General features: G+C 51.9%; 9 protein-coding genes, 3 long non-coding RNA genes and 1 other non-coding gene across 33 annotated transcripts; 4 read left to right on the top strand and 9 right to left on the bottom strand.

Moving 5' to 3' along the window:
* Positions 1-13389: 13389 nt before the first annotated feature.
* On the bottom strand, positions 13390-20782 carry LOC122383174. Its single transcript, XR_006256794.1, has 3 exons — positions 20754-20782; positions 18919-18990; positions 13390-13728 (listed from the first exon to the last, which is right to left on the bottom strand). It is a non-coding gene; the product is annotated as an uncharacterized LOC122383174 (long non-coding RNA).
* An 8509-nt stretch (positions 20783-29291) lies between these two features.
* LOC122383146 (WD repeat-containing protein 86-like) lies at positions 29292-42246 on the bottom strand. Of its 4 annotated transcripts, none has more exons than XM_043369327.1 (10): positions 42077-42245; positions 41542-41804; positions 41142-41263; positions 40788-40927; positions 32105-32341; positions 31839-31967; positions 31282-31456; positions 30781-30952; positions 30148-30275; positions 29292-29840 (listed from the first exon to the last, which is right to left on the bottom strand). In XM_043369327.1, exons 2-9 carry the CDS (start codon positions 41763-41765, stop codon positions 30179-30181), a joined length of 1296 nt encoding a protein of 431 aa, XP_043225262.1. In that variant the 5' UTR covers positions 41766-41804; positions 42077-42245; the 3' UTR covers positions 29292-29840; positions 30148-30178. The 4 variants fall into 4 exon arrangements, with proteins under 4 accessions (XP_043225262.1, XP_043225254.1, XP_043225244.1 ...); XM_043369336.1 differs by having other exon boundaries at positions 29767-29840; positions 30134-30275; XM_043369319.1 differs by lacking the exon at positions 30148-30275 and having other exon boundaries at positions 42073-42246.
* Positions 42247-43506: 1260 nt separating this feature from the next.
* LOC122383079 (WD repeat-containing protein 86-like) lies at positions 43507-51215 on the bottom strand. 4 transcript variants are annotated; one of them, XM_043369188.1, is made up of 10 exons: positions 51119-51202; positions 49750-49797; positions 48844-49045; positions 47153-47274; positions 46591-46730; positions 46044-46223; positions 45492-45617; positions 45130-45304; positions 44446-44620; positions 43507-44215 (listed from the first exon to the last, which is right to left on the bottom strand). In XM_043369188.1, the coding sequence occupies exons 1-10, from the start codon at positions 51189-51191 to the stop codon at positions 44068-44070; spliced, it is 1389 nt and encodes a 462-aa protein (XP_043225123.1). In that variant the 5' UTR covers positions 51192-51202; the 3' UTR covers positions 43507-44067. The 4 variants fall into 4 exon arrangements, with proteins under 4 accessions (XP_043225123.1, XP_043225133.1, XP_043225137.1 ...); XM_043369198.1 differs by having other exon boundaries at positions 48844-48997; XM_043369202.1 differs by having other exon boundaries at positions 48844-48976.
* Positions 49824-51685, top strand: LOC122383141. Its single transcript, XR_006256787.1, has 3 exons — positions 49824-50325; positions 51083-51252; positions 51557-51685. It is a non-coding gene; the product is annotated as an uncharacterized LOC122383141 (long non-coding RNA).
* Positions 51686-52672: 987 nt separating this feature from the next.
* On the bottom strand, positions 52673-58168 carry LOC122383097 (GMP reductase 1-like). Of its 7 annotated transcripts, none has more exons than XM_043369228.1 (7): positions 57936-58168; positions 57383-57476; positions 56421-56540; positions 55787-56044; positions 54807-54995; positions 54131-54333; positions 52673-53713 (listed from the first exon to the last, which is right to left on the bottom strand). In XM_043369228.1, exons 2-7 carry the CDS (start codon positions 57467-57469, stop codon positions 53515-53517), a joined length of 1056 nt encoding a protein of 351 aa, XP_043225163.1. In that variant the 5' UTR covers positions 57470-57476; positions 57936-58168; the 3' UTR covers positions 52673-53514. The 7 variants fall into 7 exon arrangements, with proteins under 7 accessions (XP_043225163.1, XP_043225154.1, XP_043225174.1 ...); XM_043369219.1 differs by having other exon boundaries at positions 58004-58168; XM_043369239.1 differs by having other exon boundaries at positions 58013-58168.
* Positions 58169-59668: 1500 nt separating this feature from the next.
* LOC122383130 (hemiasterlin resistant protein 1-like) lies at positions 59669-62612 on the top strand. 2 transcript variants are annotated; one of them, XM_043369288.1, is made up of 4 exons: positions 59669-59898; positions 61086-61195; positions 61559-61950; positions 62329-62612. In XM_043369288.1, the coding sequence occupies exons 2-4, from the start codon at positions 61089-61091 to the stop codon at positions 62334-62336; spliced, it is 507 nt and encodes a 168-aa protein (XP_043225223.1). In that variant the 5' UTR covers positions 59669-59898; positions 61086-61088; the 3' UTR covers positions 62337-62612. The 2 variants fall into 2 exon arrangements, with proteins under 2 accessions (XP_043225223.1, XP_043225217.1); XM_043369282.1 differs by lacking the exon at positions 59669-59898 and adding an exon at positions 60853-60902.
* Positions 62613-63667: 1055 nt separating this feature from the next.
* On the bottom strand, positions 63668-105012 carry LOC122383064 (clustered mitochondria protein homolog). Of its 3 annotated transcripts, XR_006256769.1 has the most exons (22): positions 104838-105012; positions 99549-99723; positions 86380-86633; positions 85194-85391; positions 84826-84979; positions 82570-82703; positions 81770-81906; positions 81175-81404; positions 80604-80935; positions 79856-80068; positions 79223-79509; positions 78642-78913; positions 77934-78346; positions 77476-77596; positions 69865-70054; positions 69433-69692; positions 68419-68561; positions 68142-68267; positions 65467-65682; positions 64874-65082; positions 64146-64538; positions 63668-63849 (listed from the first exon to the last, which is right to left on the bottom strand). XR_006256769.1 is itself a non-coding variant. In XM_043369168.1 (21 exons), the coding sequence occupies exons 2-21, from the start codon at positions 99661-99663 to the stop codon at positions 64358-64360; spliced, it is 4185 nt and encodes a 1394-aa protein (XP_043225103.1). In that variant the 5' UTR covers positions 99664-99723; positions 104838-105012; the 3' UTR covers positions 63668-64357. The 3 variants fall into 3 exon arrangements, 2 of the variants coding, with proteins under 2 accessions (XP_043225103.1, XP_043225112.1); XM_043369168.1 differs by having other exon boundaries at positions 63668-64538; XM_043369177.1 differs by lacking the exons at positions 99549-99723; positions 104838-105012 and adding an exon at positions 91867-92074 and having other exon boundaries at positions 63668-64538.
* Positions 68743-68813, bottom strand: Trnag-gcc. Its single transcript has one exon. It is a non-coding gene; the product is annotated as a tRNA-Gly (tRNA).
* A 694-nt stretch (positions 105013-105706) lies between the features above and the next one.
* LOC122383029 (phosphoserine phosphatase-like) lies at positions 105707-113859 on the bottom strand. 6 transcript variants are annotated; one of them, XM_043369089.1, is made up of 7 exons: positions 113771-113859; positions 110504-110657; positions 108353-108487; positions 107938-108072; positions 107413-107558; positions 106546-106707; positions 105707-106376 (listed from the first exon to the last, which is right to left on the bottom strand). In XM_043369089.1, exons 1-7 carry the CDS (start codon positions 113775-113777, stop codon positions 106276-106278), a joined length of 840 nt encoding a protein of 279 aa, XP_043225024.1. In that variant the 5' UTR covers positions 113778-113859; the 3' UTR covers positions 105707-106275. The 6 variants fall into 6 exon arrangements, 5 of the variants coding, with proteins under 5 accessions (XP_043225024.1, XP_043225033.1, XP_043225044.1 ...); XM_043369098.1 differs by lacking the exon at positions 113771-113859 and adding an exon at positions 113526-113610; XM_043369109.1 differs by lacking the exon at positions 113771-113859 and adding an exon at positions 113548-113563.
* A 789-nt stretch (positions 113860-114648) lies between these two features.
* On the top strand, positions 114649-115350 carry LOC122383590 (antileukoproteinase-like). The gene has a single exon (XM_043370179.1). It carries the CDS (start codon positions 114649-114651, stop codon positions 115348-115350), a length of 702 nt encoding a protein of 233 aa, XP_043226114.1.
* An 8947-nt stretch (positions 115351-124297) lies between these two features.
* Positions 124298-126538, bottom strand: LOC122383049 (shematrin-like protein 1). The gene is made up of 2 exons (XM_043369147.1): positions 126031-126538; positions 124298-125028 (listed from the first exon to the last, which is right to left on the bottom strand). The coding sequence occupies exons 1-2, from the start codon at positions 126040-126042 to the stop codon at positions 124789-124791; spliced, it is 252 nt and encodes an 83-aa protein (XP_043225082.1). The 5' UTR covers positions 126043-126538; the 3' UTR covers positions 124298-124788.
* Positions 126539-131365: 4827 nt separating this feature from the next.
* On the top strand, positions 131366-132490 carry LOC122383057. Its single transcript, XR_006256768.1, has 2 exons — positions 131366-131457; positions 131812-132490. It is a non-coding gene; the product is annotated as an uncharacterized LOC122383057 (long non-coding RNA).
* A 3808-nt stretch (positions 132491-136298) lies between these two features.
* LOC122383022 (keratin-associated protein 21-1-like) lies at positions 136299-137379 on the bottom strand. Its single transcript, XM_043369079.1, has 2 exons — positions 137290-137379; positions 136299-136937 (listed from the first exon to the last, which is right to left on the bottom strand). The coding sequence occupies exons 1-2, from the start codon at positions 137299-137301 to the stop codon at positions 136713-136715; spliced, it is 237 nt and encodes a 78-aa protein (XP_043225014.1). The 5' UTR covers positions 137302-137379; the 3' UTR covers positions 136299-136712.
* Between the last annotated feature and the right edge of the window lie 1392 nt (positions 137380-138771).

Here is a 138771-nt window from a genome sequence, read left to right as displayed (position 1 = left end):
GCATCGTCACCAAGCCCTTCATGGCCATGTCCATTATGTTTCTGTCCATTTCATTACGTCGTGTTGCAATTGTTTGCGCGCTTGCAGCATGGTCGAAGTATGTATATGCATTTGGACTACTTTTCCTTTACATAGCGAGCGCGTTCAATCTCTCATCAACGAAAAGACGCTTCACTGGTATAATAACGTGTTTCCTCGTAACTTCGTGCACACACAGAGATGCGAGTCAAGCATAACTCGCCATATAAGAACAGTAACGTTATATAAAAGAACAGTACGCTTACGGAGACACCGAAGCAACACCAAGACGGCCAGTTGTGGATTTTAAAGTGCTGGAATATACGACAAGCCCATGGAATGTACGACAAACCTGAGGCGAGGACGAACTGTCAAAGGATACAAAGAGTTGTCAGAGTCTCATTTATGTAATTTACATTCCGCAGCCTCTCGTCAGCCGTCTCTGCGGCCGGGTCCCCGCTGCCCCATAACCTGCTGCAGGGCGCGCACCATCTCAGTACATAAGTTCAAATGTTGTTCACCCTGTTCCACCGACCGTTCCAGGCTTTCCGCCATGCTGGCCTCACTCTCGGCCATGGTCTTGAGCACCTGGCCGTCGCGGGCGACGCTGGCCTCCAGCAGAGCCACCAGCTTTTCTCTAGGCTCTGTGTGGCCCCTCTGTAGACGGCGGCGGACCGCGTGTGGCGGGCTTCCTTCGCTCTGCCATGTTCCCGTCCTTTTAGATACATTTTTTACATTTTCAATTGGCTGAATACTGGTGGCAATCGCTCACTGTGTAGGGGGGGGGGGGCTCGGGCCGGTCCTGTTGGCCTTTCGCAGCCTCCCCTCTGGTTGTTTTACTACTACTCTACATGATATCCGTGTTAGCCCCGCAGGGGGCTGACCGTGGTCAGAGCTGCTGCTTAGCCGGGGTCATCTGGCTCCGGCTGTGCGGCGGCTGTGACTTCGGCCAGTAAGGGGAGTAGCGCCCCCTCGGCCCCAGCTTGACTCGCGTTTGACCTGGTTTTGCCTTGCTTACTGGATGGATTGTTTGCAGGATTGGCCCCGCAGGGGGTTGGCAGTGGCCTGGGTCGCTGTTGGACTGGGCTCCTTGGGCCCTCGCCCCGCGGCGTCCCTGGCCTCGGCCAGCAAGGGGAGTAGCGCCCCCTCGGCCCCAGCTTGACCCATGCTTGCCTACGACTTGCTTTGATCGCTGGATGGACAGATGGTACGGCCCGACTTTTCTTGGTTTCCGTGGTTTTGTTTCTCTTGAGCGGTCTTTGTTTGCTTTTGCTTTGCTTCTCACCGGATGTCCGCGTTTCGTTCGATCACAGCTTTCTGATTCCTTTTCTCCCCTTTTTCGTTGTTTTTGCACCCGCAGGAACACAGCCGAGTTGGGCTAGTGTAAGGGGAGTGGCGTCCCCTCGGGTACCAGCCGGTTTTACTAGGCTAGGCGAGCCGACCCGTACCCCAGGACAACGGGATCCTGGAGGTTGAGCCCCCCACCGTGCGGAGCCAGTCGCGGTGGCTGGGCAACACGCCTCTTTGGCCCTGAGTTCTGTAAGGGCGGGACACTCAGTGGGGCGCCGCACTTGAGGAGCCATTCCCAGTCGTGACGCAGCCGGGGGTGGTGTCGGAGAGGTGTCGCCGGCGGGGTTCGGGCACTTGTGCTCGTCCTCCGTCGGTGGGGCTGATCTGTCGCTGCCCCTGGCGGTGACTCGGCGAGGCGTCAAGGGAGGAGGCGGTATCCGACCGTGGGGGGTGGTGAGCCTCTCTCTCCCCCTCGGAAGGTGCCGCCAAGTCCCGTACAGTCAGCTCGGCCGTCCCAGGCCTTGTAGCGGCGCCGTTGCGGAGCGTCGGCGGCCGAGCTGGCGGAGACCAACTCTTTCACATGGATAACTTGACCGATCCCCCTTCCCCCCAGTCCAATCCCTCGGCCTCGGCCGATCCTCGCCCGTTGGCCTCGGCCGACAGGCGAACGGTGCTCGACAAAGGTCCACGATCTCCTAAGATCCTTATCTTCCGGAGCGCAGACAGGGAGCTGAGCTCTCTGTCGCCCTTCCAGCGGAAGGATGGCTGTGACCGGTTTGGTTCGATCGTTCGTTGTGACCGGATGCGTGATGGCGCGCTGGAGGTCGAGTTCAGGAAAAGCGAGGAGGCGGCGAAAGCGTTGGACGCTACTCGCTTCGTGTTCTCCGAGGGACGGGCATCCGGCCGGAAGCTCGTCTCCGTCCCGCTTACAGTGGAACCTCACCGATCTAAGAACTCCTCACGAGGGGTCATTAACTGTTTCGATCTGAGGGGAGTGAGCGACGAGGACATTGCGGACGGGCTCGCTGATTTCGGCGTGACAGCGGCTCGCCGCATCATGACGAAGAGAGGCACGGTCTCGACCAACAACATAATTCTGACGTTTGACTCCACTGACTTGCCGAGTGAGATTCGCGTGGGCTACGTGAAGGTTCGCGTGCGGCCTTTCGTCCCAGCGCCCATGCGCTGCTTCCGCTGCCAACGTTTCGGCCACACAAAGGACAACTGCCGAGGAAGACCCACGTGCTCCAAGTGTGCTTCGCAGGACCACACTGACGAAACCTGTGACTCGGAGACCCCCCGATGCGTCAACTGCGGAGAGGGGCAGACGCCGCACTCCGCGTATGATAGGTCTTGCCCTGCATACGTCAAGGAGAAAGAGATCATGACCATCAAGGCTACCAGAAATTTGTCTTTCAAAGAGGCCCGGGAGGTGTACAACCAGAGTCACCCGAAGACCTCGTATGCCCAGAAGGTGAGAGTCACAAACTCTACCGATGCCTCCCAGATGAGTGTGGCACAGCTCGTGCAGCTTCTCAAACGATTCGGCCTCACCGTCGTAGCCACTGGTGACTCAGCGGACACCACGGCGCCTCATGCGCCGCCGAGCAACACAGAGCAGCCTGCTCAAGAGTCAGTGTGGGGTCCACCCAGTCCCGCTCCAGCCGCGAACGGTGATGGAGACGGCTGGGCCGTCGTCCAGCGCCGACAGGGTGGTCGGCGCCCCCCGGCGCAGGGTAAGGCGCCACCCACCCCGCCCCGCCCCCGACCGCCCACGGCGGTGCAGGAGGCGCTGCGGCGGGGGGAGGAGGAGAGGAGGGCACGAGAGGCGAGGAGGGCTCGCCTCGTCCAGAAGGCCCTCGAGGCTAAAGAAGCCTCGTCTGCCGACTCCGCCTCCGGGAGTGCCAAAGCGGCTGGTGCCGCTGACACCCCGGAGACACCCGAGGCGGGGACTCGGCCCATCATGGGTCCCCCGCCGCCTCCTCCACCTCCGCAGCGGCGGCCACCACCGCCGCCGCCAGAGACGCCTGTGTCGAGGACACAGGCCGCCGCCTCGACATCCCCGTCGGGGCGGCAACAGACCTCCGCGGCTCCAGGGCGCCTCGCCAAGCGGCAGACGCCCCCGAGCTGGTCACCCTCGGAGGGTGACGCCCCCCGGGCGAAAAAGCCCCAGCAGGGCTCGAGCCACGCCCGATCTGCCTCTGCTGAAGGGAGGCTACACCGAGAGGGCTCGGGGCATCCCCGTATCCGTTACGGGGGGAGCGCCTCCTCGGAGTTAGAGGACCTAGTCTAGTCTTTCAGTCTAGTCATTTCCTCTTTTATCCTTTTATCTTTTTCGCGCTATTGCGCTTTTTTACCAGGTGCATTTCTCTCGGTGCTTTTTACCTTTTTTGTGGTCAGTCAGGTATCTGTGTGCGCCCTTGCCTCATGTTATACGCGCCCTTTTTGCGCCTTTTTAACCACGCCTTTTATTCTACAGTGGAACTGTAGAGGCCTCCGGGCCAACTACCAGGACCTACAGTCTCTTATCCGTTGGCGCACACCCCTTGTTTTAGGTCTCCAGGAGACCAAGCTAGCGCCAAACGTTACCTTTGCCATCAAGGGCTACTCTGTTTTTAGAAGAGACCTGGACACCCCTACCATTGCCCATGGAGGTGTGCTTCTGGCGGTTCACCACAGCGTACCTGCTCGCCAGGTGCCGCTGCAGACTCCCCTGCAGGCGGTGGCCGCCAGAGTTGATTTCAACCACCGGGAACTGACAGTGTGCTCTTTATACCTACCACCAGGTATAGCGCTCCCGGTGGTTGAGTTGCATCGACTTGTCGATGAGCTTCCACCTCCGGTCCTGGTAGTCGGCGATTTTAATGCCCATAGCCTGGCGTGGGGATGCGACACGACTGGCACTCGTGGTCGACTTTTAGAATCTTTTATCCGCGATGAGGCGCTGTGTATTTTAAATACAGGACAGCGCACCCATTTTACAACACCCTCCGGTCAAACATCGGCTCTGGACCTGAGCTTAGTCAGCCCGCGGCTAGCTCAGCTTTTTACCTGGTCCGTCCATGACGACCCACTCGGGAGCGACCACTTCCCAGTGTGGCTGGAGCACCAGGAGTCCCCAGTGTCAGGCAACCGTCCACCTAGGTGGAATGTTCGGAAGGCCGACTGGGGCGAATTCCAGGCCGCCGTAGAGGCCACGGTTTTATCCAGAGCCGACGCCTCTGTGATGTCTACAGATGATTTTACATGTTTACTCATTGACTCCGCAAACGGGTGCATACCCAAGACGTCGAGTCAGCCTCGTCGTCCTCCGGTCCCGTGGTGGACCAAGGAATGCGGAGATGCGATTCGTGCCAGGAAGCGCGCTTTTAGAAAGTTTGACCGGAGTAGTACTACTGAGAACCTCATCGCTTTTAAGAAAGCGCGGGCTTTTGCCCGTCGCGTTTTAAAAGAGGCAAAGGCTGTTTCATGGCGCACGTACGTGAGTTCCTTAAACCGTTTTACTCCTACGACCCAGATATGGGCACGCATGAAGCGCATTGAAGGCCGGTTCAGCTCTGTTCCGCTTCCGGTTTTAAGAGTGAACAACACGGACATATCCCACCCTTTAGACGTCGCAGAGACGATAGGCCGTGCACTCTATCAGCGCTGCCGAGGAGAGCCGTCCTCACGACCTGCACCAGCCGCCGTGGACTTCAGCACAGCTGAAAATTTGATGTACAATGAGCCTTTCTCTATGGCTGAGCTCACGTCTGCCATCAGCTCGTTGCGCAGCGTCTCAGAAGGTCCGGATGCTGTCCACAACGACATGCTCCGTCATCTCCCCGCAGTTGCCCTCGAGGCGCTGCTAGCAACCTTCAATTCGCTTTGGGAGACTGGCACTTTCCCTGAGACCTGGCGGGAAGCCACTATCATTCCTATCTTGAAGGCTGGCAAGTCGGGACATGACCCTCTCCACTATCGGCCCATCTCTCTCACATCATCGCTTTCAAAGCTGATGGAGAAGATGGTCAATGTGCGTCTTAGCTGGTTTTTGGAACATCACGGTGTTTTTACAAACGCCCAGTGCGGTTTTAGAAAGCACCGCAGCCCTGTTGACCACATTTTAGCCCTCGACACCGAGATACGCACCTGTTTTACTGCAAAGAAGCACCTTGGAGCACTGTTCTTTGATATTGAGGCGGCCTATGATACAGTGTTACGACACAGAATACTTTCCAAAGTACACAAGTACGGCATACGCGGCCGGATGGGCCTCTTTATTAAGAACTTTTTATCGGGTCGTCGGTTCAAAGTCCGAGTTGGCAGTAGTCTTTCGAGCAGTTTTACTCAAGAGAACGGAGTTCCCCAGGGCGGGGTGCTTAGTGTGGCTCTCTTTGCAGTGGCGATTAATGACATCGCTGATGATCTGCCGGTCTCGATCGGTAGATCGCTCTTCGTGGATGATTTTGCCATTTGGTTTGCCGCTTCAAGCGCTCGGCATATGGCCAGACAGCTGCAGCTTGCAGTGACGCGGTTGGAGAGATGGAGTCGTGACAACGGTCTTCGTTTTTCAACAACGAAGACCGTCGCTATGCACTTTTGCCGCCGCCGCTGCGGCGACCTTCCCTTGGGAATCCAGCTCTATGGACAGGTGATTCCTACTCGTCCGGTGGCGAAGTTTCTTGGGATCTTTTTTGACAGTCGTTTAACGTATAAAGAACATTTTAGAACGCTTCGGGAACGATGTTTTAAATCCCTGAACGTTTTAAAATGTGTCGCCCGCACATCTTATGGTGCGGACCGCAGGACCCTTCTTCTTCTATATCGATCTATTGTACGATCGAAGCTAGATTACGCTTCTTTTGTCTACGATTCAGCGAGTGAATCTAGCAAGAAGGTCCTGGATACAGTCCATCATGCAGCACTCCGAGTAGCCACCGGAGCATTCCGCACCTCGCCCAGGAGCAGCATTCTTGCTGAGGCGCATGAACCGCCACTTTCACTCCGCCGTCAGATGTTGGGTATGCGGTACGCGCTGAAACTGCGCCAATTTCCTATGCACCCGACGTACCCATACGTTTTTTCACGGCATGCCACCCGATGTAACGGAAGGTTACGACCCTCGTTCGGAGTGCGCATGAAAGAACTGTTTTCAATAGCTGACATAGCATTGCGTAACGTTCGTCGTACCTGGGCTGCGCCCCCTCCACCGTGGAAAAGTGTCAGTCCACAGGTGGATCTTTCGCTTTCTGCAGTTCCAAAGGGCAAGTTGCTGCCTGCAGAGGCACGAGTCCGAGCCTTGGAACACCTTGCCTCTTACGATGGTTTTATTCCTGTATTCACAGACGGCTCTAAAACACCTGAGGGAGCGGGCTGTTCTTTCGTCGCTGGCGACGATACCCGTTCATTTTCGTTGCCATCTTTCGTTTCGGTGTTTTCATCGGAACTTGTTGCCATCGAGAAGGCTTTGTGTTTTATTGAGGTATCGGACGGACCTTTTTACTTGATTTTATCGGACTCCCTAAGCAGCCTGTTGGCCCTACGGAGTTTTAATCCAGCCGACCCGATCGTTCAAGACATTTTAGCTCGGCTTCAGTCAGTAGAACAATCGGGTAAATCTGTTCAGTTCTGCTGGATTCCCAGTCACGTTGGCGTTCATGGCAATGAGCTGGCAGACGCGGCTGCAAGGCGTGCTGCTGCAGCACCCTGCACTCGTCGGTTGCCACTGCCGGCGCGTGATTTTTACCCTGCTGTACGATCTTTTATTCTAACGGAGTGGCAGGCAGAGTGGCGCCTGCGTGGAGGCAGGAAGCTCCGAGAGGTGAAGCCGACTCTGGAGCATTGGAGGTCTTGCTCGCAAGACAACAAGTCAAACGAAGTGATTTTATGCAGGCTCCGTATCGGTCATACGTATGCGACGCATGGCCACCTTCTCCGCGGAGATGAGCAGCCCGTTTGCGGCGGGTGCGCCGTGCCTCTCACCGTCGCCCACGTGCTTTTATCTTGTCGACGCTTGGAACCGGACCGGACTCGCTACCTGGGCCGCATCGCTCCGGATATCACCGTCCGCCACTTGCTGGGTGACGAGTCACCCTGGGTTTTATCTGGCAACATCTTTTCCTTTATCCGTTCAATCAAATTCCAAGTAATCTACTCGATCTGATACCAAACCAACTAGTCCATACGTCTACTCTAATCTAGTCCTTACGCCTAGTCAGCTGTCTTTTACGATACGCTTGGAGTATTTTACCCTTCTTTGCTCTTTTTAACCAGCTTTTAGGCTTTTTTAAGCCTTTTATTACGTCGGTTTTCTTGTGACACAATTGCTTTACTTGTATATAGTTATGGGCGCAAAATGACCTTGTAGTCGGCGCGCCCTTAAGCCCCAATAAACAAACAATGACTCCACTGACTTGCCGAGTGAGATTCGCGTGGGCTACGTGAAGGTTCACGTGCGGCCTTTCGTCCCAGCGCCCATGCGCTGCTTCCGCTGCCAACGTTTCGGCCACACAAAGGACAACTGCCGAGGAAGACCCACGTGCTCCAAGTGTGCTTCGCAGGACCACACTGACGAAACCTGTGACTCGGAGACCCCCCGATGCGTCAACTGCGGAGAGGGGCAGACGCCGCACTCCGCGTATGATAGGTCTTGCCCTGCATACGTCAAGGAGAAAGAGATCATGACCATCAAGGCTACCAGAAATTTGTCTTTCAAAGAGGCCCGGGAGGTGTACAACCAGAGTCACCCGAAGACCTCGTATGCCCAGAAGGTGAGAGTCACAAACTCTACCGATGCCTCCCAGATGAGTGTGGCACAGCTCGTGCAGCTTCTCAAACGATTCGGCCTCACTGTCGTAGCCACTGGTGACTCAGCGGACACCACGGCGCCTCATGCGCCGCCGAGCAACACAGAGCAGGCTGCTCAAGAGTCAGTGTGGGGTCCACCCAGTCCCGCTCCAGCCGCGAACGGTGATGGAGACGGCTGGGCCGTCGTCCAGCGCCGACAGGGTGGTCGGCGCCCCCCGGCGCAGGGTAAGGCGCCACCCACCCCGCCCCGCCCCCGACCGCCCACGGCGGTGCAGGAGGCGCTGCGGCGGGGGGAGGAGGAGAGGAGGGCACGAGAGGCGAGGAGGGCTCGCCTCGTCCAGAAGGCCCTCGAGGCTAAGGAAGCCTCGTCTGCCGACTCCGCCTCCGGGAGTGCCAAAGCGGCTGTTGCCGCTGACACCCCGGAGACACCCGAGGCGGGGACTCGGCCCATCATGGGTCCCCCGCCGCCTCCTCCACCTCCGCAGCGGCGGCCACCACCGCCGCTGCCAGAGACGCCTGTGTCGAGGACACAGGCCGCCGCCTCGACATCCCCGTCGGGGCGGCAACAGACCTCCGCGGCTCCAGGGCGCCTCGCCAAGCGGCAGACGCCCCCGAGCTGGTCACCCTCGGAGGGTGACGCCCCCCGGGCGAAAAAGCCCCAGCAGGGCTCGAGCCACGCCCGATCTGCCTCTGCTGAAGGGAGGCTACACCGAGAGGGCTCGGGGCATCCCCGTATCCGTTACGGGGGGAGCGCCTCCTCGGAGTTAGAGGACCTAGTCTAGTCTTTCAGTCTAGTCATTTCCTCTTTTATCCTTTTATCTTTTTCGCGCTATTGCGCTTTTTTACCAGGTGCATTTCTCTCGGTGTTTTTTACCTTTTTTTGTGGTCAGTCAGGTATCTGTGTGCGCCTTTGCCTCATGTTATACGCGCCCTTTTTGCGCCTTTTTAACCACGCCTTTTATTCTACAGTGGAACTGTAGAGGCCTCCGGGCCAACTACCAGGACCTACAGTCTCTTATCCGTTGGCGCACACCCCTTGTTTTAGGTCTCCAGGAGACCAAGCTAGCGCCAAACGTTACCTTTGCCATCAAGGGCTACTCTGTTTTTAGAAGAGACCTGGACACCCCTACCATTGCCCATGGAGGTGTGCTTCTGGCGGTTCACCACAGCGTACCTGCTCGCCAGGTGCCACTGCAGACTCCCCTGCAGGCGGTGGCCGCCAGAGTTGATTTCAACCACCGGGAACTGACAGTGTGCTCTTTATACCTACCACCAGGTATAGCGCTCCCGGTGGTTGAGCTGCATCGACTTGTCGATGAGCTTCCACCTCCGGTCCTGGTAGTCGGCGATTTTAATGCCCATAGCCTGGCGTGGGGATGCGACACGACTGGCACTCGTGGTCGACTTTTAGAATCTTTTATCCGCGATGAGGCGCTGTGTATTTTAAATACAGGACAGCGCACCCATTTTACAACACCCTCCGGTCAAACATCGGCTCTGGACCTGAGCTTAGTCAGTCCGCGGCTAGCTCAGCTTTTTACCTGGTCCGTCCATGACGACCCACTCGGGAGCGACCACTTCCCAGTGTGGCTGGAGCACCAGGAGTCCCCAGTGTCAGGCAACCGTCCACCTAGGTGGAATGTTCGGAAGGCCGACTGGGGCGAATTCCAGGCCGCCGTAGAGGCCACAGTTTTATCCAGAGCCGGCGCCTCTGTGATGTCTACAGATGATTTTACATGTTTACTCATTGACTCCGCAAACGGGTGCATACCCAAGACGTCGAGTCAGCCTCGTCGTCCTCCGGTCCCGTGGTGGACCAAGGAATGCGGAGATGCGATTCGTGCCAGGAAGCGCGCTTTTAGAAAGTTTGACCGGAGTAGTACTACTGAGAACCTCATCGCTTTTAAGAAAGCGCGGGCTTTTGCCCGTCGCGTTTTAAAAGAGGCAAAGGCTGTTTCATGGCGCACGTACGTGAGTTCCTTAAACCGTTTTACTCCTACGACCCAGATATGGGCACGCATGAAGCGCATTGAAGGCCGGTTCAGCTCTGTTCCGCTTCCGGTTTTAAGAGTGAACAACACGGACATATCCCACCCTTTAGACGTCGCAGAGACGATAGGCCGTGCACTCTATCAGCGCTGCCGAGGAGAGCCGTCCTCACGACCTGCACCAGCCGCCGTGGACTTCAGCACAGCTGAAAATTTGATGTACAATGAGCCTTTCTCTATGGCTGAGCTCACGTCTGCCATCAGCTCGTTGCGCAGCGTCTCAGAAGGTCCGGATGCTGTCCACAACGACATGCTCCGTCATCTCCCGGCGGTTGCCCTCGAGGCGCTGCTAGCAACCTTCAATTCGCTTTGGGAGACTGGCACTTTCCCTGAGACCTGGCGGGAAGCCACTATCATTCCTATCTTGAAGGCTGGCAAGTCGGGACATGACCCTCTCCACTATCGGCCCATCTCTCTCACATCATCGCTTTCAAAGCTGATGGAGAAGATGGTCAATGTGCGTCTTAGCTGGTTTTTGGAACATCACGGTGTTTTTACAAACGCCCAGTGCGGTTTTAGAAAGCACCGCAGCCCTGTTGACCACATTTTGGCCCTCGACACCGAGATACGCACCTGTTTTACTGAAAAGAAGCACCTTGGAGCACTGTTCTTTGATATTGAGGCGGCCTATGATACAGTGTTACGACACAGAATACTTTCCAAAGTACACAAGTACGGCATACGCGGCCGGATGGGCCTCTTTATTAAGAACTTTTTATCGGGTCGTCGGTTCAAAGTCCGAGTTGGCAGTAGTCTTTCGAGCAGTTTTACTCAAGAGAACGGAGTTCCCCAGGGCGGGGTGCTTAGTGTGGCTCTCTTTGCAGTGGCGATTAATGACATCGCTGATGATCTGCCGGTCTCGATCGGTAGATCGCTCTTCGTGGATGATTTTGCCATTTGGTTTGCCGCTTCAAGCGCTCGGCATATGGCCAGACAGCTGCAGCTTGCAGTGACGCGGTTGGAGAGATGGAGTCGTGACAACGGTCTTCGTTTTTCAACAACGAAGACCGTCGCTATGCACTTTTGCCGCCGCCGCTGCGGCAACCTTCCCTTGGGAATCCAGCTCTATGGACAGGTGATTCCTACTCATCCGGTGGCGAAGTTTCTTGGGATCTTTTTTGACAGTCGTTTAACGTATAAAGAACATTTTAGAACGCTTCGGGAACGATGTTTTAAATCCCTGAACGTTTTAAAATGTGTCGCCCGCACATCTTATGGTGCGGACCGCAGGACCCTTCTTCTTCTATATCGATCTATTGTACGATCGAAGCTAGATTACGCTTCTTTTGTCTACGATTCAGCGAGTGAATCTAGCAAGAGGGTCCTGGATACAGTCCATCATGCAGCACTCCGAGTAGCCACCGGAGCATTCCGCACCTCGCCCAGGAGCAGCATTCTTGCTGAGGCGCATGAACCGCCACTTTCACTCCGCCGTCAGATGTTGGGTATGCGGTACGCGCTGAAACTGCGCCAATTTCCTATGCACCCGACGTACCCATACGTTTTTTCACGTCATGCCACCCGATGTAACGGAAGGTTACGACCCTCGTTCGGAGTGCGCATGAAGGAACTGTTTTCAATAGCTGACATAGCATTGCGTAACGTTCGTCGTACCTGGGCTGCGCCCCCTCCACCGTGGAAAAGTGTCAGTCCACAGGTGGATCTTTCGCTTTCTGCAGTTCCAAAGGGCAAGTTGCTGCCTGCAGAGGCACGAGTCCGAGCCTTGGAACACCTTGCCTCTTACGATGGTTTTATTCCTGTATTCACAGACGGCTCTAAAACACCTGAGGGAGCGGGCTGTTCTTTCGTCGCTGGCAACGATACCCGTTCATTTTCGTTGCCATCTTTCGCCTCGGTGTTTTCATCGGAACTTGTTGCCATCGAGAAGGCTTTGTGTTTTATTGAGGTATCGGACGGACCTTTTTACTTGATTTTATCGGACTCCCTAAGCAGCCTGTTGGCCCTAGGGAGTTTTAATCCAGCCGACCCGATCGTTCAAGACATTTTAGCTCGGCTTCAGTCAGTAGAACAATCGGGTAAATCTGTTCAGTTCTGCTGGATTCCCAGTCACGTTGGCGTTCATGGCAATGAGCTGGCAGATGCGGCTGCAAGGCGTGCTGCTGCAGCACCCTGCACTCGTCGGTTGCCATTGCCGGCGCGTGATTTTTACCCTGCTGTACGATCTTTTATTCTAACGGAGTGGCAGGCAGAGTGGCGCCTGCGTGGAGGCAGGAAGCTCCGAGAGGTGAAGCCGACTCTGGAGCATTGGAGGTCTTGCTCGCAAGACAACAGGTCAAACGAAGTGATTTTATGCAGGCTCCGCATCGGTCATACGTATGCGACGCATGGCCACCTTCTCCGCGGAGATGAGCAGCCCGTTTGCGGCGGGTGCGCCGTGCCTCTCACCGTCGCCCACGTGCTTTTATCTTGTCGACGCTTGGAACCGGACCGGACTCGCTACCTGGGCCGCATCGCTCCGGATATCACCGTCCGCCACTTGCTGGGTGACGAGTCACCCTGGGTTTTATCTGGCAACATCTTTTCCTTTATCCGTTCAATCAAATTCCAAGTAATCTACTCGATCTGATACCAAACCAACTAGTCCATACGTCTATTCTAATCTAGTCCCTACGCCTAGTCAGCTGTCTTTTACGATACGCTTGGAGTATTTTACCATTCTTTGCTCTTTTTAACCAGCTTTTAGGCTTTTTTAAGCCTTTTTTACGCCGGTTTTCTTGTGACACACTTGCTTTACTTGTATATAGTTATGGGCGCAAAATGACCTTGTAGTCGGCGCGCCCTTAAGCCCCAATAAACAAACAAGATATCCGTGTTAGGCTGAGACGTCTCCCAGCCTGTGCCCGACTGCCACTCGGGCCACGTACATCCCAATGTCTAATACTACTATTTTACGTTAAGTTACAATGCATCGTGGTACCAGTGAGAATCACTCCGCCATTTTGAGGCACACCGCGGTTGGTAGCGCGCCCTTATGGGTTTAGGAGTGAAGCTCCTGGCCATTGATGACTTTACTAATGTACCGATAAAGTTAGACTCCGCTCAATCCCCGTTCTCCTCCGACTCATCCCGTTACCAAAAGCATCTGGTCAATTCAATGCCCCATTTATTGTTCGTAATTTCGTAATGTGATTATAACGGACTGCGCGAATTTATACGTTTTCATTTCAAAAGCCTAATTTCCTACTGCGAACGTTATCTACCCTAACAATACCCTAACGCCACGCATGCTAGCCTAACCCTCCACCCGCTTGCTCCTACCTATCTATGGGATGTGCCTTGAGCCCGCACAGCATCCCTGCGTAGTCGGAACCTACCTTCGAGCCAGCTTACCAGCAGCGTGGTTGAGGTCGGGTGCAGCGTTGCAGCCTGGTCGGCGTACAGGCACTGACCCCGTTCTCACTCCCCGCTGCGGTTATATACTCGCCCGAAGGCGGATAAGTCCTGTCACCCAGTCTGAGGCTAAAATGGATCGGGCGACAGTGACTTACGGTTCTGACTACGCTGACCTCGACGTGTTCCTAAATGTCAAAAGGCGGGCGAAAATGAACATACCGCGATACACCTTAATAAACATACCGCGACACACCTTACATAAATTCCCCCCTCTTTGGGCCTGGGGTTAAATCCCCTTACTTTGGGGCGGCTCAGAAGCCGTCGCGGTGCCGTCGCGCAGTAGTCGACCGTCAGCCACCAGCCCGTCCGATCGCACAGTAGTCAACCAGCAGCCCCCAGTCAATCCGATCGCACAGTAGTCGATCAGCAGCCACCAGTCAGCTTGATCGCACAGTCGTCGAGCAGCAGCCACCAGCCAGAGCAGCGGTTTGGAGGGTCCGCTGTACCTCTTCAGCGGTGTCCAGCCGGCGTACGGTGCATAGCTGCAACCGGCCGGGCTGGTCCGCTCATCAGCCCTCATGGCGACACACTTCACATCCTCTCTGCATTCGCGACGGCTTCATCCGCGACGGCTTCTACTTCATTCTCTTCTCTGCTACCGCGACGACGACATCCTCTCTCTTTTCTGCTTTCCGACGGTGACATTGACCGATCCGAGAGCGACGCGGCTCCCAGTCTTGAAGGGCGATCTGACCACACCCGGCGGCTCTCGTCGGCGATCGCCAGCCGTGCCTGCCGCCGTGGTCCTTCATCTGATCGCCGCCGTGCTTGATCGCCGCTGTGCTTGCTACCTCTTGGCACCGCGGATGACTCGAGGGTTGGGACGGAGGTAGTCTCTGCCAGTGCGGCACAACGCACCGGAGATGTTCGGCACGCCATTAGCGCCCCGGGCCCGTTCGCCCCTTTGCTCGTCCTCTGTCAGTTGCTGTCCGGGTCACCGCTGGCCTGCCAGCATACTGTTACATACACTCATACAACCGCACGTACATTGTCTCAGTCGTAAGCGCCACGTTCGGCGTGATGACGACGGCAATTTCCCTACATCCATACAAACCTACATGGCGACATACATAATACATACATACATACATGCATACACACATACATAGTCACATACATCCCCGTTACAATTTTACATATTGGCATTCATGCAGATGCAAGTTCGATCTACATGCAGTCAAATTTCATACCTATAGTCTTCCAGTTACCAGAGACATTTCTACATGGTGTCGTAAAGCATGTTTGTTGCCACTACATCTATTGGGCGTAGTGTTTGTCCACTGGTCGTGAACTAGGCAGGGTTTTACATCCATGTGTCAAGCTAGTGTATTTATTTTGCGAAATCTGATTTCGCTATTTGGAGGTCACAAAAGGATGCATGAAGGTGAATCCCAAATCGATACCAGCCGGGATGAAGCAAAAGGGTAGCCTCTGGGTAGTTAACTTCGGCAGTTCGCCGGGGTCGTTCTTGTTATCCATCACGGCTGGCACGACCGGTCTGATCTCTCAAATAGCCATCCCAATTTGTACTGCTTTGGCCGGATCGAAACGAGCATTTGGAACACTGGGCTTTGTCTCACCGAAGATAGCAGCACGCTGCCATTACATGTGTCAAATCGGGTATTCATGGTTTTAGCAACAGGCCCAATGCTCCAACACCATTATATGTGTGGCGGCAGCTTGCAAAATGTAATAGCAGCTTGGTTGCATTGTAACATTTCCCTGTGATGGAAATTGAGGCCAAAGCTATTGCTTACCTTCGACGTTGATTGTTTCAACTTTCATTTCATTAAATTAAGTTGGTTGGGATCCTCCCCATAACTAAATACTTGCCTTAGGATGTACTGTATACTCACCCTTTAGAGGGAATATTTCCCAATATGATTTGGTGAAGTAAATTTACATTATAGAAAGAATGATGGGTTGTTTCAGCATACCGCGATACACCTTAATAAACATACCGCGACACACCTTACAACTGACATCAAAGCTCTTTCGGATCGAAAAGTCATTGGTCATAACTGAACACGCCGGTCACACGCTTACTCCATGTGTACGTCTGGGTTGAACTCGGGAACACACGTGATACAGACGACTGCTCGAACCGCAGGGCAAACAGTGATCTTAGTTATCTGTTCAGCTGTGCTGTGTTTTTGCTCGAAAGGACAAACGTATTCAGTCATTGCGGTGCCCGAGATGTATTTGGGCAACCAAGCAACCGGATGTATGCAACGCTTAGGCATTGTCTGCGGGTGGCAGCTGCGGCTCGAGTCGTGCGTTGCGACGTTTCATCATCTTTGCTTCGTCATTGCATTTCTTCCCTTTAGTAATGTCCCACCCAAGACATGCTCACCGCGTGTTGAAGTGAGGAGCAATGTGTTGTCATGCATCCCGACCATCTGACCACTTCTCTTGCTTGGGCTGCGCCGCTCCACTCAGGTTTCATGTTCCTCCACACTGACTGACTTGCATCGTCACCAAGCCCGTCATGGCCATGCCCATTATGTGTCTGTCCATTTCATTACATCGTGTTGCAATTGTTTGGAGCTTGCAGCATGGTCGAAGTATGTATATGTATTTGGACTACTTTTCCTTTACATATCGAGCGCGTTCAATCTCTCATCGACGAAAAGACGCTTCACTGGTATAATAACGTGTTTCCTCGTAACTTCGTGCACACACACACATGCGAGTCAAGCATAACTCGCCATATAAGAACAGTACACCTACGGAGACACCGAAGCAACACCAAGACGGCCAGTTGTGGATTTTAAAGTGCTGGAATATACGACAAGCCCATGGAATGTACGACAAACCTGAGGCGAGGACGAACTGTCAAAGGATACAAAGAGTTGTCAGAGTCTCATTTATGTAATTTACATTCCGCAGCCTCTCCTCAGCCGCCTCTGCGGCCGGGTCCCCGCTGCCCCATAATCTGCTGCAGGGCGCGCACCATCTCGGTACATAAGTTCAAATGTTGTTCGCCCTGCTCCACCGACCGTTCCAGGCTTTCCGCCATGCTGGCCTCACTCTCGGCCATGGTCTTGAGCACCTGGCCGTCGCGGGCGACGCTGGCCCCCAGCAGTCACCACCAGCTTTTCTGTAGGCTCTGTGTGGACCCTCTATTGACGGCGGCGGACCGCGTGTGGCGGGCTTCCTTCGCTCTGCCATGCTCCCGTCCTTTTAGATACATTTTTACATTTTCAATTGGCTGAAGACTGGTGGCAGTCGCTCACTGACATCAAAGCTCGTTCCGATCGAAAAGTCATTGGTCATAACTGAACACGCCGGTCACACGCTTACTCCATGTGTACGTCTGGGTTGAACTCGGGAACACACGTGATACAGACGACTGCTCGAACCGCAGGGCAAACAGTGATCTTAGTAATCTGTTCAGCTGTGCTGTGTTTTTGCTTGAAAGGACAAACGTATTCAGTCATTGCGGTGCCCTGGATGTATTTGGTCAACCAAGCAACCGGATGTATGCAACGCTTAGGCATTGTCTGCGGGTGGCAGCTGTGGCTCGAGTCGTGCGTTGCGACGTTTCATCATCTTTGCTTCGTCATTGCATTTCTCCCCTTTATACTGTTCCACCAAATACATGCTCACCGCGTGTTGAAGTGAGGAGCAATGTGTTCATGCATCCCGACCATCTGACCACTTCTCTTGCTTGGGCTGCGCCGCTCCACTCAGGTTTCATGTTCCTCCACGCTGACTGGCCTGCATCGTCACCAAGCCCGTCATGGCCATGTCCATTATGTTTCTGTCCATTTTATTGCGTCGTGTTGCAATTGTTTGCCAGCTTGCAGCATGGTCGAAGTATGTATATGCATTTGGACTACTTTTCCTTTACATATCGAACGCGTTTAATCTCTCATCGACGAAAAGACGCTTCACTGGTATAATAACGTGTTTCCTCGTAACTTCGTGCACACACACACATGCGAGTCAAGCATAACTCGCCATATAAGAACAGTAATGTTATATAAAAGAACAGTACGCTTACGGAGACACCGAAGCAACACCACGACGGCCAGTTGTGGATTTACAAGTGCTGGAATATACGACAAGCCCATGGAATATACGACAAACCCGAAGCGAGGACGAACTGTCAAAGGATACAAAGAGTTGTCAGAGTCTCATTTATGTATATTTACATTCCGCAGCCTCTCCTTAGCCGTCTCTGCGGCCGGGTCCCCGCTGCCCCATAAACTGCTGCAGGGCGCGCACCATCTCGGTACATAAGTTCAAATGTTGTTCGCCCTGCTCCACCGACCGTTCCAGGCTTTCCGCCATGCTGGCCTCACTCTCGGCCATGGTCTTGAGCACCTGGCCATCGCGGGCGACGCTGGCCTCCAGCAGAGCCACCAGCTTTTCTCTAGGCTCTGTGTGACCCCTCTGTTGACGGCGGCGGACCGCGTGTGGCGGGCTTCCTTCGCTCTGCCATGCTCCCGTCCTTTTAGATACATTTTTACATTTTCAATTGGCTGAATACTGTTGGCAATCGCTCACTGTGTAGGGGGGGGGGGGGGGGGGCTCGGGCCGGTCCTGTTGGCCTTTCGCAGCCTCCCCTCTGGTTGTTTTACTACTACTCTACATGATGTCCGTGTTAGGCTGAGACGTCTCCCAGCCTGTGCCCGACTGCCACTCGGGCCACGTACATCCCAATGTCTAATACTACTATTTTACGTTAAGTTACAATGCATCGTGGTACCAGTGAGAATCACTCCGCCATTTTGAGGCACACCGCGGTTGGTAGCGCGCCCTTATGGGTTTAGGAGTGAAGCTCCTGGCCATTGATGACTTTACTAATGTACCGATAAAGTTAGACTCCGCTCAATCCCCGTTCTCCTCCGACTCATCCCGTTACCAAAAGCATCTGGTCAATTCAATGCCCCATTTATTGTTCGTAATTTCGTAATGTGATTATAACGGACTGCGCGAATTTATACGTTTTCATTTCAAAAGCCTAATTTCCTACCGCGAACGTTATCTACCCTAACAATACCCTAACGCCACGCATGCTAACCTAACCCTCCACCCGCTTGCTCCTACCTATCTATGGGATGTGCCTTGAGCTCGCACAGCATCCCTGCGTAGTCGGAACCTACCTTCGAGCCAGCTTACCAGCAGCGTGGTTGAGGTCGGGTGCAGCGTTGCAGCTTGGTCGGCGTACAGGCACTGACCCCGTTCTCACTCCCCGCTGCGGTTATATACTCGCCCGAAGGCGGATAAGTCCTGTCACCCGGTCTGAGGCTAAAATGGATCGGGCGACAGTGACTTACGGTTCTGACTACGCTGACCTCGACGTGTTCCTAAATGTCAAAAGGCGGGCGAAAATGAACATACCGCGATACACGAATTCCTAGCGTTACATCTTATATAAACTAAATGTCAAAAGGCGGGCGAAAATGAACATACCGCGATACACCTTAATAAACATACCGCGACACACCTTGCATAAATTCCCCCCTCTTTGGGCCTGGGGTTAAATCCCCTTACTTTGGGGCGGCTCGGAAGCCGTCGCGGTGCCGTCGCGCAGTAGTCGACCGTCAGCCACCAGCCCGTCCGATCGCACAGTAGTCAACCAGCAGCCCCCAGTCAATCCGATCGCACAGTAGTCGATCAGCAGCCACCAGTCAGTTTGATCGCACAGTCGTCGAGCAGCAGCCACCAGCCAGAGCAGCGGTTTGGAGGGTCCGCTGCACCTCTTCAGCGGTGTCCAGCCGGCGTACGGTGCATAGCTGCAACCGGCCGGGCTGGTCCGCTCATCAGCCCTCATGGCGACACACTTCACATCCTCTCTGCATTCGCGACGGCTTCATCCGCGACGGCTTCTACTTCATTCTCTTCTCTGCCACCGCGACGACGACATCCTCTCTCTTTTCTGCTTTCCGACGGCGACATTGACCGAGCCGAGAGCGACGCGGCTCCCAGTCGTGCAGGGCGATCTGACCACACCCGGCGGCTCTCGTCGGCGATCGCCAGCCGTGCCTGCCGCCGTGGTCGTTCATCTGATCGCCGCCGTGCTTGATCGCCGCTGTGCTTGCTACCTCCCGGCACCGCGGATGACTTGAGGGTTGGGACGGAGGTAGTCCCTGCCAGTGCGGCACAACGCACCGGAGATGTTCGGCACGCCATTAGCGCCCCGGGCCCGTTCGCCCCTTTGCTCGTCCTCTGTCAGTTGCTGTCCGGGTCACCGCTGGCCTGCCAGCATACTGTTACATACACTCATACAACCGCACGTACATTGTCTCAGTCGTAAGCGCCACGTTCGGCGGGATGACGACGGCAATTTCCCTACATCCATACAAACCTACATGGCGACAGACATACATGCATAATTGCATACACACATACATAGTCACATACATCCCCGTTACAATTTTACATATTGGCATTCATGCAGATGCAAGTTCGATCTACATGCAGTCAAATTTCATACCTATAGTCTTCCAGTTACCAGAGACATTTCTACATGGTGTCGAAAGCATGTTTGTTGCCACTACATCTATTGGGCGTAGTGTTTGTCCACTGGTCGTGAACTAGGCCTGGTTTTACATCCATGTGTCAAGCTAGTGTATTTATTTTGCGAAATCTGATTTCGCTATTTGGAGGTCACAAAAGGATGCATGAAGGTGAATCCCAAATCGATACCAGCCGGGATGAAGCAAAAGGGTAGCCTCTGGGTAGTTAATTTCGGCAGTTCGCCGGGGTCGTTCTTGTTATCCATCACGGCTGGCACGACCGGTCTGATCTCCCAAATAGCCATCCCATTTTGTACTGCTTTGGCCGGATCGAAACGAGCATTTGGAACACTGGGCTTTGTCTCACCGAAGATAGCAGCACGCTGCCATTACATGCATCAAATTGGGTATTCATGGTTTTAGCAACAGGCCCAATGCTCCAACACCATTATATGTGTGGCGGCAGCTTGCAAAATGTAATAGCAGCGTGGTTGCATTGTAACATTTCCCTGTGATGGAAATTGAGGCCAAAGCCATCGCTTACCTTCGACGTTGATTGTTTCATTTCATTAAATTAAGTTGGTTGGGATCCTCCCCATAACTAACTACTTGCCTTAGGATGTACTGTATACTCACCCTTTAGAGGGAATATTTCCCAATATGATTTGGTGAAGTAAATTTACATTATAGAAAGAATGATGGGTTGTTTCAGCATACCGCGATACACCTTAATAAACATACCGCGACACACCTTACAACTGACATCAAAGCTCGTTCGGATCGAAAAGTCATTGGTCATAACTGAACACGCCGGTCACACGCTTACTCCATGTGTACGTATGGGTTGAACTCGGGAACACACGTGATGCAGACGACTGCTCGAACCGTAGGGCAAACAGTGATCTTAGTTATCTGTTCAGCTGTGCTGTGTTTTTGCTTGAAAGGACAAACGTATTCAGTCATTGCGGTGCCCGAGATGTATTTGGGCAACCAAGCAACCGGATGTATGCAACGCTTAGGCATTGTCTGCGGGTGGCAGCTGCGGCTCGAGTCGTGCGTTGCGACGTTTCATCATCTTTGCTTCGTCATTGCATTTCTTCCCTTTAGTAATGTCCCACCCAATACATGCTCACCGCGTGTTGAAGTGAGGAGCAATGTGTTGTCATGCATCCAGACCATCTGACCACTTCTCTTGCTTGGGCTGCGCCACTCCACTCAGGTTTCATGTTCCTCCACACTGACTGACTTGCATCGTCACCAAGCCCGTCATGGCCATGCCCATTATGTTTCTGTCCATTTCATTACGTCGTGTTGCGATTGTTTGCGAGCTTGCAGCATGGTCGAAGTATGTATATGTACATATGTATTTGGACTACTTTTCCTTTACATATCGAGCGCGTTCAATCTCTCATCGACGAAAAGACGCTTCACTGGTATAATAACGTGTTTCCTCGTAACTTCGTGCACACACACACATGCGAGTCAAGCATAACTCGCCATATAAGAACAGTACACTTACGGAGACACCGAAGCAACACCACGACGGCCAGTTGTGGATTTACAAGTGCTGGAATATACGACAAGCCCATGGAATATACGACAAACCCGAAGCGAGGACGAACTGTCAAAGGATACAAAGAGTTGTCAGAGTCTCATTTATGTATATTTACATTCCGCAGCCTCTCCTTAGCCGTCTCTGCGGCCGGGTCCCCGCTGCCCCATAAACTGCTGCAGGGCGCGCACCATCTCGGTACATAAGTTCAAATGTTGTTCGCCCTGTTCCACCGACCGTTCCAGGCTTTCCGCCATGCTGGCCTCACTCTCGGCCATGGTCTTGAGCACCTGGCCATCGCGGGCGACGCTGGCCTCCAGCAGAGTCACCAGCTTTTCTCTAGGCTCTCTGTGGCCCCCTCTGTAGACGGCAGCTGACCTGCCGTCTCAGCGGGTGAAGTTGCTGAGCTGCACAGCTGCCACCCACGTTGACATCAGCTTCGGTGACACTGCTAGCGCGGCTGCTGCTTGCGCCGCGGCCGACACTGCCGCCGCACGGCTGCCGTAGCCGCTCCTACCTCTGCAGCTGCTGTCACTGCTGCCCGAGCATCCACGCCGCCTCGACGGAATACTGTACGGCGACATCCGGCTGGATGGCCACTGGCCTTCCAACCGGCTCAGCTCAGCCACTGAGGCAGTGGCAGTATATAGAACGGCGGCTTGCCATCAGCTCATCCAGAAGCTCCAGGCGCTGGATAAGTTCCTCCTAATGGAGGAACCGCCGCTGCACAAGAGCCAGACATCTTCCGCCTCCGCTCCTGGTACAGGCTCTTCATATTTTTCAGCTTGACTTTCACCGTGGGAACAGCTCGTTATTAGGGGGGGGGGAGGCCCCGGGACTGGCGTTGGGGAGGAGGTGGCAACTCGGACGACCTCTGCGAGAGCCCGCCAGTCGGCCATCGATGGGTGCACGCCATCCGACCCCAGGAAATCGGCGGAAACACGAATGACAGCACCACGACCGGGGAGCGGCGGAACAACCGACGGAGGATCCTGTTGACGGACCAGCGTGGGCGCCGGAACCGCCGCGCCGATACGGTGGCCTTGTGGAGCACGGCGCGAGGGGGAATTGGGAGCACCCAAATCTATGCGACCCCGGCGGCGAGAAGGCCGAGCGTTAGTTCCTCCAGCTGTGTGATCCAGCGGTGAACGTTAAAGTCGGGCCGGGCGAGGTCGTTGCCGCCCGCTATAATGAAGGCCTTCCGCGCGTGATGTTGCACTGCCCGGCGAATGGCCTCCCTCCGGAAAGCGTCGACTGGGCGCCGCCGCGCCGGCCGCGTCAGTGCACAGTCGACGGTGTACACTGTCGAGGACGGTCAATGCTCTCATATCGTGGGCTCTCATTTTATTTTCCCAACCCAATCAAACCATTCCATGTCACACGACCAAATGACTCGCTCTCCTCCACCGGCCATGTTCGCCTGAGGATAATGAGGAGGCCCCTGACCTCCTCCCTCTCCCTGACGCCGAAGTGGGCCGATTTGTCGATCTGGATTCTGAGGTCCTCCAGCCATAGCCACCGCTGAATCGGAGAGCGGCCGAACTCGCTGTCATCCTCCCGCTTCACAGTCGCCGGCGGCGCCGCCGCCCCCACAGCCGCGGCAGTGAGCAGGCCCGACTGCTGCAGGCCGGCCACGACGGCGCCCACGTCGACAGCTGCTCCGCCCCCCCCCCCATCATCGTTAGCCGTGCGCGCCGACGCAGCCCTCGAGCGAGCGGTAGGTGGCTGTGCCATAGCCGAGGTCCCGCCGGTAGTCCCCGTGGAGTTCGGCACTCGGCAGTCGACACTCGAGAGACGAGCTGCTTGTTGGCCCGAGGCGCGAGGACTGCCGGTCTCTGGCTAACGCGGCTCGACCTGCGGCGCAGATCTTGGATTTTCTCGTTTATAAACTTGTTGAGATGGCCCAGAACCACCTGTTGGTAGTCGGCAATCCTGCCGCACTTTGTCATATATGAAATCTCGTCACAGCGGCTATCCCCGCAGTGACAAGTTGAAGATCCGACTGAATTTGTCCTTTTGGAGTCGGGGGCGCTCTGGGGCTGGGCCGGGTCAGGTGGTGTTGCGGAGGGAACACCTCGCCACTCACCGCCCGGTTTCAGCATTGATCTCCCGCCGTCTCATGAAGTTGTGGAGCGCACAGATAGTTAGTCTTCACAATTACGACTGCCTTGTCAGGCGCTACTCCCACCGTGCCGCGGAAGATCCGCCAGCGCTGGGCCATGATGCCGAATGCGTTCTCCACGCAACGGCGGGCCCGGCTGAGGCGGTAGTTAAAAATCCGTCGAGCGTCGGCTGCCTCGCCTGCTAGGGACGCTCTCGGATACGGCAGCATCAGGCGGCGCTGCAGGGGGACACCTCGTCGTCCACCAGGTAGTGGGGCAGGCTGACGTCCGTGTTGGACAGAGGGCGCGGGCCAGGCAGCACATCGCCCGACTCCATCTGCCGTCGCAGCAGGCCGGCGAGGTCGGAGTTGGCGAAAATGCTGCCGCCACTTTCGCTTACTAGCCTACCGGCGTTAATGTTGGCGAGCCTGTGAACCGTTTCGCTATTACAATTCTTCCACAATCATACGGCGGAACACTTATGCCATGGTGACAAAATAACCAATAGAAACCGACTTAGGATGATAGATAAAACACAGCGAGCGACCGGCGATTGAAAACTTGCAACGTGTAAAACGGCCATCATTCGCACATTTCCAGCAGAATTTGTGCGCCATGCCATTTCTAAGCCCATGGTCTTGCTTCACTGCAGGCCCGACTATTTGCTTTTCGTCCGTGCTCGTCACGTCTTTTCTCGTTGCTTTGTGATAAGTGTTTTTTTGTTTATGCTCCTTGCCTTACTCGTTGAACTGCGGCTCGTTTTTCTTCAATTTCTTCATTGCTGACACTGACCCTTATATTTTCACGTGTTCGCGAGCATCTGTTGCCGATTTATCGCCACATTTTTTAGAAAAAAAATGCCTTCCGAGATCGGGTATTCCCACTCATCTTTACCCAACCAATGCATATTGTGCAGCACACAGGCTACGGCAGTCACGTTGATAGCCTTTAGGACAGACTTGGTCTCCAGGTACGTCAGCCTTCTGAACCGCGATTTCAGTACACTGAAGGCGTCCTCGACAACCACTTGAGCTTTAGCGAGTGTGAACCTCCTCTTGGCAGCGTTTCTGGACGTTTCCTGTAACAGTGACTAATTTTTACCTAACAAAATGCCATGATTAGGTGTCTTGCCCTCGAGTTTACATCTCTGATGTGTATAGTGAAATATGGGTATGGATAGAAAAGTAATTGATACAACGCTTAGGTTTTTAGGCCATGAAGAATTACTTACAGGTGGACATATGTGTACATGCACTACGTGTACGAGTATATGCATCCAGTTTTAATCTCCTTAGTCACCGAGGAGCTGGCGGCGTTAATTGCCAACCTTACCAGGTGGCGTGGCATTGGATCCCACACAGCAGGGATGGTGAAGTCTTCAGCATCTCAGTGTGCAGAGCTCTTGCAAGTTTCGGGGCTCGCTCAGATGATGGTATTGCCGATCGCCGCCGAAAGCCGATATCTGTGTTGGCCGATTTACACTTACTCTCCCCAAGCTTTCCTTAAGCTTAGCAGCAAGCCCATCTCCATCGTGGGATGCGACCACAGGGCTACGATCACAAAGTTTTGCAGCATTGCATCCGATGGGGCATCTGGTAGAGCGAAGTTGATTGCTGTGATGTCCACCGTTCTGTTATGCAGGGTCACTTTGTCCGCCATCACAGCCACACATGGTTCATTTTCGACAGTGGTGGCCAGCTTATCCAAAATCACAGGATGCAAGGTTCTCGCTTTGCAGGTCATCCCGGTGCTGTGGTTTCTGCCACCTACGTCGACCCCACATTCCGTGGGTGTCGCGACGAGCTGCGCTCAGATGACAGGTGCGACGCTGACTCCATGATGGTTGCGCGTAGCAGCCGTTCTGCAATGGCACTGGCAATGGCAATGGCAATGGCTGCAACGTGTGAGATGAGCCGCTCCTGCTGAACATTCTCCCTGGCTACCTAGCGTGCTTGAATACGTTATGTGTCAATTGTTGAAAACGCTGATGATGCTGTTTTTAGATTTTTGAATAAGTAAGTCTTCTTCTTTCTCACAGGGAAGTTGACACCGCAGCTGAAGTCATTTAAACAGAGCGATAGCTGGCAAAGGAACAATGTAGGGGAGAGTGGGGTAAGATGCCCAGGGTGGGAAAGACGCCCCACCCCTCTAGCGGCGAAACAAAGAATCGAACCTGGAAATTAATGTTCTTAGCGTAAAGCGGAAGCCTGAATTGTTAACTGCACAAAAATTTTCGAAGCTCAGTTGGGCAGCGACTGGCTGGTGATTGCATGTTTTTTATTTGCTGCTTTCAAAAAATATTTTGGTGTCAAAACATTGTAAATATCAAAGAAGGTAGACAATTTTTGCGTCCCTTGCTATAGTCGTGATACATTAACATGCGTGTACTGTGTCCCAAACAGTTTGTTTCAGGGTGTTGTTTTATGGCTAACAAATGCTGCTGATATAATGTTACTTCGGTACCTTGGGGTAAGATGCCTCCTGTCCTGATGGGGAAAGACGCCCCCCTAAATCCGTAGGCTGTCCTTCAAGCAGCCCGTCAAATCATTTATTATATACTTGTGATGAGAGACAAAAGCCGATCTGGGACTATTGAGAGTCCAGTACGGTCGGGTGCTCCCCATCCCGGTCTCTCGGCCCACACAGCGACTTTTTGGGCGGCATCTGACTCTGAGAGCCCTCACGACGGCCTCTTTGGGCCCCATTATTGGCTGCAGGGCCCCTCACGACATCCTTTGAGGGCTCCCACGCTGGCTCCATGGGCCGCGCTGGCATCTAAGGTCCCCACGATGGGCTCGAGGGCCCTCAAGCATCATAAGGGCCTCAAAGTGGTCTCCGAACGCCACCACGGAGGCTTGTTTGGCCGCGCGGGACTATGATGGCCCTAACGATGACCTCTGAGGCCCCTTACGACTACTTTTGAGGGCCCTTACGATGACGTTTGGTGTCTACTGCAGGCTCGAAGGGACTACTGATTCGTTCAGGCGATTCACGTGCCCATTTATGTCACTTATAGTGCAGGGGGCATCTTCCCCAACGCCTGGGGGCGTCTTTCCCACCCTGTGGGGTAAGATGCCCCCTTTTACTTCTTCAGGAAAATGCTTCATAGCAAAAAAGTTATCATATTTCAGGCACGAAACTGTGATATTTTTGGAGAAAAATGATGTCGGCTTCCGTTGAAACTCCAAGTTTTTGCTTTCCGATCGTCATTTTCGAATAATCTGTGACATAGCAAAACCCTGGGCATCTTTCCCCACTCTCCCCTACCAATAACGATGCAGCACAAACCCGCTTGTCCATCTGCCAGCTGGGCCGCTTTTCAGTGTGCCATGACTTCAAGATCGAGGAACCTCACCAGCTCCAGCCCAACTTTCCGGCGCACTGCAGTCTGGCACACCTCAAGGTCAGACAGAGGGCTGGAGAAAGTGGAGCTCCAGCGGTCATTCACTAGGACTACTTTAGTGACTCTGTTCTCCTTGATAGCGTCTAGAGAGGTCTTTAAGCACTACAGCCGCTTGTCTCACCTCTGAGCCTTTGTCGGGGCTTATTTTGCTCGTATCTATGGTGACGTAGCTTCTTTCTTAGTCTCTTCACAGGACTGTTCACATGGCAGTTTTCTGGCATCACATGGTAAGAGTGTTCAGACTCAACTATAAATACCTGGGATAAAGCCAGAACCATCTGACACTGAACCCGAACACATTTTGGGCTGGAGATTTTGGCCCATCAGTATTCACAACAGTTGCTGCTAATTCCACTGGGACTTTGCACTTCTTGGTGCTCTCTGGCACATGTGCGCCGCACAGCCTGGCTTATCCGAACCAGAGACTGTTGCCCGGTTTACGCCTGTGGGTAGTGGTGGCTGATCAGCTGAATGAGCCGGTTGAAGGGCTCATCACCGTCCATGCTGCGCCACCAGAGCAGTCAGCTGTGCAAGGTGGCCAGGGAGGAGGTCCCGGCTAGTTATAGTAGGCTCTAAACGCGTAGTCTGCGAACCCCAAAGCCCTAAAAAGCAAACAAGACAAACAAACGGACATATACGTTATGCATTTCAAATAAGCATGTAGTTTCCTATTTTCGTCCAACTGGCCATTGGTTGCAGCCCTTCCCTGCCACCAACTCCAGGTCTTGCAGTCCTGACTGTCTCGCCGGTTCCGCCTTTTGTTTTTGTGTTTTCTAGTCGTCTATTCTCCAGTTGTTGATGCTCCTGTAGGACGCGCCTGCGACAGGCGCAGCTGGACGAGCGTCGCTTCCTGTCGGGCCTCGCTGGAGACTGACGTCGCACTCCTCTTGTACGATCTCTCGCTCATTGCCTCGCTGTTCAGTCACGCAGTCGCTATCGCTCACTACAACTTTTGGATCGTCGCTTTCACACTGTATCCCTCGTTCCAGTTCATCGGACAATAGTGGATTGATATCACAGGTTATCACAATTGACAAGTTGCTTATCTCTCACAGTGTACCATGTCGTCACGTTTCGGGCACGTTTCGGTTTTCTCCGATACTCGCGGTTGCTGTCTTAACATGTATCCGTTCGCAGAAGAAACGAATTACTTTGAACACTTTTTCATGGTGACATGGAATGACAGTAGATGACAACTGGAAGGAGGTAGACACCAAATGGGCGTTTGTCGTACGCTGGTTCAACCAACTCGCTAAACTGTGTTGTGAATGTGCTGACGTCAAATATGTATGCCCACAGACGCCATAAACTTCCCCAGTGTGACAGTCTCCTGTTTTCCATGCTGGAGAGGGCTTCGGTAACCTGAACACCAGGCTGTTCGGTTGGCCGTACCGATTGCGCCTCTGCCGACGGTCGCAGCCGCGGCGCTTCGAAGCAGGACAAGAGCGACCACGCCGGCCCGGTGCCACTCGCGCCGCGTGGAGTGACGTCACACCAGCTCCTTCTGCACCCCGATACGAACCGAAGCAGGGACGTGCCCTCACCGTGTATGTGCTTTGTGCCCGTGGGGGACTCAGGCGGACAGTCGATGTTCGGAGGAGTGTGGGGACCTGGTGCAAGGGAGGTGCGTGGGGCCTGCACTGTGCACAGGTGTGCTGGAGGTCTGTCGGCCTAATGGTGGCCAACCAGCCGTGCCAGCCTACTGACTGGTCGATGGGTTTGTGTGGGAGTGCTGTAAGTTGTGCCTGTGTTGAACATGTGGACGGTGTGTTTTGTCAGAAATGTTTAGATGTGACTCTCGGAGTGGTCTTATCTCGTTTGTAATTTCATTCTCGCGGCCTTCGCTCTGAGGAGTGCTCGTTCTGTGATACAGCGGTGTCGACCAAGGCCGTATATAGGGGTGTCGACTGACAGTGCCAGGTAGTGTGTTAAAATGTTCTTGCTTCTGTTATTTTGACCATTCGTATGATGTTGCGAACATGCATGTGTTTTTAAAGATGTTTCTTTTCAAAATATATATCTTACTAGTATGCCGCACTGTTTGCGTTTGGTCGGTTCTTCTAAGGTTCGGTTGGTCTGCGTTCTTCTAAGGACAAACGGCGAGATATGATCATTGGCTTGGGAATGGGATGGGCTAGAAGGCGAAGGACTACATGGTTGTAAGTCTCCAGCAGAAAAGCACGCAGCATTTGACATCAGTATACCGTTTATATACCATTCGGTGTATTGAACAGTCAGTTTGAGCACAACCGTTCCAAATACGTATGGGTTTTATTTGGTAGACCAAACATTACGTTTCAAAATATATGGAGCTCTGTAGAGATCGAACGCGAATATCATTCAGCTCGCTGAGGACAGCGCCGTGCAGCTGTAGGCTTCGGGAACGACGGGAGATTAGCAGAACGACGGGAGGTGAGGAAATGGCGGGAGGTGGGCGGAAAGGCGGGAGACGAGAAGAACAGCCGATGAGTTGACGAGAAGTGGGTGGAACCGGGACACAATTAGGGCTGGGAGAAACTCGACATTTACAGCAGAGTGAGGGGCAACCGACAAAACACACAGTTCCTCTGTAATCTACTTCGTCAGGATCGCAGTTTCCTCTGCCCTTCCTCTGTAGGGCGGTGACGTTATCGGGCCTGTGCTGCCATCTAGGCGGCTGCCATCTGCGCGGCGGCGGCCGACGGGGCGCGGACGGCGCCCGCGGCCTCCTCGGCAGCGCGCTCGTTCTCCATCTCGGCCATGGAGGCGATATCCAGCCTGCGACAGGGGCCGGGGCGGGCTCGATCAGAATGATGTTGAATTGTGTAGACGTGCGGCACTCGCACCTTAGTAAGCGAACGTCATTGGTGTAAAAACTGATGTCGACTACGATAACATGACACGCCTCGATTTAGTTACTTGTAAAAAATGTTTCTTTTTTAGTGAGGTGCACTACTTCACACAAAGCAGGAACTACGAATATCTATCTTCATTGAACTCAATTCGGCCAACCAAATGTAAGTGCTAATCCGTCTCTCTGTCATCACACGATCACACAAGCATCACAATACCACGAGCGTCGCACCAGAGCGGCACCCGTGTCGTCCGCGGCCCGCCTAAGCGGCCTGCCGCGCCGAGGCCGGCTCCGGTTCCGGGACCGGCGATACGGCGCTCTGCCGGGTCGGCGGTCGCGTCAGCTCCTCACTCCACGACCTGGAAGCCGCGGTCTGCCGGTCACGGCGTGCTGGGGTGTGTGGGGTAGCTGCACGGCGTGGAGAAGCAGCGTGTGCCGGGGTATTTACAGGGGTGGACAGCGAGTGTGCGGCGATAGCGGCGTTAGCACGCTGTTGGAACGATTGGACATTCAGCAATGATACAATTGCTATAACTTTGGAAGCTTGAGCCAAGTGCTGATAATGCTCGATGCAGGTGGTGGCAATGGCTAGGCACAGACAGATAAATGCAGCGGCAAATGAAAAGAGAGGCGAATGGTGGATGCACCATATTAGTACATAAGCATAGCGGGCGTACAGTGAAGCAAGCGCTAGCTGGATTTGTAGGCACAGAAAGCTTTGCAGGTTTTTAGCGAATAGCGATGCCTGGCATGGCAGATATCGCCAGCTTGTGGCTGTAATCTCTCGTCAGTTCTGCATCCTGTTCCCTTCTCCTCAGCCTGCCCACTTCTGGAGTCTCTCTCCCTTCCCGTCCCCCGACTCACGGTACGTCGGCGTCCCAGACGCGCAGCTGGCCGTCGTCGGCGCCCGTGTACAGCTTCTTGTCCACCACACACATGCAGGTGATGCCCCGCTGGTGGCCGCTGTACACCCGCTTCTGCTTGCCCGACTTGGCGTCATAGGCGCGCGCGTCGCCGTCCGAGCTGCACGTGAACACTGCCGGCCAGGGTCCAGAGAGTGGATCAGCTTTGGCCGGGGGTGGGCAAGGTGGCAGGAAAAGGGAGCATGGAATACCTGCCTGGCAAATAGCCGACTCAAATACTATGCGTAGATCTGTTGGGTCTTGAAAACGGGATCCATAATGATTAGCGAATGTTCGTTGCTCATTGGTGGATGCAATATGTGTTGACATCGAAGTCTGCAGCGATATCACCATGACCAAGTTCCATTTTATCGGGTGCTGCTAGCGTCTCATGATACAATAAGCAAAAAAAAATGGGTTAATGAGTTCAGATCGCAAATCAGCTGGCGATGCGGCTACCCACGGATGCCCTGGTGGAACTTGAGGCAGCTGATGGTGTTAGTCTGGCCGGTGTAGGTGCGCGTGCAGTCGCCGAACTCGGTGACGAAGCACTTGGCGTCGGCATCCACCGAGCCGGTGTACAGCAGCTTGTTCACCAGCTGCATGCACGTGATGTCCTTGGTGTGGCCCCGCATCAGCTGCGGGTGGGGCGCGAGGGTGCCGGTCAGAGCAGACACAGATGGTGAAATCAATAGGTCAAAGATGGTCTACGTCTGACTTAAATGCCTTATGTTCGAATCGCATCACCGCAAGGTGGATATAATTAAACCGTGCGGGATATCAAATATAAGTTTCGTACAGGGGTAGATTCAATAGTACCTCATTAAATCGAGGCACGGTAACAGCAGTGAGACAAATTCGATGCTGATAATAATTCCTATGCAGATTAATCACGGGTACAAAAAAAAACATGTTTCGTTAGGTTGTGTGTGGGTGCTCTTTTTTTACTTCTTTCCGGGAAATAAAAAGTTGAGAAGCCTGCGTTTCACTGCTCATAAATTGTGCCTGCCATTATCTTACTTTGGTGGATGTGCGGACGCCCTTCTCGATGTCCCACTCGCAGATGGTGTCCGAGTGGGCGGTGTACAGCAGCTTGCCCTCGTCATCGATCGTCATGCACGAAATCGGACCGCGGTTGGCCTTGAAAATCTGAAACGTGGTCGATTTGGCTATAGAGTGTGGGAAGATAAACAAACATGATCAAATATCTAACTTTTCAAGCTATTATAGAATATAGTTTATATTCCCCGCAGGGTTTCGGGCTCACCGTCGGTCGCTACACTCACCTTGATCTGTTTGCCTCGCTCCATGGACCAGCAGCGAGCCGTGCCGTCGAACGACCCCGTGATCACCATGTCCAGGCGGTTGATGCCGTCCTCGCACTCGGGCTCCTCTTCCTCGTCCTCGTCCTCTTCCTCCTCCTCTTCCTCGCCGTCCTCGTTGATCCTGGTCTTCTTCTTCTTGGCGTCCTCCTGCTCATCGCCCTGGATGTAGCAGATGGACCGCACCGGAGCCGTGTGTCCCTGACGGCGAAACGGATGGTTCATCAGCCCGTGCCTGTGCAGGCTGCTGGCGCGACTGTAACCCGGTTTACATAGCATATTTGACGAGGCTCTAGCTCGTTAATTTGGCGATAATTTCGATGCAGTGGTCTTGAAATATTTAGAGGGATCATTTTGTAAATTGTTAAGCACCATTGGCATCTTTTGCAACATCACGGACGGAGTTGCTGCAACAAACCCTATGTAAACCGGGTTTGTATTGAACAGATGACTAGGGTGACCCGCGTGCTCCGCAACGCGAAAAGGGATATTTTCGATCGGCAGGTGTTCGGTTGTTCTTGTGTCGGTTGGGTTATCCATCCATTTCGGTGGACCCGCAGGGGGCTGACCGTGGTCAGAGCTGCTGCTTAGCCGGGGTCATCTGGCTCCGGCTGTGCGGCGGCTGTGACTTCGGCCAGTAAGGGGAGTAGCGCCCCCTCGGCCCCAGCTTGACGCGCGTTTTGACCTGGACTTGCCTTGCTTACTGGATGGATTGTCTGCAGGATTGGCCCCGCAGGGGGTTGGCAGTGGCCGGGGTCGCTGTCGGACTGGGTTCCTTGGGCCTTTGCCCCGCGGCGGCCTTGGCCTCGGCCAGCAAGGGGAGTAGCGCCCCCTCGGCCCCAGCTTGACCCATGCTTGCTTGCGACTTGCTTTGATCGCTGGTTGGACAGATGGTACGGCCCGACTTTTCTTGGTTTTCGTGGTTTTGTTTCTCTTGAGCGGTCTCTGTTTGCTTTTGCTTTGCTTTTCACCGGATGTCCGCGTTTCTTTCGATCACAGCTTTCTGATTCTTTTCCTACCTTTTTCGTTGTTTTTGCACCCGCAGGAACACAGCCGAGTTGGGCTAGTGTAAGGGGAGTGGCGTCCCCTCGGGTACCAGCCGGTTTTACTAGGCTAGGCGAGCCGACCCGTACCCCAGGACAACGGGATCCTGGAGGTTGAGCCCCCCACCGTGCGGAGCCAGTCGCGGTGGCTGGGCAACACGCCTCTTTGGCCCTGAGTTCTGTAAGGGCGGGACACTCAGTGGGGCGCCGCACTTGAGGAGCCATTCCCAGTCGTGACGCCGCCGGGGGTGGTGTCTGAGAGGTGTCGCCGGCGGGGTTCGGGCACTTGTGCTCGTCCTCCGTCGGTGGGACTGATCTGTCGCTGCCCCTGGCGGTGACTCGGCTAGGCGTCAAGGGAGGAGGCGGTATCCGACCGTGGGGGGTGGTGAGTCTCTCTCTCCCCCGCGGAAGGTGCCGCCAAGTCCCGTACAGTCAGCTCGGCCGTCCCAGGCCTTGTAGCGGCGCCGTTGCGGAGCGTCGGCGGCCGAGCTGGCGGAGACCAAGCACACTCCATGGATAACTCGACCAACCCCCCTTCCCCCACTCTTACCAATCCTTCGGCCTCGGCCGATCCTCGCCCGTTGGCCTCGGCCGACAGGCGAACGGTGCTTGAAAAAGGTCCACGATCTCCTAAGATCCTCATCTTCCGGAGCGCAGACAGGGAGCTGAGCTCTCTGTCGCCCTTCCAGCGGAAGGATGGCTGCGACCGGTTTGGTTCGATAGTTCGCTGTGACCGGATGCGTGATGGCGCGCTGGAGGTCGAGTTCAGGAAAAGCGAGGAGGCGGCGAAAGCATTGGACGCTACTCGCTTCGTGTTCTCCGAGGGACGGGCATCCGGCCGGAGGCTCGTTTCCATCCCGCTTACAGTGGAGCCCCACCGTTCTAAGAACTCCTCACGAGGGGTCATTAACTGTTTCGATTTGAGGGGAGTGAGCGACGAGGATATTGCGGACGGGCTCGCCGATTTCGGCGTGACAGCGGCTCGCCGCATCATGACGAAGAGAGGCACGGTCTCGACCAACAACATCATTCTGACATTTGACTCTACCGACTTGCCGAGTGAGATTCGCGTGGGCTACGTGAAGGTTCGCGTGCGGCCTTTCGTCCCAGCGCCCATGCGCTGCTTCCGCTGCCAACGTTTCGGCCACACAAAGGACAACTGCCGAGGAAGACCCACGTGCTCCAAGTGTGCTTCGCAGGACCACACTGACGAAACCTGTGACTCGGAGACCCCCCGATGCGTCAACTGCGGAGAGGGGCAGACGCCGCACTCCGCGTATGATAGGTCTTGCCCTGCATACGTCAAGGAGAAAGAGATCATGACCATCAAGGCTACCAGAAATCTGTCTTTCAAAGAGGCCCGGGAGGTGTACAACCAGAGTCACCCGAAGACCTCGTATGCCCAGAAGGTGAGAGTCACAAACTCTACCGATGCCTCCCAGATGAGCGTAGCACAGCTCGTGCAGCTTCTCAAACGATTCGGCCTCACCGTCGTAGCCACTGGTGACTCAGCGGACAACACGGCGCCTCGTGCGCCGCCGAGCAACACAGAGCAGGCTGCTCAAGAGTCAGTGTGGGGTCCACCCAGTCCCGCTCCAGCCGCGAACGGTAATGGAGACGATTGGACCGTCGTCCAGCGCCGACAGGGTGGTCGGCGCCCCCCGGCGCAGGGTAAGGCGCCACCCACCCCGCCCCGCCCCCGACCGTCTACGGCGGTGCAGGAGGCTCTGCGGCGGGGGGAGGAGGAGAGAAGGGCACGTGAGGCGAGGAGGGCTCGCCTCGTCCAGAAGGCCCTCGAGGCTAAGGAAGCCTCGTCTGCCGACTCCGCCTCCGGGAGTGCCAATGCGGCTGTCGCCGCTGACACCCCGGAGACACCTGAGGCGGGGACTCGGCCCATCATGGGTCCCCCGCCGCCTCCTCCACCTCCGCAGCGGCGGCCACCACCGCCGCTGCCAGAGACGCCTGTGTCGAGGACACAGGCCGCCGCCTCGACATCCCCGTCGGGGCGGCAACAGCCCTCCGCGGCTCCAGGGCGCCTCGCCAAGCGGCAGACGCCCCCGAGCTGGTCACCTTCGGAGGGTGACGCCCCCCGGTCGAAAAGGCCCCAGCCGGGCCCGAGCCATGCCCGATCTGCCTCTGCTGAAGGGAGGCTTCACCGAGAGGGCTCAGGGCACCCCCGTATCCGCTACGGGGGGAGCGCCTCCTCGGAGTTAGAGGACCTAGTCTAGTCTTTCAGTCTAGTCATTTCCTCTTTTATCCTTTTATCTTTTTCGCGCTATTGCGCTTTTTTACCAGGTGCATTTCTCTCGGTGCTTTTTACCTTTTTTGTGGTCAGTCAGGTATCTGTGTGCGCCTTTGCCTCATGTTATACGCGCCCTTTTTGCGCCTTTTTAACCACGCCTTTTATTCTACAGTGGAACTGTAGAGGCCTCCGGGCCAACTACCAGGACCTACAGTCTCTTATCCGTTGGCGCACACCCCTTGTTTTAGGTCTCCAGGAGACCAAGCTAGCGCCAAACGTTACCTTTGCCATCAAGGGCTACTCTGTTTTTAGAAGAGACCTGGACACCCCTACCATTGCCCATGGAGGTGTGCTTCTGGCGGTTCACCACAGCGTACCTGCTCGCCAGGTGCCGCTGCAGACTCCCCTGCAGGCGGTGGCCGCCAGAGTTGATTTCAACCACCGGGAACTGACAGTGTGCTCTTTATACCTACCACCAGGTATAGCGCTCCCGGTGGTTGAGCTGCATCGGCTTGTCGATGAGCTTCCACCTCCGGTCCTGGTAGTCGGCGATTTTAATGCCCATAGCCTGGCGTGGGGATGCGACACGACTGGCACTCGTGGTCGACTTTTAGAATCTTTTATCCGCGATGAGGCGCTGTGTATTTTAAATACAGGACAGCGCACCCATTTTACAACACCCTCCGGTCAAACATCGGCTCTGGACCTGAGCTTAGTCAGTCCGCGGCTAGCTCAGCTTCTTACCTGGTCCGTCCATGACGACCCACTCGGGAGCGACCACTTCCCAGTGTGGCTGGAGCACCAGGAGTCCCCAGTGTCAGGCAACCGTCCACCTAGGTGGAATGTTCGGAAGGCCGACTGGGGCGAATTCCAGGCCGCCGTAGAGGCCACGGTTTTATCCAGAGCCGACGCCTCTGTGATGTCTACAGATGATTTTACATGTTTACTCACTGACTCCGCAAACGGGTGCATACCCAAGACGTCGAGTCAGCCTCGTCGTCCTCCGGTCCCGTGGTGGACCAAGGAATGCGGAGATGCGATTCGTGCCAGGAAGCGCGCTTTTAGAAAGTTTGACCGGAGTAGTACTACTGAGAACCTCATCGCTTTTAAGAAAGCGCGGGCTTTTGCCCGTCGCGTTTTAAAAGAGGCAAAGGCTGTTTCATGGCGCACTTACGTGAGTTCCTTAAACCGTTTTACTCCTACGACCCAGATATGGGCACGCATGAAGCGCATTGAAGGCCGGTTCAGCTCTGTTCCGCTTCCGGTTTTAAGAGTGAACAACACGGACATATCCCACCCTTTACACGTCGCAGAGACGATAGGCCGTGCACTCTATCAGCGCTGCCGAGGAGAGCCGTCCTCACGACCTGCACCAGCCGCCGTGGACTTCAGCACAGCTGAAAATTCGATGTACAATGAGCCTTTCTCTATGGCTGAGCTCACGTCTGCCATCAGCTCGTTGCGCAGCGTCTCAGAAGGTCCGGATGCTGTCCACAACGACATGCTCCGTCATCTCCCCGCAGTTGCCCTCGAGGCGCTGCTAGCAACTTTCAATTCGCTTTGGGAGACTGGCACTTTCCCTGAGACCTGGCGGGAAGCCACTATCATTCCTATTTTGAAGGCTGGCAAGTCGGGACATGACCCTCTCCACTATCGGCCCATCTCTCTCACATCATCGCTTTCAAAGCTGATGGAGAAGATGGTCAATGTGCGTCTTAGCTGGTTTTTGGAACATCACGGTGTTTTTACAAACGCCCAGTGCGGTTTTAGAAAGCACCGCAGCCCTGTTGACCACATTTTAGCCCTCGACACCGAGATACGCACCTGTTTTACTGAAAAGAAGCACCTTGGAGCACTGTTCTTTGATATTGAGGCGGCCTATGATACAGTGTTACGACACAGAATACTTTCCAAAGTACACAAGTACGGCATACGCGGCCGGATGGGCCTCTTTATTAAGAACTTTTTATCGGGTCGTCGGTTCAAAGTCCGAGTTGGCAGTAGTCTTTCGAGCAGTTTTACTCAAGAGAACGGAGTTCCCCAGGGCGGGGTGCTTAGTGTGGCTCTCTTTGCAGTGGCGATTAATGACATCGCTGATGATCTGCCGGTCTCGATCGGTAGATCGCTCTTCGTGGATGATTTTGCCATTTGGTTTGCCGCTTCAAGCGCTCGGCATATGGCCAGACAGCTGCAGCTTGCAGTGACGCGGTTGGAGAGATGGAGTCGTGACAACGGTCTTCGTTTTTCAACAACGAAGACCGTCGCTATGCACTTTTGCCGCCGCCGCTGCGGCGACCTTCCCTTGGGAATCCAGCTCTATGGACAGGTGATTCCTACTCGTCCGGTGGCGAAGTTTCTTGGGATCTTTTTTGACAGTCGTTTAACGTATAAAGAACATTTTAGAACGCTTCGGGAACGATGTTTTAAATCCCTGAATGTTTTAAAATGTGTCGCCCGCACATCTTATGGTGCGGACCGCAGGACCCTTCTTCTTCTATATCGATCTATTGTACGATCGAAGCTAGATTACGCTTCTTTTGTCTACGATTCAGCGAGTGAATCTAGCAAGAGGGTCCTGGATACAGTCCATCATGCAGCACTCCGAGTAGCCACCGGAGCATTCCGCACCTCGCCCAGGAGCAGCATTCTTGCTGAGGCGCATGAACCGCCACTTTCACTCCGCCGTCAGATGTTGGGTATGCGGTACGCGCTGAAACTGCGCCAATTTCCTATGCACCCGACGTACCCATACGTTTTTTCACGGCATGCCACCCGATGTAACGGAAGGTTGCGACCCTCGTTCGGAGTGCGCATGAAAGAACTGTTTTCAATAGCTGACATAGCATTGCGTAACGTTCGTCGTATCTGGGCTGCGCCCCCTCCACCGTGGAAAAGTGTCAGTCCACAGGTGGATCTTTCGCTTTCTGCAGTTCCAAAGGGCAAGTTGCTGCCTGCAGAGGCACGAGTCCGAGCCTTGGAACACCTTGCCTCTTACGATGGTTTTATTCCTGTATTCACAGACGGCTCTAAAACACCTGAGGGAGCGGGCTGTTCTTTCGTCGCTGGCGACGATACCCGTTCATTTTCGTTGCCATCTTTCGCCTCGGTGTTTTCATCGGAACTTGTTGCCATCGAGAAGGCTTTGTGTTTTATTGAGGTATCGGACGGACCTTTTTACTTGATTTTATCGGACTCCCTAAGCAGCCTGTTGGCCCTACGGAGTTTTAATCCAGCCGACCCGATCGTTCAAGACATTTTAGCTCGGCTTCAGTCAGTAGAACAATCGGGTAAATCTGTTCAGTTCTGCTGGATTCCCAGTCACGTTGGCGTTCATGGCAATGAGCTGGCAGACGCGGCTGCAAGGCGTGCTGCTGCAGCACCCTGCACTCGTCGGTTGCCATTGCCGGCGCGTGATTTTTACCCTGCTGTACGATCTTTTATTCTAACGGAGTGGCAGGCAGAGTGGCGCCTGCGTGGAGGCAGGAAGCTCCGAGAGGTGAAGCCGACTCTGGAGCATTGGAGGTCTTGCTCGCAAGACAACAGGTCAAACGAAGTGATTTTATGCAGGCTCCGCATCGGTCATACGTATGCAACGCATGGCCACCTTCTCCGCGGAGATGAGCAGCCCGTTTGCGGCGGGTGCGCCGTGCCTCTCACCGTCGCCCACGTGCTTTTATCTTGTCGACGCTTGGAACCGGACCGGACTCGCTACCTGGGCCGCATCGCTCCGGATATCACCGTCCGCCACTTGCTGGGTGACGAGTCACCCTGGGTTTTATCTGGCAACATCTTTTCCTTTATCCGTTCAATCAAATTCCAAGTAATCTACTCGATCTGATACCAAACCAACTAGTCCATACGTCTATTCTAATCTAGTCCTTACGCCTAGTCAGCTGTCTTTTACGATACGCTTGGAGTATTTTACCCTTCTTTGCTCTTTTTAACCAGCTTTTAGGCTTTTTTAAGCCTTTTATTACGTCGGTTTTCTTGTGACACACTTGCTTTACTTGTATATAGTTATGGGCGCAAAATGACCTTGTAGTCGGCGCGCCCTTAAGCCCCAATAAATAATAATAATAAACCATTTCGGTGGATTGCTTTTTGACGGCTAAACGATTTGGTTTGGAAAAAATATCCACCGCATCGAGGTACCCGTGTCTGATAAGCATGCTTTCCACTTCAGAATCTGTCAAATGTGTTTTATAATTCAGGTGCGTAGTTTTATGACCAATTAAAGGCGTAGATAATTTTCGCTAAAAATCGTTTTGCAGAGGTTTGAAATATTTATATATTTAAGAATATTGTTGCTTGTCATCCAAACGTGATGATTGGATCTTGGAGAGAATTGAATGCTCTTTCTAATGATAGCATTTTCAATTGTCAACCGTATCAGGTTAAGCAGCAAACTCCGTGTAATCATTTAGTGCCACATTATGGACAAATACCATTTTCTTCAGCGATTTGTTCCACCTTGTTTTTATTAGCTTTTCACAATTTTTCCATGAGAGGCGGTACATTTCTCTTGCCAATAAGCGTTGTTTTAACTCCCTCAGCCTGACGGTCACGTGAAAATAAAATAAAATCCAAAATCCATTTAAAACGGCACTTTTTGAAATTAAATTGCCTTCACGGGTGCACGTGGCACGTGCCATCCTCCGCACAGCACACCATTCGATTGCCCGTTCGATTCTCTACACGATGCTGTTTTCCCCGTGACGATCGGGTGCACGGTTACCGAGATATTGCACGGGAACCGGACCCGTGTCGGGCAAATTTAGCCATTTTCGCCCGTTTTTGCAAGCCGATTTATACATGTAAAGTCTATGACGCGAATTTGCACTTTTCGGGCACGCGCCACGCGCTCGCTATCGACCCGATCGAGCTGAGACCCCTCAAAGGCACGTTGTCCATCCTTGTTCTATGAGTTGCGCAAACTTCAGCGCGGTAGGTGCAACGGTGTGACCTGTAACCCGCGCTACGTAGCACCATGTCGCGACCTCGGTTACAGACAGAAACTACGTGACCACAAATAGTAATATAGATAGATGTAGGAGAAAAAAGAGAAACGCTGTTGGTGTGAATATTACGTACTATGTGACTACATCGCTACCTCGTTAGAATTCCTAAATTTTGGAAATTTAAAGCATACATTCGAGCCATTTCAGTTTAAGTTTTAAAGTTTCTCACATCTTTAGTTGGATAGATATTCCTCGAGTCCGACATGAGGCTGTGTTCGCGGCTCATCATGCATCAGCTCGACGAATTCTCTCTGGCGAAGCGCAGCGCCAGCAACTCTCAAGTTCACATTTTCGTTAGTAATTATCTCGAATATCCTCAGGCAAACTTGATGTCCCCTGTTTACCTCGAACGTCCTCAGGCAGATCTCGATGTCCTCGTCCTCATCTTCCTCCTCGAGCCGCCACAGTTTGCACGTTTTGTCGGTCGACGCCGAGAAGATGTACTTGTCCGACACGAGTAGCTTCAGCACGCGGTCCGTGTGACCTGCGCGCGTGCACACAAACATTTAATGACGATTGGTGTGACGGAGGAACAAGCCATCATCGATCCATAGCGTTTTGCGATTAGCGAGTGGCCGCGCGTTGCGTCGAGTACGGGTTCATGTCATGCGGTACAGTATCAGTCTAGGCGCCCACCAGTAGTGCCATCTGTTGGCGGCGCCGGGAACTAGGATGCACATCCTCGCTTCGCGACTCACCGGTGTAAACATTGAGGCATTTGCAGGAGACCATGTCCCACTTGCGGATGGTGTGGTCGTAGCTGCCAGTGATGACGAAATCCCTGACCTGGCCGATAGCCGAAATTGGCTCCAGGTGACCGCTGCCGAAACAAAGGAGGTACCGTCACAACTCACAATGATCGCTACCACACAACAGGGTTGTTTCGGTCCGTCACGCCAAAACGACAAGAGTAAGCGACTGCAAATTGACTTATCGCCAGCCTATTTTTATTATTATTAATCAGTTCAATCACATTGCCAAAACATGTTCCCTCGACACGGCAACTTCTGCAACTTCTCATCAACTGCGATTGCACCACCGAATGTCTTTCAATCCCCCCCCCCACATCCCACTCCTCTCCCTCCCCCTCCCTGTCACCTGGCGGCCTCGGGCGGCTGGTTGGACCTCTTCTGGCCCTTCTCCAGCACGCCGATCTGTTTGTCGGTGGTGGTACACCAGAGGCGCGCGGTGCAGTCATCCGAGCCGGTGATCACCATCGAGCCGTCCTCGCTCACCGACAGCACGTTGATACACGCCTCGTGCTCGTCCAGCGTGGCGACCTCCCAGCTCTTGTCACGGTCCTTGCCCATGTTGGCGCCCATGGCGGCGGCTCAGCGGCTGCCGGCGGCAGGCTGTAGTAGCTGTAGGCAGTAAGGGAGAGCGGGCAAATGTTAGTTAGGAACGCTGCTGATGGCATGTAACGTAAACCTGAATGTTGAATGTCAGTCAACCAGACATGGAGGGCATTTGTGGCCCGCCTACATGATCCGACCTCCGCCCTTATCCCTCTTACTTGCAACCCAGCTTTCCATTCCGTTTTCGGCTTTAGTAGCTGCCTTTCTAATCTGTACTCGCCAGAAACGCACCGCCGTTGCTGGTCTCCCCTCACCTACCTACCCGTCTACTTACGTACTTATCTGCGTCGTTCGCTGCTCTCGGCACACCCGTCTCCTGCGCAGTACCTCGCTGTTGCCGTCACTGCTCCCCGGTCGTACGCCGGCCCGTGTCGCTCGCTCGCTCGTTCGACTCGCTGCGGCGCTGTGTTGGCCCGCTCCCTGGGTGATAGTGACGCGTGACCGTGGACCGTGTTGTGGCCACGCCGCCGTCACCAGGGCCGCCGGCCGCCTATCGAGCCCCTGACCGAGGACTGTAGCGGCCGCAGGACTGCGCAGGACCCGCGACAAACGGGCGCGGGCCGCGCGGCCAGTTGACCGGTCCTACCGAACGACGTTGCCGGCTCGGCCTGTGACGATATGCGCACTGATTGGTGTGGCTGCCTATTGATTTGGTTGACTGTGATGTATTCTTACTACCCCGGTCTGTAGCAGTGGGTCAGGTTTTTTCTTGCTACGGTCGCTGCTGAAATAATTGCCGGTATTTGCAGTCGTTACGAATTGGACGTAAACGCTGCATTTCTGCTCCAATGAATAACGACAGTTTCTCATGCTCATAGTTTTTCAGTACTTCACAGATAGAAACGTTTTTCCCAGTTTTTTTTTGTGCTAGTAGGCTTTAAAAACACGTTGCCCGGTCGGCCGGTCAATGCTCACACTACTTTTGCGCTTGACTCTGGCTTGTATTGAGATAGCTTTAGGTACGAATTTGAATATTTTTTCCCCAAATGAATAGCCATTTCATCCATTCCACTCATTCACCCACCATCCATTTCAGCAATTTTGTCGATGCTCCTAATAAATTAATATAAATAGATATAAGATGATATAGGTATTTAATCCTCGTTTGGTACTTGAGTGTCATAAGAGCGATACGTGACTGATTTTGCGAGCTTAGGTCATTTTGTCCTTCGTTAATTTATGCGAGTTTGCTGATAAATTCATAACTCGTCAATGACGAGTTATGGATGAGTTCTGACGGGATGGATGATTTTTAAATGACGAGTCGTCATAAAAAATACCACTGCGATATGTCTAGGCTTTTGAACGCTTATCTCCCCACCATAAACGGTGTAGCTTGCCAGTTAACGAATGCCTGTCACCATCGCCCATCGTGCATACCTACGCCAGCCGATCGCCACGCTGCTGCTCTGCCGGGGGAAACGACCGCACCCACGCCACCTGTCTCGGAACGAACGGGCACCGCCTCGTCGGCGCGGCGTCTTGCCTCCTAGGCCATACGGCGTACCGTGACCCACCGTGCCTCCCGCAGGTGGCGCTACTTTGATATATGTGACATGCTGCGGAGGGGGGGGGGGTCTCGTCTCTATAGGTTCCTGTCTATTGCCGCCTGGCGGCCTTGTCTTTGTTACGCCTAATATCGAAACCGTTAACTAAGGGACCGTTCAGTGTCCGTTCGTTCTTCTCTGAACAGTTATACAAACACACATCAAGCATAATACTGTATTAACAAACGATATAACTCGACTGGGACGATGAGCCGGCGCCCGGCGCTCCGCCGTCCCTCTGCCGCTGGCCCGCTCTGTCGGGGCGCCGGGCGGCAGTGGGAGGCGGAGGACCGGTGCCGGGGGCGCCGCTCCGTCGGCCGGGACGCCCCTGCCCAGCCCGGACCAGTGTCACCGGCGTGCGGCCGACGGCGCGGCGCCCGTCCCTCTCACGGTACCCACGGTACCGCCCGAGCCGCTACCAGCACGGCCTCGGTCCCTGCCACTCGCCGCCGCTGCCCCGCAGTCATCCTGCGCTCAGCAGCCAGGCGAACACTCAGCCATGGTAGAATAGCTCGAACTTCGCGTGATCTTCGAGATCCCTCTGAATGCGTCGACGGACGATCAACAGTCCTAACACACCCGCGTGTGCCTCTTATACACGTTTTACCCATATCTCCCTGTGGTGTTTCTATTCCGTCACATAGCACGGAACTGCGCTGTTTCCTGTCTCCGTGCTACAGCGCCTCTCTGCTCGCCGGCGCGCCCGTCGTCGTCGCCTCCCGCTACTCCATGGAGACTCCGTCGTCGATGTCGCCCCCGGCGTACGGTCTGGAGAGCCGGCGGCTGACGTCATTGAGCCGTTTCTGTTGTTCGGCCATGTGTTCTTTGTCGTACTCCTCCGCCTCCTCCTCTGGAGACGGCTGGTCCTCGCTGTGGAGGACACAGAGTCAGAGTCCATGTGAGTCAAAGGGAATCATGAATGGCCCTCACTGCAGAGGGCACAGGGTGGGGAGTTGGAGTCAATGTGAGTCACGGTTGTTCCTCCTGGGACGACTGGCCTTCTTCCGGATACGGCTGGTCCTTTCTAAGCATGTTTTTTTTTTTTTTTTGCTCAGCAGCTAGTAGGTACTTACCTAACACTGTGGCCGGGCTGGACTCACGTGATGTTGGTGGCGTTCCAGACTCGCAGCGTGCCGTCCGTGCTGCCCGTGAACAGCTTGCCGTCGATGTACTGGATGCAGCTGATGCCGGCCGTATGGCCCGGGAAGGTCCGCTTCAGCGCGCCGGACTTGGCGTCGAAAGCCCGCGCCTTGCAGTCGTTACAGCCGGTAAAAACTGCGGCGGAAAAGGGCAGGTGAGCGGGGAACGGAGAGGGAGCGAGGGTGCCTGGGAGAGAGGGGGAAGGGAGAGAGATAGAGGTAGAGGGAGGAACGCATGTGCGGAGTGGTTGCATACGAGTAGACTGACAACATTGTTGTTACGATTGCAAGGACGAAAGTTATGTTTCAGTTGCGACACGTCTACGGGGGAGTGCGTAAATAATTGTGATGGGAGGAGAAATATCATTAGACCCTATATTTTCTGATTAAAAACGACATCCGCCATTAGGTATCATTAGTTTCATCAACATGTATCATCGATATGACAGGGAAATCAGTCATGCATGCCAAAAATGTCGAGGCAGATGAATCATTCTTGTTTGTAGCATTCATACTTAAAAAAAAAAATCAGTGCTCATTTACACAACCAGGATCTACCGACCGCTGTCCAGCTGGCCCATTAGTTTCCGTGACCGCCTGGGAACTCACCCACGCCCGGGAACTCACCCACGCCCGGGAACTCACCGACGCCTTTGACCACCTTGATGCAGGTGACAGAGTGGGAGTGCGGCTCGAAGACGCGCGTGCACTCGCCGAACTCAGTGACCCAGGCGCGCGCCGTGCGGTCGGTTGAGCCGCTGTACAGCAGTCGGCCCACCAGCTGCATGCAGGTGATGGAAAGGCTGTGGCCCTCCAGAACCTGGCGGCGGGCACAGTCTCTCCGTCACAAACAGCCTTCCCGTCCCTGTCACACCCTAATGGGCGGGCTGTCTTGTGCTAATGTGTGGGAGGTGTGCGAGCTTAGATATTCACCAGCAAGCGAATAGGAGTCGGAACGGCCTCGGCAACAGACATCACACTGGCGGCTCGCTTTTCGCGCTCCTCACCCTCTGGCATTTGGCGTCGCGCATCGTCCAGATGCGGATGGTTCGGTCGAGGCCGGCGGTGATGAGTGTGGCGCTGTCCTCATCCGCCACCATACAGGACACGGGCTGTTCGTGGCCGTGGAACGTCTGCCGACAAAGGAAAACCAGCGCTAGTGACATCTGAACTGAACGTCTGCCGCCAAAGGCACAACAGCGCTTGAGACTGATAACATAGCAGTCCGGCTATTTTGATATCCCCTTTCCTTCCTCTACTCCCTTCCTTCTCCCCGTATGCTTCGTCGGATCTGATCATCCCGCTGGCTGTACTGAACCCGCTACACCCCATTTCATCCCGTCAAAATTGCCCTGTCACTGCTCCTGCCCACCTTTTGGCTGTTTTGAGATTTTCAGCGATCGCTCCCTTACCCACTTCCAATTAACCCCGCCGTTCTCTTTCGTCTCCTTTAGGCAGTGCCCACCTGCAGGCTATACTGGAAGTCACGGCCTTCGTTTCCAGACACAGTCCCAATCCCCCTCCGCTCCCCGATGTCACCTAGCTAGCGCAGTGCCCACCTGCAGGCTGTACTGGGAGTCGCGGCTCCACGTCTTGGCCGTTGTGTCGTTGGAGCCCGTCACGATGATCTCCTCGCGCTCGGAGCAGTCGCCGAATCCCTCCGAGTCGGAGTCAGAGTCGGACGAGTCAGAGAGGTTCGTCCACACCACCAGGATCGGGTAGATCGGCTTCTGGTGGCCCTGCAGGGCGTGGTGGGAACACACCGTTACCAGTAAGCGACTAATACAGAGGTGCCCGGGAGATTTGGTGACAGATGCACATATCGTCTGTGAGAGACATTCTTCAATGTGCCATTAAATATCGCTGCGAGTTATGACATTTCTCTGTGACGCGCGCTAAAAAATCAAAGAGACAATATGTTTGTGTACACGATATGCTGGGGGGGGGGGAGGGAGAATTATGACCAAATAAAATTCACGGTGATGTAGATAAAACCACCATACATAGGCACGTTCAACGTTGAATACATTTGTATAGAACTGTTACCTCAGTATTAGTCATATTCAACCGCTATGTGTACGTTGGTTCGGTACGGCGTCTGCTCACCTCGAAGACTCGCACACAGGGGCTCTCCTCGCCCTCGCCCTCGGGATCAAAGTACCAGAGCCGGGCCGTTTTGTCGTACGAGGAGGACAGGATGTAGTCGCCGCCGCACGGAATCACGCTGTTGATGTTGCCACGGTGGCCTGGGAACAGGGATCATCCGCAGTTAAACGAGAAGTTCAGGTAAAATATGTAGGTATTTTCATCAGATTGGTGTTTGGAATATCGGATTATTTCAACTTAATGGACCATCGACTATCATGGCTGTGGGCTTACAGCTGTCTCGATTGTAATTAGGTGTCACCGATGCATGTCAGCTATCGGCACTTATCAGCTATCACTATTCGGTGTCAATCAGTTGTCACTTCTCAAGTATCACTACTCAGTACTCCGGGTGTTAGCTGTCATTCAATATCATCTGTCACCGTCTTGTGTCGGCTGCCACGAGCTGTCTCTACCCGATGTAATGACTTACCTCGGTTAGAGACAGCAGGATAGAAAGAATGATCACCACTGTCCAACCCTGCCCCTTACCTTCGAACTATGAGGACACACTCTCTCTCACCTTCGAAGATGAAGACACACTCTCTGCTGACCATGTCCCACTTGCGGATGGTCTGGTCGGCTGAGCCGGAGATGACGAAGTCGGCCATGATGGTGACGCACGTGATGTAAGAGGTGTGGCCCCTGCAGAACGGCGTGAGCTGATCAGCGCCGCAGAACGCGCGCGGTATACAGCCTGGATACTTGAGAGCATTTCGATTGAATACCGCTACGCAAATCTCAAGTCTAAAGATTGTCTGTTATAGGGGGGCTCTGTGTTACGTGATTGTTATAGGCAGGCTCTGTGTCGCGTGACTGTCTTATATACATAGGCGGGCTCTGTGCAACTGTGATTGTTATAAGCGGCTCTGTGTTGCTGTGATTGTCTGTTATAGGCAAGTTCTATGCTGCTGTGATTTTCTGTTATAGGCGGACTCTGTGCTACTGTGATTGTTATAGATGGACTCCGTGTTGCTGTGATTGTCTGTTGCAGGCGGACTCGATTGTTATAGACGGACTTTGTATTGCTGTTATTGTCTGTTATAGGCGGACTCTGTGTTGCTGTGATTGTCTGTTATAGGCGGATTCTGTGCTACTGTGATTGTTATAGGCGATTCTGTATTGCTGTTATTGTCTGTTATAGGCGGACTCTGTGTTGCTGTGATTGTTGTAGGCGGGTTTTTACTATGTCACTGTGATTGTGGGACGGCGCTGATGGCTGCTGTGACTGTCCATTGTTGGACGGTAAGTAGCTACTGATGGCTACCGTACTTTTCGGGCGGCACTGATGGCCACTGTATGACGTCAAGGCGCTGGGTATTATGTAGTGGTCGATTGCGCCCGCCGGCAACCCGGGCGTCCGTATCAACACTGGCGCCCGGTCGCCGGGGAGACATCGTGTAACTCACCGGCGTGGTGGGGGCCATGACCAATTACCCTGGGGTGGTCAGCGCGCGCCACGGGCCAATTGTCGGAGTGACCATGAAACACGGGCAGTTTATGACGGGTAGGGGGGGGGGGGGGGCGGGTTCCTGGAACAAAGGCAACTGTGGGCAGCTCGCTGCATTGTTACAAGGTAATCAAGGTCCAAAGAAATGCGGCCTGGTACTTATTCACGAGGAAATCGGCTGTCGTGCTTGCAGTCAGGGAATGCGAGTCGCTAAGTTGCATGTAAGGCTCCATCAACATCAACTATTTTTTTGGGGAGGCATCAATCATTTGATTTTAGTTTCATCCATGTATGTTATACCTACGCTTAAAAACCATGCAAAACTAAATTCTAGATAAGTAGTGCAACTGTGCTATAGGTGTAGCAGTTTTTAGTTTTTCCTTTCAGGTATTTGAACGTTGTGCTGAGCATTGTTAATAAGATTATTAGAAGGATGAAGAATAACCTGTTGCTCATTTCTATCAGAAATAGAAAAAATAAACCAATATATATTCGGGCGTGGCCCTTCTTCAGTGGTACAAGATCACAATAAAACAAGCTCTTGTTTTATTGTGATCTTGTACCACTGAAGAAGGGCCACGCCCGAATATATATTGGTTTATTTTTTCTATTTCTGATAGAAATGAGCAACAGGTTATTCTTCATCCTTCTAATAATTTTTCCTTTCAACAAATTCTGCCGATAGGCTGCCTCAAGTTCCGAGTCAGCCGCCTTCACTCCCTCGTTTCCCCTCTGCCCCTCAATGACGACCCCTCCCCGCTCACTCGAGTGCGCCGAGCGACTCTGTGGAGTCGGTTTTGGTGCTCCAGAGGCGCGCTGTGCAGTCCTCGGAGCCGGTGACCAGAAGGGAGCCGTCCTCGGAGAGAGCCATGCAGTTGATGGAGCCGTCGTGGGTACCTGTGCGGCACACGGGGCCGCCAGGGAGGCGACGCGCTCCGTCAGAGGCCCCGCCGGATCGCCCCGAACCTAAATGGCACACGGCGCAAACGGTCTGTGGCGACGAGCGTTATGCATAGATAGCAACACGATAAAGCGCTGAGCTGTTTGAAGCAACTGTGTTCCGTTTAAGAAATTTAGTGTGTCCGGCGTGATGACTATAAACTTATCCTTCGTTCGCAATTACGTAGTTACGTAGTTATAGTTCGTTTTTCTTAAGTTTGCCCCTCACTGTAAACGTCTTTTTGAACACAGCACGAGAATTGCTAGCTGAATTACTGAGAAAACTGGTTGGCGCACATTGTATTGGAGATATGAATAATATTTTCAAAATAAGTTTTGAACACAAACGATGTAACGTTAATTTTAAACGCCGTGCAATTTATTAATTACTTCAGACATAATTCCTGAGAAGTCGTCTATCACTGTGGAGCTGTAGGTATGGGTAAATACGAGCTATGAGTCTGTGAAATAGTAAACAAATTTGGTAAAATTGATCGTCTGTGAAATCTGGTGAAATCAATGTGCGCCAACCAGTTTTCTCAGTAATTCAGCTAGCAATTCTCGTGCTGTGTTCAAAAAGACGTTTACAGTGAGGGGCAAACTTAAGAAAAACGAACTATAATTACTTAGATAGTTATTATCACATCAAGTTTTTTTTTCCGAGGCAACGAAGGCCGCCTGGGTACAGTTGCAAGTATTCTGCGGAATTCTTCTTGTTTCTTGGTACTTACTGGCCGTGGATGGTCGGACGGTGCCATCTTCGTGTTTTCTAACTCCGGCTTTATCGAAAACAAAGCACGAGCAAGTCAACAAACATGACAGGCCAGGGAAAGCACCATTGACCCATGCTATGATAGGTCAATGGAAAGCACCGACACAATCAAGCAAGATAGGTAAGCATTACATCAAGAGGGAAATCTGAACGATTAACATTGATGCAGACTGAGCAACCAAAAGCAAAGACCGCAACAAGAGAGGTGTTGAAAGCAAGTCCAGAGAAAGTGAATTTCACGAGATCAGCGATCAAAACTACGAAATGTGCTGTCGAAGCCCTCCTCCCCCCCCCCCGTTGCCGCGCCAATATTCTTAGTTAATATTTCACGAATTCGAGTCGACAAAGTGGACCGTTTCCGAACAAAAGTGTATCTTCCGAATCACACTGACATTGACAAGATAAGCGCATTGCTTATACCTACTATTTTAGCGTTACGAATATTTTTGATGAAGCTATTCACGAAAAACTTTATCCTCTTATCGGAGCCTTCGGCGTGACCTTTTAAGTCACATGTTGATCGGACACCCTACAAGTGAGTATCGTATCGTTGGATTTAACTATCGGAGAAGAAATTGCTTATTGCTGGTTCCAGATTTTCAATTTTTCTAATTTCTTTTACGGGTTATGCACTAGTATACTCGTACCTTCACAATAGTCGGGGCGTCATGCAAATTTGGGCAAAATGCAATGGTGCGTTGTTTGGCTCTTTTGACCTGATTTTACTGAACTCATTTAACTACCGAAATGATAACCATGTCATAGCCTCATAGTTCAGAGACTCTTAAAGTAAATTAGAAGGCCCCACTAATGTCAACATAACATGCTCTCCTAAGTGTTTCAGTATTCATAACATGCCGACCTGCTTACTACATATTCAGCATTCATGCAACACATTTTGCTTTTGGGAACGACAGCTTCTGGCTGTGCAGTAAAGTCACATGAGCGAAGAAGAGCAGACGACTTCAAGAAGCTTATAACCAACTAGGGAAGTGTGTACCGTGTAGCCGATTATGCTGCACTGCTACAAAGTGGATGTGAACACACATGCATGAACAAATAACAATTACGGATACTTCTTATGCTGCGGAGTGCGTCTCACCTCAATGATTTATGCTTGAAGGGTGGTGAGCGTAGCCCAGCACATTTTGATAGGTACTACCAGTGAACTTATTTTGATATAGCCTTTCATTGTTGCGAAATATATATTGAGCATGGCACTCGAAAAATTTATTCCACCATGTAACTTAGGATCCAGTTTGACCCTAATCTGAGCTCCTCTTTCTCCCCAGTTCCCGCGCCCTGCCCCGCGCGGCCGCCGCTCTCACCAGAGCCGAGGGCCTCTCGCTCGTAGATGGACCGGCCGTCGGCCGTCGTCTCTTTGGACTTCATGTTCCCCATGGCTGGAGAAGCTTGGGCCGCTCCCGGTCGCCTGTCGACGTCAGAATGACGTCATCTGGAGGTAATAACATTACTAAAACCGCGGATAATGTCCGGTAAAACCTGAACAGTTAGCTCCATGAGACTTGAAGGCTATGAGACCTAAACCGGAAAAGGATAAGATAAAACGTGGCATGAGTCCTTCCTGGAACCATATCATGTAGGGCAATGTTAAATGTGTCAGTGTGCAAATATCAACAAAATATGCATCACCGGTTCCAGAAACGTTAGAAACTGACATTACGCAACAGCTGTCCCGCGCTACACCTGCGCTCTGCGGTACAGCCTAACTTTCAGGCGCCGTCCGTGCTGCCATCTATCAACAGGAACCGGCACTAATCGCGGCCGGCCGGAATCGCCAGAGATCTCAGGAGCCGGCTGTCAATCCCGGCGCGTTTCTCACCTGTGATGAGCGGAGCCGGTGTGCGGCGGATAGTGGCGCGTCGGCGGCAATCAGGGACGCATGCTGTGCGGCCGCCGGTCGGCTGGTCGGTGGACAGACGAACGGTGGCCGGCCGGCCGACCCTGCAGTCGCCGCCGTCGCCGCCGCCGTGGTGACCGGGTCAACAGAACCGCCATCGATCTCTAACCGTGACGGCACGCCGATTTTTCGACCTACCGACACGGTCAGCGGGCCAATAGTGGCGGATTGGGGTCGCAACGACTCCCCGCAGTCGCTGATTGGCCCGCCTGTGCTACATCACGGTATTGTGTGCCATTACCGGCCTGATTGTCACAGGCGCACAAAGTAGCTATTGATGTCCTGAAGCGTATCCGTATGGGGTGGTATGCAAGCCTGATCACTGCTGAGGGCTAAGGCACACAGCTATGTGAATTGTACATGTGTGGATGCTGTCTGGCATAATATGCATTCCGTAACTATCATCGCAAACACATCCAGGCTGCGTCAACGGCTGACGATGGTGACGCTGGGCTAGCATGGTTCAGGTGATCTCATACATTTCTGGAAATTCCTTTAGATTTGCTTCGACGCCAGCAGGATTCATCCCGTTTGTGGGCATCACATTGATGCCAATACACATCTTGCACCCGTAAACATTACACAAGCTGAAATGGTTGCGATGGAAAATACCAGGGTATATTGAGTTAGTGAGATACTGGTGAGTTGCCAGATTTTCGCCTGTTCACCTTGCATTTAGTCATGTCCCTTTGCTGTAGTTGAGTTAGATATAGTCTCGTGCTCGCAGTTCGCACAGTCATATTTCTGAAATCCCATTCAGCTAGATCTGATACGGCGTCCAACGAAGGTGCGTGAACTGTACAGTGATATCATATTCCGGCAGCACTACATACGCTGGGCAGCTAACAATACAGGCGGTGTCTCAAAACATACGTGCTCGCAGTTCAAATAACAGCACAGATGTTCCGAAGTCACCTTGTGTTGCTCCCTAAATCGCCCTTTCTGGTGTAGCAAAACAATGTTATGTTCCAAATATATTGCACGCCAAGGGGTAAACATTTTTTACGAAGCAGGCAATGAATGATATGTATAGCAGCGTTTGCAATTGAAATTCTTAATATTTAACAAAATCGTAATGAACGATAGGGCGAAAAGCGTTTGAGCTCGGATCCCTGGTACCTATTTTTATATCGACAATCATTGTGCGAATGTAACAATTTGCGAACTCTCCATTCCCGGCAGGCGCGCAGGAAAGTATCGTATACCTTACCCATGTCAGTTGACTGGTGTCCGAGACATGCGCAAATGAGCAATCAGCAACGTTGCCATCCGTACGAAACAAGCTCAGAGGCACGACGAAGCAAATCACTCCTCCAATGGCATCGGACAGAACCTGCGACGACCTGCCGCATAATCTCGGTTTGAGTATCAAATGTTGCGCATTGCACCGCCCCTCGACGTCTAGACTAGCAAGCATATTCTGGACTAGATAGGTTGTTTGGCAAACGGGAGTAAGGCGGCGGTAAGCACACAGCACAGAGGGCAGCACAGCACACATAGCACACCTGGCGCGACGTCCTCGGCCTGCTGCGGCCGACAGGACTGCCGGCCCCGGTCTGAGCAGAGACCATCTCAGGCAGCGGAGGACAGCGCCTCGCGCACAGACTGGCCTGGTAACGCTCGTTTGCTCGACTCATGGGAAGAACTGCTCTGACATTCCCACGAACAACATTAACCACACAGAACAACGCCGCTGTACAGCCGTCAGCGTCCGGTTGTCATGGCAACAGTCAGCGACAACCGTTCCCACGGCAACCTCCCTGTAAGCCTCACTAGCGTTGGCACCCCCGGCGGCGGGCGGCGCTAGTTCTTGCTCTCGCTGCCAGTGAAGACCTCGTTGAGCTGCTGGGTGACGCGGATGAAGGTGGTCCGTTTCGGCATCTCCTTGAGCTTGCCGGCGCCGATGTAGGTGCAGGCGGAGCGCACGCCTCCCAGCACGTCCAGCACGGTGGCTGTGACGTCGCCGCGGTACGGAATCTCCACCGTCTTACCCTCGGACGCCCTGTCGATCGGGTGACACATGAGCGGCTGAGTCATAGGGGGCGTCGTTATCGACGTGAAACAGCGAATGGGTTTAACTTTTGAGTAGATATTCTGAGAAAAAATGCAAACTTTAGACTTGCAAAAATAGCAATTGAAATCAACTGATCTACAAGATGGTGGGAAAGTGAAAAAAATACAATGCCAATACGACACATCAAAGCGCTATACAATAAATCATTTAAAAAGAAGTGCACAAACTTCAACTGACCGGTTCATTTCGGCTGATCAGAGACAAGGCCAGTATTTATCATGAGTGCGTCCACGGGTCCGATATGACAATTGAAAAGTCGGTTCGCCGACACAGACACTAGACAGGACAAGGAGACTTTAATGACATGTGTGACAAACTACGACATTAATCCACTCTCCTCCTCACCGGTACTCGGCCACGCCGCCGGCGTGTTTCTCCATGGCCGTGGCCGACGACATGCCGTAGAACAGCTTGTACTTCTTGCCGTTCTTCTCGATGACATCTCCACCGGACTGGTCGTGGCCAGCCAGCATGCCGCCCAGCATGACGAAGTCGGCGCCGGCCCCGAAGGCCTTGGCCACGTCTCCGGGGCAGGTGCAGCCGCCGTCCTGGGAGGGAGGGGGGGGGGGGGAGGGGAAGTTCAGCAGAGCACGGGGCGGGCTGAGCAGCCCCGGCTGGTGGAACAGGTACAGACAGATGGAGTAGAATGGTCTGAGAGGAGTGTGGTCGCGTGGATATCAAGGGAAGAGCGTTCTGCACATGTGGCCTGAACAAAGTATATGCTTGGGTGTACAGAAACAGTGACATCGTACTGGCAGAGCCTCAGCAAATCGTAAAAAAAAAACTAACGAAAGTCATCGTGCAATGTTTCAATGCCATCGATACCTAAGACAAGAATTCAATAACATTTTATACCTGATTCAACACGTAGTCATATTTTATACAGACACCAAATTCCCTTCCCCACCCGTGCACTGAGAAATTGAAAACTGTCGCCAATAGTGACAACTCCCACACCCAGCCGACCCTATCCAGTATCCACCCTCTAACCCAGCCTCCCCCGCCTAGCTGCGTCTCTTACCGAGATAATGTGTCCGCCGAGTCCCTTGGCGGCGTCTCCGCACTCGAGCACGGCCGACACCTGCGGGTAGCCGACGCCCGTCTTTTTGCGCGTGGTGCACACCGAGCCGGGCCCGATGCCCACCTTGATGAGGTCGGCGCCGGAGAGCAGGAGCTCCTCGACCATCTCACCGGTCACCACGTTACCCGCCTGTAATGGGAAGGAGAGTGGTTACCAGCCAGAGGGTGGTTGGGTTACCAGGGGTTTACCAACCTGCCATGGGAGGTTGGGAGGCTTACCAGAGTTTTACCAACCTGCCATAGGAGGGTGGGGGTTATCAGGGTTTTACCGACCTGCCAGAACGGAAAGGGGGAGTTACCAGCCTGCCGGAGCGGCAGGGAGACATGAAATGTTACCGGCCTGCCGGAGAGGGACGGGAGATAGGGAACTGGGTGGACAGCACTCGTCATGTGTCAGGCCTGCCCCGGGACGTATTATCGCTGTACCACAGCAGGCACATTGGAAATTGAGCTCCAATAAGGCCAGGGCCGTATCAATAGGCGATACCATCGACGGCAATAAAGTGCCGATCGAAGGCCATAAATGAGTTACCGGCAGACAGCGGCGGATGGTGGGCAGGCCAGGTGGCTGAACTGGTGACTGGCGGCGTATGTGGCGGTTTGTTTTAGGATATATTACGGAATACTGCAGTGACACACCAAAGATAATGCCTTCTAAAAATGTCAGCAATTCGTGTTTTCTCACTAGGTCAGTCCATTTTGTATAATATACCCAGTGGAGGTCCATTTTAAATTCACACGAAGTAATCACTAATCAGTATCTCAAATCATAACACACCCTAAGTACATATTACGGGGAAAACTAAACCACCGCGCTTTAAAGACAAGGGGAAAAGGTAGCCACATCGCCCAGGGCAAATAGCATTTCCCTACATCCTAGCAACTACCTTCCCTCGCACCCCCCCCCCCATTCGAACTCACCATAATGGTGTGCTGGGGGTGTGCCGCTCGCACTTTGCGCACCCCCTCGACAAACTGCTCCGAGTAGCCGTTGGCCACGTCCAGACAGATGAACTGCACGCCTGGCACCGCCTCCAGAATAGCCGACAGCTTCTCCAGGTCGGCGGCGCCCGTGCCGGAGCTGGCCGCCACGTAATAGAGCACGTCCGGGTGCTGAGCGGCGAACTGACGCCAGGCGTCCAGCGGGTAGTGCTTGTGTATCGTGGTGAACATCTTGTGCTGTGGGCGAAGGGAGAAAGGTCAGTGGTGGTAGGGAGACAGCACAGGGTAGGTAACGTGTGTTTGCGTCTGGCAGTCCAGGGATATCCGCAGTTCCGACTCTTACAGCAGTACGGGTCCCGACGGTTACAGCAGTACTCGTATAGTCGCGACTGTCAAGTGTCACAGCAGTAAGGTCCCGACTTTCATGGCAGTACAGGACGTCTCTATTGTCACGGCAGTAAATTGTAATCCCGATTCCCGACTGTCATGGCAGCTCATGTCATGGTCCCCTTCCAGCTCACTGTATGTACTGCAACGACAATACCACGGGTTCCGCCATCACTCATCGCATCTCTCACCTTGGCCAGCGTGAGTTATGACGGCCATCTCTCACCTTGGCTAGTGTGACTGCCATCTCGAAGGTGCCGACCGTGTCCATGTTGGAGGCGATGATCGGCACCCCAGTCCAACTGAACTTGGAGTTGCGGAACGTGATGGTCCGCTCCATGCACACCTGGTGGGGCGGATAACGTGTCAGAGGCGACTACCGGTGACCGGGCGGACCCGGGGGCGAGTGCATCAGAGGATACGGAAGATAAATACGGTCAATGGTCATGTCACCAACCACACGCGGCCCATCTGCACCGTCATTGTAACACGATACGCTGAGTGTTGACGCATCGCCACGTCGGTCAGTGGTTGGTACGGTATGTCCCCAGAATTCCAGGAGGTCGCAGTATATACAAACCCTGGTAAGTGGTACAACTGGTACATGTCACCCAAACCACGGTGCAACGCCAGTTCTATACCGTTATCACGACACTTGCGCGGTAACTCACGTCCACTCTGTAACTCGCGTCCGCTCTGTAACTCGCGTCCACTCGATAACTCACGCCTGACGCCATTGCCGATCCACAACTCACAGCAGATGCTAGGTAACTCACGCCAGTAACTCACACCCTATCAGTAAGTCACGTCCGCTCAGTAACTCAAGCTGGCTGGTAACTGAGCACCAGTCGATAACTGTCGTCCGGTCGGTAACTCACGTACCGGTTGGTACTAAATAGTGTCCGGTCGGTAACCTAGGCGCCATTTGCCGGTCAGTACCTCATACTCTCTCGATAACTCACGTCTGTTAGGCAACTCACGCTGGTCGGTAACTGATGTATGTATCGGTCGCTAAATGACGTCCGGTCGGTAACTCTCGACCGGTAACTGACGTAACGGTCGCGTCCGGTCGTCGGGAACTCACGTCAGTGCCGGTCAGTAACTCACGTATCGGTGGCCGTAACTCACGTCGGTACCAGCCGGTAAAACTCACGGCCGTGATCGGTGAGTCGTTCCTCCGTTACTCACGTCCGCTCGGCTGCGAAGGGTGCTCCGTTTGGGCCGCAGCAATACATCCTTGAAGTCGAGCTTCACGTCTGTGTCGATGCGTGGCATGGCTCAGCTGGAAAATCAACCAAGTCACGGCAACGATAAGTGTGTGGGCTGTCATTCGACACTTCACACTACTTTCTGCAGACAGACAGACAACAGACAAGGAGAGAGGGAGGGGAAAGGAAAGGAGAGAAAGGGAGTGGGAGGGGAAGAAGGGAAGGGGAGGGGAGGGGAGAGCAGAGAGGAGGGGAGGGAAGGGAAGGGAAGGGAGAGAGAGAAAGAGAGGGAGGGGGAGAGAGGAGAGAGGAGAGAGAGAGAGAGAGAGAGAGAGAGAGAGAGAGAGAGAGAGAGAGAGAGAGAGAGAGAGAGAGAGAGAGAGAGAGGGTAACAATCCAAAAGGTACTATTATTATAAAAATGCCAATTAACACCTGCTAAGTGCTAAGCTCAAGTTGAAGTGCTTGCTTTGCAAAACTCCAATCCAGGCAGCTATTGAAAATGAAATAGGTAGGTACCTACTGGCTACTGACCAATGCCTCACCCAACTGGTTCTGAACTGTCAGTTGACCTATCCTGTACCTCCCTCGCCTCCTCTCACCGCTCTCACCACCGCGCCGGTTCCTCACGTTCCTCACTGCAGAAGCGGTGATCAGCTGGTACCTTCTCTAAATAGATATGATGCTGCAACGAATATGTCAGAATATGGATAGGAATGGATATTTTTGCCTTCAATAATTTTGATCTAGGAAATCGTGGCATATCACTCTCAAGGCTATAGAACTCCAGGTAAGGACACCAGCCGTTTGACCTTGAACGCCGCCGGCCGGCCGATGACGTCATTGGAGGCAAGCCGGTTCGGCGGACGCATCGAGCGAGCGTATAACGGAGGAGCGTTGGAACGTTGCGGGAGCCGGGGAGAGATTTTAAAGCGTTTGCATACCACCATTGTTATGTTGATTGATCTAGACTGCATTCTTAAAAAGCTCGACGCATCTTAGGCCTGGATGGTGCGTACATTCGTAGAACGGTCCGACGTCCGTGATCGAAGCTGTCTACTTTATATATACCAAAAGACGCCAAGACCGGTGCAATAACGGCGACCCGATCCCGTCTCTGGCGATTCTAAGACTCGTTAAGACCCAGGCCGAGTCTGACCCGTCTACTTTTAGGGAAACGGGGTGGGTGAATTGACAACCGAATACCGATGGTTAGAATTGATCCCGTCGTCGAGCGATGGTTGATTGACAGACAAACAACACATGTTGTAGTGGGCGGATAAGCATCAGGGATAATGCCTGAACGTAGGCAAGCATAATTGGTCTGCCATATTGTTTAGGAATATAAAATCGTAACGGAGGTCCTTGAGGATATGATCTCTACCTACATAATTGCTGTTAAGCCCTCGGTCCCGGGCAACTCCGGGGAGCTGCAGTATCTATCCGGCGGCCACCTCGTCGACTCGCAGGTCCTGTGGGCTTCCGTTATGCTTCATTGCTTCGCCCAGAGGTACGGGTAGAGCAGTAGGATGTGGGGTAAGGTGTCTGTACGCCTCTTCATTGTAGGTACGACGTATACAGCGCCCAGTCCCGCCGAAGCTCGATAATCGACCGTGACATATTCTTAACTGGCGGATCCAGGAAGCCTATATACCGTGCAGGAAGCGGTCTTGAACACATCGGGGGCATATACCCTAAAAAAGGTTTCTGTGAATTAAAAAAACATCGGATTTTCATTCCTTGTGCACTACTGTGCAGTTCGATCAATAAACTTTTCCTCAGAAAAGTTGTGAAGTTTTCGTTTTATTCTCGTAAAACGATTTCGGACGCTGCCCCGGATGTGGGCCTGTGGGGGATAACATTTGTCCTCTTGGATCCGCCAGCGGGTTGCTCCACCCTGAACTTAACTAAAAACGTCTTAAAATCCCACCAGAGAGCCGAATCCGATAACTCATCTCTGTCTGCCCGTCTATTACTGCGCACCGTACGGCGCCCTGCCCCGTCGGAGCTCTGAACCGACCGTGATATTTTTGGTTTTCCCCCATCCCAAGCTCCATTAGAAACGTTCTCTCTCCCCATCCAATTGCTCATGATGTCATTTCAAATTCAATACCTACCTCATCTCTGTCTGCCGCCCATTCATTGCACACCTTACGGCGCCCGGCTCCGCCAGAAGGATCCGAGCGCGCTGAGTGGTTGCCTCCAGCCGCGTCATCGCGAGGCCCCGCGAGTCCCGCAAATGACTACATTGCGTGAATAGCCGTGTCGCCCCCCTGATCACTCTGCAATTTAAAGTAATTTTATTAGTTTCTGAAGCAAATGAAACAGCACTATATGACCTTTCGAGAACAACTCACTAAATGCGCAGTGAAGACGTTTATGACGCAAATAATTTTTCACTCGACTCACGAGGCTCATTGACCCAAGGCCCTATATACCCATTGACATTTCGGATTTTGTGCGAGTTGGTGATTCTCTTCAGTTCATTGGATTCGTGGTAATAACCGCTTTCGGGTGGTTTTCTATTTATCAGAGATGCGTAACTTCCTGTATTAAGTGCTCTAATCTTGCTTCTGCTGCATTGCCGGGGATTTATTTCGGACAGACCTCTGGCACTGACCAGAATCAATTGACTGGCTATCAGAGGCCATAGCCACGAGTAGTAAAGTAATCTTGATAGCCACCAGCCAGGCTATTTGTATATCAGGGCCCTGTTTCACGGCGGAGCGCTGCAGTGCGCTGCGCGCGTCGGCGCGTTGGGTTTCCATGGCAATATCAACAAACTTCCCTCTGACGCCTCACTATGACGTCATCGCAAAACGCTAGCACCCCAGCGCCAGCACCATCCGCACGCTAGCAGTATTCACACTCAAACTTCTGTTCAATTGGTACTAGGTTCTACAAGGTCTCTGTTCCAAACGCGATTCACCATAAGCTAACGGATCGCACTCAACGTCATTCAAATGACGTCAGGGGCATGCCTCAGCTCCCAGCGCGCTGCAAGTGCAGCGCGCGCAGCGTCGGGCGGTGAAACAGGGCCCAGTATACATTGTAGCAGACGAACCTCACCAATTAGGTTGACAAACCTGGAAGAAGATCCACCAGCTCACACCAGCCAGGCTACAAGACTAGGTCAAAATATTAGCACCAGGCTGTGCTGAAAGGCTGTCATTTCATTTTAGAAATGATAAATCATAATATAGATAATGTTGTATAGTTGACTACAGAATGATGTTCCACTCCTCAGAAGCTATTAGTTGACCAGAGTGCTAAGTTGTGCCATTCATCACACAATTAAGCTTGTTGATTGTGAGCAAAGCTTTAATTTGTTAACTCAGCCCGTATAATGTGGCACAGCCTACCACTCCAGGCAAATAACTGCCTGTGAAAAGTGGAACATCATTCTGTAGTTGACTATACTTATGCAAACTGCATTTAAATGCAAAATTCAGTGATATTACAGACTACCCATCAAGTGATTGAAGACAGTCATTTAAAAAGGTATTTTGATTTAAGGCTTAACATTATAAAGCTGTATCATAGAAAACATCACAAAGTACATACCTAAAGAGAACCCAATCCTAACACACCTGCAATGCCTTTAAATAGTGACATTCTGATGGGGTGTCAGAAATCAGAATGTCTGTTGTGCTCAAATAATCAACAAAATGTGTTCTTTTGCAGAGGATGCCTCGTCGTGGTCGTGCCGCCGCGCCTGCTCCGCGCGCCCCTGCGCGGGCGGCCGCGCCCCCTCCCCGGCCGGCACCCGCCCCCGCCCCCGCCCCAGCACACAGGTGAGCTGCTCCCTCCTGAGGCAGAGGGGCATGTTTGCTAAATGTGGGGTGTTTCCTACAGACTTTGGGTGCACTGTAATGTAATGTTATGTAATAATTCGGTCGGTGATATTTTATTTTGAGCTTGCTATTCGAAACATCGGAGGACTCCTCAGCTGCTTTTTTTATTAGTCTATAATTAGTTGGATCATGTCATACAGAACAGTAGCCATATTCTTTAATTCACGGAGCCGTAAAATTCGTACCGCCTACATGACTACCTTGACTGGGATGGTGAACGGATGTGATCTCCTTCCGGCTGTCCCTGTCCCGACTGGTACAGTGATCGTATCAGACCGCTGACCGTCCGCCCTCCTTCCGCAGCTCTGTGCCGGCGGCGGCACCAGCGGCCCACCCGCCGGCACCCATGATGTCGGCTCCGTCCCAGGGCCCGGGGCTGATGGGTCAGATGGCCGCCACCGCCGGCGGAGTGGCCATCGGCTCCACGGTCGGACACGTGGTGGGCCACGCACTGACCGGCGGCGGTGGCTCCTCGGCGCCGGCGGCCGCTGAGGCCGCAGCAGCGCCCGTGGCGGCCGCTCCGGCGGCGCCGGCGCCACTCTACCCCGCCGCGGCGGCACCGAGCGGCCCCAGCGAGCCCAGCGGCCCGTGCGCCTGGGAGATCAAACAGTTCCTGCAGTGTGCCCAGGGCCAGTCGGACATCTCACTCTGCGAGGGCTTCAACGAGGCGCTGCGCCAGTGCAAGGCCACCAACAGTGAGTGACAAGTGATGGTAACATGACGTTAAAGTTTTAGTGCATCTGTGTTTAAAGAACTAAACACGACAAGCTCAAGATGCGGAAAGTAGATATTTGAGGCAGGTTGGAACATGTGTGGGCACTTGGCAGCAGGCGTATGGTGATTCATCGGGCGCCGACTTTTTGCTGCGTCACTGCAGCTGTTGCGTAATATGTCTCTGACCGGGGTCACCGGGGCCGCTCCTCTTGCCTTCTTATGCTGACGAAAATATAACGGGAGGTCAGGGACACGCTAATCACACCGATCCTTTCCGTTATAACCTGTCGGCGAGACGGCCCTGTTGTCTCAGCTCACAGTCCAAGCCACCGATTACATAACCATGTGTTTTGTTTCAGGACTGTGACGTGACACACGCATTGAAGAAGCGGGCACCTGACGGCTAAATCTGGCCCCGTCGGTTCGCTGTGCCGCGCCGGTGCGGACGGGGGCCGGTGGGCCGCCCTCTCTGGGCTCCGCTCTCGTCCCCGGGGCGGGTGGCAGCGGCGGCGGTGGCGCAGAGCAGTAGTCGGCGCCGAATTCCGCGGCCCACAGACCGGGACATAGCCGGTGATGGCCGGGAGACGCGCGCCGTAGACTGTGAGTGCATATATCGCGGTGTACAATATATGAACGGAAGGTATTGGATGTATTTGGGTCTTCTCTGGAGAGGACTGCTTCCTCCGCACACACGGACTAGAGTTGGATAGGCAAGGGAAGGCAATGCTAACCGTCATACGGTATGACACGGGTCGCGGAAAGTCGCGATACTACGTTACGTAATACGTTGGCCCTATGACTAATCATATTATTATATATGCACTGCAATTAGTTTTAGAAGCAGAGTGTCATCTCATTGGGGGAACTGCATCTCACGTTACGTAATACTGATTACGTAACGCTACCCTAGAATGTATGCATGAGGCAGTCCAGCTAAGACATCCAGCTCTATGCACTATGCAGTATGCAGCCCTACCTGGACGGTCCTCTATGGGAGCAGGGGGCACATCATCAGTGCAGCGTGCCTCTGAATGGATCTGAACAGTTCGGCCGCTGCGTGATGGATAGCATCGTCAGCGCCCCTGGCGGCCCAGAAGCGCAACATGTCTCTGCTGACTCCCAGACGGTCGGCGTCGTTCAGCTCATAGCCACGAGCCTACTCAGCAGGACAGCAGACAATAAGTCCAACTCATACCTCCAATCTCCAATCTCAGAAGCGCAACATGTCTCTGCTGACTCCCAGACGGTCGGCGTCGTTCAGCTCATAGCCACGAGCCTACTCAGCAGGACAGCAGACAATAAGTCCAACTCATACCTCCAATCTCCAATCTCAGAAGCGCAACATGTCTCTGCTGACTCCCAGACGGTCGGCGTCGTTCAGCTCATAGCCACGAGCCTACTCAGCAGGACAGCAGACAATAAGTCCAACTCATACCTCCAATATCGGCAATCTTACTAGTTATCTGTTACGCGCCTCAGATTATCGCGGAGTTGAGTTGCGATGTGTTGCCCCGGCCCTGATCTTATCTGACCACTGTAGTCAACGGCAGTGCAGTCACCGCAGCCGTCAATCCCGATCGGTGAAGACCATTGTTTACACGCTGTCCAGCGCGTCATCATATAAAGTTCTGCCTCCATGAAATTTCCGCATTCAATGATAGCAGGCCAGTATTGGCCACAGGCCACAAACGCCCGGGGTCGGTTTATCGTTTGTATTGCTGGGCGACCATTAGGATCAGGAAGCACCATGGTCCGACCTATGCGACTCTCACGCTCACTCTCACACTCGCTCTCACTGGCACTCTCACAGCTGATGCGGGCATCCCGGCCCCCCTGAGCCGTGCCACTGGCAGCCTCCCGGCCCGTGAGTCCGCGGCCGGCCGGACCCCCGGCGGCCGGCCGCCGCCGTCCGCGCGCCGCCGGCAGGGCTGTGAGAGCCAGCGCCGGCGGCGGTCCGCGGCCGGCGGCACACGACCGCGCCGCGCCGCCGCCGCCCCACCGCCGTCCCGAGGTCTGCTGACATCGGCGGCGGGCGGCAGCCGACAGCGGCCAGTCGCGGCCAGCACGGCAGCGGGCGCGCGGGCCGGCGGACACGGCCATACACGGCCTCCGCCGCCGGCTCGGCGCCGCCGCCGCGCCGCCCCTGCCGCCGGTCACCCGGCCGGCCCGACGCCGGGTGACTTAGAAAACATTGCACCAGCCCCGCGCGCAGCGTGCTCGGACGCCAGCGCGGCGGGCCACAGCCGCTCACGCCGCGCATCGCTCTGCGCCGGCGCCCAAATCGATGAGGCATGATAACTCTGACCGCGACGGCAGCCGCGAAAATAATCTATCAAAACTAGACTGTCGGGATGGTGTCGGCCGAGTGCTCGCGGCCCGGGACCGGCCTCATCTGCTGCCCTCGGGTGACGAGAGCGGCGGCGATGATGAGGATGGCGCGGGCGCGGCGGCGGCCGGCGCCTCGATGGCGGTTACAGTGGCCGCACCACCACCCGCCCCGGACTTGACGCTCTGAAGCTGCTGAGTGCGCTTCTCGAACTCGGCCTTGAAGTTCTCAATGTCCTGCTGACTGTGGGTAGAAACAAGAGAAGGGGTGGGGTCAGTTTTCAGCGTCGGAGGAGGGGCAAACGCCCTTCCAAGACGTGTAAGTTGGGGGAAGGGGCTGACGGGCTGATTGTGAGAGACGGGCGAGGTAAACAGAGTTTACCTCGCCAGTAAACAGGGGAGCGAAGGCGTCTGTTTGACAACAAGCGTACTTTAAAATCGCGAGTGGTGGAAACGCTGCTATAAAAAATCAACAACCAGAAATAAATAATCAAGCTCTGATTAACGCGCTCTTGTGCACGTCTAGTTTGCTACATTAATTCTTTACACTTCTATTGGTAAAACTCCAAAGTCACGCACCTGATCTGGACGAAGAGGATGCCGTTGATGATGTTGAGCATGTCCAGCACGGAGCCCATGCTGGGCGACTGGATCTGGATGGGCGGCAGGGCGGCGCCCGCCTTGCCGCTGTAGATGTGGTTCATCTTCTTCTGTAGCACCACGGCCTGCTGGGTGAGGTGGCGCAGACACTCGGACGACTCCTTGGTCTTTTCGTGCTCCTCACCCAGCTGAGGGACGATATAGAGGGTCAGCGGCCGTGACTAACGCACGGGTCAGCCAGGGCATGTTTTGCGGGTTTGTTACACTTGGTAAGTGGATGCATCCGCTATCGATACAGCCGTTCGATAGTCTCTCTTAAATTAATAACCATGGTCAAAAACTTATTAGAAAACCATGGTGCATTCAGCATTGGGCGATTCAACCGTTTTAGGAATTGGCTTTAAATGTTAGCGAGACGTCCATCCGTCAATTTCTTTGAAATCGGCGCATATAAATCATAAAATATCCAAGTTGTAATCATGACTATCTACACTAGAACAAGCACCTTATATCACGCATCATAAATTCGACTGTGCCACTCCCCCCGCACGGTATCACCCGCCGCTGCTGACCTGCTGTTTGTAGATGGCGAACGTCTCCTTTTCGTTCTGCAGCGCGGCGCGGAAGTCTCCCAGACAGCTCTGGGTCCTGGCCACCAGGTGGTGGGCCACTGCCAGTTTGAGGCTGCGCTCGCCGTGGTACTCGCGGTTCAGCCGGAGCGCGTGCTCCATAAACTGCAGGGAGAGGCTGTACTCGCCCACCGCGTGCAGGATCAGACCGATGTTACTCTGCAGAGGCGGGTGGGGAGAGTGTGAGAGAGAGAGAGAGAGAGAGAGAGAGAGAGAGAGAGAGAGAGAGGGAGAGAGAGAGAGATGCGGTATATTTCATAGACATGGCTTTGAGTGTTAACTCATACAGCACATGGGATATGCAATGCAATGCTCAGACACCAGTAGCACTTTGAAAGTAAGCAGCGAAATCACTGCAGGCGTTTATCCGCGTTGAGCAACGACGTCATATGCGGAACTGCAGATTTCCGCAGTCGCACACTGCAGCAGAAAGGTGGGGTCGTGTGGTCAGAGATGGGGTGCGGTAAGAGGGGAAGGGGAGGGGCGAGAGGCAAGGTGTGGCTATCGACGAGAGCGCGCGGTCAGACGTTGGGTCAACACCATGAGGAGAGGTGGCGGTATATTCACTCGAGCCCACGGAATAATAATGAAAATGAAGAGAATTTGCGACACATACCGATTGAGAGAGAGAGAGAGAGAGAGAGAGAGAGAGAGAGAGAGAGAGAGAGAGAGAGAGAGAGAGAGAGAGAGAGAGAGAGAGAGAGAGAGAGAGAGAGAGAGAGAGAGAGAGAGAGAGAGAGAGAGAGAGAGAGAGAGAGAGAGAGAGAGAGAGAGAGAGAGAGAGAGAGAGAGAGAGAGAGAGAGAGAGAGAGAGAGAGAGAGAGAGAGAGAGAGAGAGAGAGAGAGAGAGAGAGAGAGAGAGAGAGAGAGAGAGAGAGAGAGAGAGAGAGAGAGAGAGAGAGAGAGAGAGAGAGAGAGAGAGAGAGAGAGAGAGAGAGAGAGAGAGAGAGAGAGAGAGAGAGAGAGAGAGAGAGAGAGAGAGAGAGAGAGAGAGAGAGAGAGAGAGAGAGAGAGAGAGAGAGAGAGAGAGAGAGAGAGAGAGAGAGAGAGAGAGAGAGAGAGAGAGAGAGAGAGAGAGAGAGAGAGAGAGAGAGAGAGAGAGAGAGAGAGAGAGAGAGAGAGAGAGAGAGAGAGAGAGAGAGAGAGAGAGAGAGGAGAGAGAGAGAGAGAGAGAGAGAGAGAGAGAGAGAGAGAGAGAGAGAGAGAGAGAGAGAGAGAGAGAGAGAGAGAGAGAGAGAGAGAGAGAGAGAGAGAGAGAGAGAGAGAGAGAGAGAGAGAGAGAGAGAGAGAGAGAGAGAGAGAGAGAGAGAGAGAGAGAGAGAGAGAGAGAGAGAGAGAGAGAGAGAGAGAGAGAGAGAGAGAGAGAGAGAGAGAGAGAGAGAGAGAGAGAGAGAGAGAGAGAGAGAGAGAGAGAGAGAGAGAGAGAGAGAGAGAGAGAGAGAGAGAGAGAGAGAGAGAGAGAGAGAGAGAGAGAGAGAGAGAGAGACGGTATATTTGATGTACAAACACTATACGGCTTCGAGCTCAGGAGCTCATATAGCTCGTATACGCCATGCACGTGTGGCGTTTAAGAACGTGATTAAAGGAGCCGTTGTCAAGTAAGTGCAGGTACACATAGTCCCAGCGGGAAAATGCCGCCCGCGCTGGGACAGCAGACAGCAGCCTCTGCCGGTCACCGCAGCGGTCGCTGCGACAAACACATCACACAGCTAAACACGGTTTCAATGGGTATGCACGTGTGGTAAGGAGCATCTTTAGATCGCCATGTCCCTATTAATCAACGAGGTCATGTGTGGCACGCTTGAGTTGCGCAATCTGGCGCTGCAGCGGAGTTTTCCAGCGTTTGGGAATTTCTTGTTTCCCTACCAGATATTGCTCCTCTTTCAGGTGGGAATAGGCTTAATCTATGGTTAGCAGAGTGTAGCATTTGCTTCGCCAGTTTTAGACATAACTTCTCCCTTCTGTCTGCCAGTGACTCCAGCTTCAGTGTCTCAAGAAGCCGTCTATATGATAGGTCAAGTCCGCCGATCAATTTAAGTGCTCGTTTTTGAACCTTTTCAAGTTGGCTTGCTTGCTTGGCTGTTAGCCCTGCATGAAAAAGAGGCGCACAGTATTCCAGCAATGGACGAATGTACGTAGTGTATGTTTTTACCAGCTGGTCCTTTGATGTTGTATATTTCTTCAAAATGTAAATCATGTACAGGGCCTTCGATGCTTTTTTTACTATATCATCCACGTGTGCTTGCCAATTCAGGTCGGAGGATATGTTAACGCCTAGAAGTCTAGCACCGATATCCAGCATCATGGGTTCTTGGGGTAACCGAAAGTCCGAAATTCAAAGAAAGGGGGCCGTCAGGTAGTTACTTGCATCGAGCAGCTCCATCTCGTGTGGGTAGCCTCAGCGACGAGAGGGAATACTCACATCCAGGGAGGGGAAAGGGGATGTACTCACGTCCAGCAGTGCCATCTCGAGGTGGTCCTCAGTATGTGTGTAGTGTAGGTATATATGTTTGTTTGTTTGTTTGTTTATTGGGGCTTTAGGGCGCGCCGACAGCAAAGGTCATTTTGCGTGTGTATATGTGTGTGTGTGTGGGGGGGGGGGGGGGGAGATTACTCACGTCCAGCAGTGCCATCTCGGGGTGGTCCTCGCCGCAGACGAGTAGCATCAGGTAGCGCGCCCGGTACAGCAGCTTCAGTGACGTCGTCACCTGGCCGTTGGCGAAGCAGTACAGCGCCAGGTGCGTCTGCCGGCGCCGACCACACACGTCAAATGTCTAGATTGAGTACAGGCTAGCGCTAGCTACATGCCAGAACTACCACCCATTACATTACAGGACAGCCGGCCACAAGACAGCGACGTCGCGGGACTGGGGCTCCCGGCTCGGCGCCACTCACGTATTCGGCGATGGTGTAGGGGTGGTCGATGCCGTTGACGCGCTCGCTCATCAGCACGGCCTTCTGCTGGTACTGCAGCGCCTCCTGGTGGTCGCCCATGATGTAGTTGAGTCGCGCCAGCATCCGTAGGCACTGGGCGATCTCTGCAAAACACGGCACGAGATGATGCGGCTGTCAAACGGACTTTCAAGAGAACTGACTACTGAGCCACATTGGGATGCAACAATGACAAAGTGCGACAAAATGTTGATAACCAACCGCTCTGGAACGTAGCAATGCAAAAAGGCGAAGCGCACCCTCTGAAGCCAGCAAGAACAGCGAAAATGCATCGGCCGGGAATCGAACCCGGGCCGCCCGCGTGGCAGGCGAGCATTCTACCACTGAACCACCGATGCTTGGGCAACGTGGCCTCAAACACCGTAAGGACCAAGCGAGAAAGTAGTTCATACCCTCGTATACAAACAGGCTGGCGACTCGCAGTTACGTTTCCTGTAACGAAGTTATCTGTAGAATTAACGACGGAGGAGAAATTTGTTAGGTAACACTGAAGTCTAAACCCTGCCAGCAGACATTCTTCATCCCCTCCACAGCCCACCAAACTGATTGCCCTATAGCAAGGGCGCACACAAAGGGGGAGGGGGGCACACTGGCCTGTGCCCTCCCCATTCGAATTGGGGGGGGGGGGGGCATTTGAGGCGGCCGAACCTCAGCTGGTCCTCAAATGGGCCCCATCAGATGGTCCTAGAGTTAAGACTGCCAAAGACTGTCTAAAAATTAGCTGAAATGATAATTGAATGACGAGGAGTGCCCATTTTGGGCCCCAGCAGGCCTTTGAGTTCATGTAGGACAACTTTTTAGGCTTGGGACTAGGGCCTCTCCGCGTGAGGGGCCCATTTCGCAGGTGGGGCCCCCCTCCATTCAGAAATCCTGTGCGCGCGCCTGCCATGTAGCCTCGATGCTGATGCGCCCCATAACACCAAATCCAAACCTATCTCCCGTCCCAGTCCCACCTACCTGGGTGCATGGCGCCGTAGACGCTGTTGAGCAGGTTGAGCGCCTCCGTGATGAGCTCGTGGCCCTCCTTGAGGTAGCCCTGCTGGATCTTGGTCTGGCCGGTGGTGTAGAACGTGTAGGCGTCCGAGGCGCGTGGGTTGATGTGCTTGGTGACGGGGAAAATGTTGAGCACATCTTCCTCGGAGAAGCAGGGCCGGCTGCGCGCGTCCATATTGTAGTCGCGCAGCAGCAGCTGCACGCCCGTGGCCACGCAGAACGACCTGGGCACGGGGACAGGGGTGGTCAGAGCGAGACTAAACAGACTGCTCAAATAAGTGGGCGACTGCCGCATGCAGCGCACAGCCGTGACATGATTTTTAAATGGAAACTACAGTCGAACAAGGTGGCCTGTCCAGAAACTGAACAGGGACACCTTTTGCAGTTTGTACTCACCTGAACAGAGACACTTTCTGCAGTTTGTACTTGGCAACGGTGGCGTCGACGCTGTCGGCTCCGAGCTGCCAGTTGAAGTAGTTGAGCAGCTCGTCACGGATCTGGGCCCAGAGGCCGCGCGGCGTCAGCAGCGCCCAGTCGGTGCTCTCCGGAGCCGTCAGCGGCCGGCGCGCGCGCCGCTTGTTCTTGCCTGCGACGACAGACGGGATCGTCAGCGAGGGACGGCCGGCGGGTCAGACACGCGGGCGGGGCGGAGAGATTTGGGGACGGCCGACATGATTAGTTCACAGATATGTGGTCTCGGCAGAGGGGGGAGGGGGAACAAAAACAAAGTTTGTACAACATTCAAGATTGCTGTGACAAAATTAAAGCATTTTTTTACTTTACAACAGCGCGGGGTCACTCAGCGACGTGAGTCAGCGTTGTCTGCTGATAATCGAAATAGGAGCCCTACGTCTGGAAAACACTCGGTAACCTAGATTACAGACCGTCACGGCTAAACCGTCTTAAATGTCGGAATAAACACACCCTTCTTCTGTACTTTTTCCAAGACAACCATACTTTACCATACCATACTTTACCAAACCATACTTTACCGCACCATCTAAGCGATCAGCATCATCTGTGGTATCCCCGACCCCGCAGTAATCATCACAAATGCTCCGCATTCAATCGTCCCACCCGAATGACAGTAACAGCGGCTTTATGTTACCAGTGACAGGAACACTGACATTGGCGGACATTATCTTCGTTCGTTCATTGGGGTTTACGGGCGCGTCGACTGCGGTGGTCATTTTGCGCCCATAATGCTGTACTGGTAAAGCGGATATGTCAACAGAGAACTGACGAACTGAAGAAGACTAGGACTACTTGAGATACGTTATACTAGTAAAACGAGTATATCACAGGAAAACTGATGGATTGAATATAAGAAAAGATGCTGCCGGATAAAACCCAGGGTGAGTCATCACCCAGCAGGTGGCGAATGGTGGTGCCTGGGGCAATGCGGGCGAGGCAGCGTGTCCGGTTTGGTTCGAGATGCGGGCAACTTAAGAAAATGTGAGTGACTGTGAGCGGCACGGCACAATGGCTACATGTTGGTTGATCATCTCCACGGAGGAGATAGCCATGCGTTGCATACGTATGCCCTATCCGTAGTCTGCAGAGGACCACTTCATGGTGTCTTTTGCCTTGAAAGCAGGACTGCCAGGGCTCCAGAGTAGGTTTCACCTTTCGTAGCTTCTCGGATCCATGGAGACGCCACTCTGTCTCCCAGCTAAACGTCGTAAAAGATCGAACGGCTGGGTAAAAATCGCGAGCCGGCAGAGGCAAACGACGGAGGCAGGGGGCCGCGGCCGCGCGTCTTGCGGCCGCGTCGGCAAGCTCGTTGCCTCTTATGCCCACATGGCTCGGTATCCAGCAGAACTGGATGAATTTACCTGCTCGTTCCACCGACGTAAGACGAGATAAAATGTCTTGTACTATCGGGTTGTCTGGATTAAAACTCCGTAAAGATAAGAGGCTGCTAAGGGAGTCTGACAAGATCAGATAGCAGGAGCTGTCAGACACCTCGATAAAACACAAAGCCTTCTCAATCGCAACGAGCTCGGAAGAAAAAACAGAGGCAGAAGTTGGCAAAGAGAATGTGCGTGTGTCATGACCAGTCACAAAAGCGCAGCCGACACCATGTTCTGTTTTCGAGCCGTCTGTAAAAACCGAGGTAAAACCATCATATGAGGCAATGTGTTCCAGCGCCCGTGCTCGTAGTGTGCATGGCGGCTGATCGTCCTTCCTGATGTCTGTCAGTAAAAGATCGATTCGTGGATACGCATTTCTCCAGGGCGGCGAGGGCGCGCTCCATGTGCGCCTCACGCCGCGAAGAGAAATGTTTGCTTTTGAGAAGAGAGCTTGCATACGTCCACCGAAGGAAGTCGATCGACCAGCCACTCTGTCAGACCGACTGATCTCTCGCGAGAAGACATACGGGTATGCCGGGTGCGAGGGAAATTGACGAAGTTTTAAAACATACCGCATGCCCAACATCTGGCGACGGAGAGATAACGGTGGCTCGTGAGCCTCAGCCAGAACGCTGCTTGTTGGCGAAGTACGGAAAGCACCCGTAGCAACGCGAAGTGAGGCATGGTGAATGGTGTCAAGCATTTTCTTACGCGACTCGCTGGCGCTGTCATAAATGAAACTTGCGTAGTCGAGCTTTGAACGTACCAGAGAGCGGTAAAGTAAAAGCAAGGTTCGTCGGTCAGCTCCATACGACGTACGTGATACACATTTTAAAATATTTAGAGTTTTAAAACATCTCTCACGAAGAGTTTTAAAATGCTCGTTGTACGTCAGACGTCTGTCCAAAACAACACCAAGAAACTTTGCAGCCGGCTGCGTGGGGATATTTCGCCCGTAGAGGCGGATTCCAAGATCAGGATCGTGGCAGCGGCGGCGGCAAAAGTGAACAGCCACAGTCTTTGAAGTTGAGAACTTAAGGCCATTATCCTTGCTCCACTTTTCTAAACGCGTCACAGCAAGCTGAAGTTGTCGCGACGTGTGCCACGCACTTGAGGCGGAGAACCATACCGCCAAATCGTCGACAAAAAGGGATCTCCCTATAGCCGTTGGGAGTCTGTCGCCAATGTCATTAATCATGATAGCAAAAAGTGCCACACTCAAGACGCCTCCCTGTGGAATACCATTCTCCTGAAGGTGGGAGCTGGACAAGTGGTTTCCAACCCTGACACGAAAGGTGCGATAAGATAAAAAGTTGCAAATGAAAAAGCCCATACAGCCACGGATACCATAGCTGAGAAGCTTCCTCAAGATGATCTGCCGTAAAACTGTGTCGTAAGCAGCCTCAATATCAAAAAAGATGGCCCCAAGATGTTTCTTTTCGGTAAAAGCGGTCCTCACTTCAGTGTCAAGAGCTAAGATATGGTCAACTGAACTGCGGTGTTTCCTGAAACCACACTGCGCGTCCGTAAAAATGTCGTTATGTTCCAGAAACCAACTCAAGCGAGCATTCACCATCTTCTCCATCAACTTGCAAAGAGCAGAGGTCAATGAGATAGGACGGTAGTGAAGTGGGTCAAGTCCCGACTTGCCAGGCTTGGGGATCACCGTGGCCTCTTGCCATGCTGCAGGAAACAAACCGCTCTCCCATAGCGAGTTAAATATCGCTAACAGTGTTTCCAGGGCGATAGAAGGAAGGTGCTTCAACATGGAATTGTGAATGGCGTCTGGGCCCTCGGCGACACTTCGAAGCGAGGATATGGCGTGCTTCAGTTCAGTCATTGTAAAAGGCTCGTTATATTCTATATGTTCGTCAGTGGAAAAATCCGCCAAGCCAAGCTGGGGTCGGGCTCGCCCTAGTGCGGGCTGCGAGGGAGCGTCACCCCGGCAGCGCTCTGAGAGTGTTCTAGCTATAGCCTCCGCGACATCAAAAGGATGTATTATATCAGAGTTGTTCACCCTCAGAGTCGGAAGTGGAGAAGAGCTGAGCCGTCCCGAGAGATGCGCTTTATGCGTGACCACACCTGGCTCGTCGGAGTAAACCGGTTTAAAGAATTAACGTAGGTGCGCCATGATCTGATCTTTGCCTCTTTGATTGTGCGTCGTGCAAAAGCCCGCGCTTTTTTGAAAGCGATGAGGTTCTCCATGGTGCTGTTTCGGTTAAACTGCTTGAAGGCGCGTTTCCGTGCTCGGATTGCGTTCCTACACTCTTCCGTCCACCAAGGGACGGGAGTGCGGTGGGGCTGTCCTGATGTCTTAGGGATGCACGCTTCGGCGGAGCTTAAAAGTAAAGACGTAAAAGCTTCCGCCGATGGAATACAGCCGTCGGCACTGGACAACGAGGTTTCCGTCAAAACGGAAAACTCGGCCCAGTCGGCTTTATGCAGGTTCCACCGTTGTGGGCGCTTCCCCAGTGTCGGGGTATCCTGGTACGCAATCCACACTGGAAAGTGGTCACTGCCGAGTGGGTCGTCATGTACCGACCAAGTAAAGAGGTGAGCTAGAAGCGGACTTGCCAAACTCAGGTCAAGCGCCGATGTTTGGCCGGAAGGCAGAGTAAAATGGGTTCGCTGCCCTGTATTTAAAATACAGAGCGACTCATCGCAAATAAAACTTTCTAAGGCACGACCACGTGGGCCGATGTGATCACATCCCCATACCGTGCTATGAGCGTTGAAGTCGCCCACCACAAGGACTGGTGCCGGGAGCTCACAGAGAAGGTGGCGCAGTTCTGCCTCCGGGAAAGCTGTACCAGGAGGGAGGTATAGCGAACAGACTGTGACTTCCCGGCGGTATAGGTGCACTCTCACAGCTACTGCTTGCAGAGGAGAGTTCAGTAGGAGCGGTGTGACTGGCAGACTGTGGTGCACTGCTATGAGGACACCACAATGTGCTATAGTGTCCGAATGCAGGTCCCTGCGGAAGACGGCATAGCCCCTGATGGTGCAAGTCATAGTTGGCGCCAGCTTGGTCTCCTGGAGACAGATTATGAAGGGGTTGCGCCCACGTATGACCGATTGCAAGTCCTGGAAGTTTGGTTTTAAACCTCTACAATTCCACTGCAGGATAAAATGTGCTATAGCTGTAGTTTTGAGCGCTTAGGTAAGCGGAAGGTGTCTAAAACTGTAGACTTTGGCTTGTGTTAAAAGAGGGCGAGGACTTAAAAACGCTCCTCGCCGCCGGGGCCCGGGCTACCACCAAAGACCACCTTTGGACGGCCCTCGCGGAGCCTTCCATCGGCAGACCTAGGACGGCCGGTAGCTCCCGGTTGAAACTTCAGCCGCGAGCGGGGGCTACCGTCGTTTGTCGGCGATAGCTCCCACGGAAGTGTGCGCTTCGTGGGGCGGCCTGGGGCGGGCGGCGGCCCCGCCGGTCTCGGTTCCGAAGGTGGCGTGCACGGAGGAGGCCGAGACCCAGACACCTCGCCCGTGGAGGGCGCCGGAGGGGCACCGGAGGGACGCTGTGAGGGGGGCAGTGGGGGCGGTGGGAACGGAGGAAGTGGAGGGGGTGGTGGGGGAGGTGGGGGAGGTGGGGGCGGAGGTGGAGGAGGCGGAGGTGGAGGAGGGGGCGGAGGAGTAGGGGGAGGTCCCAGCAGAGGCGACGGGGCTGCCCCCGGGCATCAGAGCCTCTATGGGCCGAAGACACTCGACGCTCCTCAAGAGCCTGGGCAATCCGGCGTTCCCGTCTGGCGTCCTGCTCTAACCGTTCCTCCTGACCGCGGCGCAGCGCAGCCATTACTGCAGTCTCCCTTGGCGGGGGTCGGTGCACTTCAGCAGACGTGCCCGGGGCCCGCTCAGCGGGGCGCAGTGGCGAGACCGGGCCCCGGCGACGACCCCGGGCGAGGGTCCACTCCTCCTCCTGCTTCCTGCTTGGTGACGTCTGTGTGGCGGTGCACGACGACGCTTTAGAGGGCTCCTGTTGAACTGATGAGTTGCTGTGACTGTTGGCATCTGGGACAAAACAAAATCCGAATGACTTCAGAATCGCTATTAACTGACCGATGCTGTTGTTGGCATCAGTTTCAGTGGGGCAGCGCTGTCTAGAACCGTTGGCCACACTAGCATAAGACCGCTTGGGATGGAGGGCAGCAAAGCGGTCTCGGGCCTGACGAAATGACAGCCTTTCGGTGACCTTCAGGGACATTATTTCTTTTTCTCTCTGGAAGGCCGGGCATCGCCCATCAAACGAGGAATGTGGAGTCTGAGAGTCGTCACAATTGACGCATCTCAACTCAGACGACGAGCACTCGGCACTGCTGTGATCAGTTGCCGCACATCTCCCGCATGCCGGTCTGTTCCGACAGCTGTCTCGAGTGTGACCGAATCGAAGACACTGAAAACAACGCATGGGACTCGGGACATACCTATGGTCGAACTTTCACGGACAGATATCCTATCATCACCTCCCTCGGCAGTTCCAGCGAGTTGAAAGTCAGAATGATACTGTGCGTGGGTGCGAGAGCGCCACTTCTCTTGGTGTAGATGCGGCGGGCGGCGGAGACCCCAAACTGTGACAGGCCTTCGGCGATCTCGTCGTTTTGCATGCCCTCCAGATCGTCGCAAAAAATGACCCCTCGGCTGGAATTTTTCGTGCGATGCGGCGAAACGCTGACCGAAAGGTTTACTTCCTTCCTGCCCTGCTGATCCTTAACTGTGTATGTGAAGTGAGTAGCTTTCAGGGCCCTTTCCGCCTCTCTATCGTCAACAAACTCTACTTCGATGCCTCCGTCTCTAAGTTTTTCACACCTCGCAATCTTACCAAATCTGTCACAGCCCTCTCGTCTCTGAAAGGGAGACAGCGACGCGAGTTTTCGTTCGTCGGATGTGAATATAAGAACTTTTGGTCGTGCTCCACCGACTGCACTAGGTGCAAGGGGTTCAGCCGGGGCTGTGGTCCGTGGGGGTGCCAAGTGAGAATCCATGGAAAGTGTAATTGTTTCGGTCCCGCAGCCTCCCACCCACCTCGGAGCCCAACTGGGGGACGGCCACACTCCCCCGTAGGGTGGTGGTCCGCCAGGAGTACTGCAGGACTATACGGGGGCCGGGACGCCAAAAGCAGCAAGACGAAGCCGCCGGGTACGGGGCCGCGTGAGCCGCGGCCGCCGCAGAGCCATGCGGCACGGGACCGGACCTGATCCCCCGCGCGGACATGGATACGGTGGCGCTAAGCCCCGCGCTGAAGGAATCAGGCGGCCCCTGCAACCGGCGGCAGCCCCCCGCATACCCGTCGCCCAGCCCCCTTGACCCCGATTAGCCAGTGCCGCACAGGGCGACGCCTGACCGGCCGATTTCCCTCATGCGAGGCCAACATGGGGCATCCCGCAGATCCGGGGATTGGCGCCAAAGGCATGTGTTGGAAGGCTGCCCCGACTAACCCGCAGGGCAGCCCCCTCAACGCCCAGACATCCTCTCCCCGGTCTTTGGGCCGAAGGTACGGCTAGACCGATAAAACCAGGGGAACCAGAGAACAAAGAAGATGAGCAAGTGCAAAAAAATGGGGGAGCGTTCGAGACCGATGAGGGAAGCAGCCTGCAAGACCGGTACAGCGTAGGAAAACTAAAAACGCAATCAACGCGAGTATCCGCAAAAAAGGCAACAGACAGGTACAAAACAACCAAGAGCAATTCACGTGAAAAGAGTGCAATGCAGCAAACTGGCAATGGAATCGTGCACAAGGAAGATAAGCAAGTGTAAAAAAAAAAACTGGGGAAGCGTGCGGAACCGGTAGCATTACATAACAGGATCAATGTGATAATGGCTATCCTGCTGGAATACATTTCGTTGCATCATTTCGAATTACAACCCCGCCGAATAGACCAAGCGGTTTACATTGCAGGTAGACCGCTAATTCAGAATATGCTAGTGATAAATATACTGGGAGAACAAATTCAGCTGTTAACGTTGAGATTTGTTAATCGCTCGTCAAACAAAAAACATCTTTAATATTACTATCACACTTGAGCCGTTCCTTGGGAAAAGTGACAGCTGCCAGGCGGCACTCAAGAGCAAGCCAATTACCTATGATCTAACTAAAGCCCAGCTGGATGGATTTGACACAGACCGGATCACTTCAGGATCCCAGTTAGTTAGTACTCACGTTTGGAGTTTTTGGGGTTGAGCTCGTCGGCCGGCAGCGGCGGGTGCGCCTGCTGACACGACGACAGGTAGGCGTTGAGGAAGTGGCTGACGGATGCCGACAGGCACATCATGTCCACGCCCTGCCCGATCAGAGCACGCAGTGGAAGTTAGTACAGTGGGGCGGTGTCATAGACAGCACACAGCGACCGTCACAGACAGCACATGGCGGCCATTGGCAGTTTGAGGCGGTGGCACAGGCGGCAGAACGATCTGTTATTATTTGCCTCCCAAACTGCTTTGGTAACCGACGGCGTCAGCTGACAATGTGGTGGGGTTATTCACAAATACCAAGCTCCAAGTGAAAGCTTACAATGCAATACTGCGATGTAACAAAGCACGTCTTATCATCTCAGAGTAAGAAGAGACACATCTGCAGTCTGCACCCTTCCCACCTTCCGGCCACCAATCGGCACCGACCTGCATGTAGGTGGTGAACAGGTGTTTGACGCTCCTGGTCAGCAGCTCGCCGACGGCGATCCGGTGCAGGTAGGAGAGTTTCGGCACCTTGGCCAGCATGTCGGTCACCGTGCCCAGGTAGCGCACGCTGATGCCGCGCGTGTGCAGCGCCTCGACCAGGGTGGAGCCGTCCAGCGGCGCCGAGGAGTGGTCCAGGCAGTCGCGCACGAAGCCGGGGATCTGCACAGTCAGTAGGAAGTCGGCCGCGTCACGCACCAGCGCCCGCTGCGCGCGCAGGGCGTCTGCCGCCGACTCCGGGTGGCGCACGCCCGGCGAGAACGCGTCAGGGTTGAAGCGCAGCTCGAACTCTGCCGGCTTCAGTGAGCCGACGGCGGCGGCCGCGCGGCGCACGATGTCCACAGAGCTCTCCTCCACTGCGGGACACCGGGGGAGGGGGAGGGAAGGGGTCAGCCTGGGAACACTGGCGGCAGGAGGGGGTCGCAGATCTGCTGTTGTTTCAGACTCGAGAGTGAAAATGAAGGCTAACATCTTAGCATCAATTGACATAAAATTCGTCCGAAAAAATTTAAGCAAAGAACGAAAAAATTACCAAGAGGTAAATAAAAAGGTGAGCAGACGCATCGTCGCAGGTAGCGTGATCTGCTTCCAGTCGCAGGTAAGCACTATTGTGCTGCGGAAGCCCGGACAGCCGCTCTGTTCGACACTCACTCTCTTTCTTCTCGCCGGTGATAGAGTCGGTGATGTCCTCCACGATACGCTTGGCCTCGTCCGTCTGCAGCTTGTTGGCGTCCGTGGCGCCCGCGTCGGCAGGGGTATCAGCGGAGGCGGCGGCGGTGTCAGGGTCGGGGGCAGAGGCGGCGGGATCGGCAGAGGCAGCCTCGCCAATCGCCGGCTTGGAGGCCGCCTCCTGAGCCTTCTTCTTCTCGCCTATCTGCTGCAGCTGACTGGCGGCGAACTTGATGAAGGCCATGTAGCGACTCCTGCGGAAACAACAGCAGGAAATCAATAACAAGTGCGCCAGATACATTCCGAGTTCACAGGACACATTAATCCCAAATTGGACAAAACATAGTTGGTTTTTAAAGAAACTTGCAAAAAAATTGCTTGCATTGTTTCAACAAAATTCACATACTCTTGCTGAAACACCTTATCGGCCGAAACACATCTATACAACATTACAACACTACAGCATCATACGATTATACAACTTTGTGAAATCCATGTTTTCAACTTTTGCAATCTCTCTCCCTCCCACTCCACCAAACCACAAACCCCACCGCGTCACTCACTCGACGAACGCGTCGATGAGCTCCTGTCGCAGGCAGGCCAGTTTGTGTTTGTGTCGGACGGGAAAGCCGAGTGCGCGGGCCTCCTTGCTCAGCTCGAGGCCGGTGGTCTCCGGCGGCAGGAAGTTGACGTCCGGAGGGAAGGTGCGCAGCAGGTCCAGGATGTAGTGGCGTCCATCGTTGCCGATGATGCCCTTGCACTCGACCGACGAGCAGAGCTCCACCTCCTCGCCCTTGTCGTTGACCACCTTGTGGGTGGCGATCTTCAGCTGCTGGCCCGGCTTACTCAGCTGCGGGGAGGGACAGGGCGGGGAGGGGCTGTCAGAGGGCGAGCGACTCGGGTCGGAAGTTATGCAACATACGGCGAGTTGCAGCTTCTTGAGAAACTGAACAGTGAACACTCAGGTGACATATATGATACAATATGCTCAAACATTTTTGATGTCCCTGCTGCTGAACGCAAAAAAAAAAACATACAGAGTTCACGGCCTTCCTCCTTAGCTGTATCAACAACTCTGATACGAATTTAAATGCACAGGAAAGCTGAATCGCACAAACTTTAGCGGCCTGACAATTATCATTCCTCTGCCATGCCCCACCCTTTCAATCGCTGCTCCCTCTCTCCGTCGCACTCACCAGCTCGAGGTACTTGCTGTTGCTGACCACGGTCGAGCCGAAGTCGATGCTGCCGTAGACAACGCTCTGCTCCTGCTCCCTCTCCAGTATACCCGGGATGATGGACTGGGCAGTGACGCGGTAGCCGCGGTAGTCGACCACCACAGTGCCGAGCGTGTACAGGTGCTCCGTGTCCACGGCGCTGTACACCTTGACACCCTGTAGGTCGTTACGCTGCGGAGGGGAGCGGGAGGGGAGGTCAGCCGCTGTACACTTTGACACCTTGCAGGTCGTTACGCTGCAGAAGGGGAGGGGAGGTCAGCCACTGTACACTTTGACACCCTGTAGATCGTTACGCTTAGGAAAGAGGGAAGGGTCAGAGATTGGTCACAGTACATTTTTACACCCCGCAGTGGCCGTTATGCTGACGAGAGGGAGGAAGGGTGTCAGTAACTGCTGACACCGGCCTCCACACCACATGCAACTGCTGGCAGGTTCAGTAAGCGGCGCACGCGTTGCACCAGAACAATCTGTGTATAATTACGACGCGGTAAGAACCGTCTGCAGCGTTTGGGATGCGAAAAGGAATGTCTGAAATGAAACGTCTGAAATGGACGTCTTAGGACGGCGGGTCAGGAGCGTTGTGGACTGATAGTCATAAAGTAGCGGTCTGAGCAAACGAACGTGAAGAGTGCGAATTCCCTCCGAAACTCGCTGGCACCCATAACCGGCAGCAGCCTAGACCGATCCCAGTCTCCAGCAGTCTTACCGGCGCCACGAAAGCGGCCGCGTCGCCGCCCAGCTCCTTGTAGTGGTCGCGCACGTCGAAGCCCAGCGAGAAGAAGATGTTGTTCCAGATGAACATCTGCATCTTGGCGTCCTCGCCCGGGTTGATGGCCATCACGTTGCCGTCGATGACAGCCACCGCGCCGCGGGTGGCCGCCGACACAAAGTCGCTGTGCACTTTGAAGATGGCCCGCTCTCGCAGCAGGCGTTCGGGCAGGTTCTTGCGGGGCAGCTCGCGCGTCGTCTGTAGCTCCTCGTTCCAGTCGCGAGTCTGACCGGGGATGTGCTCCTCATAGCCGAGCTTGGAAGAGAACGCTGTGGACGCATGGAAAGCGAAGAGTCAGCTAGACAATTTACACGGAGGCAATATGCGATCGGCTGTTAGTGCATACTGAGGACATTCATGGACCTCCAACGAGGGTTCGACACAACCTTAGCAAGGTTACACCAGTGGTACGCATTCAAAATACGATTCAGTGGCCAACAATAACGAACTAAATCGATAAATATGTAGCATTCAACCAATATTGGCTGATGTTGAACGCAGCACTGACCGTCCTCGGCGCGGATGGCGTCCAGGGTGTGTTCCAGCGGTGGCGCCGCCCACGTGTACACCTGGTACGGCGTGGCCACGCGCTCGAACGGGTGGCGCGCCGTGCGCCGCTTCTGCAGCTGCGATACGTTGCGTTTGAACACGGGCGATATCTGACCGATCAGGTCGATCAGCGAGTGACAGAGGTAGTTGGGCGAGGCCGGCTTCGGACTGAACTCCTCGTCCGTCGACCTGACCGGAAGAGAGGGAAGGCGTCAGGGGAGTGCGGGGTGACGGGTTATGGGCTGCGCCTGCGGTACCGAAGGGCTCACGAGTACTCTAGCTCCTTTGTGTCAGTTGAAGCATGTCGGTTACATAAGTCAGATTAAAGCGTCATTATGCAAAGACATTCAGCCACAGACTAAATCGCTCACTTGCGACTGAAGATGTTCTGAATTTATTCTCGAGTTTCAGAAAAAAAAAATTCGCGTAACTTTTGTCGAAAGCGACGACCCTTTCCTACGCGTTGCCCAATTCGACGCAGTCCTGCCGGTTCTCCCCCCCCCCCCAACCCTTCCAGCCACCCTCAGCCTCCTTCCCACCCCAGCGCCACTCACTGGTTGACGAAGAAGCCGCGGGTGGAGGCGGTGATGTGGTACCGCTTGTCCTCCATCGTCACCGCGTACAGGTACAGCAGGTCACCGCGCATGCGCCGCGGGCCCGGCGGAGGGTTCCAGCCGGACGTCGTCAGCACCTGAGAGGGCACGTGATCAGTGGTCAGGGGAGCTCGGCTAAAATGGGTAATTAACCTTCCCAACAAACGGGTTTTACGTAATCGAGCAGACGACACTGGTAGGTTCATGACACCGCTCATGATGCGATCAATAGCTGAGGGATGCAATTACCTAATGGCCAGCAAATCGGCAGCACCCACGTCGCTCTTAACATCACTCCTTTCAATTGGACATCGGACAGGACCCACACATCACAGCTGCAACCTACTTGGTTACTAGCAAGTAGCAAGAACTAAAATAGTGGCCCAGCTTAGGTAAATTACGCCAATTTAGCGAAGCCCACCCCATAACTCTCGTCAGGAACGCCCAGCCCATTCTCTGAAAACTCACCCCGCTCCACCCCACCACCCTGAATACTGTCAACCAATCTCATCAGCTGTCCTCACGAGTGTCCTCTGTCCCTCCTGGTCCCCGACCCGCTGGCCACGCCACCCCGCGGCGCTATATCTTGAGGCACTGCGGCCCGATCCCAGTCTCACTTTGAGAAACTGGAATCCCTTGTCAGTTCCCAGTCCCACCCCGCGGCGCTACCTTGAGGCACTGCGGTCCCATCCGCCACCCACCCCGCGGCTATACCTTGAGGCACTGCGGTCCCATCCGCCACCCACCCCGCGGCGCTTTACCTTGAGGCACTGCGGTCCGGTCTGCTCCTTGACGTGCGGCTGGAGGGGCAGCAGCGGCCGCTCCCGGCAGCCGGGCATGATGTAGTCGGGTGGCGTGCAGTCCACCGATTCCGGGCGGGCCTTCTTCTTCTCTGCTGGACACACCCGGGGGCGCGGCGCGCCGGTCAGGGAGGGTGAGACTGGGCCGGAGGGAGGAGGGAAGAGGGGGTCGGAGAGACGTAGAGCGAGAGGAAGACGGGATGAAAGGAGAGGAAAAGATATAACGGGTGTGGGTAGTGTAAAGAAAGGTCCTCTACCCATCCAAAAGAAAAAAAGGACGAAAACTAGACGGCATTTGACCTGACGTACGACTCAACTGACAGAGCCAAGATGAGCCAAGCCATAGCCAATTATCTTTTTGAGATATAGGTTCTTCCACATCGTTTAGCATAAGTATAGTCATTGACATTAGCGTCGCCACGGGGGGGCAAGCGGGGCAGCTTGCCCCCCCCCCCCCAACCTCGGACCGGGCACCCCCTGAGATCGATACAGATCCGATGAGATTTTGGAGTCGGGAAAAAATGGGGGTACACTCGGGGGCAGATTGATGTTCCACCGCTCCCTACCCATCGGGCTCCCATGGCTCAGCACTGGCTGCTGCCAGTGTTGCCTGCCCTCAGCACTGCTCAGCACTGCCTGCCAGTGCCAGTGCTGCCAGTGCTGCCACTGGCAGCAGCCAGTGCTGAGCCATGGGAGCCCGATGATTAGGGAGTGGTGGAACATCAATCTGCCCCCGAGTGTACCTTTCTGAGAATGCCTTGAGGTCAGACTCTGTTGGAGCGTGCAGTTCAAACCAAAGTCAGAGTCGCAGTCGCCAAAATCTTCAAGACTCCGACCCAGACTCGGAAATGTCAATGCTATGATTCATTCCATGTTCCTAGTTGGTTCTTTATTACATTTTGTAGCTGATTTTCATAAATTTTGGTGTGCTGACACATGATTTTCGTTCAAAGCGTGACACGAAATATTCGGGGCCTTTCTCAACTCTCGTCAAATGTCTGCGACAGGCACAAGTACCGTTCAAGTGCCGCAGGGCTCATGAGCTTGCTTTTTCACACAGACTCCTAAGGAGCTCCACTGAGCTCTAAGAAGCTTTCGGAGGGCCCAAACCGGCCTCTGAGAGTCCCACTGGTGTCCATGTTCTCTGAGGGCCCATACAGGGATCTTTGAGGACCTTAACGTACGAGTAGATCTCTGAAGGGCCACACGAATCTTTGAGGATGCCTTCGAAAATGTCTGAAAACCTAAACTGGCCTCTGATAGCTCAGCCGAACTTTTGAGGCGACAGACTTTACTAACCCCAACCCGGCATCTGAGGGGTCACAACTCACGTGTCGCAAGCTCGACAATAAGATGGACGAAAAGACACCCAATATTATGTCCATACATCAGCACAACGGTACGTCACTACCGCCGACGGCTCAATTTTCACTGATCGTGGTCCCAGCTGCCCAAAACCTGTCTGGTTTACCCATCTCATCCACAGACGCGTCACACGCGGCCCCAACATTCAGCGCCGCGCCGCCCGCTCGGCGGGGGTCGGCCGGCCGGCCGCGGTGTCCGGTGTCTCCTCCCGCGCCGAGGAGGGCTCGCTAATCACCTCTGCCGGCCGCGGGCTGACGCAGTCGGCCGGTGCGTCGGAGCAGTGTCCGGTGTCGGTACCGTCAGCGTCGGGAGGGCGCCGACGGCCGCGCGTCGACGGGGGCAGTGGGAGGACGGATGGACCGGCCGGCTAGAGGCGGAGGGACCATCCGCTGCCGCCCGGCACACGTTCGGTGGTGTGTAACCGAGCGGCGCCGGCCGGCTGGCCGAGCACAGACCGGGGAGGGCGAGGGGAGGACAGCGGAGGGAAGGGTGCAGGGGGAGGAGAGAGGACAAAGTGAGGGACCGGCTGTCCTGGCGCCGGATTCGCGCAGGCCAGAATTCAGCATTGGTTACGCACAGTGATACTTACGTAAGCAGAACGTACCACAAACGCAAAAGCGAGGGATTGCGGGAGACGCTGGGGCTAGCCGAATCAGACTAGCAGCGGTGCATTTGAATACACCTGCAGGCTATAAGCCAACGGGAATGCAACGATCACCACATTTTCAGCGCCTGTTCACGCGTCTGGAACATCCCGAGTACGTGGAGGTTTTTCATATACTTCGCAGAAACATACAACACGCCATTTACAGTGGCCCTGTAGCCCCGCGTCCTCCGCCAAGCCCAACTTACCCAGGATATCTCCGTTGGTGACCGTGTTAAGGAAGGCCAGTGAGGCGCAGTCCACTCCATTGAACGCGTCTGCCGGGTCCATCGACTTGAGCAGGTCACGTACGTGGCGCACGTGGATTCGCGCCTCGCGCACCGTGTACGGCTCCTCCACCACCTGGACAACACACGTGGCGTAAAAAACACGTCGCGTCACACGGAGTCAGATGGAGTCGTGCTATCTCAACTGCTATCATGTCATGAACATGAGATAATGACAGGAGACTAAGGCAATGTTCTACGGTCACACAAACGCACAAATCTTGCCAAAGGCAGTCGTTAGACATCCCACCCTCTATCCATCTACAACAGCCCGACGTCTCGCTGCTCACCCTGATGATAGAGCCATCCTTGAGACCCTCGATGGTCTTCAGCTCGGCGAAGTTGTCGAGCGTGTTGCCGTCGAGCTGGAGGGAGAAGCAGGTGCGGTGGCAGGTGTCCTCGCGGTCCATGAGCAGCTGGTGGATCTCCTGGACCAGCTCCATACTCGAAACCTGGATGTCGAACGGCTCCAGGCCCGGAGCGTACATCTGACGGACGGCGGGGCCGCGGCGGGCGGCGCAGGTCAGGTTATGGACGCGAATAGCAAGCAACTCTTTTTATCTAATTATCCGGGTGAAGTACAAATAAGAATGAGAAAATTCTTCACATACTTAGGTTGCAGAAAGAAAACAACATTGGCTAGGTGCTTCAAAAGGCGATGCATGAGAGCAACAGATCGTTTATACTGCAATCCAGAGTCGTATAAAGACACTAACAATAAGGCAACTTTAGTTTACCAGTATAACGCCTTTTGTGGCGACTAACGGAGCGAGCGAGAGGGTGGGCCTTGCACGTGCGAAATTGCGAGGGGGTACCTCCAACTGACTTGTGCACGGCACCTTACTAACCGGTCTCTAGCGATGTGCCAAATTTGAGCACAATCGGCCCAGCCGTTCTCGAGATCTGGAAGCGGCACCCTGCACGTGCGCACGTGCAAAATGGGTCCCAACTGACTTGTGCACGGCACCCTACTAACTGCTCCGTAACCGTGTACCAAATTTGAGCGCAATCGGTCCAGCCGTTCTGGAGATCTGGAAACGACCCCTGCACGTGCGCACGTGCAGCAGCACCCCAACTCTGGCACATGGATATGCATTGCCTAGTGGGTGCCTACCTACATGCCAACTCTCAGCGCAATCGGCCCAGTAGTTACCGAGATATTGCAACAATTACAAAAGTGACACCTCTTCGTTTTGCACGTGGCACGTGCATAAGGGGTCACCCACATGCATCGGGAATAGTGCAATACTTGGTAGAAGGAATGAAGCTACCCTACAAAAATTACCGCATGTAAATCGGTCAAGTGGTTGCTGAGATATAAGCCTCGCAAAAGCGTGACCACGGCCGGCCGGCCGGCCGGCCGCTCATACTCAGAAATTTCCGTTAATCTAAGGAAAGACTACGCTCGCTTCGCTCGCTCCGTAACCAGCATCAGAAGATCCCATCAGCCAATCTGCCACGTCTTGCGCTAATCACCTTGACTGTGAAGCCGACATCCTGAATGAAGACCACCTCCTGGTCTTTGTCGTCCTTCTTGCCGTCCTTGTCCGTGTCCTTCTCCGCGTCTCCTCCCTGCTTCTCGCTCTCCTTGGTGTCCTCGAGCTCGGCCTTTTCCACTCCGTCCCTCTCCTTTTCCGCTCCGTCCCTCTCCCTTTCCATCCCGTCCCTCTCCTTCTCCGCGCCGTTTACCTGCTCCTTCTCCGGGCCGTCCGCCTTCATTGTAGCCGGGTCTGCGGAGCACAGAAAACCGGAGAGGCGCTCGTCAGGTGGGGTGGTTGAAGTCGAGAGATAAACAGTCAACAGAAACTATTTTCATAAGGATCAATGTAGATGCGCACAAAGTGCAGATGCGGTATCACGACACTGGTAATGTAGTTACATAAAATGAACCCGAAAGAAAATTGCCAGTGCAATCCGAGCCACTTAACAGTAGTGTTCAACGCGATGCGTACTATCGCTCATAAATGGTCCCGAACAAAGCCTCTAAGAGGATAGGCCGACTTCGACCGCGAAACAGCAGCTCCTTTCCAGCCCCTCAGCAGGACCCGGTAAGCACGCTGCCATGCTGTCCTCGATACGATCATCCGCACCGACCACGCGGAGACCTTTCTATTCACCGTCAAACCTCTGCCCGAACCCAACCTGACCCCGCGCCCCTGGGTAGCGTATCAATGAATGGATCGGCCGCACCGAACAGCGGCAAAAATAGCCCATCAAAATCGCCGTCGTATTGGGCCGGCGATAAAAACACGGGCCGTGACACCGATACAGAGTGGGGGCGATCCATTTCCGCAGAGATAGGTCCAGATAGTCGGACCCGCCTCTCAGTGGGTCCCCGGCAGACTTCCGACCCCCAGCGGGGCACCTCTGCGATAACGACTAGCGAAAGTCCCTCGAAGAATCATTGATGACAAACTGCGTCTAAAAAAAAAACAAGTCGTTGTACAACTTTGTGGGAGCGGAAATATCCTACGCAATTATTTACGTTAGCACAATGATAAAACTGGGTGTGCCACATTCAACGTTTATAAGGCAATAACACCGGTAAAAGCACATGTATGTTCGCCGCACCTATCGGTCTGTGCTGATGCACGCCAACAATTTGCAAGTCATGCATCACGTCACGACCCGCCCAGTTATGTTGCCATGAGGGCCAGCGAGCAAACACGTGCTCACAGAGGCACCAGGAGTAAGCCAGGTCAACAAATTGGCACAGCAGTCAGCACACCAATACGAGTTACGACCCATGCGCTCAACAGTACGTCCCACCAACGGGACAAACAGGAGCACTACTCAGATCGGCAGCCGAACGGCTACTTCACGCGGTCATCTACAAGTCAAGAGGCCTTGCAAAACGAGCCGCGTGTATGAGTGTAGTGCCCCTCCCGGCATCCGATTTGGCGGCGCGGGGCGCGAGTGACCGGGCCGACCGACCCCAGACAGCCCGCCGGCCCGGCACATTTTAATAAACATTCAACCTCGCCAACCTAACGGCCGGCGTGTGGTGCGGGACGAGCGGCGCTCTGCGCGGTACAGACAGCGGGGTCCCAAAAACCGGTGCGTAGAGGGCGACCAAAACAGTGAGCAGCAGAGAAGCTGCGACCAGTGTGGGCCGGCATGGGTAATAAAAGCCACGGTCAAACAACACACCTAACCGGTTTCATTCCCGGATGAATTAACCAGATAAAGGTTGACCAGACGCTCAGTGACCTTACCCACAGAGCTGAATCCATCATCACTTGTCCGTGAATAAAGGTTATATTTCGCCGTTCATACCACGGGCATCGCAAGCATCGGCACAAAATAATAGTCCCAATGGGCATCAGCACACCGCCAGCAGAACAATAAAGCTGGGCATACCTATGAAAAAGGTGCAGAAATAGATGCCCCCCCCCCCCGAGCCGATCGATGACTTTGTGTGGTGGAGATTCAAGGTTTATCCCTACGCTAGACGATAAGCATAAGCGTGTGTGTGCGGGGGGGGGGAAGGGGCTCCAGCCTCCAATATACAAAGTTGAAAATTGTGAAGGACGGATCACCAAGTCAAGCTTCCCTTATGCTTTACCATACCTCTATCAAACTCGAGGAAGACAAACTGGTAGGTACAAGATGCGCTCCGATAGCCCTGCAACGTAGCCTAGCAATCAGATGAGTTACAAACAGGGTGGACCGAGTACAGACGACATACCATATCAAGCACTCTAGGGCGACCCGGCACGAGTCTCTAAGGAACAGGAGTTCCCATCCAGTACAGCGACCAGCCTGCCATCAGCCAGGCACCCCGATTTATTGTGATAGCGGTATGACTGGACGATCCCCTGGTGGCGCGGCCGTGCCAGGGCGCTTTTCCTTCGGCACGAGCATCGCTGGTCACCAAGGACTTATCAGGTCACTAGCGTAAGTGGTGAGGGAGGGGTGGGGGGAAGGTACGACATTATAGAATAACCAAACACGAGTCACGGATAAGCAGTGCTAATATAAGCCCAATGGGCGGACACTGAGGACCACTGAACGTTGTCAGCAGCCCATTAATGTTGACCACGTAGGTGTGGGAACGCGGGTGGTATACCTACGGACACTGGCAGCAGCCTGGTAACCGGGTAGCTAGGCAAACAATACAAAAGTATTATAAAACGGCCAGTCAGCACTACAGGGTTTCAAAACCATACGCCATGGATATTATCGAGCAACCCCTAACCGCGCTGGCCTCTGCCGTCGAGCCGTGCGTAGCGCGGCACATTTTGGCAGCTGCCGGCACTCAAGAGGTGCCAACTGCTCGTGCAGGTCATAATTGGCAGGAGGTGACGCTCGAGGGCAGGAGGCGCGTGATGACAGAGGCAACAGACTGCCACCTGGTGATCACACAGCTGAGACAAGAGCCACAGTGCCTGCCATCCAGCCGGGGAGTTGAGGCATGCTAATGGTCGAGCAGATCCCCCTCCTAAAAAGATGCTCAATTAAACTGTATAAAAAGTGGTAGACAACATCCATGAGTGATGCGACCTGTAAACAGATATCTTACTGGATGACAAATGTAGGTGATCGAGAGAAATTCGCTGTTGTTGCGAGCCTCAATTTCGTCATTGTCCGTTAGAAACCACGCATTGATCAACGTTACGTAACGGTCAGTTCCAAGCTGCCTACGCAAAAACAGCCAGATACAGGACCTTCAGCTTATAGTCTCTATCCAGGATCAAGGCTCTAAAGCGCCTGGCCAGACCTACAACATACATCTCGGTTGGATTTATAAGGATTTATTGGACAGAAGCAGGCGTACCGTAAGGTGGGGCTATTTGAGACAGTGGGGTTATGTGAGACAGTATGCAGTGGTTTAGTAAAATCGCTATAAAATGAAAACCGTTTGATATTTTTCTGTCATTTTTGTTTAAGTTGGTGTGGAATCGAACGGTGAATTGCCTGAGGAAAAAAGACGAAAAATTTCAAACGGTCTTCATTTTATAACGATTTGACTAAACCACTACAACTGTCTCAAATAGCCCATCTTACGGTATTTGAAGGCACCACGATCCTTAACCCGTAAACACCACTCGCTCAAACTGCGCACGCTGGATGCTTTGCCCTGGTAGTATGACGTCACACACCCTGTGACGTCATATGACGCCGCCCCAGCCCAGCCACGGTTTCGGCGGAGAGCCTTCGTAAACAGACGGGTTGCCGGACCACGCGGTCCGCCCTGCCGCTCGATCGGAGCTCTCAGTCGAGGCCGTGAATGGTCGGAACACTGGGCAGTTTCTCCTATTTGAACGGTGCGACCGGAGACAGTGCTGTAATGACAACAAAGGAGACTGGCCAAAAGCCATGACCATAGGCGGTGCCAGCGCCAACAGAAGGTCTGCCCGGGATCACGATATTTGCATAATATGCCATACATATATATTTGGTTGAGGGTCGGTGGTCATTTCATCGAAAGGATACTGGCTAGTGGCTGTAGAGCCAAGCGACCCTAAGCTCCAACGATAGGTTTGTCAATGTTCAATAGATAAATCAATAGTTTTGGAGGCCTCCGTCGGAGTAAATGAGGACGAGTGATAAGGCACAACAGCTCAGTGACGAGTAGTTAGTACACCATCCATTCACGTCACCACGGTCCGGTCCACGTCTTATGATCACGAGACTTGCATGTTGGCCATGTCAAGTGACCACGCGCCGGCACATATGCTCTCCGTCTGCCAAAGCAAACGGTGCTGGCGACGGGCGAGGCCACGCGCCCTGCCGAGCCGCCCGGCGACACGTGGTCAGATATTTGATGACCCAGCACTCCTCACTCCCCTCAAACCAGGAACTTCTCCCGCTGTTTCACACAAGGTGGACAAATCTCATGTGACAAAGGTCCAGACCCGTGTCATCTGGTCGAACTGATCAATGGCGGTGGCGTTAGAAGAAACCCGATCACCGGCCGACACCGGAGGAGGCCATCCGTTCCGAGCCGTAGCCGGAGTCAATCGACAGCCGAGAGACTCGAGCGACCCTGACCTTCGCCCCGAGCCACAGGAGCAGCTGGCGCCGCGGGCCCCGGGCAGGCCGGGCCGGCGGCAGGGGCGGGTGACGCCGCTCTCCGGTCCCACAGCTGGTGCCCGCCCGGCCCGCGTGGTATGCCAGAGCGCCGGTGGGGGAGGCAGCAGGACGAACGGGAGAGGAACGGGAGTCCGTCACGGCGCCCACCAATCAGCCGGCAGAGACGGCGGGGACGGGGACGGCGGCCGCGCCGCTGGCACCTCGCCATGTGACGGACGCTATTTATACGTCCCCGAGCGGAGACAGGCCGACGTCGTGTGCCCGCGCGGCGGCGACGGTCGCACTGACGGAGTGCTACAGCGACAAAGCACTCACTCACCGGCCATGTAACTCACTGGGCTAACTCGCCGGGAACAACTGGCGGTCTACGGGGGCCCCAGCACGAACCACGGCTGGTAACGAAACCAAAGTATGACTGCAATATCGTGCTGTTCTCAGAATCATACCAAGGACTGCACCGGGCTGCGATCAGAGCTGTGTTGCGAAACACAGTTCTGTGCCCAGTGAGCTCTGTGTGATTGGGATCTCAATTCCAGGAAGCCTGGCAGCCTGCCATGCGCAGATGCTGACTGCCCCCAGGACAGATTCGTCCCAGCCGACTCGAAACCTTATAAAGCTTTATATGACCACGGGTTTCGCACCGAGCAGAGCTGCAGCACCGATCGGTCGGGAGGACAGTCCCCAGACCGAGTCCTCACCACCGTTGGCACGCTCTCCTACCGGCCGGAGGACACGGCCAAAAATATCCCACGTGGCCGCCCGGCCTCGCTCAGCCGATAACCCGCTATCGGTCAATGAACATAAGACCGTTGCCCACGTGCCGAGCGGACCACGGTGCCTCCGAGAGGCGAGAGCACAGTCCAGAGTCCGACAGCTGAGCCCAAACGGCCATTACCGGTCGGCGATCAGCTGGCCGGAAACACTCACGTGACTGCTGGCTGTGACGTCACTTGCAGTCCAATAGCCTCCGGACACCAACTTCACAACACTCTCTCTCCGCCGTCGGCCAACGTCACCCACGTCACACACAGCGGCTCGCAGCCACGCGGACCACTCCTGCAGCTCCGTGCAGCACCTCTCGACCCCCGCTCCGACACCGCCGGCCGCCTCGTGGTCGGGAGGGCAGCGCCGCACTGACAGACCGCGGACGGCGCCGCGCCGCCGCCGCCGGCGAGCCAGCGCCGATCGGTGCAGCGGAGACGCCGCCGCGCTGGTTGGTCGGGACGGGGGCGTGCCTCCGCCGACCGACCGCGCCGGCACGCACCGCGCGCGTGCGCCGGCCGTCCTGTGCGTGAGAGATGAGCAGGGACGTCGCTGGAGGGCGTCAGGAGGTGCAAAGCTGCTCAACCTTTGAAAACGTTAAAAAGGACAACTGCAAAAGGCAGCCGGGGAGAGGGCGAGACGTGTCCCTTATCTAATCAGACTTGTGGGCATTAACGCTACAGGCAACTTTCACGAACTTGTATGAGACGGGAGAGACGGAAAGAGTTTGCCTGATAAATTCTAACTTCTTGTTTGCTAACCGATGGAACAATAACATACAGACACATATACTGACCAGCGTTCGTAAACCACAACATGCGCCGCTTTTGAGAGTTGTCGAAAGGAAACTACCTCCGTGTTTGGTTCACATCCGAAAGATAGTACATTACTCATCTCTCGTAGATAGTACTCCTGTCTCGTACGTAGTACCTACTCGGTACCGGCAGCTTATCATTTACCACTAACTACTGGGTGTTCCATATGTGATATACCTAAGTGATCGAGGATATAAAAGCAGATTGCAGGTAAAGACCTATGATCCCACTGAATCCCAGGTGGTAAATCGATCCTGGATCCATGAATGATGAGCTCATAAGAACTGGAGACGAACTAATTTTTCGCACGTCCGGCAGCTCAGTTGAGCGTTGGACTCCATGAAGTGAGAGCCCGGATTGGAGTCGCCTGAGCGCTAGATGTATAATATTACTGAGACATCTGAAGCGGAATGTCTGCGGCTGGTGGGAGCAGCCGCGGCAGAGGCGGATACAGCTCAGAGTTTTTTTTTTTGGGGGGGGGGGGCAAACCATAACAATTTATCGATTCTTTCCATGCATCGTCCATAGGCGTAATGTCAAAATTATGCCGTTTGGGGGGGGGGGGGCAAATGCCCATTTTGCCCCCCCCTGGATCCGCCACTGAGCCGCGGCCAGTTGAAGTCTGTTGAGTGGGACAGGCCATGTCCAGCTTCGATCGGCATCTAACTTCTTCCGTACACAAAGCACGAGTCTAACCAAAATAGCTTTCAATAGTTAAAAAAACCTGCAAATGTGTTATTTGGGAAACAATGAAAAGGCTGGCAAAACTGCACCTAATGTCACATAAACCTGCCGACACATAATGCTGCGAGATGCTGAAAATCTTCATTTGATAATTCACAGCTCAACCAAGAATGAGACTATTCTGGGGAGGAAAATGGCGATTCTGATGTCGGCGCCCGTCTTCATAGTGGTCGCCAGTTGGTCGCCAGTGTTAACCCTCGCATGTGTATGGGGGGGGGGGGGGTCGGATGAACCCCCAATGGTTTTTCGCGAATAACTCGCGCAAAAAGCGGCCGATCGCGATGAAACTTTCAGTACCCTAGAGTTGATCAATTTTACACCTACTCTGAAAATTTCATGACCCTGACCCAAGTGACCTTTGACCTGTGACCTATTTCTCGAGGCCATGTTTGGCCGGAATCGCGATTCGGCGTATGTCGGCTCGCATTAGCCGCGCGTTTGCAAGCTTTTCGTGGCTTCAAACGTTCAAACATGTGATTTGATGTTGCTCCCATGCATTAGGGTGGACGTCAAGGTCACCTGAAGGTCAGGTCAGGTCACTGACCTTTGGTGACCTCGGTTCACTTTTTCGAGTTTTACATGTTTATAGGCTAGTTTTGGAGCTGAATTCGAATTTAGAGGCTATTTGAACATTTACGAAGTAGTTTTGGTGCCTTCGTAACATGTTACGAAGCTGTCGGAGGCGGTTGACGCGTACTACGAATACCCGTCACGACCCCTACTGATTGACCTGACCTGACCCGACCTGGTCTAAATGCTTAACCCTCGCCCTGGCAGGGGGGGGTCGATGCGACCCCCCCCCCCTAAGGTTTTTCGAAGATAGCGTAAAAACGGCGGCGCGCAGCGCCGCCAAATTTGGCACAGCCTATGGGGCAACCTTTTTACATATGACCTGACAATTTCAGGTCCGGTGACCTTGGGTCAGGTCACCAGGTCAGAAAAACCGGTACAAGGTCATGGTCAAATTTCAACTTTCTTTTTGCACCTGTACAACTCACAGTTTTCGACTGATTTCCTTCAAACTTTCAGGATGTGCTAAGTTCACCGAGTTGTATAGCATATAGTTCGGGTTTTTTGAGGTCACGGTCAGTTAGAGGTCATTGCGTCGTAATGTTAAGCCTATGGGAAAATACTAAATTCGGAAAATACTGGAGATATCCGCTTCGTTCTATCACTTTTGTGCTTTGAAACCACAGTACTTAACAGCAGGTCACTTGGTGCTTCTTTGTTTGGTGTACTTATCCATGGGTAAGGTCAAATGAGGTCAACTGAGGTCAAATCACATTTTTTCCAATAACTTGGCACATAATGACGCTAGAGCTTAAAAAATGGTGTCATTGTGTTCCTGGTGATCAGCCGAATCGAATGATATGCGATATGATGCAATTTGGTTAATTTGAACTTAATTAGTTAATTAAAGTTTACTTAAAAATTAAGAAAAACTTTAAGTACACTTATGCAAGCTAAAAAGTATATCATTCGACGCGCCTTGACGTGCTGAGTTCACTGGTGCTTTTCTTTTTGTTCTATCTTAATTAGATCAAAAGTTATAAGCGAAAAACTTTTGACCTGTTTTTAGCGAAATTTTTACATTTATACCCCCCAAAAACCCCCTAAATATTGACCTAGAACAGCCAAATTTGCATAGGGGCGAGAACTCCATGGGGCCCACCTACATACCAAATTTGGTGTTTCTAGGTGCCATAGGAGCCAATCGCGAGGGGGGGGATCGCATCGACCCCCCCCCCCCCTGCCAGGCCGTGTTATGAAAAAGGCCCTGCCAGGGCGAGGGTTAAAGACATCATCTGTGATCAAAACTAACACGATATTCGTGATCAGCACCCCGAAAAAACCCATAACAGCCACACTTTACGGCTTTCTAACAAGTCCCGATTTTCCCGACTTTTGGGTCATTGACCTGACGAAAGGTCAACCAATGACCTAGGACCTTAACCCGGCAGTTGCTGGGGTATTTCGCCACCCACCGTTTGCTGGGGGGGGGGCGTTAAACGCCCCCAGCCGATAACTCGAGAACCAATTGACGCAGCGAAACGCACGAGGCGGCAAACGAAAGAGCGCGACGAGACGCTTCAGATGAGTACTTTAAAGTTGAATTTTGAGGTCACAGGTGGGGCAAGGTCAGGTCAAACACCTGAAATCGGGCTTTCAGTAGCATGGACTTCAGGACTTCGCAATGGGCGCCTCTCGCCATAAACTCTGTCAAAACGGTGCACAATCCACCCTATAAGGCCTACAAGAGTGTCAGCTCCATATAGGGGTCAGTCAAGCATAGGTCAGGGTCAAGGTCAGGTCAACCGGGTAGGCACATATCCCCGAAAATCAAAACTGATATTCGCAGCCTGTGACACATGTTTTATAGGTAATTTGGGGCGTAGAACACGATGGTGACATTCATTTTATCATATGTGTACGTGTTTGGCTCAAAAAGTTCAATTTAAGAAATTCATGTATCATGGTCGTGAAGTAGTCACGAAAAATTGTCAAGATTCAGTTCAAGATTTTGGAAAATGCGGAACGATAATCAATAATCGAAGATAACCATTTGATTGATCATGGTATTGGCAGTCTAATGGCGTTTACGGCATGTCTGTATGTCTATTCTGTGATTTTATATGATTTTTTGAACATATGCCGTTTTTGGTCGAAAACTCAGAAATCATGACGTCACTAAAACCTCGATATCTCAAAAATTTTCCGACCGATTTTTTTGAAACTTTGTCACAATAAACTTCAATCAATTCCCTACAGGTACCCAAAATTTGGCGCGCCTGCGGCGCGCCGTTTTTATGCTACGGCCCGGCGAAAAAAGTGGGGGCGTTTAACGCCCCCCCCCCAGCAACTCGCGGGTTAAAGGGACTATCCCACCTTCTAAAATGTTGTTAAAACCAGTTAAATTGTGCCCGACTTTATAGATTGGATGACCAGGAACACGGTTCTGGCATTTATTTTTCATTAAACATCTTAGGCTTCCCATATTCCAAACACAAACTTTCAAATATGTGACGTCACAGCCCAAAATTACCTCCTTCCCCAGGCCACATTACTGTCATAAAGCTGATTCTTTTTACTCTGTAGGCACCACAACAAAGTTCAGACCAAGTTTTAAGCGATTTTTCAACGAACAAACCCATTTAAATCAGAATGACTAAACGAGGTGACGTCACACTAACGGTCGCTCCATGTTGAAGATAGGGCCTTGCACAAGGCCCATTTTCAAATGAAGGGAACGAATTTCTTCAACACCAAGAGGCCGCGGGGGTTGCAACCTAGATAGATAGTGGTTTCTGAACCTCGCCGCAAACTTGGCTATCTCAACTCAAACCCCATGTTAAAGGTGGGATAGTCCCTTTAAAATTGGCTATCATCGGCTTCCTCTCGTCACGGGCAACACGCTCGTTTTTTTTTCGCGAAGCTCTAGCTCGATCAGGGGCGAAACGGCAAGGGGGGGTCCAACGACCCCCCCCCCCTACACATTAGAAGCTGGCAAACGCCGCACACATGCGAGGGTTAACCCGCGCATGACTGGGGGGGGGGGCTCTACAGAGCCCCCCTCATGTTTTTCAGCAATATCTTCTAAACCGTTTGACGTATCAACACGAAACTTGCGGTACCCTCAGAGGCATCAATTTGACATTTTGGGTTAAAATTTCAACTTTCTAGCTACTATAGTTAAGCTGAAAATGACGTCAGAGTGACGTCATGTCAGCCGATTTTCATGCAAAATACTGAAATACGGCAAACGCTCTCAAGAGCTCAGTTTTAAAGCTAGATCCGTTTTCTTTGCATGAGTGGACTACAAATACACGTAGCTATCGAACTGCCATCTCGAATTTTCGAAATTTTGAAAATTTTGAAAAATATTCATTTAGAATTGCAAAAATATATTTTTTGATTTTTTTTTTCAAAAAGTTTTCGACTTTTTGCAAAAACCGGAATATATGTGATAGAACACACACTGATGAACTAAATTTGCAAGTTTTAGCCCAATATCTTCAAAAATAGCCAAGTTATTCGCATTATCGTAAAAATTTTACAATTTAAATTGTGCCTGTGAGTGTGATGGCATGATTTAATGAGCAGTGAGCTGCAACTTACACTTGTCATTAGTGCAATCTTGTGTTCCCTGCCAAAATAACACCAGACCAATCCATCTGGCAACATAGATACTGACCAGAAGAGCTTACATTATTAACCCGCGCACCGACGGGGGGGGGGCGGATATCCGCCCCCCCCTGAGGTTTTTCGCGAATAGCGGGAAAACCGCGGCGCGTAGCGCCGCGAAATTTGGTATGACTATTCCCTTATCAATTTTACACATGGTGTGCAAGTTTGAACCTCCTACCTTTCAAGGTCAGGTCACCAGGTCACTTTGAATGACCCAACCTCAAGTCACTTTTTTGCAACTTTGTCACCGTGCCAGAGCTACAGTAGATGTCGGAGGCCTTTGAAAGTCGCAGGATGTTATTAGGTCATTAGTAGCTACAATTTGTATATCTCGGAATTTTGATATCGGTGACCTAAGGTCAGGTCAATTTCGCGACCTCCCCATTATAAGTCAATGGGGGAAAAATCAACTCCCTGTTTTTACCACTAAAACGGGTCGGAATGGCCCCATATACCATACATGACTTCATATACGATCAACCTTCACTACCTTGAGGTCTGTTTTGCTGTTGGGCAGCTGTGAGGTCATGTGACGTCATCAAAGGTCACCAAAGGTTTTTGGCCAATAACTCCGTACAGGAACAAGATACAGACGCGTGGATGGTCTCATTGTGTTCAGCTCGTCAAGACGCATCGAATGATATACATGATGACCTCGAGGTCACGTGACCTGAGGTCAACCTTTGACCTTGACCTTTCGAGGTCAACATATATATCATTCGATGCGGATTGACGAGAGGATCACGATGATGCCCTTAGTTTGTTCCTATCTTGACTAATTCGAAAGTTATTCGAGAAAAACTCTCTCCATATTTAGCGCCGCCATTTTGACTTTTTCGACCCCTGTGACGTCATCTTTGACCTGACCTGAAAATGACCTTAGTAAAAATTGTAGATCTTGACCGTGCGTATCCGATGCCGTTTACCGCTTGTCGCTATCTTGCTTCGTTCTCGAGATCTCAGGGGGGGCGGTCATCCGCCCCCCCCCCCGTCGGTACTAAGTTGGCGCAGACCCCCGTCGGTGCGCGGGTTAACTTCAAAAGGTATAAGTGCTAAAAGTGTACTGTGTAATGTGTAGGTATGCATCAGCAACTAGCCTAGAAACATCAAATGTTGAGGTCAATCCACTGATTATTTTGCATTGCAGCAATTAGCAAACCCTTGATTACAATTAGCAATGATAATGATTGAATACCAATCAATTTGTCTTGGCCTGACTGTCTTAACACACCACCTTGACCAACTCAATAAAATAAAAATAACAACAGACATCTTCTCATTGAGGGTAGACAATACAGAAACCAGAATGGGACTTATCATAAGACTAAAAAAGGTCAAAATAAACCATGAAACATCTCACATGATTCAAGTAGTAGGTACTAGTTGCTATAGGAAAAAAATGTGGCTTGTGACTGTTGAAAAAAGTCAGACAATTGTTATGCAACTCGGTAGAAGTAAAGCAGAACACATTTTTTTATTGCACCCACGGAGAGCCACTGTAGGTTGGGTTGTAGGCTATAGGTTTTAGGTTGTAGGTGGCAGGTTTAAAGGGACCCTCCCACCTTTACATTAGATTTGAGTTGAAATAGCCAAAATGGGGTCCCTGGCTCACAATTACCGGTTTCCGCACTCACAACATCAAGAAATGCCTTAAATCGGAAATATTGAATTTCAAAATTGCAGCATTTTGATTCAGAGGGGCTAATGCTTAGGAATACCCCTCTGAATGTGTGACGTCAGCGCAAATATCTAACGATTTTTAAATGTTTGACTAAAACGTTTTGTAGCACGCGGTGGTATATGCTATTTGCGCGCAACATCTGCCGCAAACGCCGCACTTCTAAAATAAAGTCGCTAGAAACAGCGGAGATCCCAAAAAAGTAAACAAAAGTATAAGTCAAATATCTTGAAAACTGGTGAATATTTTTCGGTGAAATTTGGTAGATATTCGTTTTCGCTCTTTCTGAACCGAGCGACATCACTTTCATGCCAATTCATAAACTTTTTTGAAGGTGGGAGGGTCCCTTTAAGGTTGTAGGTTGTAGTTAAGGTTAGACACCCGCAAGCCGCTAAGTTGTTGCCTAACTTATACCTACCACTTACCAAGCCCATTGCTGGGATTTGTGGTGCCCTTTTCATTCAGAATATCTCCAGCCGCATCCTCCTGCCGGCTGGTACCATTGCATGCTTCATCTTTAGTTGCAGTGATTCTTGCCATCAATTGTAGGCAGAAATCAGGGCAGTGGGCACCAGCAGCGTGTCGCACTCTTGCGATTAACTCACCTGTTTAACTCACCTGTTTGGTTTCCCTGCCCGGTCCAATGGAATTGGAAGGGGGAAGGAAACCGTGTATGGTAGAGACGCGCCAACGCCCCACGTTAGATGTTTCTTAGGAGAAGGACTCGTGGGGGTCGGAAAAGTGCGTCTGCATAGAAGCATGTATGAGTAGATGGGTCGTTTTGACAGTGAAGTGTGTGCACTGTGCAGTGTGGTTCTTAGCGGTCCAAGGGCTTGTCCTCGGGCAGGTACTTCATTTCTTCACGTCCTCAGGCGAGGTACTCATAGAGCCTGTCGCCAAGTATTCCTGCCAGGGATGACTTGAATTCCGCCAGAGAGTTCATCGTGACAGTCGAGTTGGGTAGTGCATTCCAGTCCTTCACGATCCTGTCCGTGAAGTACCGCTTTGTCGAGTCGAGCTGGCGCCTCTGGACCTTGATTTTGAGGGTGTTGCCACGTGTGCGACCGGCTGGAGCCATGTCCCATAGGTCCAACGGCTTGATAGGAGACAGGCCGTGGAAGATTTTCCAGGTCTTGATAAGGTCTGCACGGAGAAGTCTGCCTTTGATCGAGTATAAATCCAGTACCTTGAGACGCTCCTCGTATGTTTTGTGTTCTAGGCCTTTGATGTGACGTGTCCAGAGCCTCTGCACCGCTTCAAGCCGTCGGACGTCTTCAATGTAGCCTGTGTTCCAGACTGTCGAGGCGTACTCAATGATGGGGCGAATATGTGTCACAAAGACGTGCGTCATGAAGTCGCGCTCCCTGCACAGTGTCGATTTCAAGAAGTTGTGAGCTATGCCTCCAGCCTTCCTAGCAGCGACTCTTGCGTGCTCGTGAAACTTTAGATCGTCATCGATCGTGACACCAAGATCCAAATGGGAACGAGCCCATCGAACTACTGATCCATCGAGGTGATACTCTGGTCTCGTTAACGTGTGGAACCTGCGCTGGAATCTCATGACCGCACACTTCTTTTGATTTAGGCTCAGACCCCAGGATGCTGCGGTCTCTTGAAGGAGATCTATATCTTCCTGGAACTTGGTTGCATGGGACCCTGAGTCAGAGATGCACATGTAGACTTTCAAGTCATCTGCGAATATCTTGTAGGCGGCGTGTAGGCGGGACGCGACATGGTTGATAAAAATCAGAAAGAGGGCTGGTCCGAGTATGGACCCCTGCGGAACGCCGCTCTTCACCTCCATTGGTGAACTCAGTGAGTGTTTCACCACGACTTGCATGATGCGGCCGGTCAGAAAGTCCTGAATCCAAGTCAGGAGCTCGCCACGAATCCCAATGCAGCGCAGTTTTTGAAGGAGTATCGAATGACACACCATGTCGAAAGCCTTAGAAAAGTCATACAGGATTAAATCAATTACATGCCCACTGTCTCTCTGCTTACAGATGAAATCGTACGTGAGGAGAAGTTGATCCTCGGTGGAGCGTCCGGGCCTGAATCCGAATTGCGCGTCATCAAGAACAGAGTTGTCCATCAGGTACGAGTGCAGTCTTTGAAAAATGAGCCGTTCAAGACATTTGGCGGGTACTGACAGGAGGCTAACGGGACGATAATTCAATGGGTCCGAGCGACAGCCTTTCTTGAATATTGGTACCACGTGTGAGAGTTTCCACATCAGCGGCAAGGAGCCCGTTGACAATGTTCGACAGAAGATGAGGTACAGTGGGTATGACAAGGTCGAACAACACGCCTTCAATAGTTGTGGATGGAAGGCGTCTGGGCCCATTGCTGAGTTGGGATCCAGATGGCGAAGAACTGCTTCAACATCAGCTTGAGTGAAAGCGATTTCTGCCAGCACAGAGTCGCAGAGCTGATGAGTGAAGGGGTTTCGCGGAACCTCAGACGAGAAAACGCTTGCGAAAGCGTTCACGAAGATATCCGCCATCGAGCTCGGGTCGTCTGTGATTGCTCCAGAGGGAGCCTTCAGAGGACCTGCCGAAGAACGGTACTGCTTCTTGTGGCGCAGGTAAGAGTGCAGGAGCTTCGGGCTGTCTTTCATTTTACTCACCAGTGACTTCTCATAGTCGATTTGAGAGCGCGAGGCAAAGCTGCGTAGCTCCTTGTTCACTTCTTGGAATGAAGTAAGTAAAGACTTGGTGATTGCTGCTCTCCTGCCGTAGTTTTCTCTGGCTTTCTTGTAGGCCGCCCATGCCGATGACCGTTTTTGCTTGAGTGAGCTTGGGGGGTTTCTCTTCCAAGGCAGCTTCTTGGACTGGGAACCTTGTTTCCTGGTGGGAACATACCTCTTGATCAACGAAGTCACTATTCCCAGCAGATGCTCAAATGCCTGTTGGGCTGATAAATACCGAAGTTCTACCTCCCAATCAACATCGGCGAGGGCACTGTTTATTTTATCATACTTTCCTCTATGCCAAGCCAGGAGAGGGGCCGGACAGGTGGGTCGTTCCTGCAAGTCGATGTCGAAGATATAGCGACAGAGAATGGTGCAGTGGTCACTTCCGGGAGGTGGAGGGAGAACCGAAACTTCTCCAATTCTGTCCTGCTCGGTGGTGAAGATGAGATCCAGTATATTACCAGAGCGGGGGAAAGTAGCCTCGGTGATCCACTGCGTCATGCCAAGAGAGTCAAACAGGTCCAAAAAGCGGATGTCTGACGCTGTTCCCTCCCCTAGCATGCCCTCAGGTGATGACCAGTTCAGTGACGGCAGGTTGAAGTCACCAAGAAGAATTGATTCCCTCCCCAAGCAGCTCTCTTGGAGAAATGAGATCAGTAAGTTGTTTTCAGCTGCTGTGAGTGAGGGAGGTCTGTAGATCACGTATACAAAGACGTTGAACTTCGTCAGACGAAATGAAAGAACATTCTTGAATGATGTGTCCACCTGATCGAAATGTATGTGTTCAGCTATGAACGCGCATACTCCGTGAGTACTAGATGATCCGCCGTCATTGCGCAAGACAGTGTAGCCAGAGAGATGAATGGATGCGTTGCTTATGATTTCTGTTAGATGAGTCTCTGAGACAAGCAGTATGTCTGTTGAGCATGGACGGAGAACACTATCTTGTAAGCTCAGTAGTTTGCCACATAAGCCGTTCATGTTGCAATGAGTAAATGTGATAGCAAACGAATGTTCAGTCTTTCCTAGCGCCCTCCGTTTCCCGAGCTTCCATTGCCCGGGCGCGTTGGGTCGGGACCAGGCGGTGGGGCAGGCTGGAGTGGTGACGTCTCGGTAACCCGCTGCAGAGGAGCCTGAGTGACGGGTTCGCCGGCTATGTCTGAGGGCTGGCGAGGTGCACCGGGCTGCCCGAGCGCGATCTCACTTTGAGGAGGATCGTGAGCCTCGGTTGACGGAAGTGACCGAGGGGGGCCGCTCCCTGGCGGTGTTGAAGCTTGTACTTCTGGTGAGCTTGTGTTCTCCGCTGACCTCCTTCCAGGAGCGCTGGCTGTCCCCTCGGCCTGGGATACTTCAGTACTGCGGTGCTGACTGGTGGTGTGCTCTCTTTGGCGTTGCTGGTATCTTGTCTGGAGCTGCATGCGCTGCATGTACGTGAGGTCCCGTTTGATATAAACGTGTGAGAATTGAGAGTTTTTCAGGTCCTTTGCTTGTTCCAGAATGAGTCTTCTTTGTCTAGAGCTGTGGATGTTGCCTCTGTACAAATCCGCATCATTCTTGATCCGGCAGATGTCTGACAGTGTCACTTTTTCTGATATCAAAAACTGTGTGATTTCTCCGAATCTAGATGCAGCTTCACTCGGAGACCCTGCTCTCAACCCACGGATCACGACGGAGGACCGCCTTTTCTTGCGCTCTTCTAGCTCGAGAAGCTCTTCACGGACCATCATGCGGTAGTCTTGTGAGTGGCCAGCACTTGCTTGGGTTCCAGGGCCCGTTTGGTTTGGCACATAGCCCATCACTGAAGTGCTCTGAGTGGAGGTTCCAGTTAGAGCCTTTGCATAGGTTTCCTTCGTGTTCACACTTGCTCTTGAAGAAGATGGGTTCCCGTTGCTTGGGTTGCTTGCTTGGTGGAAGCCTGACAGAGAGATCACATGCTCGTGAATAGTTTTTTCTATGTTGCTGATCTTGGAGGCAAGGGCATTCAGAGCTTCTGCGTTCAAGGCCCTTGGGTCCGGGTTACCCTGATCCAATGCTGGGTTGGTTAGAGATGATTCAGTCATAGTTGAGTTCGAGCGCACTTCACTCCGCACTTGTTCAGAGTTGGTTTGTGTGACTGCATCACACTGAGCTGTTTTAGGCGTGAGCTTCGCCAGGTCGGGAATCTTCTTGCATGCACTGCAAATAAAAGACACCACATCAGAGTACTTCTTTAGGGCATTGTAACCCCCTTTTGGAATATCTTGACAGAAGGCATGGTACCAGTTTAGGCACAGGTCGCACTGCACTCCCTGTTGGCCATCTTTCACTTCCAAGTTGCACATGGGGTAGCCTGGACCTCCCTTGCAGACATTCGAAGACTGGCATTGTGTGATGATGATAGTGGGAGATACTGCTACCCCGACATCGATGGGGAGGGCGTGGATGGCTGCAGCAACTTGCCCTTCGATCTTGGGGCTGGAGGTGTGTGCTTGTATTTCTGGTGCATCTTGATGAGTGGTGTCAGATTGTCTCGACTTGTTTCTGGTGTTATGTTTATGCGGGGGAGGAGTCTGTGGCGGCGACCTGATCACAGGCATTTTAGTGGTAGCAGGTAGGTATGTCTTGGTTTGTGACAAACAGAATTTGTGGACTAGATGGTTGAAGTGTTGTGCTCAGTCTAGCTTATCAGGCATATGTGCAGCAGAAGCCGATCACCACTAGCTGGCATGCAACATTGAACAGGGGGAAGACAATGGACCTCATAAAATATAAATGGCAAGGTTATTGCAGACCCAGGTGAACAGGACCGGCATGCATGGACTGGCAAGTACTCCCTCCCAGGTGAGAAGAGCCGTGCAGTGCGTGCAGCTCACTCCCATCCAGTCCAGAGGTCACCAGAGCAGTCTTCAAGTCTTCAAAGTCTCATGCAGGTGTCCACATGCAGGTGTGTGCATATTACAATTATGATTGGGCAGCTGAGACAATTATCAAGCTGGGGACCTATAGGGAAAACACCTTTATGGAAAACACATTGACACATTAATAAAACAACCGGTTCTCGAAGAGCAGCAGACACAGTTCCAAAAGGCAAATAGAAAGAAAACTTTCAAAAAAGGCGTTTAAAAGAAAAGGGGGCGGATCGCCACCCATCTACCGCGGTCAACGCCGTGAAAAGACCCGCAGGCAACTCGCCGGCCTCAAGCACATTGATCTGCGCCACAATATGCCGCATTCGCGTGACCGCACGCCGCATGAAAACACGTGACAAACAAATGAAAGAGAGAAGAGAGAAAGGCCGTGGTGGAATGCGCGACGGTAAGTAAGAAATGCGAATGACAAAATGAATGTGCTGGACGGAAACGGTAAATGGGCTATATGGTGTGCAGGCGCGTGTGTTTGGTGGTATATAGCCTATAGGGCCTTGTGTTTGTTGGTTACGTAACGATTGTACCACTTACTGTAAGCAAAAAAAAAAACGCTTGAAATGCGAATGCGTAAGTCGTAACTACCGGTCCTCGACATTGAGCAATCTCGTGCTCAAAGCTCGTGCATGAACCAGAAGGTGTGAGATTCGGCTTTATTTTATTTTTATTGTCAGCAACCATAATCCACCGACCACTTATGGGTGCAGAAGCCAACATACATTGTTTCGCCCAGTTGGGTCATGGATGGTTGGGTTACCGGTATCCGGGCTATCCTGAGTAGGTGTTGGGTAGGCCCAAGTGGTTAAACGTCCGTCCTCATACTCGAACACCTTTCTGCAGCATTATTAGCCTCAGATTGATCATTACTCGTTATATCATCGCAAAAATTGAGCGGTTTGCGGAGGGGCTGTCAAGTTTCAATCACCGGAACCACTCTATCATTCCTTCTCGCAGATCCCACGAGAGACGCGACCGGAGCTTCCTTGACTCATAGCATAACCTGTATTGCCCTTATATTGCCCTGAGGTGATATGGCAAACACTCACCATAAACCCACGGTATATAGTAGACTCAAACCGCGACAGCGCATCACAATCACAAACGTGCACGGTGTCGCGAGTTCTTTGAGGCGACAACGCGTGAGCAAAAATAGCTGCAAAAAAAAAAAACTACTGGGTACGAACAGGCGTTAGCAGTTAGAGCTGGTTAAAATAATCAACAGAAAATCTGCCCAACATCGTCGCGATATAATAACATCACATGGACCGAGGTTGCCAATGCCGCACAGTCTCCTACGTCCATATCCGGTACGGTCATCCCATCCCAAACCACAATACACGCGTGAATACAACCTGGCTAAATGATAAAACCCTCTACCCAGTAACAGTCACCTCCAAAAATACTTCCCATTGCGTCGTAATAAACGCAAAATGTAGAATGATTCTTCTCCGAACATACCCACTCGACCAATTCGAGATTCCGTTCTATCTACGTCATATTGCATCCATATCACTGGCGCGGTGCGCCGAAATCTCACGGTGAAGACGGCATGTACCATCAGCCCGACTCTGACAGAGCGTCGATCAGCTCCTGGAAGTGGTGCACGAACCAGGGGGCGGCCTCCTGCACCTTGGGGCGCACCACGTTACCGCCGTACCCTGGCAGAGGAGAGACAAGATGAGGTCATGACCGTTAAACTTTCCGCACACTGAGCGGAACACTTCGATGTGTGTGTATGATACGGGGGAAATAGACACATCTGCTCAATAACCATATCGCAACTTTGCTGAATCCCATTAATCTTGCAACTTTGCCCGCCAGGCTCACCGATAAATACGTGGGCGGGCGGCGCCGCTTCCAGATCGGTGGCGCCATCTCCGACCATGGCTAAACACCGAAGCTTGTGTTCATCGATCAGCCGCTGGAGGGCTCTGGCCTTGCCGCCGGACGCCGACGTCGGCTGCGACTCGTCGAAGCCGGCGTAGTTCCCTGCATGGAGGAGCCAGAGACGATCAGCGATAATGAACGCCAGCTGGTGAGCATCGCCGCCCCCGGAGTTGGGAACAGTGGGGTTAGAATGGGTGGGTAATTGACAGCAGCTGTGTGATAATTGCAGAGCATTCCGAGCTGGGCTGAACAGCGGGACATTTCTCCAACACATTCATCCGCCCTTGCCTTCCACATGACAAACCCATTCGCATCCCCCTCCCTATTCCGGGCTAGCGGTCATCTCACCAGACAGCCGGTGGTAAGGTTAAATCATCGTTTCGCTAAACCCTGTGAGGTAAACGTTTGAGGGTCAGGGCGAGCTGTCTCATTGGGACATTCCTGTCCCACCTAGACGGTCTGCCGCTGCGGCGCACCATCGGTGGTCCGCACTCCGCATAGTACAATTATACCCCATATCTTTGTTGACTTCTCAGCCCGAAGAGATTGCTCCCAACAAAACGAATAAAACAAACTATTAGACGACTGACGAGGAAGTCGCCGTAGGAACTAGGCTCGATAATGTTTGGTTAAAAAAAATCACTTCACGAATCAAAACAAATGCTTAGACACTTTTTAAGCGAAAGCAAAACTTTTCACCGCTCAAGTTGTGGTGTCAGGCACGCTGAAATTTCAAACTCGCAATTACAGCCGGCATCTGCCCAGGGCAAACCCTCGACGTCGGTATGCCCTGGTGACGGCACCTACCGAAGAAGTCGAACAGCAGTTTGTTGGCGGTGATGTTCTCTGCGGGGATGTTGAGAGCCGCGGCGATGGGTCGGATCAGACAGTGAAAGCCGCCGGAGACGAGGAACACCTTCACCCCGCGACTGTGCAGCTTCTGTACGAGCTCACTGGCGGCAGGTCATAAAAAGACATGAAAGGCGCGAACCGGAGGGCGGGCATTGGATGCTCGCTGCCGGCATTGTCAACTGTTAGGGCTCGAACGATAACATGGCAAAAATCCTATCATTAGCTCAGATTGTTGAGCATAAATTTATGATATGAACTTCTCACAAAATACACTCAGACGCTCGTTAACTCAATAGGAATAAAAAATAACAAGTTGTCGTACGCATGCGTCATCCACCTAACATTCTAAAACACCCTCCACCATCGACACCGCCCAGATATATGTGCGTCATGTCAGTGACGGTCAGACAGCCAGTGTCTGCCGGTGGCCGGAGCGGGCGACTTGCCGCCGGCATGCGGAGAGGCGGGCGGGTACTTCACCTAATACCTGGGGAGACGTTCAGCGGCAGCTGGCTCGTGAAGCGGCTCACGTCCGCGTGCGACGGTCGCAGCAGCTCCAGCCGCAGCCGCAGCGCCTCGCGGAACTCCATCGCACCGCTCATGGCTCGCCGCGTCCTGCGGAGAGCCGGTCTCAGACGGCGCACGGACGGCCTCGCGCGCGCGCACCGCAGGCACCGGGGAGGGGGCGTGTGGGCAGCAGGCAGGGTGCCGGGTTCGATAGGTCCGGTGCAGTGCGATTCGATGTTTCTCAATGCCTGGGGTGAGGGCAGCGTGGGTACTGGGTACACACGAGGAGAGGAGTATTCAGACCCACACCGCGCTGTTCGCCGACAGCGGACAGCCTACCACGTGCCCCGCCACGTCACGTGCGTTAGGCGGTGGCGGGCCGACCCACCTGGCGGCTGGACTGAGCCGCAGGCGCCGCTCGCCCAGGAACCGCACTATGTCGCACCGCGACGGCGCGAGGACGGCCAGTGTGCGCCGCACCGCGTGTCTAAGGTCCAGCGCGCCGCCCATGGACAGGCGCGTGCTGCGCCGCCCAAGGCGATCGGTCGGACATGGGAGCGGTCAGTCAGGAGATGGGGGATCTGCAGGAAGCGTGGCACTGAGCCAAGCTGCACCAGACTCAGAATGGCCCAACATTACTAGTACACTTGGCCAAATTTTGCATTCAAGTGCATTTCTGTTTTTAGGGTGTTTCTGGATGATAGAAATTATAGACAAGTTTCTGTGCAAGCACTGTGGCATGTTGAACAACAGCAAGTAGTCAGGTCTGGTATGCAGGTGATAAATATTTCAGCAGAATGGTTGGTTGACAGCAGAAGTGTAAGTAAGAAGTATTGAACACATGCCTGTGTAGGGGCAAAACAAAGGGTACAATGCCTCAAGTAGCTGAAATGATTAAGGAGAAAAAATGTTTTACACAGTACACTTTATTAAAATAATATCAAAACAACTATGTTTACATAACTGTTTGCCCAAAAATGTTTATATCAGTAGGCGGAACTATGGTCAAGCGTACCCATTTTCGGGAACGCATTTTCGTTCCCATGTTTGGGAACGATAAACCCAAATATGGGAACGCCATGTAGGCATTATTTAAAACAAGAAAAAGAACCGTTAAATGACGTCCAAAAAATATAAAACGATCGTGAACCACCTGATATTTGTCTCAATATTGTTGAGAAAGAGTTTGATATTGTAAGGCCCATCGTAGTTTCAAATCTTTCCCCTATTTGTAAAGCAGTCCATCATCCGGGCCGCGAGCCCAAATTTGGGAACGCTCTCGTACACTGGCGCTGCAAGCGTTCCTTATTATGGGAACGGCGTACCCAAAATTGGGAACGATTTCACCGACGCCTTTCAGGGGCTCTTTTCATTAACAAGCATCACGTCCAACGCCGCAAATTATAATTGTTAACGCAACAATCATCAGATGACCTTTCCGGCAAGACCGTCGCATGTTTCGCCCGGTCTTCTGCGCTTTTATTCCCGTCAATCTCGCAGCGGGCACGCCCCCCTCCGCAGGATTACGTAATTCACAACGCTCAGCGATGTTCAACAAGGTCTTCCATACCTATATCCACCGTCCGCGCCGAGGGTGGAGACATGTCAAGCACCTTTCTGTTTATCACCGATAGTTGACGAGCACAAGGAAGTATCCAAAAATGGGAACGCTGAATATGTTACACCCTCAAAACACCTAGTCCCAATGAAAATCTAGTTTTTTCCTTTCTTGATGAGTGTAAGTGGCAAAAGGCCTGGTAGGATGGGCACGAGGAATGATCGAAATCAGCATAAAAATTATAAATAAGCCACACAGAGCGACCTATATAAGAGAAATTCCCCCAAAACGATCACGCTTAGAAACACGGAAGACAAAAACCACGCTCATGACGCTCCTTATAAAACAACTCTAAACAGCTAGCATCCAAATAAAATATGTCTATCTGGGATGATATAATACAGCTGAATAATTTTAAACCACTGAAACTAAGTTTACAACAGTAGTTCGGTAAAATCACTGACGTTCCATGCGGTCGTGCGCCCCGACACCAAATGTCACCAATATTACCCCCGGACTGCCCGCGTGTTCGCTTGCATATGTCAGCATGTGGTGTCGCTAGTATGAAACTTCATAACCAGGCGAAAATTATTATACTTGACCTCAAAATGTAAAAACCGCTTCATTTTCCTTAAAATTGCAAGTTAAATGTAGTATAACCCATGTTTTCACCATTCCGTCATTTCAAAAAATCATTAAAAATATCATTCGACGGTCAATTTCCTTGTGCAACGGTCAGATTAAAGATAATTTTATAGACTTAGTAGATACTTAAATTAGCGTGCACTTTTTTGAGACGTGATGCACTAATGAGTTTTAGTGGGCAAACGGCCGAAAAATTACCTTCCGTTACCATAAATGGGAACGCCCGTTCTCATATTTGGGAACTCCGTTCCCAAAAATGGGAACGTTCCTATATTTGGGTACTCATGACCATAGTTCCGCCTACTGATATGCCATCCTACCGACCACCCAACTTACAGTTCTGCCACTTCCTCAGCCTTTCCAAGGAAGCGTGCCAGCTCGTCACAGCCCTCTTCCCTGATCACAGTTGAGTCAACATCAAAACAGACTGCATCTGCCTCTTTCCACAGCCGACGGGCCTCCTGCTCTGTGATTGCTGCCATCGCAGGACCTGTAGAAGGGGACCAATCAGTGTCACAATCACATCTCATAATGGAACCACATTGGAAGGCAGGTGAGCTTGCTCCTCATTTAGCACTTCCTGTAGATATGCATTTGGTCCTTAATCCTAAATTTAAAAATCTATAGTAATGCCTCAAAGTGCAAGGGCCTGTTTGCATGACAGGTCCAACTTTTCTTCAGCAAGAGATCCTATTCTTGCTATGCTTCTACTCCTGACACAGACCATTTCCTTCGGACTTTTTCTTGTCTCCCAGCAGCTACTACCCCAACTGTCATGTGTATGTGCAACCATTATGTGCATTTACATATAATTCACCTACAACATGGCATGGCAGGTGAGAACTACATTGTAACTTGTAATGTGGAGTGCAAGCATATTGCTATGGAAAAATGAATATAATTAAATAAAATTGGCGGTACACATGGAGGTCCCCGCTTCAAAAATTAGTTAATCCCTATAATATAGACATCATTCTATAGAGAAACTCATGTTTAGTAAGAATAATGTGGTTTCCAGTTATCTGATCGATAATTTTAAGACCAAAAGCTAACTAATCGTATTCTTACCACGATCTCGGTGGAGCCGCACGACGGTCTGTTGTCAACATGTCAATTGTTGTTAAATACCATTACGCAGAAATGTAGTATCTTCATAAAACCCAACACACTAGGGGAACTGTGGGAAACCGGGGTTTTGGGTGGGGGGGGGGGTACTATTTTTATGAAAAAGTGATAGATATACACAAATAATTTCGGAATTACATAACGGTTCTGTATTTTTAATTTTTAATAGAAGAGAATTCGGTAATTTTCTTTTTCGGTAAAGCGCCTCACGAGATGCGCCAGATCTGTCGACGAATGATAGCGACTTTTCTGAAAAAGTCTTCAGAAATGTTTCTTATACTTATACTTATACTTATAAATCGCGGAATTTAGAAAGGCCACTTGGCCTCTGGGATCCGGTCTTGTCGAGCTGTTTGTCTGTATTGTGTGATGTTTCAGTCGTATGGGTGAGTCATGTGCATGAAGCGTGCCCAGTGACTGTCGAGCCTGGCCTTGAATGAGTCGACTGAAGGCGCATCAACAACAGTCGATGGCAGCGAATTCCAGTCGTTCACGACTCTCACACTGAACGCGTTTCGTCTGACTCTGGAGTTGGTCCTGGACTTGGAAAGCTTCCATGTGTGTCCACGGGTCCGGGACGTCGCTGCTCGCGTAAAGAACTTGGACGCGTCAACGTCAACTCCCCCGTGGAGCACTTGGTAGACCGTTATCATATCGCCGCGGCGACGACGGTAGTTTCGTTCGTAAATATTTTCGTTCGTGCATTTTCTTTATTTTCGTTTTTTGGTCCGTGCATTTTTTTTTGTCTGTACATATTTTCATTCTTCGTCCAACATTTCTTCGCCTGTACTGTGCATATTTTCGTCGGTGGCCAACTCGTGGCGAAGCAGTGCAGTGCCGAAGGCAATTCCTTAGGAGAGATTACAGGCAATAGTAAATCAAATATTTTTAGGTTAAATGGTTATGTATCTGGCTTCAGGCCGAAGGCCTGAAGCCTGATGCATGACCACTTAACCTGAAAATATTTGATTTACTATTGCCTGCAATCTATTCCTGCAAGTAACTATTTCCTTATCCGGTAGGCAAAAATCAGTAGGTTAGGTTAGGTTAGGTTAGGTTAGGATTCCCGGTAGGCAAAAATCAGTAGGTTAGGTTAGGTTAGGTTAGGTTAGGTTAGGTTCCTTAATGCCTGGTAGGCAAAAATCAGTAGGTTAGGTTAGGTTAGGTTAGGATTCCCGGTAGGCAAAAATCAGTAGGTTAGGTTAGGTTAGGTTAGGTTAGGTTCCTTAATGCCTGGTAGGCAAAAATCAGTAGGTTAGGTTAGGTTAGGTTAGGTTAGGTTAGGATTCCCGGTAGGCAAAAATCAGTAGGTTAGGTTAGGTTAGGTTAGGTTAGGTTCCTTAATGCCTGGTAGGCAAAAATCAGTAGGTTAGGTTAGGTTAGGTTAGGTTTCTTTATGCCTGGTAGGCAAAATCAGTAGGTTAGGTTAGGCTTCTTTAAGCTCGGTAGGCAAAAATCAGTAGGTTAGGTTAGGTTAGGTTAGGTTAGGTTAGGTTAGGACACCTCTTTGAATTTCATCGAGTAATAATCGCTTTTCTCAAATTTAAAGTTGTCCGCGCTTTAGACATAACAATTTGAGAACCTTGGTATTGTTTGTCATTTCTGGCTGCGATAAAAAATTGTGCACGCGAAACGCATCTGATATTTTTGCAGCCTTGATTGTTTATAAATTGTGTTCATCCGCCGTAACCAGCATGGCGTCAGCGTCGGTTGCGAGGGGTGAGGCATGTGGTGTTTTGGGGTCAATTTTGCCAGAGTGCTGTTCACGGACACCTGCGGTAACTGCGGTAGCTGCGGTAGATCGCAGGCTGTAAGTCCCGCCCACTTGTGCGCACGTCATCACGCGTTCGTCTGAGGCGGCCGTGTCAATTTTCCGCCCAAGTTACACGAATGCGCAACTGCCGCGCCACTTTGCATGACAAATGGTTCCTGCGGCCGCTGCGGTCGGATCGTTTCGACCGCAGGAGACGCAGGCGACCGCAGCCGGCCGCAGCCGTATGACGTCACACCACCCGCCCCATCCCCACTTTCTGTGACGTCATTACCCGGCTGACCGCCGAGCCGCAGCTACCGCAGCTACCGCAGGTGCCCGTGAACAGCACTCGGCTTTAAATGGTAAGCTGTTGCATTTTACTGGCAGGGAATGTTAGATAGTTGGATTATAGCATGTTGTGATACTAATTGGATTCATATAATTAAAACGAAAACGCTTGGGGACCTCCGTGTTTCCGACCTTCGCCCTCGCCGATTCACACTTCACCGCTATCGCAGTTCCACAAAGTTATCATCGAAGTTCTGCGCTTTGTTTACAAGACTGTGTTCTTTTCGTTCCTGCTCACCGCCCTGAGATGCCTGACGTTCTTCAGTAGCGTATGTGCCATATGTATTATATTTTCCTGACCTGTCTCAGTATGAAGCTGAAATCTCGAATTTTTTGAAGTAATACTAGCTCAATACACCGAAATCTTTGTTTCTTATCGAGCATAGTTCAAGAAACAAATTAAAATGATAAACAATGGTATTTTCCGTAGAGTTGCAGTATTTTATTATCCAGCTCGTGAACCAGAACGGAAGCGAAAGAACGGAATGACCACGCCACTGAACTCTATAATGGACCACGCAAATATTTTGGAGTACCCGCGTCATTTATGAATCGGAATTTAGAAAGGAAACCGCCGCTAAATATATTCATGCTTACATGCATATATTCTGCTTATGATTTTTTTTTCCCCACAGAAATGTGTGGGGTGATCTTGACATAATCTCATTTAGGTATTCTCAACTATACGATTTTTAGAGACTGCTAGTCCCCAAACCTGTTGCCTTTACGTTTTAGGCACACTGGACCCAGCACGTAGCCAGGGTTTTGCTCGGGGAGTGGCCACAGGTCGCGGCCTAGTGTCATACCCCTTCCAAAAAAGGAAACTCCTCGGATTCGGTCCACTCTTTTTGGGAGTGTGGTGCAGCTGTTTTTATTTATTTTTATTTCTTATTTAATTTGATTTTATTTTTCGCCTTCAGGGGGGGGGGGCACGGCCCCGTGTCCCCCCTCGACCCCCTTGGCTACGTCCCTGACTGGACCACACAGTGTTCTTGGGAGTTTGAACTTGCAGAAGTGTGAATGCAGAGTGCCGACTATTATAGACGCCCTGTAACCATTTGCTGTCACAAAATGGGCATGTGACATGTGAGTGACAGCACTGCTAAAGGTCACTTGCGACCCGGATGATGTCTTTTGACAATGTGAAACCGGCGGTGACAAGCGGGGACCGGATTCAACACTGACTTAGTCATAGTGGCCGTGGGGACCAGAGGTGACGCCCGGACAGGCCGGGACCAGCAGTCAGTCTGACGCCATGCCGCCGCTACTGCTGTGTGTGCTGCTGGCTGTGGCGGCTCCCATCCCGGGGCTCTGCACTGTTCGGCTTCAGAAGGATGGCCACTGTCCTCCGCTGCCGGCCGCCCAGTGCGACGTATACCCGCTGCCCGACACCTGCCAGAGTGACGACTTCAACTGCCCGGGTGCGCTCAAGTGCTGTGTGGGAGGCTGCAGCAAGTCCTGCGTGCGGCCCGTCTTCCCGCCGGACCGAGTGAAGCCGGGACTGTGCCCGCTACTGACCATCGCCAGCCCGTGCCCGGAGGACGGCGAAGTCTTTGACTGTCGGGGGCGCGACCTCCTCTGTCCCGGCGCGCAGAAGTGCTGCAGCAGCAGGTGCGGCACGCGCTGTGCCGACCCCATTCTGCCCGGGGCACCGACGACGACGCCCACCCCCATCCCCGAGCCGGATTGGGAGCCGGATTTGGATTCAGAGCCAGGGCCGGAACCGGAAGATCTGAGGGATCCGGATCCGGAGCCGTTGCCAGAACCTGGGCCGACGACCCCCAGCCCCGACCCGAGTCGCCCCAAACCAGGCCACTGTCCCGTCCCGCAGCTCTGGTGTGCGTGCGCTCCTCTTCCGGACAAGTGCACCGGCGACTCCGACTGTCCTGGGCAGCAGAAGTGCTGCTATACGTGCTGCAACAAAGAATGCGTTTTTCCGAAAGGCTTGGTGGGCTGAAAGCTGTTATAGAGCCCGGGCTGTCGAAATGAAAAAGTGAACGTAACTTACGGTTTAAATTTATATGCTATTGTAAAAATAATTATATAATGATTCGACACGTGATCACCTAAAGATCCGCGTGCTCATGCGATTTAAATGCATTTTGGGCGTCTTAGGCCTTAGCACGTGTTTGGGCTTCCCTGTGTTTTATGAATTATAAATAGCAATGCGTACAACCAGTGAGACTTCTCTTTGGAACGAGCGAGTGCAATAGTGGGCCCTGCACGTGCGCACGTGCCAATTGAGACGGTCGCCAATGCGTTGAGGTCGGGGACCACTATAAAAGTGCCCGGCACAAGTCAGTGTGGTCTCAATTTAGAGAAGTCTAAGCCATAAAAAACAGTTTAAAAAAATGTGTAAACCGCTGCAATCGATCTACGAAATTTGAGCGCAATTGTCCCAACCACTCTTGAGATGTGTACGTATGTGTAGGCAAAGCTCTGCCTCCACGTGCGCTCATCTACCTATACCAGCACAGCATCAAAAGCGTAAACAATTTTGTATCCCTAATCTGGTATGTGACAAAGGCCATGCTGGTCACCCAGACGTATTATGAAAAGTACCTCTCATAAACGTTACCAAGACCGGCCAATCCCTCCCATTCAACCTACATATCTTCAAAATGTGGGTCCATCTTCGCGCCTGCAATCACTTTTGCTCGCCGGCCAGCCTTCTCCCTAACCCAATTTTGCGTACGAAGATCATAATCAGCGAACTGGTCCTGAGATTAGAATACAAATTTTCCACCCGTCCGTTGTCTTTTTTTGCGTTTGTTCCATAATCGCTCATGAACTATTCATTCGTTGCCCTTTGACACGGACCCCATACCGGGTCACTGACGGTCGGTCGGTCGGTCGCGGACGGCGGTGGTTCCCCGCGATTGGCCCATCCCTGCCCTGCACCCACTCGCGGCGCGGCGCTGTCACTGACGAATGGTGAGCGCCGGGCGCGGCCGCGGCTGACGCAACCGACTTCAGCGCCAAAATTGGTGATATAGCTGTCCCGCATTATCCTCCTGATCGTCACCTCCTAAGAATGTCATCGCTGTTTTTAGGATCCTGGTTTCCCCTGGAATAAATATTGATATAGAAGTGGTGAACGCCAGGGATGCCAATTTTCTAAACGCCTTTGATGGGTGTCGAGGTGTTAAAGGGACCCTCCCACCTTAACATTAGATTTGAGTTGAGATAGCCAAAATGGGGTCCCTGGCTCACAATTACCGGTTTCGGCACTCACAACATCGAGAAATGCCTTAAATCGGAAATATTGAATTTCAAAATTGCAGCATTTTGATTCAGAGGGGCTAATGCTTAGGAATACCCCTCTGAATGTGTGACGTCAGCGCAGATATCTAACGATTTTTAAATGTTTGACTAAAACGTTTTGTAGCACGCGGTGGTATGTATGCTATTTGCGCGCAACATCTGCCGCAAACGCCACACTTCTAAAATAAAGTCGCTAGAAACAGCGGAGATCCCAAAAAAGTAAACAAAAGTAAAAGTCTAATATCTTGAAAACCGGTGAATATTTTTCGGTGAAATTTGATAGATATAACGAGGCTTGAAATGATCTCACGCATGTCAAAGTGTTTTTATTTTAGGCAAAATGAATATCTAAAACAGTAAAACAAGCTTTCGGCATTACGCCATCATCAAGTTTGAATAAATTAACATGTTTTTGATTTTCAAAAGCTAGAGCACAATCATATTGTTCCAGGCATCCTCATAGCAGCTCACTTTTTTAAACGTATTGCAATACGTTGCAAATAGTGTGGTACATTGCACAAGGCAAGTAAATAATGTACAACAATGTATCATTACGTACACTACAACATGACATGCACACAATATATCATAGGTACAACAATGTCAATAAATCTCACCTCAACATCAGCCGCATACATCATCAACACCCGGTCAGTAAACATTGACATTATAATCATATTGAAAAACATTGCCGCTGTTCTTAGCTCGATTCCAGTCAACCAGTCGTGAGTCGGGTGAGTCAGTTAGGTGCATGTGTGTGTGCGTGTGTGTATGTGTGTACGTGTGTGTGTGCGTGGTAGAGTAAACATGTGAAACAAAGGGTAGACATAAGTGAGTGAGTGTATAAATTTGTGAGTGAGTGAGTGAAAGAGTGAGTGTGTGAGTGAGTGAGGGGGTGAGTGAATGAGAGAGAAGTGTGCGTGTGTGTGTGTGTGTGTGTGTGTTATGACCTATGGTTTACGAGCGAGGGGCCATGAGCTTTTCATCATGTTTAATGTGGGCCTTAGGTCTCTGATTTTGATGGATTCAGTGATTTTTAGTTCAGCAGAATCCCGTCCCCGACCGATTATATCAATAGTAAAGGCGGAGTTGATTTCAGTGCTACTTGCGTTAAAGTGCGAATCAGCAATATGTTCACCTAGTGGGGTGTCCGGTTTTCTCAGGCGAGCGTCACTTAGGTGCTCGTTGAATCGATAACGTACAGGGCGGGTGCTTTCTCCGGTATAAAATTCAGTTCGTCCGTTTCTTTCACTGAGGCTACAGGTAATTTTATAGACTACGTTTTTCTTAGTACACTAACCTTCAGCCCACTCTCACAGGTGTGACAGTGCTTAGTCCCGGCTGGGCAGTGCGGTTTAGAGAAGGCAGAAGAGATAAGTTTGTTTCCTACTGTGGGACCACTAATCCAGGCTACTTTGATATTAGTTTTAGATCTTCTCAAAACACCATTGACTCTTCTAACGACGTTTTCGTCTAAATAGGGAAGCCGCATGAATATCTCGTTTTCTTTGTTGCGCTGAGTTTTACGTTCACTACGCTTGCGAAGGTTATTCTTTATGCTCGTGTCTAGCATGGCTGTTGGGTACCCGTTCTGCTCAAACGGAAGTTTTACCCGTTTGACGCTGCGATCCCTCGTTCGGTCATGCGTGAGATCATTTCAAGCCTCGTTATATTAATAATAATCATGTCATCCATCCTCGCCCATATAAAAAAATTTGATAGATATTCGTTTTCGCTCTTTCTGAACCGAGCGACATCACTTTCATGCCAATTCATAAACTTTTTTTGAATGTGGGAGGGTCCCTTTAAGTAGTTCGACGTGTGTCGCCGTTTTGCTTCTAGAAATCAATCTATACCTAGCTTGTGTTTTTTTTTTCACGGAAAACACGACACATGCCCTGAGGTGAGGGACTGAGGCGAAAAACCTTCACCCTGAGGTGAGGGAGGCGTTTTGGCCACACTCTTGAGTAGGTATTGGAAAACCGTGTCGCGCCGCCCCTCAAAACTTGGTGGGTAATGCTTATTTACATGATGATGAGTTGGTGTTTAAGGGCGCACCAGCAACGAGGCTACAGGGGCGTCGACACCGGTCCGACTTTTCCGACTAGTCGGACCACTTTTCCGACTAGGCGGTGCCCTGCTGTGGCTCGCGGGGGCCCCTGCTGCAGACCGCGGGGGCCCTACTGCGGCTCGGGGGGCCCTGCTAGAGACCGCGGGGGCCCTGCTGCGCCTCTGGGGCCCTGCTAGACACCGCGGGGCCCTGCTGCGGCCCGCGGGGTCCCCTTCTGCGGCCGTGGGGGGGCCCCTGTTGGGGCTCTCGGGGGGCCCCTGTTTGGGCTCTCGGGGGGCCCCTGTTGGGGCTCTCGGGGGGCCCTGCTGCGGCCACGGGGGCCCCTGGGGGCCCCCACCGGTGGGGGCCCCCCGAGAAAAAGTCGGACCAGTTTTCCTTACGCGTCGACGCCCCTGCGAGGCTACATGGCGCCCATAACCCGCGCCCCACTGGGGTCTGCGTATAACACGCCCTACTAGGGGGGGGAGGGCTATTCATACCCCCCCCCCTCCTAACTCCGAAACTACTGGGCCGACCGTCAAAATTCAAACGGCGTCTGATAGCCCCGGAAAAACTGCCGAGTGAAACCTAATTTCATTGACCTTGAGGTCACCGATGACGTCACAGGTTAGGTCAAAGTAAAAATTATTAGCATTTTGGTTTGTTCACGTTTTGGGCTCTGGCCGCCGTCTTACAAGTCAGATCAGGCTCATTTTTGGTTCACACACTCATGAACAGATGCTCTAGATACCCTGAGGGTGCCAAACTTGTACTTTGATTTTCAGGTCAAGGTCAGGTCATCACAGGTCACGAAAATATTATATCATGCGTCGGTCACGTGACACATGTTTTATGGTCCATTTAGGCCAAAGATTTCGAATTTGATGTCGTCTAAGTCATTCGAGGTTATTTTGAGTCGAATTTAGCTTAGGTCAGGTCACTTTCAGGTCAAAAAAGGTCAAATTTTGAAGTTAAAATTTTTCAACAAAAAAGGTGTGTATTTGATGCAGTTTGAGCTCAGGTACACGATGGTGCTATTTATATTGGCGTACGATGTCAAATACGTGCTGAAAAATTGATTTGAAAAAAATAATAATTGTGATTTTTTGCAATAATGCGCATAACTTGGCCATTTTTGAAGATTTTTAGCTAAAACTTGCTAGAGTTACTAAAAATAATGCGTTCTATCACATGTATTCCGTTTTTTTTTCGAATTTTGGAAAAAATGTAAAGATATAAATTTTGAATTTTTATTAAATTTTCGCAATTTTCAAAATTTCGAAAATCCGAGATAGCAGTTTGATAGCGCAGTCTATTCTGAGTCCTCTCATGCAAAGAAATTGGATCTAGCTTAAAAACTGAGCTCTTGGGAGCGATTGCCGTGGTTCAATGTTTTGCGTCGAAATCGGCCGAACATGACGTCACTCTGACGTCATTTCCGGCCGACCTATGGTAGCTACGAAGTTCATATTTTGACACAAGGTGTCAAATTGATACAGCCGAAGGTACTGAAAGTTTGGCGCCGATACGTCAAGCGGTTTGGAAGTTATTGCAGAAAAACGGGAGGGGGCTATGAATAGCCCCCCTTCAGTGGGGCGCGGGATAACCAACCATTCTTCCTCAAAGTCTTATTTCACATAAATTTTGTATCGAAGGCATGTAAATTTTTGACCCAGGTCACATAAGGTCAATTCACCAGGTCAAGTTGTAATCACGCCTAAAAACCTATGATCTTTTCATTTATACCTACGACACCATTCCTACAGCTTATCTCCAAGACCTTCAAAATAATTATTTCAGCTACAACCTTAGTGTTGTTCATGCTTCATTGTACCTATATTTATTTTACCACCATTGTGTTTCTCTTGTCGAAACGCGCCGTCGAATGAGCTAAGTTAACCTTAAAAGATCAACTTCTTATCATGTGACCTCAGGCCTAGGTCATGACCTGACCGAGAAGGGTCATGCTGCATAATGCATATCAATATATCCGTATTGATAATATTTACACAATCCAGGTGGTTTCTTCGCTCTTCCTTGTCTCCATCAAAGGTTATTGTCGGAAAACTACGATACTCTTTATGACTTAACCCGCGCCCCGCTGGGGGGGGGGGCAGAATCTGCCCCCTCCCGTTTTTTGCCAATACCTTCTAAACGCGTTACGCCAGCGACGTCAAACTTTCAGCACCTTATCATGCATTAATTTGACACGTTCCCTGAAACTTTGAGCGAAATCCGTCAATTTTTTTTTTAGAGAAAATGACGTTTTAGTGACGTCATGTTCGCCATTTTCGCCTAAAAAACGGCAAAATTTCAAACGCCGCTAACATCTTTATTTTTAAAGGAATCAAGACGTAACAAAAAAGGTTATACGTGATTTTACTTTGTCTATCAAATGGTCATCTTGGGTTTTTGAAAATTTTGGATTTTGGCCCAATTTTTCTTTAAAAAACTGACTTTTTGGGAAAGTAATTATATAATACAAAATTTTGAGTGTATCGAAATAGCCGGAATATATGTCAGAGAAGTGGTCTATGTGCACCTACATACCAATTTTTAGAAGAATCGGTTCATAAATGTGGGAGTTATTCAAAATTTTATGACGTCACGACACACAATTTTTTTGAAAAATGATTCTTTTGGACATTCTAGACCTCGTACGGAAACAAAAATAGCACCATTCGATTTGCCGTGAAAAGCTGCATCAGATAGACACCTTTTTCAAGCCTTAAAAACCAACTCTAAAATTTGACCTCACTTGACCTGACCTTGACCTGACCTCGAACTGAAATTCATCCAGATGTCATCCATATCACTTATTGAGTGTGCCTATTGAATTCTATGAATGAAATACCCATAAAACATGTGTCGCAATGCCCTTTTCTATATTTCGTTTTTGGTGACCTGACCTAACCTTAACCTTGACCTTTGCATGATATTGTATGCAACGAATATTGTCTTGGTAGCCTAAGAACACGTTTTGGGCAATCAGTCTCAGTCCATTCTTCGGCAACTACGGTGCAAGGCCGATACTGTAGAAACTTGCACTTTGTACCCTTGACCTGACCTCTGACCTACTTAAGCAAAAAAAATTGGGCTCTTAAGATCCGCCTTCTTGAGAGCTTTTGACTGCCGTTTTCCTCGTCTTTCTACGACCATCGGTTCGGAAGTTAGACAGGGAGGGGCAGAATCTGCCCCCCCCCCCCCCCCCCAGCAGCGCGCGTATGGCTGAATAGCCCAGCAGGGCGCGGGTTAACCCTCGCCCGTATTGGTGTTTTGCCAGCCGGGAACGTATGAGGGGGATGGGGACCCCCTTGCCGTTTCGCCCCTGATCGAGCTAGAGCTTCGAGGAAAAAACAAGCGTGCTGCCCGTGACGAGAGGATGCCGATGATACCCAATTTTAAGGTCCTAGGCCATTGGTTGACCTTCCAGGTCAGGTGAATGACCCAAAAGTCGGGAAAATCGGGACCTGTTAAAACGTCGTAGTGTGGCTGCTATGGGGTTTTCGGGGTGCTGATCACGGACATTATGTTAGCTTTGATCACAGATGATGGCTTCATGCATTTAGGCAAGGTCGGGTCAGGTCAGGTTAACCAGTAGGGGCTTTGCTAGGTAGGTAGGTATTCGTAGTAGGTGTCAACCGCCTCTGAGAGCTTCGTAACATGTTACGAAGGCACCAAAACTCTTTGTAAATGTTTGAATGGTTGCTAAATTCGAAATCAGCTCCAAAGCCTAGCCTAGAAACATGTAAAACTCGAAAAAGTAAACCGAGGTCATCAAAGGTCAATGACCTGACCTGACCTTCAGGTCACCTTGACACCCACCCTCAGTCATGGGAGCAGCATCATATCTCATGTTTGAACGCTTGAAACCACGAAAAGATTGCAAACGCGCGGCTAATGCCAGCCGACATACGTCGAATCACGATTCCGGCTTAACATGGTCTCAAAAGGTAGGTCATAGGTCAAAGGTTATTTGGGTCAGGGTCATGGAATTGTCAGGGTAGGTGTCAAATTGATAAACGCGAGGGTACTAAAAGTTTGGTCGCGATCTAGCGCTTATTACGTGATTTACTCGCGAAAACCCGAGGGGGTCCATTCGACCCCTCCCCCCCCTTATACGGTACGGGCGAGGGTTAACTACGGGCGAGGGTTAACCCGCGCCCTTCTGGGGGGGCTGAACACCCCCTCCTGCGGTTTTTCGCGAATATCTTAAAAACGGCGGGGCGTACACCTTATCATACATCTTTTCTGCACATCATGTGAAATTTTCAGACCAAAGTCACTCAAGGGCAGGCCACGTCACGTCAAGTGACTTCACCTCATAAGAAGTTTCAATGCCTGTCATAGCTACAATAATTGACTGGTCACTTTGAAACGTTTAGCAATTGATGGGAGCAACAGTATGTACAAAATGTATGTCTCGGTATTTTGTTATCGGTGACCTAAGATCAATTTTGTGACATACCTATCCATTATAAGTCAATGGGAAAAAATGAAAAGCTCCCGTTTTGGACGAACATTATTCTGAACACTTTCAAAGATCGTATTTCAAGTAGACATGACACACTGAACCGAAAATGACACCCGTGACCCCTCGTTATGTCCCTGAGGTCATCTCAGGTCGCGAATAATATCTGTTTTTCGCTAATACTCTTGATAGAGGCACGCTAGAGCGATGAAAACACCTTGGATGTGTTCGGATCGACAATCACGGATCAACCGATATGTAAGATGACCTATTCCGGTCAGATCATGACATTGACCTGAGGTCAAATTTTCAAGATAATTTTTCAGTGTCTAATTATAGTTGATTCTTGCGTCTTGACGAGAGGAACACGATGCTGCTAAAAGGAAGCTCGTGCAAGTTTAAAGTTAAAAGTTATTGCAGAAAATCTGTTTCCGCTAAAAACATCTAAGTATTTTTGCGCCCCGGAGGCTTAAGCGTTGGCATTAACTCAAATCTGAGAGACGTATGTACTTACAAAGAAAGACGTACTGTACCAGAACTAGAAAGACCGTTATTAGAGCTATCGAATGCGCTTTTCCTCGGCGCTGTAGCTCTATCCGTTCCTGAGCTATGCGCCAGTTTGTCGAATATTGTCGAAGTCTGGCCTGGAAAGTGGCGAAATTTTACCTTCGCTGACCTCTGGTGACCTGACATTTGACCTGACCTAAAACGTGGCCAAAGTAATTTCTTCATTATTGTTGACGCTCTTTCGAACGTCGCCTTATACGACGTGTCGCTACGTGTCCCTGGTGACGAGTTAGAAGGGGGTGTTCGAGCACCCCCAGCAGGGTGTGGAAATCCAGAACCCCCAGCGGGGCGCGGGCTAACATGACCTTTTGCATGACCCCTGGCCATCAGCTACAGCCCATCCATCGTGTATGAGTAAAATGGTCATGTTTCTGTAAATGTGTTGCAATTTTGACGTGTTTCTTGACAGCAGCAGGCATTTGTACTTCACCCATTGTCTATCATGGTGAGGTCACTAATCTGACCTGACCTCAGGTCACTTTCATCGTTTAATTCGCAAGTATTTTTTCTTAAAACAGGTTACTGGCTTATGAGGACTTTAAAATTCAGCACTTTAGCGAACATATGCATATATTATGATAAATAGTGTATGCATTTGAAACATGCATGCAAGCCGATGATTCGTGCAAGCTGATGAGTCATTGATGGTGACGCTTATCTAAAGCAGATACCATTTGACAAGATAGGGCCACTTTGGAGAAACATGATCATTGATCAAGGCCGTCAAAGTGCATGGCGATTCATGTGCACACATAGAGGCGTCTGACTACTTTCGCACGGGATAAATCTAGAATGAATATCACACCAGCGTACTCTTGGCAACGGGAAGACATGGTAGGCAATAGAACGCGACGATATTTGATTCGCAGTGACGAATAACGACACTTGAGCGTTGCCCGCAGTCGTCGTTTCTAGACAAATGAGCATATACAGGTCACAAACTGCATACACAGGATGTATGTGAGTGAACGACCCTGTTCTGATAACCAGGGCAACAAGAGAGCGTCACGCACCGACCCGCCCCGTCGCGAGTGGGCGCAGCACTAGTGGTATCCGTACGAGTTATAGCCGTCGTCATAGTAGTCGCTGTAGTCGCTGAAGCCGCCGCCGTGACCGTAGTCGTAGCTGGGCTGGTAGCCGTAGCTGGGCTGGTGGTAGCCGTGCCCGTAGCTCGGCTGGTGGTGGTAGCCGTGCCCGTAGCCGTGGCCGTGGTGTTTCCGGCCGCCTCCCAGACGGAAGAAGAAGGCCTGCGAGACGGCGACCAGCGCCAGAAGGAGCACCGCCTGAAACGGAGCACGAGCCGCGAGATCAGAGGCAAAGAACGTAACTGCGTAACTCACTACCACTGCCTGAAACGGAGCACGAGCCGCGAGATCAGAGGAGCGTGCGTAACTGCGTAAATGCTACCTCCTGAAACGGAGAACGAGCTGTCATATTACAGGCAAGGAACGAACTACGTAACCAAATATCACTGCCGGAAACGGAGCATGGGCCGTCAGATCAGAGGCAAGGAACGTAATTAGGTACGTACCGCCTAAAACGGAGCACGTGCCGTCAGTATAGGCAGACGTAAGGAGAGTCTACTGGAAAAATGACGGTTCACAGGAGAAAGATGTGCATTGTGCAATGTGTATCTCTAAACACCGTATTAAACTTGTATCATACATGAACGTCCTAATGGAAATTATAGCAATGACAGTACCTAAGAGCACCCAAACATCAGCACTTTGGGTGTGAAAGATTTTAAGTGTGGATGTGTACGATCGATTAAGCCTTATTCTGATTCACATAATTAATCAGCAGAATAAATGTGTCTCGTCCGTGACATCGAGAAACACGAAGAGCAAGACTGTAATCAAAGTGGCGCGACCTATATAAACGATCTATAAACGATATTTATTATTTACATTCTTAAAATATTCAACTGGTGTGGATCAACTGGATTTATTTAGAAATGGGTAGTCGAGGCCTATGACGATGGCATTTGTTTGACGCATTTCATGCCATGGTTGTAATAAATCAAACGAAGTAGGCCGCTTTGCCTTTTGAGGATAAACAAGTTTCCTGTTTCATGTCGTCGGAGTTCTCCCTCACTTTTACTAATTAAAAAAGAACGTAACATTAAAACACTTTCTCCAATTTCGCGTTTTGAGATAAATGTTTAACTTAATAAATGATAGGCATTCTTTCGACTTGTTTCGAGTTCAACAGCGTGAGTGAAGCCAATCTATTATCTCCACCCGCACACGAGATCTGCACCTGAGCGCCACGTCGCTTCTCCGTACCTTGATCATCATGGTGTGAGTCGGGGTCGATGGGCCGGCGAAGTCGGACAACGGGAAGCACCTGAACCGGCGATCTCGGCAGACTGCTCGACGGGCCCCGGTCGGCAGCCCTTTATACGGCGGCGAGCGGCGGACATGGGTGCCACGCCTGATCCGGCATCGGTGAACGGGCCGACCCCGAGGTCATGGGACGGTCCTGCCGACCGTGCCGCGCGCACTGCACACTGCCGGCGGCACGCAGCCGGTGCACGGTGCAATAGGGGACCACTGACGACAGCATGGGCGTGCGGGCCGCAGCTGTGAGTGGTGCTGCTGCACAGGCTTTGATTAATTAGGGAGCCATCATAGTGGTTCCGTGGCATCTGGGAAATATGAATGAATCGCGTGTTTGAGGTTAATCATTTAAGGTGGTGGAGGCAGAGCCGAGAGCTACAGCGAGAGCATCCAACTTTACAAGGCGCATCAAGGCCCATGGGCTTACAAGTCCGCCCGATTGAAAGAAAAAGATGCCTTTTGGCTCGGCGACCAAAATAAGAAAAGAATTGAATTCCGAATATTCTAGGCAAGCAGTTTGGAAACCTCATTGGATGTTTTGCTAGGACGTTCCTTCGTGGCAAAGTGCTGGTGATCGCCCCGAAAAGGCCCATTCGACAGAGGAGATGAATTAGCCTTTGAATATTGGATACTACTGAGAAATGACATTTTAACTGTTGTCAGTATCTGCGTTTTTAAAGCCGCTGTCGTGGGTAGGGGGGGGGAGGCGATGCCCCCCGCGTTCGACGCCCCTGATGAGCTCGTCTGACTCAATGGTTTTCCGCATACGCACCGACCGAGGGGACCGGGGGAGGAGTACGACTCCCTCGCCGTTTCGCCCCCTAATGTGTAAAAAAAGATGATCGTAGAAATGCCCGTACTGCCGCATATTGTTTACTGTATGACAGTGTGGTCTGGTTGTGGGCTGTCACAGAGTCATCGGATTCAGAAGGTGCTGAATCATAGTGCACAGATTGTCACTGGGTCTCGGAGATCTGCTCACGCTTCACCCTTGCTTCAGAGGCTTGGATGGCCAAGGCTAGATGAACTTGTCATTGAAAGTGACCTGGCGATGGTTCATAAAATTTTGCAAAACTTTCAGGTGCCAAAGTGTCTTCGCGATGGACTACCTATGTTATCGTCATGATGTTACCGGGAGAGTCAAACGTACGACTCGCGCGAGCCTGCTTCAGGTCCCGCGCGTACATACAGAAAAAGCGCGATGTTTCTTTTATTTCAGCGCTGTGTTTCACTGGAACAGGGCTCCAGCGCAGGTCAGGGGTGCGTGCTAGGACCTCAGCTGGATGCCGAAAACGAGCGCGGTCGTGGCTCAGTGACTCCATGAAAACTAGTCACCTGTACTGTCAGTAGTTACTGAGAAAAAGTGGTTTAGGATTACGTTGTGTTTATTGTGCTCGTCATAAACTTTGCCATGAAGATGCGATGTTATGTGTGCTTGTCACTTTAGCACTTTGTGATCATGACTGTGTGACCGGAAGAGCCATTGTTGTATGGAGGTCATGATACAAGAATAATAATAATAATGATAATGGAGCTTAGCGTCGCGTATAAAGAAACAGGCGTGTGTGCCGTTACGAGACGCAGCGATTGGTACCCGATGTAAGGTCTCAGTTCAACCAGTGACCTCTGATGTCAGGTCAAGTGGCCCAAGGCACGGGTGCGGTTTTTTGCTAAATAACTTCGCAAAAAAACGGTCGCAGCGCCGCGATTTTGGCATCATCGTGTTCGCCTCGCACAAGGTCGTCGAAGAGTATACCTTTGTTCGGGTGAGGTCAACTTCAGATGTTGACCTCGGGTCAAGGTAAGGTAAGAGCCCCCAGGCCACCACGAAGCTGGCCGAAGGAGGTCATATTGCATATCATTCGATTCGGCAAGTCTTCCTGATCCCATTGGTGGGTTTCCCGACTCGCTAGCTCAATTTGATCGGGAGTTATTGACAAAAACAATAAAATGACCCTAGTGACGTCATTACTGACGTCACGCAGGGTCAGCAATGCAGAAGGGAAGCATCGGAACTTGCAAGAAGTGAATGAAATCACGATTTCGTGTGCTTGAAATAGTTTGAAATCGTTCCCGGCGCCAAAATAGCATGGTTTTCATTTCCTCCATAGACTTATAATGGTGAGGTCACGTGACCGACCTGACCTCATGTGACCCTTAGGAAAAATCCGAGACATACAAATTGTGAGACCTCTGGAGGATACTACGTCCTGTCAGTTTCATCTCCCTGTGAAAGTTCCTCTGGCACTGAGGGCGCTGCGAAGTTGCGACATCTGACTCTGAGGACCGTGCAGAGGTTTACTTGTGACGTCATATGTCAGTGACCTGACCTGACCTGAAACTGCAGTTGGTGTCACAAGATCCGGCTTGAATCAAAGCTCAGGTATGCTAAGTTTCAGCTCTTTATATCCGCCGTGTTCTGAGCTATCGCAAAAAAAACAATGGGGCGGTAACCCCCCCCCTCGGCCGGCGAGGGTTGAGTCTCCAGCTCAGGCCAATGCTGCAAATTAGGGAAAATCGTGATAACTGGTATGCTAGAATTTGTTTAGGCAATAAGTTCGTCTATACTTGGAACAAAATTCACTACGTTCATGTTGGTTCAGCAATTACCTAAAGGTAATTAACAAAAGTCATAACTCATAAGCAACACGAAGCACTTTGCTTTTGTAAAGCAAACGGTCGGTTAGGTATGAATAGGAATCAACTTTGAACTCCAATAGCTATCATCCTCTGTTTCCCCTAGCCGTCTGTCCGGAAGGGTCGGTGCTCGGCCGCCCACCGCACAGTGGGCGTTTCAGGGGTTCTAGCCTCTCACAACCTTTCAACCCTTATAGCCTTGGATCTAGGAGCCCTACGGCTACGAATTACACACCAAACTGTAGCAAATTCATTAAAGAACGTGAATGCATGACGTTACCCATGTTATAAGCTTTTGCAATGTGCAGGAACTGCATGAAATGTTGCATAAACGTGGCAAAACGGAGCACTTCCATTCCCCCTTGTGGTTTGGCCCCTGATCGAGCTAGAGCTTCACGGAAAAAACGAGCTTGCTGTCCGTGATGAGAGGAAGCCGATGATACCCAATTTTAAGGTCCTAGATCATTGGTTGACCTTCCAGGTCAGGTGAATTACCAAAAGTCGGGAAAATCGGAACCTGTTAAAATATCGTAAAATGAGGTTGCCATGGGGCTTTTCGGGGTGCTTATCACGAATTTCATGCTAGTTTTGATCACAGACGATTTTTTCATGCATTTAGGCCAGGTCGGGTCAGGTCAGGTCAGGTCAACCAGTATGCGACCTGCCGGGTATTCATAGTAGGTGTCAACCGCTACTGACAGCCTCGTAACATGATACGAAGGCACCAAAACCACTTCGTAAATGCTCAAATGGTTGCTAAATTCGAAATCAGCTCCAAAAACTAGCCTAGAAACATGTAAAACTCGAAAAAGTGAACCGAGGTCACTAAAGGTCAATGACATGACCTGACCTTCAGGTGACCTTGACACCCAGCATAATGCATGGAACCAACATCATTTCACATGGTTGAAATTCGAATGTACTTTGATCGGCCTTTTTTACGCGAGTTATTCGCAAAAAAAAACGAGGGTGTCCGTTCGACCCTCTATAAGTCCGAGGGTTAAGGTTTTGAGTCGTTGACCTCGAGTCAAAGTCTGGTCAGAGTCCCTCAGGTCACGAACTTGGTCAAAGGAGGTCGACTGTCTAACTTACTTTGTTCCGGAGTTATTGACGGAAAACTAATATGGCCCTAGTGACGTCATAAATGACGTCATGCAAGGTTAGCAATGCAAAGGTGTAGCACCGTACCTTGCAGGGAGTACATGTAACCATGATTCCATGTGCTTGAGATAGTTTTAGATCATTCCTGACACTAAAATAACAGTTTCCATATTTCCCTCATTGACTTATAAAGGTGAGATCACGTGACCGACCTGACCGCATGTGAACTTTAGCAAAAAATCCGAGATATGCAAGTTGTGAGACCTCGGAGTATTCTATACGTCCCCTGTGAACGTCCCTCTGGCAGTGAGGGCGTTGCGAAGTTGCGACATCTGAAGACCGTGCAGAGGTTCACTTATGACGTCATAGGTCAGCGACGTCATAAGTGAGCCTGACCTGACCTGACCTGACCTGAAAATGCGGTTGATTTAACAAGATCCGGCTTGAATCAAAGGTCAAGTATGCCAAGTTTCAGCTCTTTATCGCCGGCGTGTTGTGAGCTACCGCGTTAAAACCTACAAGGGGCAGCACCCCCCCTCGGCCTCGGGGGGGGGGGGGCGTGGCTTATGCAGAATTTCCCATTAACTCATGTGCAACACTTCTCTCAATTTTTTAGGAAACAAAATGTGTTTGAGGTTGCGCGAAACCAGGCCGGCCGGATCGCCCACTGTGCATCGCCTGAGGCCTTTCCGGTCACGTGACAGCTCATCCTCCGGTCAATTAGAATGCTTCTGACCCACGAGATAACACTGGCTGGTGTTACTGTCATCACTTGAAATAATATAAGCCAAAATGCAGGCTGCTTTGTTCGCTCCCGTCACTATGGAGCTAATAAAGGCTAGACAGCGTATTGCAAAATGTTGCATAACAGCAAATGGCGCAAGTTCGCGCACTTTTTTATTGCTTGGCCGGTTCAATAACATCACAATGCACATTGTGACACACGATTTAGAGCGGGACCTGGGGGAACTCAAAAGATCGGCTTTAACATAGTGAGTGATATTCATTTTAAGCATACAAAATAACTCGATGATATGTTTATCTCTCATGCTGCTAAACGATTTTCGCAACCTCATTTTTCGTTGCGCGGAATTGATCGTTACATGTCACAGAACAACTCATAAAACCATTTACGTGTAAAACTCACGCACATAGGATCCCCATGGCATCTACTTTGACCCTTCAAACACCCGAAAACTATGACTCGTCTACGGCCTAAGAAATATTTGTGTTTGAAGCCCCTTTCACCCTATACCAAGTTGTTGCATGACCGGTCAATGGTCATTTATATAATGTATGGACATTTTGTAGTCGATTGGTATGCTTTTTGTTTTCATAAAAGCAAAATAATTTTTTGGCTCCGTAAGAGGCTAGACCGACCCGAACGCCTACAGTGCACCGCCTCGCTGGCGGCGCCGTGACGGTGCACGTTTCCGCCCCTCCGTCTGTCGACGGTTCCCCCGGTCTCCCGAGGTCCCCCGCCCGGTCGGCGCCTCGAGGTCTACCGGTGACCGCGTATAAATGCTGCCGGCGGGCCGTGGACGTCATTCAGTCCGCGGTTCCCTGGTGACCCGACAGTAGCACACCGCCGACACACAGACGCACAAACACCCCGCCGCCAAGATGATGATCAAGGTAAACGGGTCGGGCCGGCGCAGAAATATGACAACCGTTGATCGCTGGTGTGGGACTGTGACCTGGGATATACTCGTATCCCCGGTGATTTGTTTATTAATTTATAGCTTTGTAATATTTTGATTTTGTTCTTCGTGATATCTTGTATTTGTGATAAGTTGACATAATGCCCTTCTATTCTGGCTCTGGTGAGGATAAAGTGGTCCCAACAGTGCACATAAAACCACTGATTGCCACTTGCACAATTCAATATTTATAAACGAAGTAACGCCGTGTGTCTGTATCCTCCTTGCTCTGATAGGTTGGATCGTTGTGAACCATCTATTTATCTTTATCGTTGCGTTCCTGTTCCAGGGCCTTCTTCTGCTGCTGCTGGTCGCCCTCTCCCACGCGTTCTTCTTCAAGTTCGGTGGCAAAAAGCACCACTACGGATACGGATACGGACATGGCCACGGATACGGATACGGCCATGGATACGGACATGGATACGGCCATGGTTACGGACACGGATACGGACACCGTTACTACTATCACCGGCCTAGCTACGGATACAGATACCACTCGTACGGATACCACTGAAGCTCCGCGAGTCCTGAGGCACCTCGGTAACTGTGGGTCAACTCGTTACCACATTACCGGTGACAAGCAGTGCAGTGACACGGTCAGTGCGGTAATCAGTGACACTTCGGTGGGACGGTGTGGCATCGACGCCATTTGGCCGTAGTGATTTTCGGAACACGCATTTGATCGATGAGTGTGACACTATGTGCATGGATGAGATAATAATGTTATCTCATCCATGCTATGTGTTTTGTATCACTCACTGTATGGGTATCGATTATCGGAAGATGACAATGGAAGTACTTTGCTTCGGCTATTTGCATCTCGACGACGGTCAATTTAAGAACCGCAGAATTAGTCCGATGTGATGAAGGCATTACTGGCTGATCGCTGGTAACTGTTAAGTGCATAGTGTCAGTATTTATTTGTGGAGACGTGTAAACAGCTATGATGTAATAAAAATGGAATAAAATAGCTCGCTCATCCCTTGCTGACAGCAGAAAGAGAGGGAGAGAGAGAGAGAGAGAGAGAGAGAGAGAGAGAGAGAGAGAGAGAGAGAGAGAGAGAGAGAGAGAGAGAGAGAGAGAGAGAAGGAGAGAGAGAGAAGGAGAGAGAGAGAGAGAGAGAGAGAGAGAGAGAGAGAGAGAGAGAGAAGGAGAGAGAGAGAGAGAGAGAGAGAGAGAGAGAGAGAGAGAGAGAGAGAGAGAGAAGGAGAGAGAGAGAGAGAGAGAGGGAGAGAGTGACTGTTCGAAAGATATAGAGAGAGGAGGGAAAAGAGAAGGAGAGAAAGGATGACGTCATAAAGACTTCTACAGAAGCAGTGAGAGATAGGAGAAGAAGAGAGACTTGGCGCATGCAACAGGGCTACCTGTTGCATGCAACCCGCTACCTGTTGGGGGGGGGGGGGGTGACCACTCGCTGGCCGCTGAAGAACATGTAGGGAAAAAGCGGCGTATGTACAATGGTGAATCGTTAATGTGTTGCCAATGCTTACATTTAGAGGTGTCGTTTTGCAAGAAAAAAGCCTAGTGTTTGACAGAAAATGCGAGACATGAAAGGCTCTCGAGCACTCTGTCACTCCTAAAGTATCCCATAAAACACTTTTTTACTTAAGAATCTTAAGTAAAAAAAAAAATGTTTTATGGGAACTCTAGGAGTGACAGGGTGCTCGAGCGCCTTTCATGTCTCGCATTTTCTGTCAAACACTAACTTTTTTCTTTCAGTGATCGGCAGGTCCCTCCGGGGTCGTGCCCCCTTTTCGGGCGCCAGGCAGGGCCATTACCCCCACCTACCAGACCCCATTACCAGACCCAGACAACCAAGTTTACTGAAATGTCACCCTTCCGCGACTGTTCGGGTATTATATAAAAAGCGTCGGATCACGACAAAATTTTACCCTCGAGCCGATCATTTTCTTTTTACCTGCCCTCAAACATTTCATGACCTTGACACAAATAACCGTTGACTTGTTAGTTCTTTCTTGGGATCATGGTAGGCCACAAAATCTGAATTCAAGAAGTTACGGCGGGTTCCGATCTTCTCGACAATTGACATTGACCTCTTGAAAGTCACCCAGTGGCCATGGAACTTAAAATTGGGTAGCAGCGGCTTCCTATCATCACGGGTGGCACGCTCGTTTTTTACTGAAAAGCTCCAGTTCAGAGGCCGAGAGGCTGGGGTCCGATCGGCCCCTCCCACTTTACGTTAGATGCTATGAAAACGCCAATAGACGAGCGGCGGCTAGCGTTCGGCCTGGACTAATGTTTGAAGTTTGAGGCCAAACAGTCGTGATGCCTGTCCCATCAAGGGAGCCATCAATTCTAAGATGAGGCTTTCTCAGAGACCCTCATTACCCCCGGTCGAGGGCTCCATTACCCGCAAGTTGGGCATGTCCCACCATTTGCCGACCCCTGCTTATATTAACTGGCCTACGCATTCGTCATTTATTTGAGAAGCAAAAGCCTGTTCTGTTAAATAAGTCTGTTGAAGTGCTGCTGTATCATCTCTCCTTCGGATCGGATCATTCAAATAAACTGTTAAAGTTATGCTATTTTTAGTGAAGTGTTGCCCGCCCCGGCTGCTCAAAGGGAGATCCCGTGCTCACCTCAGCCGACCGTTGCGATTAGAGGTGGCAAAATGTGGACCCGAGGACCCGGTCCAAAGAACCGGTCTGGACCCATATGGGTCCAGACTGGTTCCTGGAAAATTTCTGACGGATCCAACCGGGTCCTTCCATAAACCATATATCTTGCACGTAACACCCGATTGCAAAATATGAAGTGAACTGAAAGAAAACATTTGCTCATGTATGCCACTGTTGCTCATGAGTATCCCCAGTGGGAAAAAGGCTGTTTTACATGATGCAACTAATGACTCCTACAAATAGTTTGTATTAATTGACTTTTGGGGAACGAGTCCAACTGGCTCCAATTCCAACTTAGACCTGGTCTGACTGGTTCCAGAAATACCTATCCAGCCGGGTCTGGTTCGAGTCTGGTTCCCAAAATTTTCACCTTTTGCCACCTCTAGTTGCGATGTTGTGAGCGCGGCTCGAGTCGTTTCGACGCACACTATTTGCTATCAACGGGAATAGTCTGTGATCAGTAGCGATGGTTGCGGCGCCACAGGCTGCAGTTGAAACCAGGGAGCGGGGTGGGCCGTTTGTTACAATGTGGCTGTGTTCTTGCCAAGTTAGGCTGGACGATAAGCATTTTTCTTAGATTCATTGCGGTCAGTTACCCCGTATACACGTAGTCAGAGCATGTCAGCTTCAATATAGTTCAAAAACTTTCATTCGTCAGCTTAGACCTGTCTTTCTGTGTTATCTGTGTCTTATCTGTGTTGCTATCATACGAATGTCGTACGTTGCGCTGTTAGCATTCCCTAGGCACTGGGATATAGTGACAAGCATTGTAGCGTGATAAAATGGTTTTTGGTTGTGTCTGTAGCGCATACGTGTGCTTACATTAAAAGTAAGCTGCTTGACCTGACCTGACGACCTGAGCCTAGTTGATCTGTGACTATGTAGATACTATATATCGCTGTTCATAAACGAATCTCATTTGTAGAGCGTTCAAGAGGAAGGCACTTTCTGTCGTGATCACTGCTTTGCCGGATTTTCGTTTAGACATGGTGTGTCAAAAGTGGAAATAGCCGGTGCGCCGTCTGGCAACCCGGCAGCCCGCCGCCATAGGGAAATTCATGCTTTTTGTCGCTTTTTCGCTCCCTATGAGTCACTTGATCTAATTAGAGCTTAACTAGGAACGAGGCGGGTCACTTGGACGTATTCGGGAGCCGAATACGGTGTTTTGGAGCCAATACCTGGGAAACCCTACCCGCCCAATGCGAGTTTTTAAGAGTCTGCATGCCCAAATTAACGTTGAGCGCGGCCGTTTTCGGTCGGTTTTCCCCGACCTTGTGGCGAAATCGCCTTATTTATTCAACCAGGGTGGGCTAATTCGCTTAACTAGGAATGAGACGTTGAAGAGAATTATTCAAGGAATAGAGCTGTGCAAAAAATTTTTTTTTTTATTGTTAAAACTGTATCCGCCCTCGAACGATAAATATTGTTGACCCATCAGAAACACATCACTTGGAATGCGTTTGGACTTGGCTGGATATAATATTAGCGAGTATCTGCTAATGCAGTTTCTTGGCTTACATAGTACGCACACAAGCATACATACTTCCTGCCCTTGGTTATTCCTCAGTTGAATGAAAATTTTGCTATAATAACTATTCCAAGCAGTTAACAGGTTTTAGTGCAGTGCCAATTCGGAACCGTTCAGCGCCGCCAGTCTCCCAGGCGGCGCGTAACGGCTGCCGCCGGCCGCTGCGCCGCCGCTCTGGCAGGGTGTTTGACTTCATATCTCTGTTGCTAGAAAAGTTGTGGACCGATTTACTTGATTCTTGCATGAAAAGATCCGCCATTCAATTCTTAGCAAATAACGAAAATTTGACGTCAATTGCACGATCCGCTACCCATATTGTGGTACTGCCATCTATTGACAAGGCTGGCGAACTAAAGCCGGGCGGCTATTTCCACTTTTGACACACCATGAATGGTCTTCTTTTATTCTAAAGGAATTAGTGAAGACTAAGAATAGTGCCTATTTAATCCCTTTCACACCTGCACGTGGGTCAAAACTTGTACAATTTTAACTGCAGTAGTGTTGCTTTGCACCCATTTGTATATGATTCGGCATTAATCGTTTTCCTTTGATGTGTAATGTATTTGTTGTAAAAATATGTTTTCTGGTTAACTCATAACAGTCATGTCATAATTTAGTGGGTATTTTATTCAAATACATCTATGACACGCTTCCATAAATAAATACACTTTAGCCGCAACACCGACTATCCATCCATCTGTGCTGCTAATGCCTGCTATACAAGGGGACGAATTTGTATGCGGATCTACCACTCTAAAGTTGTTGAATTTCAAGTAGGATACCGAAACATTACACCAGTATTGTCACATCTGGTGGTCGATACACGCATGCATCAGAACCTCTCACTTAGCTTATGGCTCAAAGATTCACTTAGAAAACCGCTGTACTTCGAAAGCGCTGATGCCTTGTTCCACCGAAGTGTCACTGATTTCTGCACTGACCGTGTCACTGCACTGCTCGTCACTGGTCATGTGGTAGCGAGTTGACCCACAGTTACCGAGGTACCTCAGGACTTGCGGAGCTTCAGTGGTATCCGTACGAGTGGTATCTGTATCCGTAGCTGGGCCGGTGATAGTAGTAACGGTGTCCGTATCCGTGTCCGTAACCATGGCCGTATCCATGTCCGTATCCATGGCCGTATCCGTATCCGTGGCCATGTCCGTATCCGTATCCGTAGTGGTGCTTTTTGCCACCGAACTTGAAGAAGAACGCGTGGGAGAGGGCGACCAGCAGCAGCAGAAGAAGGCCCTGGAACAGGAACGCAACGATAAAGACGCACATGTGGTTCGCAGAACGATGCATATACTTTCAGAGGAGGCAGGATACAAACACACGACATCATTTCGTTTAAAAATATTGAAATGTGCAAGTGGCAATCAATGGTATCATTCGTACTTTGGGGACCATTTTATACACGAACTCACTAGAGCCAGAAAAAAAAACATTATGTCAACTCAATACAAAGTCATGATATTAGGGAGAAAAAATAAATTATTACGAAGCTAGAAATTAATTTGAAAATTACAGAATGTATCCCAGATCACAGCACCACATCAGCGACCAACGGTTGTCATATTTCTGCGCCGGCCTGCCCGTTTACCTTGATCATCATCTTGGCGGCGGGGTGTTTGTGCGTCTGTGTGTCGGCGGTGTGCTACTGTCGGGTCACCAGGGAACCGCGGACTGAATGACGTCCACGGCCCGCCGGCAGTATTTATACGCGGTCACCGGGAGACCTCGAGGCGCCGACCGGCCGGGGGACCTCGGGAGACCGGGGGACCACCGTCGACAGACGGAGGGGCGGAAACGTGCACCGTCACGGCGCCGCGGCGCGGTGGGCGGCCGAACACCGACCCTTCCGGGCTGGGTGGACTGCGTGAAAAACGGAACATCCGATATGCCTATGACGCCAATACTGTATGCGTAAATGCAAAAACGTAGCAATCCGCATAACTGGCCTCAGAAGGGTAAAGGAATGATGACCTCTATTTTGCACTTTTTTGTTCAGTAGCTCACATAATTTGGAAGCGGAATAAGCACTCGCCTGCGTGCAGAATAAGCATCGAAATTTCTGACAGTGCAGAATCTACCAAGCTCAAAAGCTATCCTTTAGATCGCTAATATATATTTTCACCTTTTATGGCCAAATGTAGGCATAATGCACACAGTTCAGAAATAGTGCAACCGATGTCGACAGCTCACCATTAGACAGACTATGCCGTACTGTCGAAATCGCCTGCACTATTACTGAAATAAGTGCACCATGCTCATTGCTGTCTTATTTGGCCACCTCTCTTTCTCGATATTATTAGTTACCCTTCAGGCGCAATCGATTGGACTGGGCTATTATCATAAGAATACGAGTATAGCTAGACCGTGTGTGCACTGGTGCAAGCTTCTTATCAAACGTTACGTTAATTTAAACGGTTATTTTTCATTGAAATGGTTTGACGCAGTTGAAACTGATGTGCAGCTTGCGGAAGTCACTGTGATTCAACGGGGCATGCCTACAAATGAGCGCGGCCGGCCAGTCGTTTCCAAGACATATTGCTCACAAATAAAGCCGTCGGTGCATGTGCGCGCATTCAGCATTACATCGATTCTAGCGTACGAATTTGCAGCAGATGGCGACACCCAACAAAAACAGTTTATCTGTGGAATCGAACTGAAGCATGGTGATGTACATAGGTATATGTGTCGTCGTTTTTGTGCTATACACTTTTGATTCATGATGAGAAAGCAAGAAAAATACTTGATGCGCAAAACATTTTGTTGCATGATGGTGTGACAAAATCCCAAAACTGATAAAAAACTATTAACGGTACATGTGAACTTTGAATGAATGAATTGGTTATTTGTTTCATCAAAGGTCATGGTCGACGGATGCCAATGGGTCTAATTGGTGTGATTAACATATTTAACCTATTTAACCTGCATTAAACATGCATCAATCAAAAGCTATTGCTAACTACCGCCGTGGTACGATATTTAGTCGGTCAAATGCATCGTATTACTACAAAAACCATTGGCTGGCACTGAGCAGGTGTCATACCTATAGGTACAGCCTGCCAGGGTGACGCTT

This window comes from Amphibalanus amphitrite, unplaced genomic scaffold (genome assembly GCF_019059575.1).
Source record: "Amphibalanus amphitrite isolate SeventyFive unplaced genomic scaffold, NRLGWU_Aamphi_draft 000012F_arrow, whole genome shotgun sequence".
Lineage (NCBI taxonomy): Eukaryota > Metazoa > Arthropoda > Thecostraca > Balanomorpha > Balanidae > Amphibalanus > Amphibalanus amphitrite.
The sequence above is the reverse complement of the archived record's forward strand: the minus strand, read 5'-3'. Positions and strand labels throughout refer to the sequence as shown.

What these genes read in the sequence shown, in the direction of transcription:
- LOC122383146 (XM_043369319.1), bottom strand. Translation starts at nt 41,765, where the DNA reads ATGGGCGCCAACATGGGCAAGGACCGTGACAAGAGCTGGGAGGTCGCC. An exon ending in AGCGAGGCAAACAGATCAAG is followed by an intron (nt 31,968 to 32,104) that starts GTGAGTGTAGCG and finishes ACCACGTTTCAG; the next exon opens with ATTTTCAAGGCCAACCGCGG. An exon ending in GTCTGGGACGCCGACGTACC is followed by an intron (nt 29,841 to 30,780) that starts GTGAGTCGGGGG and finishes CCCCTGTCGCAG; the next exon opens with GCTGGATATCGCCTCCATGG.
- LOC122383079 (XM_043369188.1), bottom strand. Translation starts at nt 51,191, where the DNA reads ATGGGGAACATGAAGTCCAAAGAGACGACGGCCGACGGCCGGTCCATC. An exon ending in GCGAGAGGCCCTCGGCTCTG is followed by an intron (nt 49,798 to 51,118) that starts GTGAGAGCGGCG and finishes TTTTCGATAAAG; the next exon opens with CCGGAGTTAGAAAACACGAA. An exon ending in ACTCCCAGTACAGCCTGCAG is followed by an intron (nt 45,618 to 46,043) that starts GTGGGCACTGCG and finishes CTTTGTCGGCAG; the next exon opens with ACGTTCCACGGCCACGAACA.
- LOC122383097 (XM_043369228.1), bottom strand. Translation starts at nt 57,469, where the DNA reads ATGCCACGCATCGACACAGACGTGAAGCTCGACTTCAAGGATGTATTG. An exon ending in TGGCAGTCACACTAGCCAAG is followed by an intron (nt 56,045 to 56,420) that starts GTGAGAGATGGC and finishes CTTCGCCCACAG; the next exon opens with CACAAGATGTTCACCACGAT. An exon ending in GGCGGCGTGGCCGAGTACCG is followed by an intron (nt 53,714 to 54,130) that starts GTGAGGAGGAGA and finishes CCCGATCGACAG; the next exon opens with GGCGTCCGAGGGTAAGACGG.
- LOC122383130 (XM_043369288.1), top strand. Translation starts at nt 61,089, where the DNA reads ATGCCTCGTCGTGGTCGTGCCGCCGCGCCTGCTCCGCGCGCCCCTGCG. An exon ending in GCCCCCGCCCCAGCACACAG is followed by an intron (nt 61,196 to 61,558) that starts GTGAGCTGCTCC and finishes CTCCTTCCGCAG; the next exon opens with CTCTGTGCCGGCGGCGGCAC.
- LOC122383064 (XM_043369168.1), bottom strand. Translation starts at nt 99,663, where the DNA reads ATGGCAAGAATCACTGCAACTAAAGATGAAGCATGCAATGGTACCAGC. An exon ending in AAATCCCAGCAATGGGCTTG is followed by an intron (nt 86,634 to 99,548) that starts GTAAGTGGTAGG and finishes TGTGCTCCGCAG; the next exon opens with ACCCGGCTACAATGAAGGCG. An exon ending in CTACGGCGCCATGCACCCAG is followed by an intron (nt 68,562 to 69,432) that starts GTAGGTGGGACT and finishes CGTGTTTTGCAG; the next exon opens with AGATCGCCCAGTGCCTACGG.
- LOC122383029 (XM_043369089.1), bottom strand. An exon ending in GCTGAGGAAGTGGCAGAACT is followed by an intron (nt 108,488 to 110,503) that starts GTAAGTTGGGTG and finishes TGGGCGGCGCAG; the next exon opens with CACGCGCCTGTCCATGGGCG. An exon ending in AACGTCTCCCCAGGTATTAG is followed by an intron (nt 107,559 to 107,937) that starts GTGAAGTACCCG and finishes ACCTGCCGCCAG; the next exon opens with TGAGCTCGTACAGAAGCTGC.
- LOC122383590 (XM_043370179.1), top strand. Translation starts at nt 114,649, where the DNA reads ATGCCGCCGCTACTGCTGTGTGTGCTGCTGGCTGTGGCGGCTCCCATC.